Source organism: Panicum virgatum, chromosome 2N (genome assembly GCF_016808335.1).
Source record: "Panicum virgatum strain AP13 chromosome 2N, P.virgatum_v5, whole genome shotgun sequence".
NCBI lineage: Eukaryota > Viridiplantae > Streptophyta > Magnoliopsida > Poales > Poaceae > Panicum > Panicum virgatum.
This window is the reverse complement of record NC_053146.1, coordinates 52,573,662-52,688,845: the sequence shown is the minus strand read 5'-3', so window position 1 is coordinate 52,688,845 and position 115,184 is coordinate 52,573,662. Positions and strand designations below refer to the sequence as shown.

The 115,184-nt window shown below is 49.2% G+C and overlaps 13 protein-coding genes, 1 long non-coding RNA gene and 1 pseudogene across 21 annotated transcripts; 10 read left to right on the top strand and 5 right to left on the bottom strand.

Annotated features, from left to right (window-relative positions):
* The first annotated feature begins 6,621 nt into the window (after positions 1-6,621).
* Positions 6,622-8,159, top strand: LOC120661191. The gene is made up of 4 exons (XR_005669818.1): positions 6,622-6,864; positions 6,952-6,999; positions 7,138-7,191; positions 7,785-8,159. It is a non-coding gene; the product is annotated as an uncharacterized LOC120661191 (long non-coding RNA).
* A 21,478-nt stretch (positions 8,160-29,637) lies between these two features.
* LOC120661190 (double-stranded RNA-binding protein 3-like) lies at positions 29,638-31,551 on the bottom strand. The gene is made up of 3 exons (XM_039939927.1): positions 31,032-31,551; positions 30,720-30,939; positions 29,638-30,612 (listed from the first exon to the last, which is right to left on the bottom strand). Exons 1-3 carry the CDS (start codon positions 31,275-31,277, stop codon positions 30,053-30,055), a joined length of 1,026 nt encoding a protein of 341 aa, XP_039795861.1. The 5' UTR covers positions 31,278-31,551; the 3' UTR covers positions 29,638-30,052.
* Positions 31,552-34,888: 3,337 nt separating this feature from the next.
* Positions 34,889-40,377, top strand: LOC120661189 (probable protein S-acyltransferase 7). The gene is made up of 5 exons (XM_039939926.1): positions 34,889-35,329; positions 37,291-37,473; positions 38,657-38,956; positions 39,121-39,354; positions 39,443-40,377. The coding sequence occupies exons 1-5, from the start codon at positions 35,243-35,245 to the stop codon at positions 39,971-39,973; spliced, it is 1,335 nt and encodes a 444-aa protein (XP_039795860.1). The 5' UTR covers positions 34,889-35,242; the 3' UTR covers positions 39,974-40,377.
* Positions 40,378-43,803: 3,426 nt separating this feature from the next.
* On the top strand, positions 43,804-45,644 carry LOC120658912 (bidirectional sugar transporter SWEET11-like). Its single transcript, XM_039937035.1, has 5 exons — positions 43,804-44,062; positions 44,175-44,211; positions 44,380-44,752; positions 44,871-44,990; positions 45,132-45,644. Exons 1-5 carry the CDS (start codon positions 44,011-44,013, stop codon positions 45,390-45,392), a joined length of 843 nt encoding a protein of 280 aa, XP_039792969.1. The 5' UTR covers positions 43,804-44,010; the 3' UTR covers positions 45,393-45,644.
* Positions 45,645-46,279: 635 nt separating this feature from the next.
* On the top strand, positions 46,280-48,435 carry LOC120661188 (protein DOWNSTREAM OF FLC-like). The gene is made up of 2 exons (XM_039939925.1): positions 46,280-46,608; positions 47,588-48,435. Exons 1-2 carry the CDS (start codon positions 46,431-46,433, stop codon positions 48,181-48,183), a joined length of 774 nt encoding a protein of 257 aa, XP_039795859.1. The 5' UTR covers positions 46,280-46,430; the 3' UTR covers positions 48,184-48,435.
* Positions 48,436-56,228: 7,793 nt separating this feature from the next.
* Positions 56,229-56,871, top strand: LOC120658911 (indole-3-acetic acid-induced protein ARG7-like). Its single transcript, XM_039937034.1, has one exon. The coding sequence runs from the start codon at positions 56,289-56,291 to the stop codon at positions 56,706-56,708; it is 420 nt and encodes a 139-aa protein (XP_039792968.1). The 5' UTR covers positions 56,229-56,288; the 3' UTR covers positions 56,709-56,871.
* Positions 56,872-58,168: 1,297 nt separating this feature from the next.
* Positions 58,169-58,669, bottom strand: LOC120662754. The gene has a single exon (XM_039941834.1). The coding sequence runs from the start codon at positions 58,667-58,669 to the stop codon at positions 58,169-58,171; it is 501 nt and encodes a 166-aa protein (XP_039797768.1).
* Positions 58,670-63,784: 5,115 nt separating this feature from the next.
* LOC120661186 (60S ribosomal protein L7a-2-like) lies at positions 63,785-66,134 on the top strand. The gene is made up of 7 exons (XM_039939924.1): positions 63,785-63,953; positions 64,188-64,235; positions 64,329-64,530; positions 65,167-65,336; positions 65,441-65,569; positions 65,648-65,740; positions 65,822-66,134. Exons 1-7 carry the CDS (start codon positions 63,951-63,953, stop codon positions 65,951-65,953), a joined length of 777 nt encoding a protein of 258 aa, XP_039795858.1. The 5' UTR covers positions 63,785-63,950; the 3' UTR covers positions 65,954-66,134.
* A 366-nt stretch (positions 66,135-66,500) lies between these two features.
* LOC120661185 (transmembrane emp24 domain-containing protein p24beta2-like) lies at positions 66,501-68,690 on the top strand. Of its 2 annotated transcripts, none has more exons than XM_039939923.1 (5): positions 66,501-66,699; positions 66,842-67,065; positions 67,560-67,746; positions 67,830-67,937; positions 68,391-68,690. In XM_039939923.1, the coding sequence occupies exons 2-5, from the start codon at positions 66,850-66,852 to the stop codon at positions 68,522-68,524; spliced, it is 645 nt and encodes a 214-aa protein (XP_039795857.1). In that variant the 5' UTR covers positions 66,501-66,699; positions 66,842-66,849; the 3' UTR covers positions 68,525-68,690. The 2 variants fall into 2 exon arrangements, with proteins under 2 accessions (XP_039795857.1, XP_039795856.1); XM_039939922.1 differs by having other exon boundaries at positions 66,502-66,699; positions 66,839-67,065.
* A 379-nt stretch (positions 68,691-69,069) lies between these two features.
* Positions 69,070-71,362, top strand: LOC120661184. Its single transcript, XM_039939921.1, has 4 exons — positions 69,070-69,344; positions 70,420-70,481; positions 70,625-70,729; positions 70,972-71,362. The coding sequence occupies exons 1-4, from the start codon at positions 69,146-69,148 to the stop codon at positions 71,110-71,112; spliced, it is 507 nt and encodes a 168-aa protein (XP_039795855.1). The 5' UTR covers positions 69,070-69,145; the 3' UTR covers positions 71,113-71,362.
* Positions 71,363-71,443: 81 nt separating this feature from the next.
* Positions 71,444-80,599, bottom strand: LOC120661183 (acyl-[acyl-carrier-protein] desaturase 4, chloroplastic-like). The gene is made up of 2 exons (XM_039939920.1): positions 79,762-80,599; positions 71,444-72,143 (listed from the first exon to the last, which is right to left on the bottom strand). Exons 1-2 carry the CDS (start codon positions 80,565-80,567, stop codon positions 71,654-71,656), a joined length of 1,296 nt encoding a protein of 431 aa, XP_039795854.1. The 5' UTR covers positions 80,568-80,599; the 3' UTR covers positions 71,444-71,653.
* Positions 80,600-81,547: 948 nt separating this feature from the next.
* LOC120661179 (tuberculostearic acid methyltransferase UfaA1-like) lies at positions 81,548-89,957 on the bottom strand. Of its 7 annotated transcripts, none has more exons than XM_039939911.1 (24): positions 89,472-89,957; positions 86,734-86,960; positions 86,509-86,614; positions 86,336-86,437; positions 86,187-86,246; positions 85,995-86,073; positions 85,755-85,905; positions 85,559-85,682; positions 85,267-85,447; positions 84,846-84,874; positions 84,557-84,705; positions 84,368-84,470; positions 84,190-84,285; positions 84,025-84,080; positions 83,770-83,893; positions 83,524-83,586; positions 83,345-83,404; positions 83,049-83,210; positions 82,876-82,949; positions 82,611-82,704; positions 82,403-82,539; positions 82,228-82,308; positions 81,959-82,064; positions 81,548-81,830 (listed from the first exon to the last, which is right to left on the bottom strand). In XM_039939911.1, the coding sequence occupies exons 1-24, from the start codon at positions 89,661-89,663 to the stop codon at positions 81,750-81,752; spliced, it is 2,637 nt and encodes an 878-aa protein (XP_039795845.1). In that variant the 5' UTR covers positions 89,664-89,957; the 3' UTR covers positions 81,548-81,749. The 7 variants fall into 7 exon arrangements, with proteins under 7 accessions (XP_039795845.1, XP_039795846.1, XP_039795847.1 ...); XM_039939912.1 differs by having other exon boundaries at positions 85,755-85,902; XM_039939913.1 differs by lacking the exon at positions 89,472-89,957 and adding an exon at positions 87,628-88,297.
* Positions 89,958-90,721: 764 nt separating this feature from the next.
* Positions 90,722-92,945, top strand: LOC120661181 (peroxidase 73-like). Its single transcript, XM_039939918.1, has 3 exons — positions 90,722-91,092; positions 91,771-91,962; positions 92,066-92,945. The coding sequence occupies exons 1-3, from the start codon at positions 90,853-90,855 to the stop codon at positions 92,657-92,659; spliced, it is 1,026 nt and encodes a 341-aa protein (XP_039795852.1). The 5' UTR covers positions 90,722-90,852; the 3' UTR covers positions 92,660-92,945.
* A 3,690-nt stretch (positions 92,946-96,635) lies between these two features.
* Positions 96,636-99,130, top strand: LOC120661182 (annotated as a pseudogene).
* Positions 99,131-104,808: 5,678 nt separating this feature from the next.
* LOC120661178 lies at positions 104,809-107,054 on the bottom strand. The gene is made up of 2 exons (XM_039939910.1): positions 106,459-107,054; positions 104,809-105,133 (listed from the first exon to the last, which is right to left on the bottom strand). The coding sequence occupies exons 1-2, from the start codon at positions 106,829-106,831 to the stop codon at positions 105,096-105,098; spliced, it is 411 nt and encodes a 136-aa protein (XP_039795844.1). The 5' UTR covers positions 106,832-107,054; the 3' UTR covers positions 104,809-105,095.
* Positions 107,055-115,184: the final 8,130 nt, after the last annotated feature.

The following is a 115,184-nucleotide window of genomic DNA, read 5'->3' as shown; positions in this document are numbered from 1 at the left end:
TGATGAGGAACAGAGAATATTAGTATCATGCATGTATTCAGGCTTGCACTTGATCTTAACGAGGCCAGGGTTAGGCCAAAGTAAGCTGGCCTGCCGCCTGCCCCAGCAACAGGTCCCCTTCAACTCTCCAAGCCAAAAGAGCAGCACCATCTGCCACGAAATAATGCAAATCACAGACACACAGACACAGGGTTGGCATCAGGAGGCAGGCAAATGCTGGACCAGAAATAGGAACCCCAAAGACTCCCTTCCCAGTTTCAAGCAAGCCGCGCCATCCGTCGCCGCCTTTTCGTCGATTTGCTGTCGCTTGTCGGCATCGGCTCGACCGAATTCCATGAAACACTGAGCATGTTCTGAGGCCGCGCGCGCCCTTTTCAGTCAGGCCTACTTGGGGGCATTCGGATTAGGAGAGCATCTGCCTCACAAAGTCCCTTCCAACAAGGCTGTCAGCTCACTTGATGCCATGTCTATTCCTTAAACAAACAGCAAGAGCCCGGAGATGGCTGCACAGAACAAGCAAGCGAGCATGAAAAGGTTTGCGCAGTAGGTAATGATCAATCATAGGGAGGACAGAGAGAGAGCGAGATAGGGAGAGGCTATTAGCTAGGACGTCCGACGTTTCCTCAAACACAAGCTAGCCAATCCTAACGTAGGAACTCAGAAACCCCTGGACGCAGATCCATCGACCATGTGCAGATGTGAACAGTGGCGTAGTCGCCGTTAATGAAAAATCAAAGACGACCACAGCCTGATCAATACAGTCTTCTTTTCAGACCGTTCCATCAGTCCTTGGCAGCATCATTGATGCATAGCTCATGCACGCGCCACTGCAGCAAGCAAGCACATCGACGGCAAGCCGGCCGGCCGGCCGGGGTTGCTTTCGGAGGCCGGGCGCGGCCGGGCCCCGAGGTGTGGCGCATCGTCAATGCCTTTGGAGTGCGGGTGGCTCTTGACCTGTGCGCGGCGAGAGCTTGTCCGTGGAACGAAGCAACTCCCGCATTGATAATCTTCCCCTGTAAATTATTGTGAGGGAGAAAGAAGCGAGAACAAGGCGAAGCCCCCTGATCGAAGCAATAGGAAAGGGAGGGTTAGGTTGATGCCTTCTGTCGCCGGATAAGCAACTACTGGACCAGGGACCTGACCAATGATTTGAGTTCCCATGTGTTCTTTTTTACCGGACATGACTTCTGAACATTTTTTTAGCCGGATCGAGCTCTCGACTTTTTGGCCGACTAGGACGTGCTGGCATGTTGAAAGTATGTCGAAAATCAAAGTAACTAAACCCAGAGTTTTGACTGTGATCATAGTTCTGAACCGGGGTAGGCAGGCTCTGCCGGATTGATATGATACAGCTTTCACTTGTTTTTGTTCCTAGCTTTGGCCAAAAGCAGCATAGGTTGCTTCTTAGATCTATTGAAACAACCGGGTTCCCGAAAAGGCAACCCGACTCCCTGTATCGTCGTGATAGTCCCTGGATCAGTCGCTATCACATACAGAACTCATTTCAGGCAGAAATCACAGTCATACCAGCGATTACAGAATATTCATGGATTTAACTTATTACAGCATTCGGGATAACAGTAAAAATCTCCGAGTACAAGCCCGATAGGCTAAATGAGGTGCAAACAGAAAGCGTAGCGGTAACTAAGACTTCATGCTGGTCCTCCTCCGGGAATCTTCTTCTCCACAGGCATCCTTGAGTGTAGCACGCCCTTCAGTCGTACCACCCGTCGTCGTTGTTATCGTACTCCGAGTCATACCCTGCATCTATGCAGTCTATCCCCAAGAATGGGATAGGTCCACGTCACCATCCGCATGAAGCAATATGTGGATGCATTAAGGTAAAAACAATGCCAAGGAAAAGGCTATGGTTTCCTATGCAATCATTTATAATAAGTCATCCAATCTCCTTCAGACGCGGGCAGCTCCGGCACTCCGAACTCCCGGTCAACTAACTTCCACTACAACAACTACCCAATTTCGGTGCGGGAACTCCCTCTCCCCGCGCCTCAGCTGCTATCCGAGCAGGAAAGTGGACTAGAGGAAGCTGCTAAGGTCGGAGAAAGGGTCCGCTCACCCCGCTGTCACCTATCCCCAACTCCTGTATAGGTGGAGGCATCTTCCAGCACGCAAGGACTATACCAAATATATATTCCCATACCCCAATCTCACACACACATGGTAGCAATAGCATACATCAACAAATGATAAACATGGGAAACAAGGAATACGATAATAAATGGTTATGCAAGCTCATCTCAACACTCAATTTGGGGGCGTAGCATGTCTAGCAAGCAATGCCTAATAGGTATTCAAAACATAGATGGGCGTGAACCTGGGGTCTCCTCGTAGTGCTCCTGGAAGTCGAGGTAGTAGTAGCCTCCGGACTGCTCCTCGGCGTCAGGTCCTAATCGTATTTATGGGAAAGTATAAGGGTAAAAGTGCAAAGATGCACAAAACTCCTCAAAAGAAGATCCAAAACACAGCAACTCCTACTCTAGCGCGTAGGTCATGATTTTAGAAGAATTATAAAATTGGTTTCATAATTTTCGGTGTTACGGTTGATTTATTATCAATTTTCTAAGCATAAAAACATTTCTGGAAATAATAAAAGGATTTCGGAAAACATAAAAGAAAAAATCAATGACACGTGGCAGCCTCTGGGCATGCCACGCGGCATGCTGACGTCAGCATGACGTCATGGTATGATGACGTCAGCATGCGTTGACCCAGTCAACGGTCAGCGGTCGCCGGTCTCAGGGGGGACCACTGGTCAGTCAGCGGGTCTCACCGACAGGTGGGACCCGCGTGTCAGTGCTATGCAAAAAGAAAAAGGAAAAAGGGATCGCGTCTTCGGGCCGAAAGTCCTCCTGGGCTCTCCTCGTTCTTGGGCTTGCTGGGCCGGTCCGGGCCCGTTTCTTCTTCTTCCTTTTCCTTTTTCTTCTCTTCCCGCTGCGGCTGACACCTTGGTCCCACTTGTCAGCGTCTCCGGGATCCCGTGCAGCTTCCATCCGATCCAGTGTGGTCACAGGCGTGGGCGCGGCGACGGCGCACTGGCGGCGCGATGGCAACGGCGCCACGTGGCTACGGTTCGATGTCCAGGCGAGCGAAGCTCCGCGTTGGCTCGGGCGTGAGCGCGCGCAGGTCAGGAGGGCCAAGGGTGTGGCCTGGGCGAGTCTTGTGCGCACGCACGCCGTCGAGGCGGCGGCGCGGCCATGGCGGGTCGGCGGCAACAACTCAAGGCGACGACAGCAGTCCACGTCGCCGAGGCAGGCAAAGACCTCGCCTGGGCTCCGCAACGCTCGCTCGCACGTGGCCCACGCGCTGCGCGGCCACGGCGGCGGCGGCAACGGGCGACGGCGGCCACAACGCAAAGGCGTCGCGACGGCGAGGCCCGGCGATGGGACAGCCTCGCACATGGCGGGCCTTGACGCGGGTGTGCGCGCACGCGCGCGCGGGCACCAGGCTTGCCTGGGCCGCGGCGTAGCCGCACGCTAGGCACGGCTGTGCTAGGTCAAGGGCATGGCGGCGCTATGACAGGGGAACTGCAGGTTGCGGGGTGAACGGCGGCGCGGCTCGTCGAGCTCCTGCAAGCGCACAAACAAGGAGAATGGGGCTTCCTAGGGCTCTCTACCGGCGGCTCAACGGCGGCCAAGGCTCATCGGAGCAGGGATTTGGCGAGGCGGAACGGCGGTGCTCACCCGTCGGGTCTGAGGATGATGTGCTCGGAGCTGTGGCGATTCGGTGCAGGCGGACCGAGGCAGTGCCATGCAGCGCGGCTACGGCGATGTCGAGGTTCGGGTCGCCGGCGTGGGGAAGCTCCGGCGGCGGGTCCTTCTCCCTCCTTCTTCTTCTTCTCTTCCCCCCTGCCTCCTCTGTTCTTCTCTCTCTTGGCGGCGGCGGCGAAGGGAAAAACCCCTGGGTGGCTAGGGTTTTGGCGTCGGGCCGTGGGGGGTTTATAGGCGAGGTACTAGGGTTAGGGGTGGCCCGGACGCCGGGGAACGGCGCGGATGTGACGGGCTCGGCGGGCGGACGCGTGGCAGCATCAGGACTCCGTGGCGGGCTTTCATGCGCAAGGGGAAAGGGGGAAGCGCGCGCGGCAAGGAATCGGGCCGGCCGCGGGGGCAGATGCGGGCGTCAGCAGGGCAGTTGGCCGGCGGGAGTCGCGCTCCGCGCGCTGTCGCGACGCGCCGCAGGGGACAAAGCAGGGGAGGCGCGGCGGGCGTGAGGAGCAAGGGAAAGCTGACAGGCGGGGCCGGCTTGTCAGCGACCCAAAGTGGCGGACGGGCGTTGCGGGCTGAGGCAGGCTTGCGGGGTGCTCGGCGCGGGCTGGGCCATCTCGGACCCGCCCGCGCGCGTGGGCGCGCACGGTGGGTTGGGTCGGAAAGGGAGGTTTGGACCTGGGTGCGTAGCAGGCCGGGGTTAGCTGGGCCGGCTGGGTTAGAGGTTAGCGGGCCGGGCTGGCTAGGCTAGGTGGGTTTCGGCCCGTTTCAGCTTAGAGGGTTAGGTTAGCTTTTGTATTTGATTTGAATGGTTTTAATTCAAATCAAATACCACACAATTCAAACAAAAACCATTCAAACGAATCTGAAACAAGTAGAGGCAATAAACTCCAAATCCAAATGTGGCACACTATCATTTAGGTCCTTGTGTTAGAGTTATAGTTTAAATTCTAAGAATTTGGGGAAAGAATAGCATTATCCCTTAAGTGATCATAGCTACTAACACCTCCACGCAAAAAGTTTTTGAAATTTCGCATTTTCGAAGATCATTACATTCCGTAAAATTACGGGATGTTACATCTATCTTCTTAAATACCACTAAAAAAACTATCTATCTCCAAAGGTAAAAATGCCTGTTTGACCGCAGGGATAATTGTCTCTGAAGCATTTGAGCACGGACCTCTACTACGAAATTAAACCCTTGCAAAATTTCGGCGTCTCAAACAAAGCCCAGAGGCGAATAGTCTGTCTAAGATCATGTCCTGATGAACAGCAGCATTGCCATGCTAACCGAGTAACGAGGCACACATGTGTGATGATGTGCAGTGTCTCGCTTTCGGAGGAACGGCTTGCTCTCCCAAAGCCCCAAGGGATCATTTGGTGGGTCAGGCCACGTGCGCGGGGCATGCCTGCATGGGCTTCGCTTGGATGCTGAGGATGATGCCGCGTCGTCAGAGATTAGCTTCGCTTTTAAGCTGATTGATTGCTTGTTTGGCAGCAGGCAGGAGGGGGCCATACATCCACCAACACTCCAACAGTGCCTCCATGTGCACGGTGTTTCCGAAGGCTGCAGCCTGCAGCGCTAAGCTAGATCATGGTGTGCGTTTGCGCAGGCAGTCAGAGAGTTCAGAACGGTAATCGCTTGGATCTGAAGAGTGTGAGCTATGATTATTCCAGGAGAGGAGGTGGTGGTGATAATGGAGGATGGTAACGTACGCTAATGACCTCCGTCGTATTTGTATATGGGTAGTGGAGCACGTGTTCAGACACGTGTTTTACAGACCGTACCTGAAGACTGAAGTCATGGGTAGGCAATGGCCAAAGAGCTGGTACAGGGGGAGACAGACTGACAGAGAGCGAGTTGCTTGAGCGTCAAAACTAAGCCGCGATGGCCGATGATCCACGGACTAAACTTCGTCTGCTTCTCTCTTCGGAAGAAGAATGCAGAAAAAATTATTATGAGGGTATATTTATGGGCCTGCAAATTAAGCCCAGTAAGGCCCAGTTCGAAACAAACTCTTGATGGTAGCTTGCTACGCCTCTTTCCTTGTCCCTCCCCAGTATTCTTCGGCTCCAATCCAGCTAGAAACTGCCGAAGCGAAGCTAGGGATTTGGGAGTTGTTCGCTTCTTGCACGATGGCGACCGGGGACGTGGGCGACTCGCCCGTGCTGCGGCGATTAATCGAGGTGAGAACCGCCTCGAGCCCTCGATCGCACCAGACCCGTTTATCCCTGGGTGTTTTCCTTTTCCTATAGAGTCTATGGAGACTCTCGAATTAATTTGTCGCTGATCTCTTGTTTTTCTATGGTCGAATCGCTTATGGCGCATCTGGTCCGAGTTCCAACGGCTCCTCCTATGCCTCCCCCCACCGAATAGTAGGGGTGCTTTGGGGGAGTTGGCGATCCAACAGTTTCCCCCAAACCTCCCCTTATATACGGAGGGAGTTGAAACTCTCTTTATATATATAGGGTGAGTTCCAACTCTCATCACACCGTTTCTTCGCGATATTAATCGCATTTGAGCCCCGTAACATAATGATAATGCGTATTATGATAGTATAAATACTGTATGATTTTTTAAATTAAAAAACGATAAATAAATAGTTAGTTAATGAGTGATAGTATACAGGGGAATCGATATGGGGATGGTTGGAGAGAAGGAGTTACCGGGAGGAAGCTACATTAATTATATAGCTACAGTACCTACCCGTATTGATGAATTATAGGTACTTGAGTTGATATAACCACCAGACACTATCAGCTGCTACAGTACCACATCCTCTCACAAAACACTATTGAATCAGCTACTACAGTAATAAGCCTCGTGCCCCGCTGCCCACCTTGCACTGCACCTGTTGTGCCTGACCCACTTGGCACCAGGCAGATTCCTTCACTGCAAGGTCCCACATGTCAGCTATATCCAAGTCATCCTCTTCTTCACCGTTGCTCTCAACCCCTTCTTTTCCCCTCTTGCATCCGATCTCATATCGCCTACTCTCTCTTCGTTCAATTCCGTTCTCCCCTGATCCTCCTCCAACAATCATGGATCTCTTATCTGCAATTTGAACATCCTCATCGGTCAATTGAATCCTCACTACACGAGCGGAATCAGATGTTCTCCTCCATGCTTGCTGCCGCCGAGGTTAGGTTATGCCGCCCCTAGTTGTGGACAATACCTGGTAGGGTCAGATTTCCTTTACTAATTTTCTGAGCGGATACTGATTTCCAGGACCGGTTGGCATCCCAATCGCAAGTTCTTCATGTTGTCGCAAGGCAGGTAGTGCCTGGGTTCAGTAGATTTCCTTCATTCATACTCAGTTGAATTGTACTCATTTGTTGCAAGTTATTTTTTCGCCAAATGTTTAGTTTCATTGGTACTGAATTTATTCAATTTCTTTTATGTCAACACTTGCAGGCTTTGGATTTGGGAGGATATTTCGTAGCATCCAGATCGACTAATTTGATGACGGTACCTATTACCTATAAAAAACACTAGCATTTTTTAAAATGTATAATTCTTCCTCTCACAGATAACATCATTACCGAAGAGCACATCTGGCATTTTATTTTTTTGGAACTACATTCCAATTAAATGACATGGATCCATTGTATGTGATGGATTTTGTCTCAATTAGTTGATGTAGGTGGTGAAAAACATTTTTCCAGCTTCTGGGTCAGCTCTGTATCCTGGTTTAGACTCACTTCGTGCTGATGCTTTTTAGTTGGATTAGCTGCAACTATACACAATATTTTTCACCTACTGTTTCTGATATGGTCCAAGTTAACAAAAAATTTTTGGGTACAAGTGTTTTGATGCTATTTGGTTAATTCAAAGGCTTGATGCTATTTGTATAAGCAATACAAGTGTTCATAGTGAAGCAGGTGCTCAAGCTTTTTGTATAACCAAAGCAATACAAGTGTTCTGATGCTATTTGGTTAGCTGATTATTTTTTGGTACAAGTGTTGTAGTGCTATCACTTGTAGTAGCAAGGTACTACATTGAAATGATTGGTATACTGATCTATGATTTTTGGCTTGTCCTTTTTGTTTCCAACTTTGAAGGTTCTATGGAACAGAACTAAGGACAGCAGTGAAGATTGTGTTGATGATGAGGAAGCTGCAGATATTAGAATGGGAAAGAATTGGAGCAGTGCCCGCAAGGTGCTCTTGGTTGTTTCCAAATTTAATGAGCTGAAAACCTTGCTAAGCTAATATACCAACTTTTATCCATAGCTGGGAATCGGGCCGAATCCAATCACTGCTGATCGACCTCTTCATGTTTATTCCACTTTTGCTAACATTATTCTGGATTGTTGTCAAGTTTATGCGTTTTTTCAATCATGGTCAATGCATCAAACGGCCTAATGTCTATTCATGAATAGCAAACAATCTGCTCTATATCTATTTGGATATGAACTTGTTGAGTGATTGTACCAACTAAGTTGCCACTAGGTTGATATTGGTTTATCTAGCAACCAAATGTTAGTGGTACTGAACTTGTTGGAAAAATATTTATTCTACAACATCAACTAGAGTAAGTAAAAAAAATGTAATCGCAGACTCTCTTACACAACCGAAAGGCTTCATGGTACAGAAATTAAAGCTTGTTATTAAGCAGTGGTTTTGTTCAACCTAGTCACACCAACATCATTTTACGCAGAAGATGCATGCTAGTGTAGCTACTTAGCAAAATATTACAAAACAAATTGTGCTACAGACTAGTGCCAGTCATATCCACTAGTTTAGTGAACCACTCCACCGTTTTGTGGTCATCAATGCCAGAATTCGTGCACTTCTTCATTTTCCCTTTCATCTTTACCGCTTTCTTTCCAGCCTTCTTCATCTTCTCTTTGATCATCTCAAACCATGGCATGTAACCGTTGATCCTTGGCCAACCACGCCTAACTATAGCATCAGGGGTCCTCATGCTCAAGAGCTCTGAGTCACTTAAACTTGCACTTGACCATGCTACACCAAACATTGTGCAGAGATAACACCAGTACCATTTCCATATTCACCGCCAAATTCCTCTATTTGACTGCTATTGCCTTCATCATCGTAAATGCCACCTTGACACTCATCTGCATTTGATTAACCACCATACTCAAAGGCCAACATTCTTTTGAAAGTTAAACAGCAAAAATATAAATATCAGTTGCTCGGTATAAGAACAATGGCCAGTTCACAAAAATAAAAACAAAGATATGAAAATCTTACAATTCATCACTAGTTGGAAATTGTTTCTCATGCATATTTGCAGAAGTAGGAAGCTCTGAATTCATGCTAGTTGCCTCTTGGTTAGAGCTTGCCTCCACAGAATCTACAGGAAGCTGTAAATTCTGACTAGGTGTAGCTTGGTCAGGTCAGTAGTTATTCACACAATAGCAACATTAGATGAATTAAGTGGTTAGTGATGAAGAGCTCCATTGCTTGCTTGCATTACCATATTTTGGAATGTTACTGCTGGACCAACTCCTAATTTTTTCAAAAATAAAACAAATACTCTTATTCAACATCCATAGTAATACAACTATTAGAGTACCAGCTACTCATTAAGCCAAAAATAAATAACAAACAATACAAGCACCATGATGGTTCTGTCACACCCTGAAATTGTTGAATTTCAGGATGTGATTAAAAATAAAAGTAAACCAACAATTTTATCATAATTTTAAAATTTTCCCAATATTTATCTTCGTTACAGGAAATTTAGTATAAGAAAATAAAATAATTGGATGTTTTTCTAAAACTAAATGAGGTTGTTTTGTTTGTGTTGCATTCATTCAACTTACATCATTTTAATTGTTTGAGCTTCAGTTCAAGAATTTAAATTTGAATTGAATTTGCTTGATCTTTATTGCAAAACCTTCCCCCCCCCCTCCACTCTTTTCAGCCCAAACCGGCCCATCTTCCTCTCTCCTTTTCTATTTTCTTTTCCTTCTCCTCTCCCCACGAGCCCAGCCCAACCGGCCATTTCCTTCCCCGGCCCAGTTTTTTTTTCTTTTCTCCCATCCCAGCCCGACACCCGCCTCCCTCTTTCTCCCGGCCGACAGGCGGGCCCCGCCCATCGGGCCCGTCCCCTTCCTCCCGCCCGAGCGGGACTCCAGCTCAGGGAGTCCGACTGCACCATGTGTCGCCGCGGCCTTCCTTGTCCCGCACGTCGAGGCCCAGTGTCCGCCCCTATTTAAGCGCCGCCCCCCCTCTGACTCCCTTCGACGCCGCCAGGCCGTCTCGCCCGCAAACCCTAGTGTGCCGCCATTGGAGCTCCGTTCGAGCTCGGGCTCGCTGTGAACCCGCCGCTCCTTCGCCTCTTCAAGTCGCCGCCGGAGCTCCAGGTCAGGGTGAGGAACCCCGCCGACCACTTTCCCTCTCACTCTTGCCCCCGCGCATGCTCGATTGCTCGCCGAGGTACAAGGTCCGCCCCTCGACGGTGAACGTCATCTCTCAGTCATCGGCGTCCTGTCCCGATCCCTCCATTGCGATCCCCGTTGCCCGCTCGTCCTCCCAAGCCCAAAACCGAGCCGATCTGTAACAGAACCGTCCAAATTAAACCGGCTTAAGTGTGCTAACTATCATCTTAATGATTAATCAAGTTATCACGCACTTAAAACGGTGTAATCCGGTCGTCTGTCGGGTTAAGGATCGAAAAACACTGGAAGTCTCGCACGAAGACGAGCACAGATGATTACAAGCAGACAAAAGTTCTCAAAGTTAATTTACAATGCGGAGTTTTACAAATAAGTTTACGTAAAATATCAAAGTTCAAAATGCGGCGGGAAATTAAATAAAAGCTTAGTTTAGAAAAACAACGATAACTACGATGACGTGAGGACGTCACATCCAGCCCACCGATGTGAATCCTGGTTAGCTCCAACCAGCAGCAGCTACACCTGAAATAGGGTAACAACAAACCCTGAGTATACTAATACTCAGCAAGACTTACCCGACATGGGTATACTTAGCCCACTATCTAGACATGCAATGCTTTTTGGCTCTGGAGTTTATTTTGCTGGAAAACTACTAGTAGTGGATCCTTACTTTCAATATTTTAGCTCCAGTTTTAAGTGCAAATAACGGCTAGGTTTGCATAAACATCTAGAGCAAACATGGTATATCATATTAATTTTCCAAGAGTACAATAAACATATATTCCACCTTCGCCCTTCAACTCTTATTCCACTTCTTTACTATGATGTGACGCAGTGACCAAGGCTCTCATATCCGCGAGTCACGGCGAATCGATCCGATTTAACTTTGCAAGGTGGACCTAACCAACACGGCACATATATGCCCCGTCGGACTATACACACCAACCCTTCACATATTCACACCGAATAGCCGAACTGCCCTGCGACCCGGGACTGCTAGCCCCACCAATACCAACGAAGGGCCAGCCATGAGTTTCTATACTAGCTCCACTGGTGAAGACAGTATCAAATCCGCCTACCGGTGCGCATATGGTACTAAACTTACCGGTTTCGACTACCTCCTACTCCCGGCATGTGGTTAGTACTGTTCAATCCTCGGTCATCAAGGCCAACAACGGTACGGTCCTCAATCAACACAGGCGGAGGTCCACTTTCCATATATTCCATATCTATAATCCAATTCCTCTCCGCCCGGTCTCTATTTTTCTTTTCTCACAGATTCATTCTCAAACCACTTTGCCATAAGTATCAAGATCTTATATCTCGCGAGTGACAGGAATCACTCGACTTCTACTGAGTTCCTACTTAGCAAAGTATTTCTAACGACACCTGTATACTAGTATAGACTCATAGGTACCTAGGGAGAAGCATGCATAATAGGGTTCAATACAACTCCTAGAAACGTAAATGCACAAATACTTAAATAAATATTGAATACTTAAATTAGGGGTTATGCTCCGGGACTTGTGAGGTTTGACACAAAGTCAGTTAGTTAGCTTGCACCGGCTTGATAGCATCTCCGATCCTAGCTTGCACTTCAGTCGGTCCTTCCATCTTCTGGGTCGGTTCATCAGTACACCATCTTCTGGATCGACTCCAACATCACCCTTCAGTTCCACGCATCGCACATCTAGCGTACCTAATTGAGATGCAATAATGCGGATGTCTGAATGCGAGGATGAGTAGTAGACAATACAGCAAAAAGAACAAGCAAGGTAGGCACAAAGTCACGATTGCATGGGTACGAGCATGATGCAATGCAATGCGATTAAAAAGAGAGATAGAACTGGCAACCATTACTGAACAACACAACAACAGGTTTAAAAGGGAAACGGGTCCACGTTGCCATATGATAGATCATTCAACTTAAATTTAGCCTGAAGTGTTTCCAACATAAGCGGTACTAAACTTACTTAGGAAAAGATTAAGCAAAGATATAAGACAATCAGGAGCAATTAGAATGATTTATTTAACTAATAAGATACATGGAACCAAATGATATAAAAGTAACCTACATCTAGCCTTTAAAAGAGTTAACAAAACTTATGCCAGGTCAGCATGAGTTACTGAAATTAAACCTACAGGAAAGAATTGTCTAGCAACTATTATAACAGAAAAGCTATGGCTAGCAACTAAACAAAAGCAGAAACATGACTTGCAGCCTTAAACTTGTAACCAAAATTTACCAGCATGATGAGTTATTGATAAGGCATGCAACAATATTTTGCCAATATTTATTAACAACAGAAAATATTTAATTTAGCCCTAGCAAGACAAACAGAACAAATTTAGCCACGGGCTCCGGCGACTGGCGGTAGTGGCTAGCGGCGGCGGCGGCGGCGCACCGGAGGCCCTGGGTGGCGGTGGCCGGGCTTAGGAGGATCAGCGGAGGTCGGTGAAGCTCACTTGGGGGTTGGATCGGGCGGAGGGAGACCGGAGCTAGGGGCTCCACGGCGAGCTGTCCATGGCGGGCGGCAGTTTCACCGGCAAGCTCAGCTCGCGACCGCGGCGGCCGTGTCGGCGATGGCGCAGGATGCGCGGGCGGCGTAAGGCGGCGTGCGGCGGCGAGGGCAGGCCCGGCCCCGCGACCGTGGCGGTGCACGCGCGTCGCGCGCAACACGCGCGGGCGGCGTCATGGCGAATTTGGGCACGGCTCTGCTCAGCTTGTCTGTGTGTGCGTGGATGGTTCGGGAGAAGATGAGGCATACACAGAGAAAATATCAGGACCCATGAACAGTGCACGATTAGTACTAATGATCATGTTAAGCTCCCGATTAATCCTAATTTAAGGTAACTAGTGCATGGGGTGTTACACGATCCAAGCCCCGGACCGCCGTTTGAGCGAACTCCGGCGAATCGCCGCCGCGAACCCCGCCGCCGGCGACACAACGTTGCCGCCCGCTCCGCCCGATCCACCCAGAGCCGCTGGATGGAAATCTAACGGCCCCTATTAGATCTAAACCCGAGTCAACAGCCTCCATACCGGTCAACCCTATCTATTTTTGCAAAAGAGACCCTCAGGTTTTACAAAATCAACCCTCAGTACACATCAGTTCAAAAATATTCACAAATCAGCCATGTTTCTTCTGTTTTAACCCCTACACTTTTACGAAATCCAACCCGCCGTCCAGGAGCTCTAGTTTTGCAAGCTAACCCCTGGATCTAAGGTTTAATTATGTTTTAGTCCTCGATTTCTTTCAGTTAGACCCTTTATCTTCCAAATCCTTTACAAATAAGCCCCTGGAACCTTGTTTTAGCCATATCTTCTCTGTTTCAGTCCGTTCTTGTTACGTTAGTCTTCTAATAGACTAAGCTATCGTTTAGTGGTGTCATTTTGCCGTAGTTGTTGTTTTGAAATTAAATATAAATTTAATTTGAATAATGATCTCTCATCTAGTTTTCTAATTAAAAGCTAATTAGATGTTACACAGTTTTTCATAAATAATGATTAATATGGTTAATGTCAACATAAATGTATTTTAGCTATAATTTGTTAAGCTCAACACCAATCATAAAGTTATTCATTTAGATGCTCTCACATATCTATTCTCTAATTAATTGTCTAATTAGTGTAATTTCTACATAGATAATTATATATAAAATTTGACTAAGTTTTACTTCGATTTTATAAATGTAAATATAATGTGTTTCTTTTAAATGTCTTTTACATGTGGTTTCTAATTAAAATAAATGAAGTTTATAGTTCTTTAGTTTCTTTGTTAACGTAAATCTCCTGATAGTTGTTTCTTTTCAACCGTAGCTCCGTTTTCCGCGTTTCTTGCGTTCTCGTAATCGTAGCCGAGCCCTATCCTTTCATACGTTCTTTTGAAGTCTTTCTTTTGTTTTGGTGTATTATTCTTAGTTGTACTTGTTTGCTTTGTATGTTTGCTCGACTCGATGATTGCTTCGAGTAGAAGGCTCGTTGTTGAAGCTTAAAGAATCAAGAATTGCAAGTGAGCAAAAGTTGAAGAGCAGTAATAGTAGCTTTTCATTGGAAAAAGGCAAGTGACCCTAACCATACTTCTGCCTATGCTTATTTACAAGAATACTTTGTTTAATTGGAACATGGAGAACCACCCAAGAAAACAGTACAACCACAATACTATATGGCTCTGATCTTGGCTAATTAATTAGAAACTCTAGCTTGTGACAGTCTTATCGAAAGGGCAAGAGGGGATGCATCGATGGGGTATAGCCCGGTCCTCTTGGAGTAGCGGCCTTTGCTAAGGAGCTGACCATTAGGGAGGGTTATGCTCTGCTTTGGCTTGAAACCTTAGCGGATTGTCATTTGTTAGGGAATCTTTGTAAAGGTCTCGTAGCGTCCCTATGCAATCACACCTCGGAAGTGTGGTATTGTGCCTAGCTAGCACATGTGTGGTTGGGTTCAAAGTTCTTCGGAGCTTTTACGCAAATTGTGGTGAAAATGTACAACCTCTACAGAGTGTAAAACTGATATATCAGCCGTGCTCACGGTCAAGAGCGGCTTAGACCCTCACATGATTAATTCAACTTAAAGATGGATATAAATCACATTCTGGTTATTTCTTGTGGCCTTGCTGAGTACCAACCATAAGTGTACTCACACTTGCTTACTGCTGCTCAGAAGAGAAAGTTACTGTGAAGTCTTTCGAAGATGATGCTGAGTTCTAGGCGTACGCAACCCCCAGTCGATTGCCTGTGAAGTTTAAAGCCTTCGTTTCTAGGATAAACTGTATAACTTTGATAGTCTTTAATTGTTTTAATTCTCTTTTTCGTGATATTGTTACTGATTATTCACTTATAATATCTCTATATGTATGAAACTTGATCCTGTCATACATATAGCTATGCATTCGGTTTTGTCCTTAAAACCGGGTGTAACAGGTTCCAACAATGGAAGTTGAAAAAGGAAGGATTCATGAAGGGGTAGGATCTAATAGCTACCGCGTGCTCCAAACAAATTGCGCCCGTGCTAGGATCTAATCACTGAAAACTGGATATACCAATAGGAAGAACTGGATATACTGAGGTGAGGTACCTTTTCCCTTCAATGCTTCGCTTTGGTCTCCCTCGAACTGCATGGCATTTGTCATTTGGAAATTCTCTTTTGGTCGATATTGACGGAATATTGGATGAGCTGCTTTTGGCGGTATCATCTTTCGCCCCCCCAGATATTGAAAACTCGCCCCCATTGGTGCACGGACGACTCTCTCACCTAGCGCGACATTTTGGTCGCAACCACATCCTCTTGGCGCCATGGACATGAGGTAGGAGCTGCCATGCTTGACGGATCTAGGAATGTGCCACAACTACGGCCATGGATGGTGGGGAACAAGTTGGTGGCTTAGACGGAACGTCCAATAACTTGTTGTGGAAAGAATTCAAGGAGGAAGTGGGCCCACATCCCCAACTTGCCTAAAAAACTGCCTGGTACATAAGTAGTTGATTCTGCCTCGTGGAGGATGCAGAAAAGGACATCGAGTGGGTCCTGCGGCATACCTAGTGGGACAAACTTTGGGAGCTCCCATGCTAGGATTTCTTGCTACAGCGACGGATGGCCTCGACTGGCGGCGGTGGATCCGGCTTATCGACGCCACGCTAGCTGGGATCGGCGTGCTACCGCGATTGCTGCTCACCGACACCGCAGAGCTCGGCCTCGACTTTGAGGGGATACTGGCATTCCTCGCTACTGTGGCGTTCGACCTCGACAGGCAGTTGTTGCTTCCATTCCCTAGCCCGCCGCTTGGCATCGGCAGGCTGCTGATTCCTCCTGCTGGGCCTGGTACATCACCTGTGCCTCTAATCCCAGCCGCACCAGGCAGCGGCGTATTCCATGCTACTCCAAATGCTATGGATGATCAGACACTTCAATTGCTAGAAGAAGGGAGGTTAGGCGCCAGGCAACGGCGTATTCCATGCTACTCTAAACGCTATGGATGATCAGACACTTCAATTGCTAGAAGAAGGGAGGTTAGCATGTCTTGCCAAGGTAATTATTTACCTATCTTTGCCTTAAATTTTCTTTGTACACTGATTTGTTGATGTTTGAAAGAAAATGATGTATGATTTATACTATGTTTCTCAGCTCATTTTCAATCGTCTATACTGTTTTATTGATAAACATTTCATATGTTAGAACTACTAATTTTTGGAAAATGGAATCAGGCCGTGATATAAAATAACCAGTGGATAAGTTTTTAGCTAGTTGAATAATATTTTAAGAAACTAGTGGACCTATGTTTTGTTGATTGGTTCCAATATTTTCCAGTGGCACAATAACCTTGTTGCCTATAATATCTCACATCATGGCAGAAATGGAGAGGGGCAATGCTGATGAAAGTACAGTTACTGACATAACTGAATTGCTGAGCCACATGTCTAAAAGGACACGCAGCTAGATCATTTCAAGTCAAGCTTTTTCACAGATGGACTACCCTCCTCGGTAGTAGAATAATACCTACAGAATGTGGAGAAGTTGTCTTACCATAGTGGGGCTTTCAGTTACATTTAATATGACTATGCATTTCCTATCTGTGCGACTCAGAATGAGTGTTTAAAATAGCGGGCTAAGACATTTAGCGGTTGGTGTTTGTAGAGGCTAAAAAAAGCTATAGCGGGCTATAGCTATAGCCTAGCTAACCTATTTAGCGGTTCTACCATGTGTTGAGAAATCCCCAACCTTCACACCGACTTTCGAGAAATTATGCCGAAGTAGTGTTATATCACTTCTTCACTATACCAAAAAGAGCTTCAACTAAATACTAATACAAGTGACCAACTCTATTTGGAAACACAACTATTTATTCACCATAACTTAGTATAACACAAGACTATTGCACTCTTTATGTGGCTACCCTACCATGACACTACTATACTACATGGCAACCTTACCATCTCCTACTTGAAACCTCTTATGCCATGGTATGGGGCAAGAGAGGAGGAGAGTACACTTATTTATAGCACTCCATGGCTCATATGATTTTGCCATGTGTCCATCTTCTGCACACTTCTTTACAAAATATCTAACTCTAGAATTTTTCTCGTACTTATCTAACCATACAATTATCTAATTTTTAGAGTATTCCATATTTCACCATGAAGCATGGTACCCATGTTTCATGCATACTCTATAATCTTCTAGAAGCTTCTCACAATTATGTATTTATACTTCAACATCATGCATAAATCTATGAGTAATTTTACATATAAATATGAAATCAAGAAAATTGCAGTTACTGAAGTACTTCTTTGGCTTCATTCCCTGGTTACATCGTCGATGAAATACTAAATTTTGTAAATGATGAAGTTCAATACTAAACCAATAATAAATAAAAACTAATTATATGATTTAGTTGGATAAATAACCCTTAGTTTAGCGGTTATAGTGAGATATAGCTGGCTATTAGTGGATTTAGTCTTTTAGAGCTAAGAGATGGATATCCTAGATTTCTTCTCTCCCAAAGCCTATAGCAGACTATAGTGGTGATTATAACCAGCTATTTAAAATCTTGCTCAGGATGCTTATAAGAGTGAGGAAGGAAGCATGCAATGCATAGGGCCACCAAGTATAGAACAACAAAAGAATGCATGGAGCAAGTGGGTCATGAAGTTTATTGCTTGACTTGTAGAAAGGATTGTGGCTCCTGTTCTGCTTGCCTCGTTGGTTATCTGGGTTGGAGAAAACATAATTGACAATGAAATGCATTTGATGCAGTATGAGAACAATGGAACAACAAATTTTCTCATCAATGAGATGGTTTATTATGGGCTCGCTTGGCATCGACTTTCATTGATTTCATAGGAACAGCTTTCCTGTATTGGATGGGAGGTTTTTGGGATCGTGACATAGCTGATAGTGAGAGGAAATTTCACTGAGTAGGAATAATACATGGAGCTATTTCTACAATTTTATAGGCAATCCCATTTTTCTCTGTTTCTACATATCACGTGGATCTTTGTATTGGCCGAGTAATATAGATGCAATACATTAATCTTCATTATATGTTGCTCATAAAGTGTTTCTTGCGACGATCTCGTCATACCGTTACCCTTCAACGTGATATCCAAATCTCTAAGTTTTGCAACAAGATTAACACCACGATTGTGAAACATACTGCTTTTTCAGATAAACTAGCGTCCTTACGCGCCTGAACTCTTACTGGGCCTTTTTCTATAACAAAAATGCGATGATGTTGTCTCTTCTGTTCTAGACTCAGAGGAATGGGAAGTGGCCTACAAAATATAAATAGGTTCTGGGAAGCAACCCCTACTACAAAATATAAATAGGTTCTTGGAAGCCACAAAGGTCAAGGCCGGAGATACTGAAGCTTTTCAAGACACTTGCGATGTTACATCCTACGCTAGAAAACTGATCAGCAAATAAACTCCAGTGTCAGAGATCACACAACGAGAGCTGAGATACTCAGCATCGTTTAGATTACGTGTGCAGCTGATGGTTACAGGATTTGCACACACGGTAGCATATATACATTTCAAAACTAACAGCCTTAGCTGACTGAAACGAACACAAAACATGATAATCTTGCAAGAACTGGTGTGCCATTCCCTAGCACCACCCCCATCAAGCTTCCAAAATATTGAAGGAAACTGTCATTTACCAATCCTTTTCCCTGAATGGACACAAAAAAAAAAAAAAGATCAGGACATAACAAAGGAACACACCTACTTAAGATGAGGTTTTCCTTCGACCACTTCGTGATCGATGCTCGATAACATTGTGAGGGTTTGGATGAACCTTTTCATTTTCACTGCAAATAGCACGTAAGCAAACTGATCAGTGTAAGGAATCCAACAAAACAATCTCCTGTACCATTTATTCATCAGTTAGCAGCTAACTAAAGATCTGAGTTGTCACCACTGCCATTAGCAACTTTGATAGTTTCAGAAGGTTCCGTGGGGGTCTTATCATGCTCCCTGTGTCAAGAAATATAATTTGGAAGTACGTCAAGAAATACAAGTTTGATGCAGTCGCAACACAAAAATGTGTCTAGTATAATAGCAGAAACGAAATGGGTAGGCAAAAATAGACATCTTATAGATTGCTTTTGCTGCACGTCTGCATTTTTGTCAAGACCATCTTCTGGGACCTTGGATTGATCCTCTTCTCCACTATTCTTGTTGTATTCCAGAGCCAGGTCCTTTTTATAGGGGATACTAACCTGAAGGCAGATGATATTACATATTTAGGAGGATAAACCATGATCTTTTTCTAAATAGAGGTAGATAGCTATTCATGGCCTCACCATACAGTTTAGCTAGGCCTTCTTCTGCAGTGTTGTGTGATTTTCGTTGTTCTAGTATTAGCACGATTTACATACAGTTCCATATTTATCAATAAGGCTCAATTCAAATTCGCACTTAATAAATTAGGTTGGTACAGCAGAAACTAAACTGAAATATAACGACGATAGTAAGTTACAATCAAACATGTACTGGCCCAGTCCACATAAACATATTAAGAAAACTAATACGATTCTCAATCAAGTGAATTTCAGGGGGGATAGAAGATTTCTTTTCCTTGGATAGCTCATCCCATGAGAACATGGCATGGCAACACTCCATTGTTGCAGCGAATATTTCTACGGCAGCCCTTGCTAATGACCTACTCCCTCCGTTTTTAAATATATGACATCATTGATTTTTTTCTTCGTTTGACTATTCATCTTTTCTATAAATATTTATGCAAATAGTCAAATCTTCAAGTTAGATTCAAGAGACTCTTGATAATAGACGTAAAAATACTCATTTCACTTTATTTAACTAACTGAATAATTAAATAATATTGATCAAAGTTGAAGAAAAAAATCAGCAGTGTCATATAAAAAAGAACGGAGGTAGTATAAGCCAACATTCCATAGTAGTTGTAGTCAACTACAACAAAACCATAAATGCTCCGAAGGAAAACAACTGCCTGAAGTGATGCACACTGGCAGCCTGTTCGGTTCGCTGGGAAAGGATATGGCTGGGGCTGGGGCTGGACTCGCGGCCGCGGTTTGGTCTAGCAGCTCCAACCCAACCTTTTGTGCCCAGCCGAACAGGCTGAAATTCTGACAAACATCGAGAAACAGAGCAGCCCCACAATATTCTACTTCAACACCATGAATGGTACAACTATCTTCAGTAACTTCACTCAGGCAATGCAAACAAATAGATTTTTATTTTTTTGAAAGAAATCAAACAAACAGTATCAACTCGCTGGGAAAGCACACAACAAAGAGTAGTTGGATCCAAGTACAGCAAAACATTCATGAGTTCTAGTTACAGTCAGAACATATGGATCATAAGTCATAACTAATGTTATTGTCTTTGAGAAATTTTCACACATAATTTGATATGATTCCATATGAAAAAAAGTTATGCTACCTAGCATATGTGCTTCCTGGTTTGATAAACAGATGACCATGACTTCAGTAGAAGGTCAATGTCATGTTGTCTATTACATTGTCCATACTAAAATTTTACAATGCCATATAGCCCATGAAGCTAAGAACTATACCCGCATGAAGCTAAGAACTATATACGGTATATATACATTAAAAATCATTTGAAACATAACTACTAGGATTTGATGGCATGCTTATTTAATACATGCCAACAGGGCCGGCTCTAGTGTTTTAAGGGCCCTAGAGCGAACGGGATACGGTGGGCCCTTAAGCTAATTTTTTTTTCACATTTGCAAAATGATAAAGCATATATTAGTAGAAAGATTTACTTAATTCTTAAAAACATTGTCGATATTATAAACTGAAAGAGCATTAAAATGAGACTATTATGCCAAATGAGAACCGAAAGCTCGAACGACTCCATCAACGATAAGAAAACATCCACCGACATTTATTTATTACCAATACACGATATGGGTATGTCGGAATATATATACTTGCAAATATGTGCTACTGGAAGCTACATATGCATAAAAATATATTGATTATACACCATATGCATTTATAATAGGGAAAAGTCCGGTTTACACCCTCCAACTATCGCAAAAGTCCGATTTTCAACCTTCAACTATAAAACCGGACAACATAGGTGGTTTTGTAGTTGAAGGTTGAAAATCAGACTTTTGTGATAGTTCGAGGCTAAAAATTGGATTTTTCCCTTTATAATAACATAATACGTGTTGGCTGAGGACTTCCATCTTTTTTATTTTATTTGTCAAACCCTAACTGTAAATATGGCTTCAGACCCTTAGCTCAACATACGGTCACTCGGATTTCGATTAGAACTTCGACGAATCATTGCTCGCTTTAGTAGTAAGTAGAGATACAGACTGAGATATATGTAGAAGGTTAAATATTAGAATTATCCGGAGCTCAAGATCATCTAACGTTGAAGATCACTTGTTTTAGCAGAGAATGTGAGCTCCTAGTTACACTTGTTATTCCTATTCTGTACAACCAGATGCAAGGCACGGAAAAGATCTCAAACACTAGGGGCCCCGTTTAGTTGGTGAAAAGTTGTTGGTTTTGTTACTGTAGCACATTTTGTTGTTACTTGACAAATAATATACAATCATAGACTAATTAGGCTTAAAAGATTCATCTCGTGCTAATCAGTTAGACTGTGTAATTAATTATTTTTTAAAACTGTATTTAATGCTTCATGTATGTGTTTGAATATTCGATGTGACGAATACTGTAGAAATTTTTTTGAAAACTAAACAGGGACTGAACCCCAAATCACACCAAAACTCTAGCAGGTTACCAGAGGATGAGAATGCAGACGTACACTGAGATCCAAACATAGAGGCGCTCACTCCCAACAACAGTGCAAGCAAGATGTCAGATGTGGCACAGGAGGATGAATTGAGAACGAGAGGAGACGCGCGCCGCGCAAACGTCGTGGCTGTCAGCATGCACGGCGCTTGGGCCCCCTTCGGCCGGGCCCCCCGGCGGTCGCCCTTCTCGCCTAGGCCCAGAGCCGGGCCTGCATGCCAAGACCAGGAACAGACGAGGGAGAACATGCACCCGGCGGTGGCCGCTGGGCCGAGAGCAGCGGTGCACCAGTGTGGGCGCTGGGGCAAGCCGGCGAGAGGGGCAGAGGCGTGGAGGCGCGGCGCCGGCGAGAGAGACAGTGAGAGAGATGACGAGGGCGCGAGCGAGTGGGCGCAAGAGGGATGTACGGGTATTGCGCAACCTCGGATTTCAACATGGTGTTGTCATCTTCGTTGGCATCCGACACCATCTCTCCGCAGTAGCGGAGCGCGGGCGTGCTCCAACCCCCCTACTCCTATGCAACTCATGGAGCCCTTCAAAGCTCCTTTTACAAATTTCAACCATGAATTAAAAGAAGGAAGAAAATGAGGAAGGAAAAGAAAAAAAAAGAGAGAAAGAAGGAAGAAGAAAAGGAAGATGAGCCCCCCTAAATCCAAATTCTAGATTCGCCACCGTCTCTCCGTGCAGCGCCAGGAGGCAGGAAGCGGCGGTGTTGAGTCCGCCAAAGTCGAAGCACGTGGCCGGCACCCCGCACTAGTAGTCTAGTACTAGTACGTCCGGTCCTTCCAATGCCCGTGTCTCCTCGTCGTGAGCCTGAACCCCCAACCGCCGCACGGACGCATCACCGCCAAACCGCCACCCACCCCTCCGTGCCGCGCGCGAGACTGTGACGCGGACCACGAACTCCTCTCTCGTTCTTCCCCACCTCGCCGATCGAACGAGCCGGGGACTGGGAGCCCGGCAAACGTACCCGCCGCGCTCGCCCGCCGGTAGCCACACGCCCACATCCACACCACCGCCGCCGCCTTCTCTCGCCCCCGCCGCCGACCTCCGCCCATCGGAGGTTCTGCCTTGCCCTCCGCCGGCCGAACCGCCACCACCGCCCCCGACCCTCTCCTCTAAGTCTGGTAGCCATGGAGCCCGCCCCAGCCCCAGCAACCCGAAACCCTAAAGATCCGCCGCCTCCCGCCACCACCCGGCCGCCGGCGACCTCGCCGGCGGCCGCCCCCCACCAACCACCCCCGGACCCTCCCGTGGCGGCCACCACAATCGCGAGGAGGAAGAAAAATAGTGCGCGCGGGCCCACTTGCAGCGACCGGCGGCTTCTTCTGCGACGCGTTTCGCATGTGATGAATAGAATTTCCGCCAGCCGGCAGCCCGGCCGGTGCGCTCGCGGGAGCGCGGAGCCCTCGGCTTGACAATAAAAAATACGGCGCGGATCGCCAGCAACCCCCGAAGCCTGGCTGGTGCGCGGTTCCGTGGCGGGCATGTGCGGGGTGATAAGTCGTGGCGCGCGCGCCGCGCGGCGTCCCAGACAGATCTCATTTGGTTTCGCGCTAGGATTTTAGCGTGCTAATGAATAGTGATATTTTGACCGCTAATTACGGTGTCAAATAAAGGCAGTTTACAAAACCAACTCTAGAACCCCGCGCTAGTGACCTTGAAGAATCTATTAAGACCTTTGACCGCGCGATTAGATGATGGTTACTGTAGCATCACTTTAGTCAATCATCATTACTTACCGTCATTAGATTCGTCACAAAAAGTTACACTCATCCCTAAAAAGATTTTACAAATAGACTTCATTTAATACTTCATGCATGCGAGATTTTTTTTTCAAAAAACGTGCGCACTATTTTTTAGAATGCCAAAGAAGGCCACATGGGGGGAACGGCGAGTTGTCTACGGCTTGGAGGCTGGTCGTGGAGAGGGCGTTAGGGTAATCACTGCGTGCACGCGCCGATGCACGAGTAGCGGGCGCTGGCCGGCGGGGACGGCCGTCGCGCTGCCACCATCGCCATGCGTGGCAACGCGCGTCGCCGATCTCGGAGCGGTCAGCGGATGCGTGCGTCCCCAGCCGGCTCGCCGGACGACGGCGTCTCCGCCGCGACGCAAACCGAGGGGGCGACCGATAGGAGATGAATGTCGCCTGTGCTCGTGTTCGCGCGCTCGGCCATCGCATGGAGCCATGATGGGTCCGTGTCGTCGCGGGTCGCGTTGCGCCCTCGCTCGCTGCTCTCCCTGAGAGGGTGGACTAGTACGTGCGCCGATGGCAGCATTGATGTCGGGAAGACAGCGCCCAGTAAATGGCCACTGCCCCGCCATTAAAGCGTGCCTGCCATCTCGGCCATGTTTGGCTAACAATCACATCAAAATTTCACTAAAAGACGAATACCCGCATGTAGTACTAAATGAAATCTATTTGCAAAATTTTTTTAGGAATGAGTGTAAATTTTTTTAGACGAATCTAATGAGCCAAGTCTCATCATGATTGGCTACAGTGATGCTACAGTAAACGTGCTCAAATATCCTCTAATCGTACGGTCAAAGGCCTCATTAGCTTGAGCAACTGCTACAGTACCATAGTTATGGAGGTAATTTTGTAATTAGATTTTATTTACTACCCCTACTTAGTGGTCAAAGTATCGTTTCTGTCTCATCAAAATATTTTCACACCACAACCAAACATGGCCCTCCTCTCTCTCTCCCTCCGCCCTGGCCGCCCTCTGATGTGGCAATAAATGCCTGCGCTACGCCCATCAATGTCCCGAGATGGAGAGCCACTGGTCTGTGGGGACCACACGCACCCGTCTTCTCCCCCCGGCTTTCCTTCTGCTCCTCCTCCCTCCTCGCGCCTGCCTCGCCATTCTATTCCACGATGCAAAGCCCCGTGCTTCGAGAAAGAAGAACCGGACAGGTATGGTTTCCGTCGGCGGCCGAAAGAGGAGCGTAGCAATCAGGGGTGGCAAGTTTAGACCTTGGCATTAGCCTTCATCTGGGACGCATGATCCCAGACGTCTCCTGGTTTGCCTGTGCCGTTTGTTCGGCAGTCAAGGTCACCATAAACTCTGGATCTGAGATGTGTACCCTTTTTTCGATTCCCCCTCGCGTACGTGTACCGTCCGGGTCGATTTCTTGCGTGATTCTTGACGGTAACGCATACATAGTACGGGCATACGGCTGGCTGATTCATTCCCTCCGTAGTGAAGTTGCAACTAATAGTACTAGTTGTCGGTACCTCAGGACTGGGGTACCTCCTCTTACTATGTCAAAACTCATTTTGTTAACCGTAACTACGCCCTAAGGAGCTGAGCAGCCGGATCTCCCGGGTCCAGCCCCATCTCATCGGATCAACAGCCCCGGACCTGCTTCCCGCTCGGGACAGGTTCGGTGTCACCACATGTCCTGAAGAAGAAAGCGCTCAGAGCCAAAACGGCCAGGGGCCCCGGAACCCCCGGGGGTCCGGGACCCCATAAACTATCCGGACCCCTATCCGGGAGGGAACAGACACCCCGCCTGGGGGGTCCGGAGCCGCCACGTGTCCGCAGACGCAGATACGCGCGCGGCTGCCAAGCTTCCTCGAGAAGACTTGGCCACCTAACGCATTCAATACGGGAGGCATTAAGAGCGCTCTGACACAGCAGAGCCCGAGGAGACTTTCGCCAGGCTGTACTGTTGACCGCGTGTTACCAAGGTACACTGTACAGCCGCTGGCGCCACTCACGCCACGCACGTCAGTCTGCTACACCAGTTAGACACGACAACTCGGCGACGGAGTATCATAACGCCTACACGGTAGACCCAACAGCCTACGCCGCAACCTACTCTGCCTCAACAGGCGCCTCGCCGATGAGACAGGAGAAGACCCCCCTCGGCCAGAGAGCCTACAGGACGATGAAGTGTATCCGGCAAGAGATTCTCCATCATTGTAGCACCACTACTGTCTAGTAAAATATACATCCTTGTTGGGCCCACCTGTCGGGGTCCGACGCCTGTGTACGCGTCCTTCCTTGCTCTATAAAAGTGAGACGCCCGTTAGAGGAAGGCTCAAGTCCAAAGGGAGACTTGGGGGCAGAGGATAGACTCATTCATTCCCAGTGCAATACAACATACAGTGGATGTAGGATATTACGCTCCGGCGGCCCGAACCACTCTAAATCCGTGTGTTCTTGCGTTCTTCCCCCCGAAGCTAGATCGGCCTAATAGCTTAGCACTTCCCCGAGTACTCCCCCTCGGGGAAAAGGCGGGTGCCTTCCGCCACCCAGCTGTGGGTACCCCCAAAAAGCCCAGGACATTTGGCGCCATCCGTGGGGAATATGCAGGCGTTGGCTAGATCTCCAAACTTCTAAGGCTGAGCTCATCCTCTGCAACGGCGGCGAGAAGATGAAGAGAGGCATGGCGGCACCTACGCCGCATGTCACTGCGCTGAGGCACCAGCGCCCTCGGTGCGGCGGTGCACGGCAACGGCGCCTGCTGTGCGTCGCCACTGCGACGCCTCAGGGCCGGCACGGTGGTGCGCGGGGGCGACGCCTGTTGCGTGTCGCCCTGCGCCATCCCAGTGTCGGCTCAAGGTTTTCTCTCAAGCAACCGCCAGCGATCCCCGGCGGCGGCGTGATGTCGGCTCAAGGCTTTCTCTCAACACGAAGCCTGGAGCCAACCACTGTCGCCGGGAGGAAGTTGACCGTCGACTCCTCCCTCCCCAGGACCGAGTCTCTCTCGGTGCTGCTGCAGACAGGACTCCGCCACCAGGCGCGGGGGCCCAACGCCAGCACACCAAGGTCGAGCTGGCGAACGACCGCCCTTCTACACGCTCCGTGCTCATCCAAACGAGCACCCAGCTCGTGATGAGCGGTCATCGGGCCGGCTTCCGACGGCAGACGGCGACAGCTGGCAACGGCAGGGCCACTCCCATTCAAAGCCAAAGAATTTGTTCTCATGCCATCTGAGCGTAGGACAATTCTTGTGCTGGGAGGAGCCCTGCAAGCTCCCGAGGTGATGCTGGATGATGCTGTACAAGCGCGTCCAGGGCGCCATCGCCCCAATGACTCAGAAGAGCTCCCAAGATAGTAGCTCCACTACGGCCAGCAACGTGCACGCCTTACGGGGCGACGGCTTTAGGTTATCACTAGAGAGGATTAAGTGTGTTTCTCCTTTGTAATGATTTGGTGCCTATGTGTGGTCCAGAGCGGTAAAGGTCCGCCCTTGTAAACCCGATCTCTGGCTTCATCGCACAAGCAGGCGACACCAGCAAGTGGTCCAGAGCGGTAGAGGTCTGCCCTCGTAATCCCGACCTCTGATGTACACCACGAGTCAAGCAATAAAGGAGATTTGCTTTCTTAGTCCTATCTTTACTTTAACCTAATAGCATTTGTTCGTTCGACCTGCATGTTTCTTTCTCCTGCACGGAGTTTTTTCTTTAGTTGCTAACAATCCAAATTGAGTTGCTGGCTTGTGGTTAGGTTGGGACACCCCTTCTAGCTGGAAGGCAGTTCGGACCCCTAGGGACATGCTCAGGAGAAGTGGTGCCCGTATCCTGGGGTAGAAAAGTTCTGCGTAGCTTAGCCTGGTAATGTACCCTAAGCCTACGTACTTCACTGCCCTGTTACGAGTCCCCTAGTATCCGAGTCTGCTGTCCCTAGAGGTCCCGGGCTCCTTTCTAGTATAAGGCCTGGTTTCCTACACCTTGCTGCAAGGCCCGGTGACGTAATTCATGGGATCGTCAGCAACGATCCAAGTCCACTCCGGTGGCCCGCTCCGACGGAGACCGCTCGCCACGGTCGCCCCAAGTCCACTCCGGTGGCCCGCTCCGGCGGAGACCGCTCGCCACGGTCGCCCCAAGTCCGCTCCGGTGGCCCGCTCCGGCGGAGACCGCTCGCCACGGTCGCTCCAAGTCCGCTCCGGTGGCCCGCTCCGTCGGAGACCACTCGCCACGGTCGTCAGAAGCCGGGTCCGGGGAATTAGTGCTTGCTCCTTGGGCAGTTCGAGGTCCGCTTAGCTCGGTTCCGTACCCTAAACCTGCACCTTCGCCGCACTATGGAGAGCACTCTAGTACCAGAACCTGCCGACAAGTGCAATGGCCGTGAAGGGGTCCGGAGCACTCGCTCTCGACATGGGCACGCCAACGCAATCAGCATTGCGTCATGATCCTGGCCCCACCTGCGGGTTCGTACCTCTCCCGAGGTGGGCCCGGGGGCCACTGTCGGTACCTCAGGACTGGGGTACCCCCTCTTGCTATGTCAAGACTCGTGTAGTTAACCGTAACTACGCCCTAAGGAGCTGAGCAGCCGGATCTCCCGGGTCCGGCCCCGTCTCACCGGATCAACAGCCCCGGACTTGCTTCCCGCTCGGGACAAGTCCGGTGTCACCACGTGTCCTGAAGAAGAAAGCGCTCAGGGCCAAAACGGCCAGGGGCCCCGGACCCCCCACGGGGTCCGGGACCCCATAAACTATCCAGACCCCTATCCGGGAGGGAACAGACACCCCGCCTGGGGGGTCCGGAGCCGCCACGTGTCCGCAGACGCAGATACGCGCGCGGCTGCCAAGCTTCCTCGAGAAGACTTGGCCACCTACCGCATTCAATACGGGAGGCGTTAAGAGCGCTCTGACACAGCAGAGCCCGAGGAGACTTTCGCCAGGCTGTACTGTTGACCGTGCGTTACCAAGGTACACTGTACAGCCGCTGGCGCCACTCATGCCACGCACGTCAGTCTGCTACACCAATTAGACACGACAACTCGGCGACGGAGTATCATAACGCCTACACGGTAGACCCAACAGTATACGCCACAACCTACACTACCTCAACAGGCGCCTCGCCGATGAGACAGGAGAAGACCCCCCTCGGCCAGAGAGTCTACAGGACGATGAAGTGTATCCGGCAAGAGATTCTCCATCACTATAGCACCACTACTGTCTAGTAAAATATACATCCTTGTTGGGCCCACCTGTCGGGGTCCGACGCCTGTGTACGCGTCCTTCCTTGCTCTATAAAAGAGAGACGCCCGTTAGAGGAAAGCTCAGGCTTGCTCCAAGGGCATACCGTATAACGCCCCCCACCCTACGTAGGGGGGCTTTGGGGGGAGCGAGCGCTCCAACGGCTCCCCCCACAGCTCCCCCTATATACGGGGGGAGTTGAAACTCCCCCCACGTATAGGGTGAGTTCCAACTCCCCCTATATCTCTAATCACACCGTTTCTTCGTGATATTAATCCCGTTTGAGCCCCGTAACACGATAATAATGCGTATTATGACAGTACAAATACTGTATGTTTTTTTAAAATTCAAAAACATTAAATAAATAGTTAGTTAATGAGTGATAGTATATATGGGGAATAGATATGTGAGGAATGGTTGGAGAGAAGGAGTTTTAGGAGGAGGAATCTTTTGGAGGTAGTAAAATATAGTAAATAGTACGTTTGGGGGGGTTGGATGGGGGGAATGGTTGGAGAAAGCCTCAAGTCCAAAGGGAGACTTGGGGGTAGAAGATAGACTCATTCATTCCCAGTGCAATACACCATACAGTGGATGTAGGGTATTACGCTCCGGCGGTCCGAACCACTCTAAATCCGTGTGTTCTTGTGTTTTTCCCCCTAAGCTAGATCGGCCTAATAGCTTAGCACTTCCCCGAGTACTCCCCCTCGGGGAAAAGACGGGTGCGTTCCGCCACCTGGCTGTGGGTACCCAAAAAGCCCACTACACTAGTAGTTAGGAGTTTTCAAGTAAGAAATGAAATCGTGATGATTTTAACGAGGCAGAAAAGCACAGATCAGCTTCAGAAAAAGGGAGATGTATACGACGTGAACTTTTGTACATGGCGAGACATGTATGCAGGGCCAACGAGATGATACGCTAGCTGGTTAACACGGAGAATGGCTTCTACTGAAGCTCCGGAACACATGCGGGAACAGTAGTACAGCTATATCATATGTTCATCCATCTAAAACGTCTCCATGGCCTCAGGGGCATGGAGGCCATGACTGCCTTTCGGAACCCTGAAGATCTCACCATCCAGATCATGGTCGAACCAGCGGACGGAGGGGGGAGACCGGGAGAGAGGGAGGGAGAGAGATGCGTGGTTGACCTCGTACACGGCTTAATTTTGTACAGAGAAAGTTGTGATCAAAATTCCCCTGCGCTGCGAGAACAGAACCAGACTCATCATGCGCTTCAAAAGCTGGCCACGAGCTCACACCCTCTTGCCTGGATCCGAGGATGTCGCTGGGCCATTCCGTCCCTCCTTGACCGGCGGCGGGGCGGCGCACACCGGGATCACCGACCGCACGCTAACAGCCGGCGCGTGGAACCCGCCCGCGGCGAAGGAGCTCGGCGCGGCGTCGTGGCGGTACGCCGACGCGGGCGCGTAGTAGCACGGCGGCGGCGGCGGGAGTGCCTCCGAGGCGGCCCTGTCCCTCACGATGGCCCTCTCCAGCATGCGCACCAGCTCCGCCGCCGCGGCGTCCCTGGAGCTCGACGCCGGTTGGTGCAGCAGGTGCAGGGGAGGCAGGATCCTGGGCCCGACCGGCGGCTGCGGCCGAGCAGGAGTGTTCCGAGGCCGCCATTGTTGTCTGTACATCGGCGGGTTCGGAAGAGCAGAGGGAGACGAGCCGGTGCCGCACTGCTTCGGCAGAGGCGCCGCCGCCTTGCCGTCGCCGACGTCGCCTCGAGGCTTCAGCGCGGCGAGAACTCTGGCGACGATGACGTGGTCCTGCTCGTCGCCGGCGCCCGGCTTCTTGCGCGCCTCTGGCACTGCAAGAATGAGAGTCCGTCAAGGTGCTCTGGACTGTCAATAATGCTCCGCGACTCGCAAAGATCCGCGCGAGATTTGACTTTTCGGGGTTGGCTGGTTTACGCACTCCGTTTGAGGGAAGACCAGGCGGCCATGGCGGCGTTCTTCTCCGCCTGCTTCTTGGTCCTGGCGGGGTCGCCCGCGAAGCTCATGCCAGCGAGCTCCACCGTGGAGGCGAACACCGGCGAGTGGCCCGGGCCCGAGCGCACCGTGGTGTACGCCGGCAGCTTCAGCCCGGCCCGGTGCGCGGTCTCCTGCAGCAGGTTCTTGTACACCCCCGTCTCATCCTGCGGGCACGCATCCATTCCATTCCAACGGGCTGGCGTCACGCCGAAGAAGCAAGAGAGCACGCGAAGATCGTCGAGCGGGGGTGACTTACGAGGACCCGGGCGGCGAGCGAGGTGGAGGGCCCGCGGAGGGAGAGGCGGGCGAGGGCGACCTCGGCGGCGGCGTGCTCGGCCTGGCGGAGCGTGGTGCAGCCGCTGGGGCCCTCGAAGGTCTCGCCGTTGAAGGTGACGGCGGCCCGGAAGCACGGCGCGTGGTCGGGGCCCTCCCGCGTGCACACGTACGACGGAAGGCTAAAGCAGCTCCTCTGCGCCAGCTCCTGCAGCTGGTTCTTGTACATCCCCCTTCCTGCTGGCTGGCAGCGTTGCTGCTCCGCTGCTATCTGCCTATCTAGCTGTGTAGCTCCTATGGCGTCCTACCTACGCAGTACCTATCTGCATCCTCCTCTTCTTGAAGTTCATGGATCATGGCGTCGTGGTCGTGCAGAGAGGGGGATGGGGGGCCGGGAGGGGGAGGGGTTGGAGAAGGAGGAAGAAGAGATGGGAGGCGAGAGTGTTTAAGCAGTGAGGGTGGTAGACTGCGCAGCTCCCAAATGGTGCAGTGTTGGTCTATTGGAGAGGAGGGGTAAGTGGAGGGAATGGGCCCGGACACCTTCTGGTATTAATGACGGCATTTATGGTGCTTTGTAAGCATGCTGGATCGAGAGCCCGCCAGTCGGTCAGAACCCGTATCCCGTATCCACATCGGCTTGTGCCCACTTCATCACGTGTTCGTATTCAAGAACTCGGCTGGGTACATCTCAGCCGCCCGATCCATCGCTGGCAAAATCGACGGCCGAGATCAGACGTATCCACAATGAGATGGGCCCATAGCCATAAAAAAGGTCACCTGAACGGCTTAACCAATGAAAGAGGGTGCCACCGCTGCTTCGGATTTAGGCTCTGACCCCGTAAATCCCGTAAACACAAAAAAACGTCATATTAAATATTTCAATATATGTATGGAGTACTAAATAAAATTTATTTATAAAACTTTTTATATGGATGGACTGTAAATCGCGAGACGAATCTAATGAGCCTATTTGATTCATGATTTGCAACAGTGATGCTACAGTAACCATCCGCTAATTATTGATTAATTATAGATTAATTAGCATCATTAGATTCGTCTCGCGATTTACAATCCATCTGTGCAAAAAGTTTTGTAAATAGACTTCATTTAGTACTTCAAACTAGTAAGATTCCTTTAAAAAAAATTTTTTGCAACGGAACTAACACACAGCCTTACTATCAGAGCCGGGACTGCCTGCCAAGAGCTTAAAGATCATAGATTCATAGCAAACACCTCGCTATTGTTGGCTAGTTTTCGAACGTAAGAGATCAATCCAAGCAAACACCAACCGAAGTGTCGGAAAAACATGGAGAGGAGAGAGATAGAGGGTGTACCTCAATGCCCAAGACAAACCACATCATCAACAATGTATTAGGTGTACAAACCTCCAGGCAGGTGACTCGGGCGCCCGCTCAAACCTAGCCGCCACCTTCCACCAACGACCCGCCCCGCCGTGCCGCCGCACGAGCAGGCCAGCGGAAGCCCGTGCGGCCCGCGAGGAGGGCGGCGGCATGGCTCCTTCCCCATCCTCAGATGGTATTGGGCGGAGGCGGCTGTCTGAACTGCCATGGCGGCGGCGGAGCCCGAGGGGCCTCAGATCCGGTACGGTGCCGGTTGGATCTGGTTTGTCATGCTGCTTGTGTGTGCATGAGGAGGTGGCTCAGCGATGAAGATGGTCACGGGCTGGTGGCTTGCCCGGCATCGGCGCGCCTCGTGTGGCTGGGCGTTGTCTGCGGTTATAGGCAGTGGAGGCGAGGGTTGCCGCACCAGCTCCTTAGATCCTTGTCAGTTTAGGGTGTGGCGGCATTGGTGGCTCGCAGGCGCGGCGGTGCGGCGACCTGCAGGTGGCCGGCTGCGGCGCGGGGCGTACAGGGTGCCATGGTGGGAGCGGCATCCTCGCGTGAGGTGGTGGTGACTGGTGACACCTCGGCGACATGCCGGTGTGAGGAAGCTGGCGTCTAGATCCGGCTAGCCATGATCTGGGTAGATCGTGGCACAAGAGGTGTTAGAAGGTTTGCAATGGCTCGGCTTAGTCCGGGCTCTCCTCTTCCGATGGACCATGGTGGCGGCGCCATGCCCGGCCCAGCGTCCCGCACCATGGCGATGGCCGCAGCTAGTAGGACGGCCCGCGGTCAATGTTGTCTGCTTCTTTGTGGTGGCAGATGCTAGAGGTGGGTGATCGCCAGGTTGTGCAAGTTCTCGGATAAAAGTCTTGCTCGGTCTTCGATCACTGCCGTCAACGACGGTGCCATGGTGCATCGTTCTCCTCCTTGGATTTCTCCAGGTGAAAACCGAAGAACTGAATTGTATATTCGGGCGACGGCGGTATCTTTGATGTTGTTCTCCTACCGGGGTGTAGCTATGGAGTCCTTGGGAGGGCCATCATGGTCAGTGTGGAGGGAAGAAGAGATTTGACAGGTAATAGATGATCCACACATCAAGTTTTTAAGTAAACGAGAGATGTGATGAATTGGTGTTTGCGCAAAGATGTTGCAAGGATGGAACGGAACGAAGAAGAAGATTGAAGCTTAGCCTTCTAGCTTTCTTGATTTGTTTTCTAGCTTTTCTCTTGTTTTGTTAAATCCCGCATTTAAGGTTCAGAATCTAAGCACTTATGTAACCTTGTGGATATAGAAGGTCAGGTTAATTCTTTATCTGAAAAAAGGTTCAAAAAATAACTTCAGTTCTGGCTTCTGCTTCCTTGATCTGATTCATTAGGGCATGGACACGGTCTGTAATAAAGTCACACTTTTATCTAATAATATCCGAAAGATATTATCTCAAATAAAAGGATTTAAATTATGAAAATAATTTTCATAATGAATTTGCGTGGTGAAAACTCCATACAAATGCTAGGATGGTTGCTGACTTTTATGATGTTAATAAGAAAAGCACACTCATATAGTCATATTGGCTACTTCTATGATAATAGTAAGCGGCATTTCACTATCTCACTTATTGCGATATTGCTAGTTGTAGAAAAATTCTTCTTCTAACGGTCTTACTTATACTATCACACGCTAAAAGTCTTTGTGTTCTCTCGAGTCTCGATGAAGAGTCTCACAGTTGGCTAGAAAAACAAAGGCCTAGTAGCCTCCTCGATTACTATATTCTAGGTGGGCATGAAAATAAAGTTTACGATGATAAAATTTCCAAACGCTCATTCAGGCAATGGGAAAAATTCAAATCATACATCAATACCCGGAGACGCGAAATTCTTATCCCTCAATTTGATAACCGACTCATCAACAATCCAAAGTTAATAAAACAAATTTAGTACCGGCCACTTTATATTTGTTAGGTCCCGTTTAGTTTCCAAAATTTTTCCTACAGTACCCGTCACATCAAATCTTTCGACACATGCATGAAACATTAAATATAGTTGAAAAAATAACTAATTATACAGTATGACTGATTTTCATGAGATGAATCTAACGACATTAATTAATCTATGATTGGATATTAATTGGTAAATAACAATAAAAATACTACAGTATCAAAACTCAAACCTACTAAAGAGCCTTACTCGCGCTCATCGCAAAAACCTGTGACGTGAAAGCTCCAAGCCGCAAGTCAACATTCTCCGATCATCAGCTAGCCGGCTCCGAATAAATCCGGTCAGGCGGTTGAACCCCTGCCGGGCGCTTCAGTCGCTCCAGCCGCTCACCAACTCCACTCGCCGACCTGAACAAGTCAAGCAGGCCTCTCCTCCTTCACTACTGCCAAGTGGGTCCTATACCGAAAAATGAACGCCACGGCCCCACCGCTGGCGACACGGTGGCACGCCGCCCGCTGCTACGCGCACGCCGCCGTGCACCTCTCTTCCACTCCCAGTCCCAGGCCGCGCAGCCGCATTTCTCTCGCCAATGCTCGAGGACTAGTCAGTCCTCTCTCTCTCCTTTTCGCTCCTCGCCTCCGCCGTTTCTGCTCGCCATTCCTCGCCCGCGCCTTCGCGTCCGGCCGCCGCGGGTCGCCCCCTCCCCCTCGTTTCCCACCCCCGCTCCACGTCGCGGGCGCCGGGGGTGCCGCTCCGGGGCGCCAGGTGCGCGCGCGCGCTCGGTTCGGGAGATCTCGGGGGCTGCTGGTTGCTTGGTCCTGGAGAGGGGGCGGAAGAGGAGGGCGCTGTGTTGCTGGGGTGAGGCCAGCTAAGGTTTGCAGCTCTGCGGAGGGGTAGCTGGTGGAGGGCGGTTGGGGATGTACGGGCCGCCGTCCCGCGGCGGCGGGGGCGCCGGTGCCTCCGGCGAGCAGCCTAGGGTTTACCAAGTCTGGCGGGGAAGCAACGTAAGCGCTCGCGCTCCCCCTTTCTCCACCCCCTTTGTTTTGGGTTCTCTGTGCCTCTGAACACTGGATCTGGATCTGCGTGTACAGTGCTTAGCGAGGGTTTTGTGATGTGGCGCAGGTTCCCTGATTTGGTTCCACATGAATAGGTTGGGAAATTACTCATTAGGTGTTGTTTTGCTGCGTTTAGTCCATGTGCTTGCGATTCGTGTGGTTCTAAGCTTGAATTGTGGGGGTTTAGCGCATACAATTGCGGAAATGTGGAGTATGTTGATGCCACTGTCGTTGTAGTGGTTATTTAGCTGTGGAAAGGTCTCTGGATGATAGAAATAGAACTTGAAATCGTTCATTTTTTTTGTGGCTCTGCAGTTGTGCTATGAATTATGAAATGGGTGTTGGGGCTAGGAATGTAGTTTATATTTATCTCAAAGCACCATGCTGCTTGTCTAGATAATGGCAAAATTCACCAGTTCTAAATGTTTGAACTTCTTGCAACTGCTACACTGTTCTGGAATTAATCATGAAATGTGGATTGAAACTAGGAAGAGCATGTGATTTCTTTAATTTGAACATTATGCTGAGAACATCCAGGTCAGATTTTCTCCATCATGGGCACCGCCCGAATTTCATTACTTCAAAAGCAACGAAATTACAGAGTCTTTAAACATCCAGTACAAATGGTTTGCCTTTTCTTGTTTTGTTGTGTGTTGATCAATTTGGGCCAGAAATATTAGCTTGTGTGATGAGAAATTACTTTACTTGCTGTAACTGTTAAAATGTTCTGGAATGAATTGTACAACACGGATTAAGACTATGAAGAGCAAAGGCTTTCTTTTCATTGGACAGTATTCTTAGTTTATCAGGTACAGAAAGCTTCCGCATTTGTGGCATGTTAATCGTGTTTTTGGGTGTTTGGCTGGACAATATTGGTTTGAGCAGAATTACAGAACACTTAAGTTTCAGATGTGCTCATTTACCATTTTAGGGAACTCATTAGGGTAGTGATGATATTGGTCTAATTATAGAAATACCCTTTTTCCCATTTAGGGGTAGGGTACTTTTCATTCGAATAACCTTTTTTATCCTAGGTGGAATAGGGATACTTTTTATATATCCATGACGAAGCAGCATCTGCAGAGTGTTCCAAAGGGTGTCATTTGGCGCTTGCCTATGCATGCTTAAGCCCTGGGTGGCAGCGCCTTGCGTAGTTGCGCACGCGCGCCGGGGGTGGGGTGGGGGGGGGGTGGGGGAGGTGGGTGTATAGGCGCTGCACCACAGGAGGTACAGGTGACACCAGGTCATTGCTAATAGCCTTTGTTTATGAGCTATTGTGGCTTCTTTTGTGATAGTCTATGAATTGTGAACTGTTCCCAGCAAGCTCTGTATTGTGTTTCATGGTCAGAGGCTAACATTTGTTGTCACCTGCTCACTGGCCAATTATTTACTCATACAGTCTGATGAAGAATCAAGAATCTGAATTTCTTTTTGATTGTTAGGTGCAACTTCTTCCCTGGAAGTGTAATTTAAGATAATACGATTAGTGAGGCTGGCAGTGGTCTGTATCACTTGACTTTTGGATAGAGTTATACAAATTGTTTCCGTGTTTACAACAAATTAGAGGGGTTAACTGGCTAACTTTCCAGAAAGCATGATGGGTTCTGTCGTTTGCAGGACACACTTCCTGTTAACAGAATCATAATTCACACAAATACTTGCTTGGATAGCTCTTTATCATATTATTACTATAATTTTTTAAATTTGTACAATTTTCCTTCTTCTACCTTTTCGCGATAGCATTTATACGGATAGGTATTTTCAGTGGGCATCTGTGTTTAGTATCCAATGAATGAATTGTTTGCAACCTAGCTTTCTTAAGATATGACATGGTGTTTTGTTTTTTATACAGCTATTCACAATTGCAGTTGCCACAAGTTTCTTAAAATAGCTACTGATATTCTTTTCAGGAGTTTTTGTTGCAAGGCCGGTTCATATTTGGACCTGATGTGAGATCCTTGTTTCTCACTATATTCCTCATTCTTGCACCAGTGGTGGTCTTCTGCATATTTGTGGCCAGACATCTTATCAATGACTTTCCTGATCACTGGGGAATTTCAGTTATGGTCATAGTGATAGTCTTCACAGCATATGTAAGTGTTGTTAGTAATTTATTCTTTCTAAACCATTTCAAGGAATTCGAAGCATGCTTGTATGGAGTTGGTTGCTTCGTATTGGCAGTTAAGCCATGTTCTCTTGCATGATAATTTGATCTTCTTGATAAATAGGAAGTGTGGTAGTGGACAGCAATCACATTGCCAACTTTTCACTTCAGTTCGTTGATGAAATGTTGTTAAATTTATTCCTTAATTAGTAAATTTTAAATAAATCTCTCAAATAGTGCACAAACTCTGAATATGGATATAGAAATGTAACATGTGGAGACTGAATGTATAAAGTGTAACATACTGTATAATTCATAGTTTTATTAACAGGAACTGCCAGTAGGACCCGTCTTACCCTGGATTTTATTTAATCTCATCTTTTGATGCTTGAGTTCCATTTCTTTTGGAATGAAACCATTTTGAGCCCCGCACGGTAGGGATATGTTAGATCCCCAAAAGTACCTTGATGCAGCAGTGGTGCAGTACCAATTGGTGACACCTTGAGATGGTTCTTGATTATCATATCTATGAATTTTAGAAGTAAGAAGAGCCAGTCTGTCATCCCTACTATAACTGGTTTGTTTTACAACTAATAAAAAAAATTGGACAGAAATGAAGCTGCAACTGTAACCACCCATTGGAACATTGGTTGTATGTGGCCCAATATAATGGGGTGTGTGTGTGTTTGTGGGTTTGTGGGGTGGGGGGGGGGGGGGTGCTGAGTGGTTCTGCCATCGGTCCCATGCGAATGATGTTTCTTTGGACACCATTTCCATTTTATCTGTAAATGACCGTTAGCTGATATATATCTGCAGTATGGGATAACTTTCTCGATTTAAACAACAAATGCACATGCAAAACCTGTAAAACATTGTTTTTTGGTGTGAATGGTGGTTATGCAAATCAAAGCCCAGAGAAACACATTGGATTGCGACTGTCAAGTAGACAAATCAGAATAGCTGGCATGACAGATAGCATTTACAATATCTGTGCAAAAGAAAAGATTACTTAATGCTGACCTCTAAGTGAATGAGATTTTTATGCTTGAGGATTATCATTGAAGGTACTTGCTTTGTGTGTAAGCTAAGTAAATCGATCAATCAACAGTGTGAGGTCATGTGTTTGATGTACTCCTTTGTTTGACTGAATCTTTTTTCCTTTTGTTTTCCAGGATTTGACACTGCTGCTTCTTACCTCTGGTAGAGATCCTGGTATAGTGCCTCGTAACACCCATCCTCCTGAACCTGAAGCCATTGATATGAACAATGATTCTGGAAATGGTCAGACACCGCAGCAATTGCGTTTGCCACGGACAAAGGATGTGATCGTAAATGGAGTCATTGTGAAGGTCAAGTACTGTGACACCTGCATGCTGTATCGACCACCTCGATGCTCGCACTGTTCTATCTGTAATAACTGCGTGGAGCGCTTTGATCACCACTGTCCTTGGGTTGGGCAATGCATAGGATTGGTAAGTATGAGAATGCCTTGAATAATTTAACATCGTTGTTTGCAGCATGTGTTGCAGTTTAATCTTGTATCAAGTAATGTTATCTGAATAATGCTCAGTTGATATTTTTATACATTAACAGGAGCTTCATTATGTGGTGCTAACTGCCTGTTTATCTGCTGCAGCGCAATTATCGGTTCTTCTATATGTTTGTATTCTCTACGACATTACTCTGCCTATACGTGTTTGGCTTCTGCTGGGTGTATATTGTCAAGATCAGAGATGCAGAACAGTCGTCGATCTGGAAAGCAATGTTGAAGACGCCAGCATCAATGGTTCTGATCATCTACTGCTTCATCTGTGTGTGGTTTGTAGGTGGCCTGTCTGTCTTCCATTTCTACCTGATGAGCACTAACCAGGTTGGTTACCCTGTCAAGCTTTTCATAGTAGTGGATTTTACTTTTAGGCTTAGCACAAGGAATTGGTAATCACATCTCTCCTTTTCAGACAACCTATGAAAACTTCAGATATCGCTATGATCGACGGGCCAATCCATACAACATAGGGATTGTGAACAACTTCATGGAGATCTTCTGCACTGCAGTCCCTCCTTCAAAGAACAATTTCCGAGCTAGGGTCCCAGCAGAGCAAGGTTTACAGCAACCACGTGCACCAGCAAGGGGATTCATGAGCCCGAACATGGGCAAACCTATTGGTGATTTTGAACTGGGTAGGAAGCCGGTATCCTGGGATGAACCTCGGTCAGCAGCTGATATCAGAGACTTGGAGGTTGGTCTAGGCGGTCTATTGGACGAGAAAGAAGGCAGAATAGCTCATGCATCCCCAGATTTGAGCAGAGAAGACCTTCCTGAGCTTATGGAAGGCAGGGCTGGTATGCATTCAAGGCGAACAAGTTGGGGTCACAGAAGTGGGACTTCAGAGTCAATGGACAGTATTGCCGTGCAAATGGGAACTGGAGAATCTCACTGGGGCTCGATTAGCAGTGTCCATGGTGGTACTTCCAGTGGAGCTCACTAGCGCACCGCAGCACGTTTTAACTCATCAGAAACTCACCCTCTCGTGAAACCTGCCTCTGATACTGAATGAAGAAGCAACAGCCCTGTGTGTTTCTGCGTGCTTGTGCTTTCGCTCCGCCTAGGATATACTTTGGTGCTTTCTTACTCGCGTCCCTGTTGTTTCATCCTGGAAGCGAATCAGTTCTTCTGATGCTGCCCTTCCTGTTTGGTGTTCTAAGCAAAAAATAACAGAAGAGCTCTTCAACTCCCTCGTGTTTTGGATGATTATCTGTCTCTGTATATATATCATTGGAAATTGGAATTGTCTGTAAGAAGGGTTGCCAGTAATACGGTTGTCACGCACTGCTCGCTAGGTCATGTTTGTTTGTTCCATGATTCACGATGTATGGTCAATTTCTCCCACCACCACCAGTCCACCACCGCTTCAGATTTGCAGCTTCTTGTCAGTATGCGCCGTATGAAAAAAGAGCCTCCAATCTCTGAACTTTTCGTGTTCACTTGTCATGTGTCAGCTGTCGTTCGGCCGAGTTGAGGCTCGAACCATCACAATCATTCTCCTGGGTCGCAAACGTCGGAATCTCTGTGCCCCTGCCCGGGCGCAAGTAGGCCACCGGAGAGTCGCAGTACTACGTGTAGTCTGTACGTACGATGCTACTGGCCTCCAGCTCGACCAGCACGTCCTGGGCTCCCTCCCTAGGTAGGAGTATGTGCAAGCAGAATAGCTTCAAGATACTGATGGTCGCGGTGCGCAGAATAGCTTCAAGATACTGATTCCCTCAAAAAAAAAAAGCTTCAAGATACTGATGGTCGAATCCGAGTCAGACGGTACGAGGAGAGGACGTGCAACCACTTGCTGCTGCCGCTGCTACTCTAGCTAGAAAAACTGCTCGTGGTTGTCTTCCGTGTTCAATTTTAAAGGCGTCTAAGATTCATTCAAGAGCCGTGTAATCCTGACGAGGACTGACGATCCTTGCGTGCGCTACCAGATCGGCAAGCAGCTCATTCCACTGTTCGATCCAGAACGCCAGGGAGGCAGGGACTATCCTGCACCGGAGTCAGAGCATCTGCCGCTTTCCCTTGTTCTTTCTTTCGAGGACTCGCCGTTGGTTTGGTGCCGCCCGGCAGAGATTCTCCTCCTCCCGGTTCGCCCCCGCGCAGCAGCACGGTGGTGGTCATGGACATCTGGTGGTGCTCCACTTGGGCTCCCTCAGCTGGCCGCCGCGCGCTGCGCCCTCGCGCACCGTTCCCGTCATCTCGCCGGGCGACTTTGCTGCCCCCGGCGAAAGGCGCGGTTCGGCAGCTGCATTATTGCTCACTAGCCGCCGCGGCGGAAGATAGCTATAGCTAGCTAGGGTGAATGGAGATCGCGCGGCTAGCCAGTGATCCGGGCACCCAGCAGGCACCTGCTGGCACCTCCGTTTCGTCAGATCACACCTCGGCCCCGTGCCGGCAAAGGGAAAGCGGCCGCTTCTTCCGGCTTCCGTTTCCGTTGCCCGGGCCTGCACTCTCCTATCGGTAGACGGGTACCAGCGCGGCCGCCGGTAATCTGGCCGCGCAAGGAGCTTCTTATTCAACTCGTGCGCCGTGAATCAATCGCACGCCCACACGTGCGCGAAGAGGCGGCCTCGCTCAATCCTGGCCGCACCGACCGGCGAAAAGAGAGGGTCGATCTGCAAGTTCGGCCGTTCGGCAGCCAGCGATGAGCTCCCTCCCACCTCCCATGCATCATCCCTCTCGCCGGTGAAAAAAGATCTTGTGTTGGGTGATCGACTGGCCTGGATCCACCGTACCGGTGAGCGATCGGGGCCGTGGACGCATGCGTATGACATGGGTACAGCGGTGCCAGCACTAGTAAAAGGCAAACTCGATCATTCTTCGGTTCTTGTCTTCTTCTCGATCGTGCAGGTTTTTACCAAAGTAGTTAGTTGCCAGTCGGCTAGATACAAAAGGCACACAGCACTATACTACTGGCACAGCACTATCTCTAGGGAGGAAGAGGAACTATGCAGCTTTTGCATCCAGCGGTGATCGATGGCAGCAACTGCTGCATTGCCTGATCAATGCTTGCAGAATGATGTTCATCGTCAGCAGAGTATTAGGAAGGGCCGCATTTGCAGAACTGCAGGTACGGACATTAAGAGATTGCCATAACCTATATGAGCATATGCATGGCTATATGAAAGATGTGTGCTTAGAGCATCTCCAAGAGCTCTTGTATCTATGGATAGCTAAAATTCTGATATAACTATTATGTAAAACAAAATAGCTAGCGAAAAATGGGTGAAATCCAACAGTTTCTCCATAATCCAAAAAGGGATGGCCAGCGCTCAGCGCTAGGCAAAGATACCCAGCGGCATCCTCTGGATAGAAAACGAGGATAGAAGATGAGATAGATAGAGTTTCTGTTGGATAGGAGTTTTTTTGTCTTTCTTTTCTTTTTTTAACTAACTCATCCAAGATACAAGAACTCTCGAAGATTCTCTTACATTCGGTGTGGCCCGAGTGGAAAACTCTAAACCAGCAAGCAGAAAAGCAAGTAACAGCATGGATGATCTCTCCTTACCATGATACCATGTGCATGCTTGTCTTCTTCATGAACCTCACCACCTTACAAGCAACCGCTCAATGTCGTTCGTTCCCACGTGTCCTCTCGCGATCCCCTCGCGCCATATGGCAGCCGGCCGCTACAAATTAAAGCACTACCGGCTACTCATCAGGGACTGCAGCATGCGGCCACCTGGCAGCTTCAGCGTCAATCCGGCCGGGTCATTTAGTACTCATTTCGACGTCAAGGAGCGTGCATGCCATCGTTGCTATCTTCAGCGACGGCGACATCTCCTGAGCGTGGAGGGCGACGCATGCACGCACCGTACCATGCAAACAGATTCTCACCTCCTCCACCATCATCGTCTACACCGTCCTGCCGTCCTCACGACCTTATTAGCACCACATCTGTGGGAGGAAAATTATATATACCACGTTTCACACATTGGTTTTGGGTTTCATTAGTTTGCACTACCGGAAAACGAGTCATATGTTGTGTGCATAATCTCGGGCACACGGCAAACCTGCTTTTTGCCATGTGCCGGCCAAAATATACACAGCAAATACAGAGCACACGACAAACCCAACATTTACCGTGTGCTAAAGGAAATAACGCACGATAAACACGTGGTACACGACAAATATATATGACAGGTTTGCCGTCGTGTGCCTAACGTCTGGCACACCCAGCGAATCCAGAAACAACGGTTGTGTAGCCGTTAATTTTGCCGTGTGCTTCAACTGTCACTCGGAAAATCAAACCTTTGACGTAGTGTTGTAGGCTTTGATGATTGTTCATATATGCGCATGCAGTTCATAAATAAAAAAATATCTTATATGCACTACCCTTTCGGACATAAGGTATTTTTCCTATAAATTTAGCCAAAGTTTTAACGGGTTGGACTCAGGATAGAAAATGAAACAACCTAAACTTGCTTTTTGAGAACGTCTTCCTTTCTTGCTTTTTGAGAATGTTTTAGCATTTTTTTGTGGTATGCGTAAACGTATAGAATTCTTTCTTTATTTGAACTGTGAATCACAATGAGACCACTACTAGTTAGCCTATAATTACTGCATCAGGCAAAAAGTTTTACACTGCGACAGCATGGTTAACAAGTAGTAGTATAGTAGATATACATATGGCCGCGCAATGGTGCCTAGCTCGGTGGCCCACTTGAGATTAACTCGCATCCTCGCCAGAAAGATGGGCCCGGCCGGAGCTAGCTCTTCTATCTATATATACAAGGTTCCTTCCCATTGCCAGAGCACAACACGAGCATCCATCTCAGAGGTATAGTAGTACACACGAGTTAGGAAGGGAGTAGCGTAGTGGAGCACAGGAGCTCGGTGGATGGTCTCTGATCTTTCTCTGAGAAAGAGAAGAAGAGCGGAGATCCCAGCAGCCCCTGTCTCGTCACTCTATCTATCTATCTATCTCATACACTGCTAGCGCTAGCGGCTAGCTAGGGCTCTATCTTGCTTGGTACTGTCGCAATGGCATTCTTCTCCATGGAGCACCCGTTGGCCTCTGCCTTTGGCATCCTAGGTACTCTAACAATGATGAACTGATGGTCACCTCACAATCTGCACGCATCAGCTAGCGCGCGTTACTGACAGAAAGCTCCATCTCCTTTTGATCCCCCTTCTGTTTCCTGCAGGCAACATCATCTCCTTCCTGGTGTTCCTCGCGCCAATGTAAGTGCAGCACACGATCCTGAACTGAAGTAGTTGCTTGCGGCTGTGACAAGCTAGCAGCAGTGCGTTAGCGTTCAGTAAATTTACAGCGTCTGATGATCGAGTCGATTCTGACAAAAAGAAAAGAAGAAAAGAAGAACGTGATGGTGGATCGATGCGTGCGTGCAGGCCGACGTTCCTGCGCGTGTACCGGAAGAAGTCGACGGAGGGGTTCAGCTCGGTGCCGTACGTGGTGGCGCTCTTCAGCTGCACGCTGTGGATCTTCTACGCGCTGGTGAAGACCAACTCCAGCCCGCTGCTGACCATCAACGCCTTCGGCTGCGCCATCGAGTCCGTCTACATCCTCCTCTACCTCGTCTACGCGCCGCGCCCCGCCAGGCTCCGGGCGCTCGCCTCCTTCCTCCTCCTCAACGTCGCCGCCTTCTCGCTCATCGCCGCCGTCACCCTCGTGCTCGTCGCGGAGGCGCAGCGGGTCAAGGTGCTCGGCAGCATCTGCCTCGCCTTCTCCATGGCCGTCTTCGTCGCCCCCATGAGCGTCATCGTAATAAGCCCGGCCCTCTAGCCTACATACCCTACCAGCAAGCTAATAATTAATTGATCTAGCGAATTATAAGAAACCATCATATATATATATATACTGCTTCTTGTTGTGCATGCAGTTTGTTGTGATCAGGACGAAGAGCGCCGAGTTCATGCCCTTCTCCCTCTCCTTCTTCCTCACCCTAAGCGCCGTCGCCTGGTTCTTCTACGGCCTCTTCACCAACGACCTCTACGTCACGGTAAAATTAAAAACTGAAACATCAACAATATATATAATCTGCTCTCGTCTCGCTCCATTTCGATCCACATTAGTAGCAAGCAGTTGTTACGACGCTAATTAATCTTGTTTGCTTGTTTGTTTCCGTCGATCACGCACGCAGCTCCCGAACGTGGGCGGCTTCTTCTTCGGGTGCGTCCAGATGGTGCTCTACTGCTGCTACAGGAAGCCCAGGCCGGCGTCCGTGGTCCTGCCGACGACGGCCGCCGCGCTGGCGGCGGAGTCGGCGGAGATGGAGCTGCCCCTCGCCGCCCTCGACGCGGCGGCCGTGCTGCCGGAGTGCGCGGTGCCCGTGCTGGCCGAGCTGCAGAAGCTGGAGGAGGCGGTGGGGTCGCCGCGCAAGGGCGGCGTCAAGGCCATCTGACCCTTTGCATGCCCCAGTGGCGTTGCTGCCTCCGGAACCAGATCGAATTGAAGCGTGAAATAGTTTGGTAGACTGAAATTATTATTTACTGCCCAGCAGAGAGAGGTATCAGCTATACGCGCGTGTGTGTGTGTGTGTGTGTTTCTTCTGATTTAATCGTTTTGGTTGGTTGGTTTGGATTTGTGTGCATGTGAGCTTGTACTCGAAGTTAATCTGCTGGTTTTGTCTACAAATTAATCTGATGGTTTGGGCGAATAAACAGAGGTACCGTGCACGCGCTCGTTATTAACTGTACCGAACGTCAAGTTTGCATCCTGGAATATTTTGGTTGAGGTTCAAGGGTTTTTTTTTTTTTGAGAATAGGTTGAAGACTTGAAGTGTTGTTGAACTATGGAAACTTCTTCCCTCTGCGACTCGGCCCATGAAATTTTCAGGAAGCAGTGCAGCAAACCATGGACAATTCGGCCCATGTAGTCAAGCCAACAGGATACGCGAGCAGCTCAGAAACGCTTCAGTGATATCTTCCCTCTAACCCAAACCCCAATGTTCAAACAAGCTAAGTTAGCCCTCGACGAGATCTATAATACAGTATTTTGACTAGAAAAATTTACAAAGACGTATTACAGAACTCCTTCCATGTCGAGCCTAATAACATCAACCTTAAGTTGTCAATCTCTATGACCTTTTCGTAACTGTTTTTTTTTTGAAAAATAGCTAAATGCATATTTGGAAAACATACGGGAGAATAATCCCACGAGGCCCCAGAAACAAACCCAAATCACATGCACCATTTACCCACTTACCTTCCACTGGCCAGTGGGCCCAGGAATGGAAAAAAGGGTAAGAGGAGACCACACAGCGGAAGCTAGTGCTTGACCATCTTCTCCCTGTCTCCGCACCAGTCCAAGCCCCGGTTCACATGCGGTTGTTCGCTTCCGGCTTCCTCATCAGCTCGTCGATCTCCTCCCCTCTCCCTCTGCCTTCAGTCTGATCTCCATTGCCGTTACGCCCCCTTCCTTCCGAGCTCGCTGACCTCCAATGGCGAGCAGCTTGGCCGCTCTTGTTGCGGTGTCCGTGGCGCTGCTGTTGCTGCTGATGTTCAGTGGCACGGAGGCCAAGTTCCTGTCGAAGGCCAACAACATCACCGTGGTCGGATCGGTGTACTGCGACGCCTGCTCCAACAATACCTTCTCCAAGCATAGCTTCTTCTTGAAAGGTGACTGGAAATGCTCTCTGTCAAACAGGTTGCGCATTGCCTCATCCTGCATTGCATTTTTTTACCCAATCGTAATTTCCCCCCGGGAAGGATCCTGCATTGCAGTAGAAGCCTACTCAGCTCTGAAATGTGCTAGAGAAACTGCATCAGGTTCTTGCATGCATTCTTTTGCAGTAGATTTACAAGCTGTCACATGTCGGATGTTTCAGGAGGATTAGTATTTTTCCCTGTCCTCTTGTTCAACTACACACACGTATATCGCTTGGTCCAACTTAGTTGCTGTTGCGACATACGAGTAGAACTCTAGTTCTGATTCAGTTTTTCGGTGTTATTCACTGATGACCCCCGCCGCTCAGACTGTATTTACTTCAGTGTTTCTCAATTTTGTCATGCATTGGGATTTAGTAGACTAGTAGTAGTAGCAGTTAAGCAGTTAGCACTGGCGCACTGCCTCAAGCAGAAATGTGCTTCATCAAGCAGAAATGTCTTTGCATGAGTTGCTCTGCACTTGACCTTCAGAATTCAGACATCTGTGCTTATGAATTGTCAGAGCGTGGCATGCCTGCGATCAGCAGTTGTGCACTAGATTTCAACGCCTCACTCTGACACGCATCCTCTGGTCTCAGAGTACTACATTGCATAGCTCAGATTTCAGAAGCCCAGCTGGCGCCATGGCTTTCATGTACGCATTATGGAACTCTGAATTAACTCCATGTACTACTGAAATGAAGTATTTAAACTTCGCCTCAAGATACCTTAACGAACAGTTTCATTTGTATGCTAGACCAGATTTTCTTGAGTAATACTAGTACTTCTAGATCATTGCAATTTTTTTTCTTCAGATATTTACGGATGAGCTCTAGTACAATCGCTGTTAAATTTGCGGCCACGATATTTTTTCCTGTGCTTAGAGGGAGTGTGCGTGCTGAACCCAAATGCTAAATCCACTAACGACGCCACGACGGCATGCTGCGTACAGGAGCCCGGGTGCTGATCAAGTGCAGCTTCAAGGTGAACTCGACGTCGTCGGAGGAGCTGTCCCTGGAGGCGGAGCGCACCACGGACCAGCACGGCGTGTACAAGCTGGACGTGCCCCCCGTGGACGGCTTCGAGTGCCGCGAGGGCCGCGAGCTCCGCTCGGCGTGCCGCGCCACGCTCGTCCGGAGCTCCTCCGCCGCCTGCAACGTCCCGGGCACCGGCGGCTCCACGCAGCACATCGCGCTCCGCTCCCGCGCCACCAGCGCCTGCTTCCTCAACCTCAACGCGCTCAACTTCCGCCCCGCCAAGCGGGGCGGCGCGCTCTGCCCCGGCGGCGCCGCGGGCGGCGCGTTCGGCTCGTCGCTCTTCTTCTGGCCGTTCCTGCCGCTCTTCTGGCCGCCGTTCCGGCCGCCGTACGCCTCGCCGGGCGGCGCAGCCGGCGGGACGGTGTCGTTCCCGTGGCCGTTCCCCGTGCCGGATTGGCTGGTGCCCTTCCTGCGCCCGCCGTTCTTGCCGTTCCCGCTCTACGAGCCGGCGGCGCCGCCGCCGCCGTTCTACCGCTTCCCTCCGTCCCAAGAAGCGGATTCTCGCCCTTAGAAAGACATGAATAGTGTTCAGAAGAACCTTGTCAAGATATGAGATTTTAGCATCCTTGCCAAGATTATCTGCAGATTCTGTGTGTTAGTGGCGAGAGAGTGAGAGGGCGTGTGATATTTGGTCTTGTGTTTGGTGACCACTGTGCATGAAACTGGAGCCAGCAGTGCTGATGTTGCCATGGTGTTCATTGTGCTGATGAACATGAGGTCTGATTTTCAGTAGTGACACTGGTTACTGGTGTTGATCTTCTTATGAATGTTCAGAAAAAAAGGAAAAATCCGCTTTACACCCTTAAGCTATCACAAAGATTTAATTTTTAACATTTAACTATAAAACCGGATAACAAAGACCATCTGTTGAAACTGGGCAAATTTGGCCCTTTAGGTGGTTTTGGAGGTGGTTTTCTATTTGTGAAAATTAAAATATTCAAATTTAAATTAAAAAATTTATAAGTAATTCATTTAAATAAAAAATAAAAAATTGGTATAAAATTTTTTCTAAAAATGTAACCTCTCTATTGGTACGATACTTTTCAATTATTCCGATCCAGCCTTTTATTTTCATAATATTTAGTTGTTTGTAATTATGTCTATTGTTTTTAAATAAAAAAGACTCAAATAGAGCAATAATAAATAGGTTATATTTTTATAAAAAAATTTGGTACTAGTTACATATTTTCCCCATTCAAAATGAATTAGTTTTGATTTTCTAAATCTAATTAGAATTTTTTATTGTTTAAAAAAAATACAAAACCACTTTGGAAACCACCCAAGGGTCAAATTTGCCCGGTTTCAATAGTTGAATGACTTATGTTATCTAGTTTTGTAGTTGAATGTTGAAAATCGGCTTCTGCGATAGTTCGATGGTGTAATTTGGACTTCTCAAAAAAAAAGTAGAGTATATTACTAATTCTGATGAATAGGTCCCCCATCTTTAGTAGATGAATATCAACTTCTAGTTCCCGAAAACTGAACATGAACAAGGTGTGCCAAGACAAGAGCCATCCTGTACGCTCTAAACCTGTCTAACCTGTTTGGAGCTCATGCCGGAGATGGGGTTGGCTCATTGGCTGTACACGTAATAAATTCGGGTATGATTGGTGCGGATTCTGCGAAGGAGTTACGGAACTAGACGAAAGTCTGGTTCATCGCCTTACCAAGAAAAGGCGTCACCTAATGTGCCGATGACACGACGCAGTAGGTACAGGTGTCTGCGTAACCGTTTGCCTCAACATGGAGTTTCCATCAGACCTTGCTGCTTTGTCTTTTCTCTTGGACCCTAACATGGTAGTACTAGTACGACCACGAAGCTGCCAAAACCCATTGGCAATCTAGCTTTCCAGTGGAAGTGCACCTCGTTTGTTCGGAAAAGAGATTACACGACAGCCAAACAGATTGGTGAAGGGTTTCAAAAAACACGGCTGGTTGAGGGGGTGTTTAGTTGGTGAAAAAGTTTGGATTTTGGTACTGTAGCATGTGTTTGTTGTTACTTGATAAATAATATCTAATCATAGATTAATTAATATTATTAAATTCTATGAATCAGTTAAACTGTGTAATTAGTTATTTTTTTCAACGACATTTAATGTTCCATGTATGTGTTCGAAAACTTGATTTGACAGATACTGTGCAAACAAATTTAAGAACTAAACGCGGCCTCATCTTGGGTCCAGGTGTTAAACCCCGGACTGGCTCTCTCGTGACGCATGCGGACTAGACTGACAGTGACACCATAAAACAAATGTGGCGAGCTATATATATTCAGGCTGACGTCTTGGAGCGTTGCATTAGGGAGGAGCTAGCAGGTGTACTGCTAATCAGGCTGAGCTAAACAACCCTTGTGGTTGGGCAGATTGACACCTCCAAACTGATCGCAATCATGCACGCAGGTCAGAGAGGGAGTTGCCGCTAAATCTACTGCATTATTGCAAAGAATGACGCCATGAACTGGCCCCCCTCAACTCAAAATGCAAGCAGCGAGTTAGCTAACCCACTGGGCCAACATTCCAGCCCACTCGCCGAAGCGGTCATATGCGGGTTAGCTCACACAGCCCGCACAACCCACATAGCTAGCATATCTCCCATCGCTCAATCCTCCCGCAGCACAGCAGCCGTCGTCTCGTCCGCGCTCCGCAGTGCCGCCGCCATGGAGAACCCTAACTCCATCCCACCGGCGTCGCCTCTTTCCATTGTGACGATTCCTCCGCGTGCGCTGCCTCCGTCGCTGTCGTCCGTGGCCGTGGCCGTGCCCGCGCCTATGCCTTCAACCGTCGCCGCCGCCGCCGCTGCGGCCACAGCCCATCGAGAAGCAATCAGGAGGGAAGGGAAGAGGAGGAAGCCATCACATGTTAGATTTCTTGCTGGCCAATTGATTCTTGCGATGGCGGGCTGCTTGGGGATTGCTGAACATGGCACTCCGGGCTCGCCGTTTCTATGCTTGCATCCTGATTCCTGGTCCGTCAGTCAGGTCGCGTCCTCATGCATGCCGGCCTCATGCGTGCAGCGTGCTATGCTGTGCCATGCGACCCATCTGTCGCACCAGATCCCTTGCTTGCAGTGCACCAAGAGCTAGATAGCAACAATTTAGTAAGGTTGCTTTCAGGTGTGACGGCTAGTAGCAAGTCTGTACTCTGTAGGTGGTATAGACAATGGGAAGGTACGGGGGCTTCTATAGATAGGGGGAATAAATAATGTTGTAGATTGGTCATGTTGTTTGGCTTAATGATTTGTTTTTGCTTGTTGCTGGACGGATTGATTCTAGATCTTACATAGATCCTGTAGAGGAGAATGGTAAATAAATAGAGGTGTTGAAGCTATTGTTGTCAGACTAAACTAGCATTCGTGTCTTATTGGTCTGTTTACTGGTTGAGACTTACTTCATGATGTTATGGCGAGACCTGGTAAATGTTAATACCAGACTCATGGTTTTGTTTTGTTTTGTTTTCAGTCACCGCCGCCGGCGTCTGCTGATCCTCGTCCACCATCATCTTCAGCCATCGCCGTCGTCGCAGCAAAACGGGAGGCAGTCAGTGAAGGGAAGAGGAGGAAGCAAGCACATGTTCTGTTTCTTGCCAAGAATGCAATAAGTGAACTGCTGTTTTTTACCTCTCTACTATTATCTGTCACTTGCTCTTGTATTTAGATAGCCAGAATGCTTCCTTATAGACTATGTTGTAATATATATTTTTGTCTATGCAGACCGAGAGAGATGATATGGTATCAACAGGAAAGCGTAAAATCTCTGCGCTGAAGCGGGTGAAGGCACAAACCGCAAAGCGACTCAAGTCACCAACAGTGCCAATGTCACCACTAGTACCATCAAGCTCAACTGGGATTAGGATGTTGTTGTCCCCAAGGATCATGTCCCCATTAATAGAGTTGTCAAGCTGTCCAGAAGAATCCCCAATATCTCCTTTTATTAGCAAAAGAAGTCGTAATCTCGAGGAAAGGTTAGTATTGGAATCTATTGCCACTTAATATTTCTGCAATTGTTAATTTTTTCCATGCCATCAATATTTCTGCAGTAGTTATAGTAGATAATTTTTTGCAATCTTATTATAGGATCTTCACATAGACGCAAACTTACCTCACATATATGGAAAGAATTTGAGCCAATATATGAAAATGGGATGGTAGTAGAAGCTCAATGCATCCATTGCAATCAAATATTCAAGGCAAACAGAGATAGTGGTACAAGTGCTTGTGGTAGACACATGAAGACTTGTAAGGAGAAATCTAAATTAGATAAGATTATGTCTCAGTTGAGTTCTGGTGTGTCCCTGCTTGATGTATCTTTGAAAGATTGGAGGTTTAATCAAGAAGTAGCTCGCCAAGAACTAGTGAAATTGATTATTATGCATGAATTGCCATTTAGCCTAGTTGAATATCCAAAGTTTAGATCATTTGTGGCTGCCTTGAATCCAAGGTTCAGCTAGGTGCTAGGCGGAATTTAGGCGCCGACCCATTGCCTAGAGCCTAGTCGGGATTACTCGGTCCTAGGCTTTCCTAGGCGTTTTGGCAATATAGCCATAAATTATATATAGCCATAAATTATATATATTATGTATATATATTATGTATATAACTATATATGTGTATATAACTAGTATATATGAGCCACCGTAAGTATTAAAAAGAGGGCCAGTAGACATATCTGATTTCCAGCTGGCTTACTCTTTGTCAACATCATCTGAATTTCTTTTCAGGAGATTCACTGCCTTAGTGCTTGCTCTCTCAACATGTCCAGCCTCTATCGACATCCTACATTTTGGCAATGGGAATGCATCATATTCACCAGCAACTACAGAGTACAGGGAGAGGAACGAGCAGGGGAGGGGAACTAGGCATTGACCAGCAACTTGACATTCAGAGAAGAGAAGCAAGGGAGGGGAACGAGCAGGGGAGGGGAGGGGAATGAGCAGGGGATGGGAGGGGAGCAGGGGATGGGAGGGGAACAAGCAGGGGAGGGGACTCACCTTGGAGGACTGCAGGCGAGCGGCACCAGCGGGGAGGAGCTTCCAGGTGAGGAGCCGAGGACGGGCAGCGCCGGCAGGGAGGAGATCCAGGCGGGGGAGGAGCAGCGCCGGCTTGGAGGAGCGAGGCCGCGTGAGAACGACCAGCGCCGGCGGGGAGGAGATCCAGGCGGGGGAGGAGCAACGCCGGCTTGGAGGAGCAGCGCCGGCGGGGAGGAGCAACGCCGGCGGGTGAAGCTCCCCTCCGGCGCGCGTCTACGAGTGGGGTTTGCGAGCGGGAGCAGGGTCTGCGAGCGGGAATCAACCGGGAGCGAGATAATCTTCCCGCGCGGCCGCCTCTATCGCGCGCTTCCGTAGGCGGCCGAAAAAAATCACGCGCGCAGTAGCCTGCCCGACTAAGCGCCGCCTTGAGCGCCTGCTCGCCGCTGAATCGCCGCCGAGGCGCTGCTGATCGACGCCTAGGCGCCGCGGCCGCCTAGACTGCGCCTAACCCCCTAGGCTACGCGGCACCCCGTCGACTAGCGATTAGGCGCACCTAGTCACCGCCTAGTCAGCGCCTAGCCGAACATTGCCTGAATCCATGGTTCAAAGAAGTGTCCAGAACAACCATTAAATCTGACTGCATTAGCATGCATGAGGAAGGAAAAGCAGAGCTAAGGAATATGCTGAGCTTCTTAAAATCTAGGATTTCTCTCACTGCTGACATGTGGACCTCAAACCAGTCTTTGGGCTACCTGTGTGTGACTGCTCACTTTATTGATGATGATTGGCAACTTCAGAAACATATCATAAAGTTCACTCAAGTAGAGTCACCCCATGATGGTAGAACTATGTTCAATGCCTTGTTGAAAACACTTCAAGATTGGAACATAGAAAGCAAGATTTTTGCAATTACATTGGATAATGCGTCCGTAAATGATAACTTTGTTGCAACCTTGCAAGAGAATCTTGTTGCCAAGGGCCAGTTGTTTCGCAAAGGAAAATTATTTCATTGTCGGTGTGCTGCTCATGTCCTCAATCTGATTGTTCAAGAGGGTTTCAAGGCCATTAGTGGTGCAACCAAAAACATTAGAGAGAGTGTTAAGTATGTAAAGAGTTCACAGGCTCGAAAGCAACGGTTTGAGGCATTGGTGGAGCAAGTAGGTATACCTGCCGGGAAACGTCCTCCTCTTGACATTGTGACTAGGTGGAATTCTACTTATCTTATGCTCGAGACAGCATTGCAGTATAGGCGAGCATATGAAGCTTTAAGTCAAGATGACCCACAATACACATATGAACCTTCAATCAGGGACTGGAAGGTGGCAAAGAACCTATGTAAGATGTTGGAACCATTCTATGATGCCACTAATGTAGTTTCGGGCTCAAAATATCCTACTTCAGATCGCTACTTCCATATGCTCTGGGAGGTGAAGAAGGAGCTGGACAAACAATCCTCAAATGCTGACTTGACAATTGCAACTATGGTGCATGGGATGAAGGCAAAGTTGAAGAAATACTGGGATCTGTCCTATTTGAAAATCTGCATTCCAGTTATTCTTGATCCTCAGTTTAAGATTCGCTTTCTTGAGTTCCGCTTGAACCAATGGTTTGAGGATGAAGCATTCAGATACATTTCTAAAGTGGAGAAGACATTTAGAAAGCTCTTTGCTGAATATTCCTCAGAAATCAATGTCGTTGTTGAGAAGGCACATCTGGTCAATACTGATGATAGCAACCCATGGGCAGATTGGGGGCGACATCAAAATGTACAGACGTTGTTGAGAAGACCAATAAATGAGTTAGACAAGTACTTAGAAGAAGAAACAATGGAAGTAGGATCTAATCTTGACATCTTGCAATATTGGAAAATGCAGTCAGCCACTTATCCAGCACTTGCACGCATGGCCAGTGATATTTTGGCAGTACCAGCATCCACGGTGCCCTCAGAGTCAGCATTTTCTACTGGAGGAAGAGTTGTGAGTGACTATAGGAGCAAACTAAAAAGTGAAACAATTGAAGCTCTTATCTGTCTTCAAGATTGGCTAAGATCAGAGGATAGTACACATGATAACATAGCTGGAAATATTGCAGTGGATGAATCTGATTGCATCTAGTTGTGCTGCATCTACTACACTGTAAGTATTATCAACTGATAGGGATTCTTGCAGTTCTGTTCATCTTTGTTTACACATGTACTAGTTGACTTGCAGTGTAATCCTGATATATGGTACTGTAGTCAATTGCTTCCATGCACAAGATGATGTTAACTCTTGACTGTTTAGAAAAATTGGCAAGCAGCATCCTTGTTGGCCTTTGCTATTAATTTTGATTTCAAACACCATGATTTTTATTAGGCTTAGGTGTTACAACGACTCAAATGGAGCTGTTTGCAGTGATCCTTCCATACACAAGTTAATTTGTTATAGTGTGTCAGTATCTATGTAGTTTGCAGCCTGAAACTCTGAAAACAAATCAAGTAGTAGCTGTTCAATGGAGCTTATTTTTTAGACTTCAGACCTTATGTGCTTGTCTTATGATAGTTTGTTGAAAGAATATGATGTGGAGTGGATGCAAATAGAACAGTAATGTAAATAGGTGAGATTAAAAAGAAAGGCACATGACTTAAGTGTGATCTTTTGCTGCAGGTTTTTGCTATAAAGCAGCTTAATAGGGATAGGCTTCAAGTAAACAGAGTATACTAGTAGAGGTCCTCATGATCAGTTTATTGCATCATCAAAACTTGGTTAATGTCGCAAAACAGTGCTCAGCTTGGTTGATGTCACAAAAGGAAGCTCAAGATGGCTTTGCTAACGAGTATTGGTCATTTATCAGTATCTAAGAAGTTAATTTGCTGTAATAAGCATTTATTAATTTAGCTGTATCCTTTCGTATACACGGGCTGCGTCTAAAAGTGTGATTGGAGCCGCAACAGCGGACTGAGGAAGCTGCGTCTAAAACTGTGACTGTAATTGAATCTTTGGAGCCGAAACAACAAGCTGAGGAAAGCACTATCTCTTTGTTACATTATTTACTATCTCTTTGTTACACTTAGCAGTAGAGTTGAGGAAATTGTGTATCCGCGTCACTTCACATGCATGCATGCGGACACTGCGGGCTCTTGCATGTACCCGCGTCATCAAACGGCGTCTTGTGGGCTGCCGCAAAAAGCTAGCGGGTGCTGCGGACGGGTAGTGGGTATCCCGGCGCCGCCCCACTTGCGTATTTACCCTCAACCCTCATCAGGTCGGCCAGGCATGAGGTCACGCGTGCATGGAGATGGAGCATCCCTGGCCCCTGATGCTCTAGTTTGTTTTGTTTGCCCTCCGGAACTGCCAAACCGTACCCTAACAATCGTACTATATGCGAGTACCACTACAAGTGTGTAATTCTATATTTGCAATTATTGTGTACAAAACTATGTACTCTCTCTCTCTCTCTCTCTCTCTCTCATCACCTCCTAATCTTATATTAAAACAGCCTCTTGATCACGACCCTTTCTCTAGATTCACTAATCATCTTGTCTCCTACATATATTCCTCTCGCCTCCTCATTCTTGACCACTAAGCTTGATTTCACCATAAGCCTGTACCAATCAGCATCATCGCCCATACTTCCACTTCGTCCACGCACACCTCGCTGTGACGTGTCCACCATGGTTGAGAAGAAGCCGGCCGCGGAGAAAGGGAGGAAGCCGGGGCTCATCACGAAGACGCTGGACCGGTGCCGGAGCGCGCGGAGGAGCAAGCAGCCGCCGGCGCCGGAGGGCTGCTTCACGGTGTGCGTCGGCGCGGGGCGGCAGCGCTTCGTGGTCCGGACGGAGTGCGTCAACCACCCGCTGTTCCGGGCGCTGCTGGACGAGGCCGAGGAGGCGTTCGGGTACGAGGCCGCGGGCCCGCTCGCGCTGCCGTGCGACGCCGACGCCTTCGTGCGGGTGCTGGAGCAGATCGAGGAGGAGGAGGAGGCCGCCGCCGGCGAGGCGGCGGCGGCCGTGGCAAGGTGCGGCCTCGTCAGGGGCCACTCCGCGTACCGGCTGCTCGCCCCCGGCCGGCAGCTCCTCGTCGGCCGGTCGTAGCTTGGGCGGCGACGGGTGCTTGATCTAGCCGATCGGCAGCCGATCTTCCTCTATGTGTGTACTGAGTACTGATGTCAATCGTGTGCAGATCGGGTAGATGCCACCCGCCAACAGGTGGCTCGTGCATCCTAGTAGTCGACGAGTTCTTGAGCTCGAGTTTTTTGTTGAGCATATTCTCATCGTGACACGGACAAAAAAATGTCATGTTTTTTTTGACGTAAACACCGGGGGGGGGGGGGGGGGGGGGGGGGGGACGATGAGTCCCCACCTGAATTGGATTCCCATAGATGCCGGATTAACCGGTGATGGAAAGGTTTGGCGTGGAGCCGTTACAAGCGCAGTTCATGACAAAGAGTGCATGACTGCAGGAATAAGTTAGCACAAGCTAGGAGTGGGGGGAGTTTACATGACAAAACAAATTCTCCAGTAGTCGACATCACTACGCTGAGCAGGAGGCAGGCGCCAGCGCCAGAGCTCGGCAGCTTCACGGCAGGAAAAGAGGAGTTGTCGTAGGCTTGGGTCTCGTCGACGGAACACCACGTCGTGCCGGTGCAGCCACAAGTTCCAGCAGCAGAGGAGGATCATGGTGGGTAGCGACCGAGACGGGGCGTCGGCTTGAGCTTCAATCTGCCAGAGGTCGGCAGCAGGGGGAATGCGGAGCGGATCCCATCCTATGTGGCGCCAGAAACTTTGAGCGATGGAACAACCAGAAATCAGATGAGACGCCGTCTCAACGGAGCACTTGCACAGCTCGCACACATCAGAGTCCAGGACGTTCTTCATCTTCAGGTTGGCCTTGCACTGAATGCGGTTTTGGAGGAGCAACACAAGTTCCAGATGAAGCCGGAATGTGCACATTTGTCTCCCGACTGAGTTGCTATCTTGTAGATCATGCTGGTAACCAGGCAATGGCCAGCCGCTTCCAGCGGACTACTGCGCACATCCGTGTCGGCGGTCGGTGCCCAGGTGGAGAGCATGTTCTGGGCCGAGAGCAGTTCGATTCTAGCCTGGGGACTGAGGCGAGGCACAAGGGAGCTAGCCAGGCCATGTTGTGCCACTGCTTGGACTGATGCGCCGTGCTTCGCCACATGGCTGTAGAGCACGGGGAAGGTGGTGCAGAGAGGGGTGCCCCCAGTCCAATTGTCCTCCCAGAAGGCAGTGGTGGCACTGTCATTGACTGCCACAGTTGTGATTTGCCGGTAGGCGGGAGGCAGCGATCGGAGGCCGTCCCAGTGCGCGCCGTCCATGTCGCCCTCCAGGGTGTGGATGTCGACGCGCTGGCGCACCCAGGAGGCCCAGGAGGACCCCAGGGGGTGGTGGAGGCGGTGGAGGAGCTTTAGCAACAATCAGGCGTTCTGGACACTGATCTGCTTGACACCAAGACCTCCCGCACATTTGGATGTGCAGACTTTGTCCCAGGCGACCAGGCACTGCGAGCCGTGAACGGTGTCTTCACCAGATCACAAGAAAGCTCTGCGGCGCTTGTCAAGGGCGTCGACCGTGCCAGCGGGAAGAAGCAGAGCAGACATCAAGTGGGCAGGCATACCATCGAGGACGGAGTTGATGAGAACCAGGCGCCTGGCATGGTTGAGGAGGATGGCTTTCCAACCTGAGAGCTGCTTATCAACCTTAGCAATGAGCGGGGCAAAAGCCGAGAGGTTGAGCTTCACATTTGAGAGAGGGAGACCCAAGTGGGTTTGCGGGAAGTCTGCCCGTTGACATTGGAGTGCCTTGAGCAGACGACGGAGCTTCGATTCAGGGACATGCATCGGGACGACGGTGCTTTTGTGGAAGTTGATCTTTATACCAGTGGCCGCCGAGAACACGTCCAGGATGCGCTTGAGGGCGATGACATCCTCACTGGCAGCCCGAACTAGGATCAAGGTGTCGTCGGCGTATTGCAAAACCGGGCAGGGAGCGTCGACCAGGGGGTGGCGGATGGAGGGGCAGTCTTCGATCATGCGCTGGAGCACATGGTGTTTTGCTAATGATCTAGATGTTTTGATGGCATGATGTTTTGTTTGTTGCCCTCATCACATGATGCAATGATAGTTCTTTTTTTAAGGGGTCAAGAATGGCTACAAGGGTCAGGGGAAAATTCCCCTGATTACAAATAGTTCGTTTTCCGTAGTTCATTTTACTGCTTTGGTACCAGATCACAAGTAGGAATGCAACTTCCTGAAGAGCAAAATTATTGAGATCAATTTGTCAAATCAAATGATATTTTGTCATCTAAAAAAGGAGCCAATATTATTAAACCTTTTTGAGGAATGCCAATATTAAACCTTAGGTTACTTTGGTGTATAGCATTTAGAGGGCAAACGAATTCAGGCTCATCTCTTCATATGTACCTGCTGGCGATGCATAATGGGTAAAGATTGAATCGACAGAACGGCTCAGCTCCCAGAATCCAGCATCCAGTGAGCAGCACCTGATGAGCCACACTTTCCATACAAGATTTGAAACTCTAGACCCTGTCTACAAGCAGGCTCAATCGATTCACCAAGCTGGGTTGCTGCACTCTGATAAGATTATCAGTTCTGATTTTCTTTGATCCATTCTACAACTAACGGTGCACAGAAAATTAGTAGAGCATCATCTCTGTATAAGAAAACGAAATAAGGAAAAGGTGGTATAAACTGATTGCTGCCTCTAAACTTCAGAGTTGCCCCAAAAATGATAACTTGCAACTAATCAGTTGAACCATTTACTGTATTATATTGGCATGATTAAAAAAACATATTGGCATTCTTTGAACACCCAAAGACGCAAAGCACACAACTGTCATTTCAGTAAATTATCCTTGAAACATTTAAAACATGTAATACAATATCCTATTGTGCCTCAATCTCCCAATATGGAGAAGCCAGGGGCATTAGCTATACAGGTGTTAAATATACAAAAAAAAGGTACTATTCGCTGAACCTGTAACTTCTAAGAGACATGTTTGACTACATCAAGACAGGAGAATACTAGACACATATGGGAACCTTGATACAATATATGCTTAAATAATTACCCAATAACTTTTGGAACACTTGGACCGCCGGTGAGAAAGGAATCAGCTTAAAAGATGGGGTAGCCTCCATGCCTCCTTTTTTTCCCGTTCACTACTCTAGAGTCAGAAGATGGATGCTTGGAGCCATCTTGTTTCGTTAGCTAGAGCCAGTGGCGGAGCTAGCCCAGAATTTTAGCTGGGGCAGAGCATGTTCACCGAGGGCGCCGGCGCGCCGAGCCCCGCCCGGCGCCTAGCCCTCCCGAGGCGCAGCCGCAGCGGTGCCGGCTCGTGGCCCGCGCTCCTGGAGCCCCTGGAGGGCCCTGGCTGCTGCTGCTGTGCCACCCCCGCCGCACCTCTGGCCCCCGGAAGAGGAAGAAGCGGCTCCTCCGCGGACTGTGGCGACAAGCTCGGCCCCTCCTGGCGCCGCCGCAGATGGAGGCAGGGGATTCAGGGGAGGGGTGAGGCCGCGAGGAGGGGCGTCGGACTGAGGCGCGGAGCAGAGGGATGAGGGAGGGGTCGCCCTGGACACGAAAAACCGAAAACAGAACCGAAACCGAGAAGTTCGGTTCCATTTCGGTTCCTGGTTCTTAGGAACCGAAGTGCTCGGTTCGGTTTCGGTTTTTATTCCGGTTACCCGAGGAACCGAACTTCAGCCCATTAACCAAGTTTGCTGGCCCAAGGCCCAAACAAGCATTGCTCTCTGTCCAACTCAGAGCTCGCTCGGCCAGCCCACACCCACCCCCAACCCCCGACCCTTATCTGCACTCCGCACTATGGCCGCTGCTAGGTCGCCGCCCGCCGCCCGCCGCACTGCCGTAGCACCCCGCCCTACTGTTGGTCGCTCGCCAATCGCTTGCTCCGCCGGCACCGGAGCGCCGCTGTGTCCACTCCACCCACACCCCTGCCTCCCCCCGCGCCCAGCACTCGGCCTCCGCACCGTGGCCGCCGCTGCCCAGGCCGGCGCCCGCCGCCGCCCTGGAGCACCGCCGACCCAGCCCTCGGATCCGCGCGGCCGCGCCCCCGGCCCGCGCCACCGCCCACTCGCCGAGTGCCCGTCGGTCGAGCGGCGCTCGCCGACTCCTCGACCCCCCGGCAGGCCGCCCAGCTCGCCTGCCGCACGGCCAGCGCCTTCGACTCCGGCCAGCCACGCCGCCGGCGAGCACGTGCGCGGTGTAGGCCAGTGCGTGCGTTGCTCGGTGGCGGAGCCTTCCGCCCCGGGCGAGAGCAACGGCGAGGCGAACGGCGGTGCTGGACGGGATCCAGTTTTTTTATTTGGATTTTGTGAACCTGTGGTGAAATGATTCGGTTCTTTCGGTTCGGTTCCCACTCTTGAAAAGAACCGATCGGTCCCTGTTTTCTGAGAACCGAATTTAGATAGGAACCGAAGAACCGAACCGATCGGTTCGGTTAGAACCGAATGCCCAGGCCTAGGGAGGGGAGGGGGCATCAGGTTGGCGAGGAGCACTTCATTCAGCGTGTCAATGGGCTGGGCCAATAACTAAACTAAATGGGCCACACAACTGCCACCAGCCCAAAATGACTGTCTTCTTCCTCCAGCCGGCGAGCAGACAGATCGACAGGTAGGCGGCAGGTGCTCGGCTGCTCCGTCGCCAGTCACCTGGAACGCCATGGCGCCATGGGAGGGGCAGGGGGGTCTGCTCCGCCGATAGCTGGGGCAGCAACCCCACCCTGCGTGATGGTAGCTCCACCTCTGGCTAGAGCCCATCTGAAAAGCTGGCGGAAGACTAAGTAAAAAGAGCTTTTGGTAAGAGTGAAGGACACATAATTTAACTTGTGAGTGCCTAAGCAGCTTCACAAATAGTGCGCACATCTTGCATTATCTATTTCTTTTTGGAAAAGTTGCAGAAGCTGAATGGGCAATTTGAAACAGGGTCGTTTGAAATGAGAAAGGTGAAACTATAATATTGCTTCTAGGGTACACCTCCAGTGAAATAAAATAATATACATGTCTACATAGTTTTTGAGGGAGAGACATGTCAATGTAGTGCCTGAACCACAAAGTTAACATGCATAAGCATGAAGGAGATCAACGGAACCATTAAGGTCACAAATGCAGTTTTACAGACCACTATTTGATTTTTTAGGCTTAGTTATTTAACACACAATCTTGATGTGGGCAAAAAAAATACCCGGCATCAAGCTCTGAATAGAGGTATTTGAACTTTGAACATACTCAGAAAATCGCAAAACTGAAAGTGGTGCGCAGCTGCCAGCTGCCCAAGCATTGATGGGGTGCATGAGTAATAGTAGAACCTACGAGGGGTTCATTTGAAAAGTATCAAAGCAGTGGGCTCGACTCGAACAAGAATTTTTTTTTGAGAAAGGGTTGGATTTTATTTATACAGAACTCTTACAACCAAATCCCTGACCAGGTACCCTGAAAGAAAAGGAAGTTACACATAAGTTCAGTAAAGGAGCATCCGGTGCCCGTCGCCGTCGCGACCATCGCCTGATTCTCCTCCATCTCCGCAATGAAGAAGATCCAGAATGAAGCTTCCGGCCGATTCCCGAATCGACGAAGAGTCTTCAAATTTTGAGCCCATCAATAGCACATCGTGCTGTTGAAACGATGAACGTCCCGGGCAAACCTCAACTTCACCGGGAACAGACGCCAGTCGCATCACCAGCGAGTTCCGGCCAACAAGCAACAATCCCACAAAGGGGATACAAGAACACCGGCCCGCATACAGAGCTGGTGGAGCTTTAACCTCCAAAGGAAAACTCCTTGGAGGGACACAAATCCGATGAACATTCCACCGGTAAAAGCATCGAGCCTTCTCCAGACAACAGCCAAGTTGAAGGGCACGGATTGAGCATCGCCATTGACACGAGGGCAACAGACGACCCAAGAAGGCACACAGAAGATTCTAGCATCACGCAAGAGAAGCGAGCGATAAAAAAAGGCAAAAGTCTATTTTACCTCCTCCAACTATCACCAAAGTTTGGTTTTCCTCCTACAACTATAAAACCGGGTATTTCACCTCCCTCAACTTTTCAAACCGTCCATTTTACCTCCCTCGAGCGGTTTTGAAGACTGTTCGCTACAGTAACCGTAGTTTTGTCTTTTTCTTTTTTAAAAAAATTTCTGTTGAATCTTTGAAAAATCATAGTAAATCACAAAAAAAATCACAAAATAAAAAATCCAATTTTGTTGGACTCCACATGAGTAGATATATGCAGTGAATATATTATATGGTATACTTTAGTACAATTTTTTTACTGTAACTTTAGATATATACTTTTCTGTAATTAATTTATAGCTACAGTTTTCGTCGTCCCATTATGGTGAAATTTTTATGATGAGCTAATCATTATATGATTGAGCTGTAGTAAAAATTTTATGATTATTAGATCATGTTTGACTGATCTATAGATTTATCTATATAAACTAGATAAATCTATAGAAAAATCTAGACGAATCTATAGATAAATCTATAACTCAGTCATACATGATCTAATAATCATAAAATTTTTACTATAGCTCAATCATATAATGATTAGCCCACCATAAAAATTTCACCATAATGGGACGAAGAAAACTGTAGCTATAAATTAATTACAGAAAAGTATATATCTAAAGTTACAGTAAAAAAATTGTACTAAATTATACCATATAATATATTGACTGCGTATATCTACTCATGTGAAGTCTAACAAAATTGAATTTTCTATTTTATGATTTTTTTGTGATTTACTATGATTTTTCAAAGATTCAACTGAAATTTTTTTAAAAAAGAAAAAGACAAAACTCTGTAGCGAACAGTCTTCAAAACCGCTCGAGGGAGGTAAAATGGACGGTTTGAAAAGTTGAGGGAGGTGAAATACCCGGTTTTATAGTTGTAGGAGGAAAACCAAAATTTGGTGATAGTTGGAGGAGGTAAAATAGACTTTTGCCTAAAAAAATCGCCGAAGCCAAACCTCCTACAGCAGGAATTACTACCACACTACGGACCACTCGAACAAACGGCCCAGCCCATATAGGCCCAGCCACCTATCCCTCCGCTGCGGCCCAAGTTAGCGTCTCCTAAACCCTAATCCCTGCGTTGGACGGCTGAGACCGCCCTGCTCGCTGCGCCACCCCGCATCTGACGGCCAGGGAGCGTCCAACACGGCGCGAGGCATCCTTTATAGAACCACCTCTCCGCCTCCACTCGCCGCCTCCCCCATCTTCCCCCGCGTCGACGTCGTCTCCCGTTCGGAACGCCAAGCTCCTCTCCGGCGAAATGGTACGTGCGGTCTCGCCGTTGATCCACCGCCCGTACCTTCCGATTCCCACCGTCTGGATTTTGTATTGGGATGTTTCTATTCTTTTTTTTTTGTTTGGAGCAATTTGCGATGTTTCAATCTGGTTTCGTGGATCTTGGGGGGTACATGATGTAGCTGTAATTTTTCGGTTGATATCTTACTGAAATCTGTGTATGAATCATGCAATGTGCTAAGACCTTGAATCAAATCTGCAGGCCCCGAAGCGAGGTGGCAAGGCGCCGGTGCCCGCCAAGAAGAAAACAGTATGTGCTGCGCCCCACCACGTTCTTCCTCGATATGTGTAAGGTGCCATGGTTTGATTGTGACACTGATTTGGTTACGTTTGGCCCGTGCAGGAGAAGGTTACCAACCCGCTCTTCGAGAAGAGGCCGAAGCAGTTCGGTATCGGCGGTGCGCTTCCGCCCAAGAAGGACCTGCACCGGTTCGTCAAGTGGCCCCAGGTCGTGCGCATCCAGCGCCAGCGCCGTATCCTCAAGCAGCGCCTCAAGGTGCCGCCGGCGCTGAACCAGTTTACCCGTACCCTGGACAAGAACCTCGGTATACACAGCATTCTCCCCCTCTTGTTTATAAAGGTCAACTGGACATAGGATGTTCAATTTCTGAATTCACTAGAAGTATATTCCCGTCTTTCTTGCTAGTCTCGAATAGATGGAGGCCCAAGTACATTGTCATATGAACAACTGATTGGTAACGAACTGAGTTGATCTGTACATACCATTGGATAATCTTGTCCACATGATGGCAATACAGTCGCAGTATTTGTGTAATACTGTTTATTATGCTTGGGTGTCTCGATTTCTCGATTAGCAGATTGTCTTGACTTGTTGATATGCCTGCCATAATGCCATTGGTGTTTGTTTAGGTCTTTGGCACCACTGTACATATATGTACTTTTCCATCTTAGAAATGTGTGGTAGCATGTCTAATCTTACCTGTGAAAATGATTAAACACCATATTTTGTTCATAGAAGCTACTGAAAAACTACATAACATGAATGTGCTTACTGTTTTACTTGGCTGTTGCTGCTAAGCGTGAACATCTGGTCCTGGAATTACGTTTTCTTGACTTGTTTTGGTTGTTTGATGTTTGCTTTGTTTGTTCTGTTTTAGCTATCTATTTATTTTTCACTGTAAAATATGTAGTTGACAATATCTGTGGATGTATGTTTGCAGCAACCAACCTGTTTAAGATGCTTCTGAAGTACCGCCCTGAGGACAAGGCTGCCAAGAAGGAGAGGCTTCTGAAGAGGGCTCAGGCTGAGAATGAAGGGAAAACCGTTGAGGCTAAGAAACCAATTGTTGTGAAGTATGGCCTTAACCATGTGACCTACCTCATTGAGCAGGTAAGACATTGCTTCTCTGTTTTGCTTGACTACTTGCTAATAGAGGGTAACACTTTCATGGCAACAAGTATTGACAATGTTGATCTGAATCTTTTTTTCTCCAGAACAAGGCCCAGCTTGTTGTCATCGCTCATGATGTGGATCCGATTGAGCTTGTTGTGTGGCTTCCAGCCCTGTGCAGGAAGATGGAGGTTCCTTACTGCATTGTTAAAGGAAAGGCTCGCCTTGGATCGGTATGTTTTATACACTGTAAATTGAGATTGATGAATTGATCAATGGTTGTCTGAAACTTTACAAATAATGGTATGCAGATTGTTCACAAGAAGACCGCATCCGTGCTGTGCCTTACCACTGTCAAGAATGAGGACAAGCTTGAATTCAGCAAGATCTTGGAAGCTATTAAGGTAGGAAAGAATGGCATATTGTGATCTGATTGGTATCATGTGGTTATGATCCGTCTTAAAATGACTCAAATCGTACTCCAGGCAAACTTCAATGACAAGTTCGACGAGGTCAGGAAGAAGTGGGGAGGCGGCATCATGGGCTCCAAGTCGCAGGCCAAGACCAAGGCCAGGGAAAAGCTGCTCGCCAAGGAGGCTGCCCAGCGGATGACCTAGATTACCTATCTTCTGCTGAATCCATCTGTAGTTCCTGTGTCGACTAGGAACAGCTGATGGGCATTGTGCACTCGTATTGTGGTTTTCTGAATCTAGTTTCACTTGTTTTCGTTCGCCAGACCATGTCTAGAAACTTTGCAAGGCAAGAGTTTACAGTGTTTGAGATGTTTTGAGCCTCGAAGTCTCTTATCATGCACCCCTATGCCAAAGCATGGGGAACATTGTCTTCTGAGATCTCTGCATTGCTGAGGTCAAGGTTTACTGATGACCATTCACGCTGTTGCTGGCGATGCTATTCCATGTTCTTGCCAGTGCTGTTGCGTGCATGCAGAAATGGCTTGAGTAGACATCAGTGTCAAACCAATTGTTGTATCCGTAACAATTGCATACCAAGTCTCTCAACTTGTTTTAGGGTCCACGTGTCAATTTGTTAGTGGGTCAGGTGTTGGTAAGTGCACGTGGACCCCTCTGGAAACGCCGGGCTCGTCCACAAGGCCCAGCTGGAGAAGCCGTTAGCCCAACGAAAAGACAAGTTCCCGTGCTCTCTAATCCCGATCTCGCGCGTCGCTTACAAGGAGGAGCTCCGCGAAGGAGACGGGGGCAGAGGTTGATTTCCCTGACAGAGTCCAAGGCCAGCTCCGTCCAGAACTCCAGATCCAGGACTCCTCCCATCCACCGCGGCTGCACTACCTCTCGCCGGCGTCCTCCCGGATTTGGGGTTGGTTGGTTTCCTTCTTCTTCAGCTGGTAAGTAAGGCCAAGGGGAGCGCCCGGCTGCCCAGCGTCGTGTTCAGCTCTGCAGAATGTTCACACCACCATTTCGTTAGTGCTTCGATTCACATTGTTCACGGCCTAATCCGTCACTGCTCTGTTTTTTTCCTGGCAGGAGACCGGTCGATGGGGGTCGTCAGGAGGAGTCTCGGATCGAGGGTGCTCTTGGCTCTGTGCCTAGCACCTCTTTTGCGCGGTGCCGCGGCCATCCGCTTCGTGATCGACAGGGAAGAGTGCTTCTCCCACAACGTCGACTACGAAGGGGACACCGTCCACGTATCCTTCGTTGTCATCAAGGCGGACACGCCGTGGCATTACACCCAGGACGGCGTGGATCTTGTGGTACGGCCTCAGCTTTCTCTTCTCGTCCATTTCCTTGTCTCTGTAGTCTGCACTCTGCACTTCTGCACTAATATATTTCAACTCATTTTGCTTTCTTAGTTGTGATCTTGATTTTCTATTGAAGATGTATATTTTCCCCCCTTGAAAGAGTCCTTTTCTTTTGTGGATGGAATCAGTTAGCCACTTGGACTGGTTTGTTATAAATTTAAGATTGATTTCCAGTTTGGAATGAATTAGTTCTGTATGTTAGCCTATGTATATCAAATCGGCTTCATAATAATCTAATACCGTAGCAGCACCCATCTGTTTATGCATGCTAAGTCGTCCCTGATTTTCTTTACCAATTTATAATATTTAGCAGTTATTCATTCAGATTCTTATTTTGGCTTTTGAGAGCATTACAGAAGCAATAAATTATCGTTGTGCAAATTAAGGTATTTATTATTTTATAAGCACATCCACTGTATAGCTGATACAATCTTGATTTATGGCAGATTAAAGATCCTAGAGGTGATCAAATCCATGATTGTCGTGACAAGATTAGCGATAAGTTCGAATTCATAGTTCACAAGCGAGGTGTCCATCGCTTCTGCTTCACTAATAAGTCACCATATCATGAAACGGTGGATTTCGATGTGCATATTGGACATTTTTCGTATTTTGACCAGCATGCCAAAGATGGTATGATTGAGTTTCCATTGTCTCCTTCAGTTAGTCAAACAGGCAACATGTTAGGGATAAATTCCTCTTCTCCAATGATGCAGAGCATTTTGGCCCTTTGTTTGAACAAATTGCGAAGTTGGATGAGGCCCTCTACAACATCCAGTTCGAACAGCACTGGTTAGAGGCCCAAACTGACCGCCAAGCAATATGTAAGTTCCTCAGCTCCTATCATGCTCTTTATCTGAATACTAATCCGTTGTAATATGTTATCATCTCTCCGTTGTAAATATTTGTTCTGAGTTGTAGTCAATTCGTTATAAAAATAAGATGCAGTTTCTCTGAAAGGAAAAAAAAAGAGAGGCGCCACCATGTTCAGCTAGTCAGTATAGTACAAGAAGTTGGGGACTGGGGAGGGATTTCTGGCTCTCGATTTTCAGAACTAGAACAGTCCAGTAATAGACAACATCAACATGAGAATGCTTCCCAGTTATATACTTTCTGTAAACCCTTGTAGTTCAGTGCCGTTCTCATGATGGAGAATGCTGACCCATTTTGCATTTACTATTTTCCATGTTTTCTTCTGGCGCAAATTTGACATTATTATCAGCTAAGCATGTATTTTACTAAAAGTGCAAATTTATTCCTGCCATACCATGATGCAGTAAACGAGAACATGAGCAGGAGGGCAGTTCACAAGGCACTCATTGAATCAGCTGGCCTAGTTGCAGCCAGTGTTGTGCAGGTCTACCTAATGCGCCGCCTCTTCGAGCGCAAGCTGGGGAGTTCTAGGGTCTAATTCTGTGGTAGCAGTTCTCCTTTTGCTGTCAGCAAAACAGAATGTCCATATATACTGCATTGTATCGTTGCAAGATTGGGTACACACTGTTCAATTGTTCATGATTTTTGTTGCAGAATTATGTAATTCGCTCGACAAAGTGCAGTGAAGCTTTATTTTTTTTTCACATCCCATTTCAAACCAAAATTCGTCTCTGTCTTTCGATCGGTGCATTGTGGTTAGGCGTGTGCTGTGTGCACCCACATTGCTCATATTTCTCTTTGGACTAGTTTTTTTTTTGCGAGACAAATATTTGATTTTGTGTAAATTTTTCTCCATTTTTTGTTGCCACAAAAATCAGATGAAGCTGATAATAATTTGAACTCCGCCAATCACATTTCGAAAGTCGAATACTCAAGGGCTTCGAGCGAGGGAATCGAAAGCCTAGGCGAGCCGAGCTAGAAGGTCAAAGTCAAACTAGGCTGAGCCGCTTGGTTGGCTCGACTCTGTGTCGAGCCGAGTAGCCGACCCAAAGACCGTAGGCTCACTGGAAGCCCAGCCAGCCCTATCCCACTTCCACCGCTCGTCCAGGGTCCAGGCTCCAGCAGACCAGCAAGGCACAGCCACACCCTTCGCCACGCCATGGCCGTGGCAGTGGCCGCCGCCTGGCTCCCTCCTGCCGCCGCCCGCCGGAGCAGCTTATCCTCTCCGGGATCTCCATTCGCGGCGCCTATCTCCATCCACGTGCAACGGCGGGCGCCGCTTCCTTGTCCTAATACCAGTCCCCTCCCCCAGAGGTCTCGCCTCGTTGTCGCCTCCGCGCAGTTCGACTTCGCCAGAGGTACCGTGCCTAGAGTATCCTGCTTCTCTCATCTCATCTCTTCCCTTCCTTTACTGTTATGATGACGAGAACTTAGTAACCGTTAATTTCTGTCACGAGGAGGAGTATTCTTCGTCGTAACTGCAAAATCAGTATTGCATCGAACTATATTCTGAAACATTTATCCAGCCCAGCAGCAATCACTCGTGTGTTTAAACCTAACTATATTGTGGTCTGAGCTTGCAAATCATCAATTAGAAATAGGGAGTACTTACTGATGCACTGAAGTCACAGTCAATCATCGATGCAGTATCAGCTTACCTCTGCATATTACTGAGCAACGGGGCTAAAAGCTGCAGGGGTCTGTGATTCCATTCCATATCCTTGCTCTAAGATGACGGTATTGCTATAGGGTAACAAGCTAAGGGCCACTGGCAAACCAGACAGTGAACACCTCATTTCACTTTCACATGAATTTGATTCTGGTGAGCTGCAAACTTTACTGAATGGAAATCTAAAATGATACATTTGCCTGAAATGAAGGTCATCTTGCCTGCTTATTTCCTTGTCGGTTCTGTTCCCTGATGAAATTGTTCGTATACTTTAAGCACCCTCCTGGGCCTTGTTTGGTTTCTCCCGTGCTAGGAATAGTATTACTTTGACCGCTAATTATAGTGTCAAACAAAGCCAGTTTACAAAACCAACTTCAGAACCCCCGCGCTAGTGACCCTGAAGAATCTAATGAGGCCTTCGAATGCGCAATTAGAGGATGGTTACTGTAGCATCACTGTAGCCAATCATCGATTAATTACCGTCATTAGATTCGTCGCGAAAAGTTACACCCATCCCTAAAAAGGTTTTGCAAATAGCCTTCATTTAGTACTTCATGCATGCGAAATTCTCTTTTCGGGAAACGTGCGCGCTAGTTTTGTTGCAAAACCAAACAAGGCCCTGATGTTGGATCACATATATTTCTATGGATGCCTCTGTGCTATCCTTCTAGGGCTAGGAGTACATTCGCAGTCTGTTGTTTTTTAAATATATAAAAAAGGCTTATTTTTGCTCTTCGTTTAACACTCTGAATATATGATAGCAGCTGTTCAAACAGCATGGAGGGTTGGTACTGATGTTGTTGAGGCAGGAAGTAATTTTGTCCCAGTACGTATCCATTAACCATTCATTTTCACTTAATTCATCATATTCTTAGCTCTCAAGAAGATATACTGACAACAAGAAACTCTAGTCCTGAGGTTTGTTAAGCTTTGAAATTGGACTGATTTGCCCCCTCTTACATGTGACAGGGTTCAGTTCCACGGCCAATTGCTAGGATAGGTGTTACCTTTGCTGCTGTGGCGGTGGCCCTTTTTCTTCTCAAATCGATTGTCTCCACTGCATTCTTTGTGCTGGTATGCAACCTCAACATTTGTGCTATGGTTCTAGCTCCATTTATCTGCAATGTGCTGTGTGCAATATTGAATGACATTTAGTCATGTAGAACAGCTGTCTCTTACTTGACAAAATCAAATGTGCTCTGCGCTTTCAAAAGCTGACATATTTAGTAGAGCTGATGATTGTCCACTACTCCAGTCTTTGTGTTTCAGTTTTGATGGTACCTGATACCACTGAATGATTTTTGTTGTGGTCGCAGGCGATGATGGGGCTTATATATCTTGGCTTCATGGCCATGAACCCAAAGGAGGCCTCAGGTGCTAGGGTGGATGAAACAGGGAGCAACCCATCAGAAGACCCTGTTGAAGAGGCCCGGCGCATAATGGAGAAATACAAGTAATGAACCTGAGCAAGGGTATATTCACAGAGGTATGGTTTGTCAGTAGAGTTTCCTGCTCACGTGAGGGATGGATCTTTTTTTAGCACACTACACACAGTTATTTGATACATGTAAATATATAATTGTACTGTTGGAATCAGTTCTTCGGCGATAGTGTTGAGGGTGGTTCTTCAACTATGAATTTATGAAGTGCACGAAATCTATGAATAATGACAACAATTCATTGTTATAGTACTAGTTCTTCAAGCTTTATATGGCACAGTAACTTTGTAGGCTCACACTATCACACATGGTTGGGCTACCTATATATTTTGTTTTCTGAGAGGTGCTCGTTTATTTGCTCACTGCATATGCTGCCAAGCTCAATTACAATATAGGATTATATTCGAGTCTCTAGGTGCAATACCACAATAAAGGATTATATTCTAGGTACAATACCAGGAGCTCTAAGGCTCCAACGCTCCAGTAGACGGTAGTGGTAGAATACTAGTTGCAGGTTCCTTCTTCAGGCGAGGGAGGGGCTGTCGAACTAGAAGAAGGCTCAGTGCAGACGGATGGGCCTGTCGAACACCCAGCTGAAGCTTACAGATTGGGCCTCCTTTTGGGCTGCGCGGTCGTGGGCCAACTGCTCCATCCTGCGGATCTTGCGCGGCAGCCCGCACAGGTAGTCTTGCGCGCGCCGCCCCTCGCCGGACAGCCCCCCGAGCTCCGCCACCCTCCACCGGCGCACGAAGTGCTCCACCATGTCGCCGTAGTCCGCCGCCGTGTACACCCCCACGCGCTGCGCCACCGCGGCGAAGTGGTCGAAGAGGTTCTGGTCGCGGCCGTCGGTCATGAGCTCGCCGGGCATGGTGACCTTGGCGCGCATCACGGCCGCGAGCGCCCGCACGGCGGCGTCCGGGTCGGCCTCGAAGCACCTGGCGACGGCCCTGGTGTACGCGGCCTCGTGTCGCCTCTCGTCGGCGGCGACGGCCCCGTTAAGCTTGGCGAGGCAGGCGTCCCCGTGGAGCGCGGCGCGCCTGGCGGTGCGGTGTCACACCCGGTTTTAAGGACAAAACCGAATGAATAACTATATGTATACCAGGATCAAGTTTCATACATATAGAGATATTATAAGTGAATAATCAGTAGTATCACGAAAAAGAGAACTAAAACAAATAAAAGACTATCAGAGTTATACAGCTTATCCTGGAAACGAAGGCTCCAAACTTCACAGGCAATCGACTGGGGGTTGCATACGCCTAGAACTCAGCATCATCTTCAAAATACTTCTCAGCAACTTTCTCTTCTGAGCAGCAGTAAGCAAGGGTGAGTACACTTATGGTTGGTACTCAGTAAGGCCACAAGAAATAACCAGAATGTGATTTAAGTCCATCTTTAAGTTTATTAATCATGTGAGGGTCCAAGCCGCTCTTGACTGTGAGCACGGCTAACCGGTTAGTTTTAACTCTGCAGAGGTTGTACACTTTCACCACAATTCGCGTAAAAGTTCCGAAGAACTTTAAACCCAACCACACATATGTGCTGATCAGGCACAATACCACACTTCCGAGGTGTGATTGCATAGGGACGCTACGAGGCCTTTACAAAGAATTCCTATATGTATGTGTTGGTCCCTGCCGTGCGGTCCCTCAGAAGACGCAGCTTCCTTCACCCGCTCCACAACACAAACTCATAACCACCGAGCGGAACAACCCCAACACAACATATAGTTCATCTAATTACTCAGCCAAGACCAGAGCCCATTAGTATTGTGGTTGTACGGTTTTCTTGGGTGGTTCTTCATGTTCCAATTAAATCATATCATCTTGTAAATAAGCATAGATAGAAAGATGGTTAGGGTCACTTGCCTTTTTCCAACGAAAAGCTACTCTTACTGCTCTTCAGCTTTTGCTCACTTGGAACTCTTGATCTTCAACTTCGAACAACGATCCTTCTACTCGGAACAATCTTCGAGCAAACATACAAAGCAAACAACAAGATACATCTAAGAACAATACACCAAAATAAAAAAAGACTTTAAAAGAACGCACTAAAGGATAGGGCTCACTGCTACGGTTACGAAGGAGCAAGAAACACGGAAAACGGAGCTAAAACGGCGATTCTATGGGTTAAACGGTGCTTTAGGTATCTAGTCGCGATTAACTATAGAGTTGAAGACTAGCGGAAAAGATTTGTAAGACACAACAAACTGTGCTCACAGAGGATAACAAGGTTGCAAGGATCACGTGAGCGCAAGAATCGCTGAAAATGGAGTTGAAACGTGAAAGATATGTCTAAAACAAGGCTCTAAGGGCTTGTTTGCGATAGATTTAAACTTCCAGGGGCTAGCTCTAAAGAAACCAGGGGCCTAAACATAATTAAACCTAAACTTTAGGGGCTAGACTGCAAAAACCTAGCTTTGGACGGCGGGTTTTATTTGACAAAAAGGCAAGGGCTAAACTGAAAAGAAAAGGGCTTTTACGTAAATACTTTTGAACTAACGTGGAGCGCGGGTTGATTTCCTAGAAACTGGGGGGCTTTTCTGCAAAACTCCCTAGGGTTGACCGGTATTGGATCTGTTGACTCAGGTTGAAACAGATCTGGGCCGTTCGATCTCGATCGGCCGACTCAGAACGGATCGAGCGGATCGGCCCGCGGCGCTGTGACGCCGGCGGCGGCTTTCGCGGCGGCGGGCGGTGACGAGCTCGCCGGACTTCGCCCAAACGGCGGTCCGGGGCTGGGTTCGGCTTGGTTTATGGCCTGGTAGCGAGAGCGTGACTTGGCGAACTCAACTAGGGGCTCGGTGCGACACGCGGAGGCGGCGGAAGCGAACGCGGTGGCGGTGCAGCGATGCCCAACTCCGGCGAACTGACTCCAGCAAAGCAGAGCGAGAAGCAGAGGGGAAAACGGGACAGGGAGGTGCTTTACCACTCGGCGGAGCTACAGCGGCGTCCAAACGACGAAGAAGAGCGGCGGGGCGGCGGCTCCGCGGAACTCCGAGCAAGCCCAACAATGGCGGCGGCTGCGGCTAGGGTTTCGCGAGGGCAAGGGCGACGGCTTCGGTTCGATAGGGTTTCTAGGGGGAGCGGCGTCGCTTAAATAGGGGCGAGGTGGGGCCACCTCGGCGTGCGCGCCAAGGCGCGGACGGCGCGGCGGGGCGCAGCCGGACTCTGCAAGAGTCCGAGCTCGTCCCGAGCTCCGGGACGTCCCCGACAGGCGGGCCCCGCCTGTCGGTGAGCTGCGGGAGAGGAGGCCGAAGCGGGCCGGACTGCCGGAAGGAAAAAAAAACGAAAACGGGCCGGCATGGAGATTTCCGGGCCGCGGGAAGGGAAGAGGAAAAGGAGGGCTGGGCCGGTTTGGGCTGAAAACGAGTTTTCCTATTTTTCCTTTTTGCAAACGGTTCAAACAAATTCAAGTTGAATTCAAATTCGAAAAATTCAAATTCAAATTGAACCACAACATTAAAACAATGCAAGGGTAGCATGAGTGCATAACAAACAAAACACCTTCATTTAATTTTATAAAAACAACCAATTATCATTTATTTTTACTAAATTCCCTGTGAAAAAAAGTAAATGTTGGAAAATTTTAAAACTATTAGAAAATTGTTGTTTTATTTTTAATTTTAATCACATCCTGAAATTCAAAAATTTCAGGGTGTGACAGAACTACCCCCCTTAAAAGGAATCTCGTCCCGAGATTCACAAGGCTAGCATGAGACAAAGGTTTAGGTGGGTAGCATCCGACACATTAACTGTCTTCCTGGTCATTCCTTCTTACAATATGTCATCAAACATGCATTTTTTTTTTGCAACTCACATCAAACACTTCATGGATACTCATTCTTTAGTTATCCATTCTTTCCTTAGCTCTGTTGGCCCATCTAGCATACCCATTTCGACTTTCTCGTTTTGTGGGACATCTATTAGCATAGTGGCATTTTTCACCACATTTATAGCACATTACTCTTTTAATACGTCCATCCCGACTACCTTTATGTTGCATCTCCACTCTTGGTGGAATGGATTGTGCACCAGGATTCTTCTTGGTAGAGTTGTCATATGGAGGTTGAACCACTTCAGGTTGTAGTTGGTTGGAACTGGGTTGAACACTTCTATCTGCCAATGGTTGTGGTAACTTCATCTTCTCTTGGCTTGCTTTACCAATTTGTTTCTTGGACTGCTTGCTTCTTTTAGGCTGAAACTCTTTGAAAGAGATAGTCCAATCATCGACGTTTATAGTCTGAGTACGGTCTTCATCTTGGGCAACTCTTTCTAGAACTGGATCTTGGGTAGATAACTTTCTCTTGATATCTGAATGATAACGTTGTCTTACTTCTGCTGTCATTAAGCTATCTTCTTGAAGACACAGACGACCATAATGCTCGTAGCATTGACATGTTACTGGAGTCTTACTAATCTCATGTTGTTCCTCTATCAGTGGCTTTGGTGCTTCATAGTTCCTCTTGCGCTTTTCATTGTTCCATGCTTCAGCAACTTGCCTCTTCACTGGTCCAGTGGGGACTTCTGTCTTGGTCATCTCCATGTTATTCGAGGATGTTGTTGTAGATTGCAACCTTCCTTGTAGGACACGAGCTTGCATAGCTAATAGCTTCTCTTTATCAAACGCTGGCAGACCGGTTGGGACTTGATTATCACTGCTAACAGGGTTGTGGCTCCTACGAGAGGAGGCTTGCTCTGTAACATGATGTTGGTTGTTGACTCTGATTGGAACCATTGCTTGTACTCCTTGAGTTTGTGCTAGAATGTTGATGTCTTCTTTCTCCTTTCTGCCGGGGCTCACCATCTGGTTGCGTGGTAGGGACAAGGTCAGTAGAGAGAAAGAAAAAACGAGTATCAAGGTAACGTCCATATTATCATCTTCACAAACTCTTAGTGGTTGCAACTTAAATAAATCAAGGAGGAGGTGAGAAAGATATTGGGGGTAACAGAAAGGAAAAGAGAGCATTCTTGTCTTTAGCCTCTTTCATTTGTCGATCATTGTAGATGAGTGTTGCCATAAGCTTCCTTCTTGACATCCATTAAAGGATTAGGTAGAAAGACAGAGGATAACAAGGAGGGGGAGGTATAAAAGAAGAACCCATCTAGGCAATTGATGTCATTGTAGGTAGAAGACCCACAATACACCAACAATCATTACGAAGGAGCGAATCAGACAAGGTCATAAAAACAAACATCATCATGCAAACACTGAATTCCACCAGTCAACATAATCAACGACGATGCTAAACATTGTTAATAGGGCTTCAAGGGGTACTCCTAAGCATGGTTATATCTTCTAGCTTCGTTGTTGATGACACATGCCTCCTTCAACTTATTCAGCGTTGACTTCACCTTCATGATTGTAGTGGCAGTGAGAGTGTCATAACTTTGCTCAGGCTTGATTCTATGGTAGTGCTCTGAATTCTTCATCCAACATGAACAGAAATATGAGCAGGTGGTATAGTATCCAATTGCTTCGACTTGGCTCCACATGATGAACTAGCGGTCACATTCTTCAGATGATTTGGATAGACAAACATTAGGATAAATGGCGCGGATCTTTTTTTTTGAATCAGAAGAGATTCTTTGGAATCAAGAATCAAGGGATGAATCCAAAGCGGCATTTATTTAGAAAGAAAGGAGAGGCACTAAGCACATTGTGAATAAAGCAAAGGAAGATAGATCCAAAAAAATGAGTTAAAAGAATTTTAAGGAGCAATTTCACCAGCATATCAAAAGGAGGTGAGCTGGATGAAATTGGAAAATCATACATCAAAGGGGAGGTATGATCAAAATCAAGGAGTGATCCAAGAAAATAAATAGACAGTGTTGAGGTCCTAACATTTGCAAAACAATGAAGTGCAAATGAAGAGAGAGTCAAGATTGACTGAGGAAAGAAAAATAGTTAAGGAGTGAGAATATTCACCAAAGAGGTCAAGGATAAGGTAGGAATTGTTTTGGTGACATAAAAGGCCTTAGGAAGCGATCATTACTATCTAGGCTTACGTCCTACAGTCGATACAGCTCTGATACCACTTCTGTCACACCCGGTTTTAAGGACAAAACCGAATGTATAACTATATGTATGCCAGGATCAAGTTTCATACATATAGAGACATTATAAGTGAATAATCAGTAGTATCACGAAAAAGAGAACTAAAACAAATAAAAGACTATCAGAGTTATACAGCTTATCCTGGAAACGAAGGCTCCAAACTTCACAGGCAATCGACTAGGGGTTGCATATGCCTAGAGCTCAGCATCATCTTCAAAATACTTCTCAGCAACTTTCTCTTCTGAGCAGCAGTAAGCAAGGGTGAGTACACTTATAGTTGGTACTCAGCAAGGCCACAAGAAATAACCAGAATGTGATTTAAGTCCATCTTTAAGTTTATTAATCATGTGAGGGTCCAAGCCGCTCTTGACCGTGAGCACGGTTGGCTAACCGGTTAGTTTTAACTCTGCAGAGGTTGTACACTTTCACCACAATTCGCGTAAAAGTTTCGAAGAACTTTAAACCCAACCACGCATATGTGCTGATCAGGCACAATACCACACTTCCGAGGTGTGATTGCATAGGGACGCTACGAGGCCTTTACAAAGAATTCCTATATGTATGTGTTGGTCCCTGCCGTGCGGTCCCTCAGAAGACGCAGCTTCCTTCACCCGCTCCACAACACAAACTCATAACCACCAAGCGGAACAACCCCAACACAACATATAGTTCATCTAATTACTCAGCCAAGACCAGAGCCCATTAGTATTGTGGTTGTACGGTTTTCTTGGGTGGTTCTCCATGTTCCAATTAAATCATATCATCTTGTAAATAAGCATAGATAGAAAGATGGTTAGGGTCACTTGCCTTTCTCCAACGAAAAGCTACTCTTACTGCTCTTCAGCTTTTGCTCACTTGGAACTCTTGATCTTCAACTTCGAACAACGATCCTTCTACTCGGAACAATCTTTGAGCAAACATACAAAGCAAACAACAAGATACATCTAAGAACAATACACCAAAACAAAGAAAGACTTTAAAAGAACGCACTAAAGAATAGGGCTCACTGCTACGGTTACGAAGGCGCAAGAAACACGGAAAACGGAGCTAAAACGGCGATTCTATGGGTTAAACGGTGCTTTAGGTATCTAGTCGCGATTAACTATAGAGTTGAAGACTAGCGGAAAAGATTTGTAAGACACAACAAACTGTGCTCACAGAGGATAACAAGGTTGCAAGGATCACGTGAGCGCAAGAATCGCTGAAAACGGAGTTGAAACGTGAAAGATATGTCTAAAACAAGGCTCTAAGGGCTTGTTTGCGATAGATTTAAACTTCCAGGGGCTAGCTCTAAAGAAACCAGGGGCCTAAACATAATTAAACCTAAACTTTAGGGGCTAGACTGCAAAAACCTAGCTTTGGACGGCGGGTTTTATTTGACAAAAAGGCAAGGGCTAAACTGAAAAGAAAAGGGCTTTTACGTAAATACTTTTGAACTAACGTGGAGCGCGGGTTGATTTCCTAGAAACTGGGGGGCTTTTCTACAAAACTCCCTAGGGTTGACCGGTATTGGATCTGTTGACTCAGGTTGAAACAGATCTGGGCCGTTCGATCTCGATCGGCCGGCTCAGAACGGATCGAGCGGATCGGCCCGCGGCGCTGTGACGCCGGCGGCGGCTTTCGCGGCGGCGGGCGGTGACGAGCTCGCCGGACTTCGCCCAAACGGCGGTCCGGGGCTGGGTTCGGCTTGGTTTATGGCCTGGTAGCGAGAGCGTGACTTGGCGAACTCAACTAGGGGCTCGGTGCGACACGCGGAGGCGGCGGAAGCGAACGCGGCGGCGGTGCAGCGATGCCCAACTCCGGCGAACTGACTCCAGCAAAGCAGAGCGAGAAGCAGAGGGGAAAACGGGACAGGGAGGTGCTTTACCACTCGGCGGAGCTACAGCGGCGTCCAAACGGCGAAGAAGAGCGGCGGGGCGGCGGCTCCGTGGAACTCCGAGCAAGCCCAACAATGGCGGCGGCTGCGGCTAGGGTTTCGCGAGGGCAAGGGCGGCGGCTTCGGTTCGATAGGGTTTCCAGGGGGAGCGGCGTCGCTTAAATAGGGGCGAGGTGGGGCCACCTCGGCGTGCGCGCCAAGGCGCGGACGGCGCGGCGGGGCGCAGCCGGACTCTGCAAGAGTCCGAGCTCGTCCCGAGCTCCGGGACGTCCCCGACTGGCGGGCCCCGCCTGTCGGTGAGCTGCGGGAGAGGAGGCCGAAGCGGGCCGGGCTGCCGGAAGGAAAAAAAAAAGAAAACGGGCCGGCATGGAGATTTCCGGGCCGCGGGAAGGGAAGAGGAAAAGGAGGGCTGGGCCGGTTTGGGCTGAAAACGAGTTTTCCTATTTTTCCTTTTTGCAAACGGTTCAAACAAATTCAAGTTGAATTCAAATTCGAAGAATTCAAATTCAAATTGAACCACAACATTAAAACAATGCAAGGGTAGCATGAGTGCATAACAAACAAAACACCTTCATTTAATTTTATAAAAACAACCAATTATCATTTATTTTTACTAAATTCCCTGTGAAAAAAAAGTAAATGTTGGAAAATTTTAAAACTATTAGAAAATTGTTGTTTTATTTTTAATTTTAATCACATCCTGAAATTCAAAAATTTCAGGGTGTGACATGCGGGCGTGGGAGAGGAAGGTGGCGCGCTCCTGGAAGGCGACGTAGATGAAGCCGTGGCAGGGGCAGGAGGGCTCCAGCGTGCGCATGCCGCTGCGGAGGAGGTGGTGCACCGTCCGCTCGACCTGCCGCATGTCGACGCGGCCGCAGAGGTAGAGGTAGCGGTTGAGCGCGTCGCCGTGGCGGTTCTCCTCGGCGGTCCAGCCGCGGAGCCAGCGAGCCCAGCCGTGGGCGTCGCGGCCGGTGGCGTCGTCGATGCCGCGCACGCGGTTGGCCATGGTCATGTACGTGGGCAGGCCCTCCTCCGTAACTATGTTGCCGACGAGGCAGACCAGGAGGTCGTCGGGCACGCCGGCCGCACCGGCCTGGAGCTCCGCCACCTGGGTCCGCTGCTCCTCGGCGCTGGCGGCGAAGGTGGGCAGGAGGTCGGCCGGCTGCCACGCCTCCGCCACCGGGGTGAGCAGCGACAGCATGTGCTCCTCCACCCACCCGTCCTCCCCCAGGCGCTGCAGGAGCTCCACGGTCTGCGGCTGCTGCTCATCACAAGCGGCGGTTGCTGCTGTCGCCGCCCGGACCCGGCCGCGGCTGAGGATGCGCGCTGACGACGACGAGGAGCTCTCCTCGACCCGCGGCGGCATCACGCTCGTCGCCTTCCTTCCGCCGCCTCCGCCGAAGCGAAACTTCGCCGACGAGGGTGACGACGACGACGCCCACGCCAATGCCATCATCGCCGTGAGCCCCGGCATGGCTCTAGTAGCTCTCGCTATTTCTTTGTTGCTCTGCTGCTGTAGATAGATAGCTGCTGACTCCATCGCTCTAGCTAGGTGCTGAATATATATCGAGACTCCTCCCTAGCTAGCGTGCCCCTGCAGGGCCGATGATCGATCGCCGTATGGCGGCTCACTGAATCGCATGTGCACGTCGACGCGCCGTTGCACCGGTTCCGCTGCGCACGGACGTACTGCGCCGGCAACCACATTGATGCGAGCTTGCGATGCCAACGCGTGCCTCCCTATAGCTAGCTAGCCGGCCGGTCTCGTGCGCCCCAGCCGGCCATGCCTGACCGGATCGGTGAAAGCCAAGGAGAGGACACGTACTCGATCGTCGAAAAGGGTCGAAGCAATGCACAGTCCGCCGCTAGTACAGTCAGTTAGCGACGCGCAGTACCGCGCGCGCGATCAATTCGATCGGGGACGGGGAAGTGCGGAGGGGGTGCTACCTAGTGGTATATATCTGCGTGAAAACCACAATTTCGTGAAAACTCTGCAAATCACGATAAAAAAGTCGTGCAAACCACAACTTCATGAAAATTCATGAAAACCACAATAAAAAAGTCATCTAAATTCACCAAAAAAATCACACGTGTAGATGATATGATGCTATACAATCTTGTAAAATATTTTGTCCAAACTCGACTTCGTTTGTGAGATATAAAAATTGAAATTTGTTATTTTTATATCTCACAAACGAAATCGATTTTGGACAAGATATTTTACAAGGTTGTGTATCATCATATCATCTATATGTGAGATTTTTTTTGGTGAATTTAGACGTCGTTTTTGTCGTGGGTTGCACGGGTTTTTACAAAAACTGTGGTTTGCACTAGATACGTTACCATATATCTTTGCAATTTAGTTTGATTCTTATATATTTTTAGTTTAAAATCATATAAGATTGGAGCTCTATCCTTTTAGTTCCCGGTTATTAGACTATCCAAACTAAATTTCAAGATCCTTTACCGTTGTGGGCTCGAACAGATCCAGCTACCACGTCACACACACGCATCCAGAGATTGTTGCATCGAAGAATTCGCGTACATCCATGTGGTTGGAATTGTTTGAAGAATCAACCGCTCCATTGAGTAATAGAATGGTTTGGTTTGCACGCAGTACTGCTGCCGATGAATCACACACGTATCGATCACGTACGCCTTCAGAAAAAAAAAAATCATCTCGCGCAGGCAAAGTACGTGCAAACTGTAGACGATTCAATAGCTAGCTTTGGTTGGCTGCCGGGAAGCTTGCGTAAGGGTCGATGTCGCCCAGCTTGTCGTTTCCGGGGCGAGAGAACACAATCTGACAAAAAAGAAAGGAAAAATATAGGATATGTCCATTGCATATATGTTAAGGTTAATATTATTATTATTATACTATACTACTACTACTACTCTTGGGCAGTAAGTAAATCCATGGGCCAACTGTACCTGGTAATTCCCAAGCGTCCGTGACTTGAAACCGGCGGCGCAGTATATGAAGTAGTACTCCCATATACGGATGAATTTATCATCAAAGCTCAGGGCCAAAATCGCACTGCAAAGGAACATGTGCTGGTTAATTAATTAATATAAGCCAATAATGGCCATTTATAATGTGCTTGTACTATTAGCACAGTAATTAGAAGTTAGTAATACATTATACATAGGTTCGCATCAGCATGGTAGTAGTAGCTTGTTCGTTTTGTTTGTGTACTTACTCCTTGTTGGCCATGAAGTTGTCCCTCCAGCGGATCAGCGTGGGGTAGTAATGGTACCCAATGTTCTCAAGATGCTCGATGCTGCACTCCACCAGATCGGATCATTATCGCAGCTAATCGGCAAGGATTACATCAATCGATCAATGACTAGATCACTAGGGACGACGATGCGTACCAGAGCCTTGATGCTGCGGACATGGCAGACGTGATCCGGGCCAGCGAAGGGAGGCAGCCCCCGGGGAAGATGTATTCCTTGATGAAGTCCGAGCTCCGCCTGTACTCCTCGTACCGTTCTTCTGGGATCGAGATGAACTGCACCCGTGCAAATTAGTAGCCGACTCCACAGCGATGTATATAGATTAGAGAGTTCATCGATTTCATACCTGAAGGACGAATAGGCCGTCTTGAGCCAGAAGGGACTCGCAGCAGCCGAAGAAATCATCCATGTATTCGTGCCCAACGCCCTCGATCATCTCGCTGACGATATATCAGCAGATTTGCAGGTACGCATCAGTTCCCTCGTTATACATCTCAGTCATATACATCAGGAAATTAAACCAAATCAAGCTGGTATGTTACTGATGGCCGCAGTCGTGACCCAGCAAGAAATCAATTAAAAGCGCTATGCATATATGTAGTAGTACTCACCAAGATATGATCCTATCGTATTTGCGGTGAGTTGGTATTTGACGGTAGTCACACAACATGAAGCTTATGTGGTCCTGCATGCCATGCATAACCCAGTGGCAACATTTTTATAGAAACCGAACTCAACTAAGACAACGCTTAGCAGAATAAAGGGGGTACTGATTTGCACAAACCTCTAAGCCAGCTTCTTTCACTTTTCTCTGCGCGTATTTCAGTTGCTCCACGGATAATGTGATCCCAGTGTATTTGCAGCCAGTTTGCTTCACCAATTGGATTGCTAAGCTGCCCCAGCCGCAACCAATCTCAAGAACATGGTGATCCCGCTCGACTTTAGCCTACGATCAATTAGCATATAATATATTATTAGTGAGCCATCAGATCATATAATATACAAGTATGCGTGAATATATATATCCAGTTATTTTCTATCAGAAATATTAACTAAATTGATAGTTTCAGTATGTTGTACCTTGTTGATTAGGAGGCCAACTTTACGTAGCTGGGCTGCCTCTAAGCTTTCATCCTCCGTCTACCAGGGCCATGAACAATATCAAGCATCAGCATTTCACGGCACTAGAGTAGTAAATTTACAAGGTGCATGACAAAGTTAATTATGAGTGGCACTAGCTAGTTGATCACAAGGCAAACCTTGAAGATAGCGCAAGAGTAAGTCATGGATGGATCCAGGAAAAGTGAGAAGAACTCATTACTCTGCATGAACATAAGAAGAAAAGGAATTAATACAAAGGAGAAAACAAATGTCAGTGAAACTGAAAGAAAGAGAATTAATTTGCACTGGTTGTGGAAGGCATTATCAATGACGAAATTATTTGATAGCTATTGTAAACATAGATGGGAACCTAAAGCATAATGAGAAGCGCTAGTGCTACTGACCAAATCATAGTGTTGGGAGATGTTTTGACGTGTTTGTGTGACGGAATTCTTCCTTGAAATGTGACGGAGGAAGTATTTAGCAGAGGCGACCCCAGCTGTCAGAAGTAGGGGTGTCCACCAACCCCTGGTGGTAACCATAGAAATTACACATGTACATGATTACGTAAGCAGTGGTAGGTAGTCTTTAGTACCGTAGTTCATATATACTGCTTGATTTTGATTCAGAAAAGGAAAATTTTGGAGGAAGATTGTAACCTTTTACTGCCCCCACTGCTATTACTCTTGTTTGCATCCCTGTTTGCAATGAGGATCTGTGGAGAAATGGTTCATGGATGTAATCCAAAATGAAACAAACCAGGAGTATAAATCTGTAAGTGCCAATTTTTTGACTAAAATATCCAGATTGTAAGATTGATTTACCAGAAAAAGATTCAGAAGACCTTCTCTCTTGTCAACAAAAGAGAAATAACCGTTAATATAGGCATCTGCCAAGCCAAGGTCTGCTTCAGTTGCAACCTGAAGAATTTATTTCACGTGACATGAGAGATCTGAGGCAGGAAAGGTGGCGGACCAGAATGGTGAGAAGAGAAAAGAGAACCTTCCAGTAAAACATGGGGTCATGAACTCGCAGGACAGATTTTGCATGGCATTTTTTGCCTGCTTCACCAAAACTGAACATAGTGCCTCCTTCTTCAAACAAGCTACACACAGAATTGATTAAGTGAGGAGTCACGATTAGACATTCCTGTGATAGATTGGCCAATTGGTACTTGGTAGAATAACTCACACCAAGTTACCGACGGATACGTATTGGCCAAGAAATCTTGCTACCAGAAGACGCGCCCCAGCCTCAGTCCATGATGGGACCATCTGCTTTGGGTTCACCAAAAGGCCACTCTTCTTACCTAGCAAATCTTGGGCTGCAGATTTCCCAGCCTGCACGCACACATCAATCTCTATGTTATATCGGAACTCGGAAGACATATTCACATATCCAACATAAATTAACAAAAGTAAAAAATTATGTCCAGAAACTGAAGTAGGCAGGTTGTGCAGGGAAGGTAATAGTACAGTACCTTGAGTCCATCTTCATGGAAACCATAACCTGTTAGCCAAGCAGAAGAAACATACGCTTCAGACCTAACCACATTATTCTAATTTCTGACATCCTTAAACATAGTTGGCAAAGTTTGCCAAAGAATACTCCTACTGTGTGCCATTTTCTGAAAGACGCTAAAGAAATTGATCATTGTTGTTGGACACTATAAAAAAAAATTTATTTACCACAAGACACAATCTAGTGTCATGCAGCAAAGATAAGTTGTTTTCAACATTTTCTGCAGGACACCGGCCTTTTGTAGTGTCCAACAGCAAAGATCAAGATTTTCGTTACAGCAAAAATGACAAAGTCAGGATGTCCTTTGTCAAAATTTATGAAAGTTAGTTCTTGATGCAAGTAATGTATGTATTACTAAATTAATTTATGGAGTAGCTTACCTTGGTATGCCCCACAGAACCAAATTCCTCTGTTTCCTTGAATTTGATGAAGCTCAAGAGAAGCCTTTGCGGCAGCCACAGATGGGACAGGGTGGCTAGTGTACCATTTGAGCAAGACATGGTCCGGGATATTAGGAGGGTTCAGTGTCACCAGAAAAGGCCTGTCTGTAGATTCTATGTTCTAAAAGAGATTCCAAGGAGCATCAAAGTACATTGTGATATATACGTACATATATTAAGCTCACAAATAAATTGTTAGTTGCTGCTATCTATGTTAAGGTAAGATAGCTACCTGAAGCAGATTTAGCCAGTAGGTAACACAAACCCCCTTGTTTGTCGTCCCCCGGAAGTTCCAGGAACTCCATGCTGATGAACTCTGTGGCATCATACTTTTATCGCAATGGAGGTATATATCACTGCAGTGAAGACGGAGATAGAGATCAGATCCAATCAGAAAACCTAGATCTGCAGCGTATAGTTTGCATTACCTGTAGACATACTGAAAAGCACCTAGGATTCTCAATTCTTCGTGTGTTGCTTCAGCTCCTAGAAGCTTTAGAGCATCAGGTGCGTGGACACCAAATATGACTCTGTCATACATCTCCTCTGAACCATCAAACGTTGTAACCTTGAGACCTGCTGCAAACAACAGAACATTGAGAACTTAATTTGAGTCACCAAATGATAATAAAAAGAAATTATGGATGGAGAGCTTGCATTGGCAGTACCTCCATTGGAACTTGAAACAGACTTAATTTCACAGCTGGTTTTAATTTGGCAACCCATGCTTTCCAACTCCTCCCTTACCTGCTGGAAGTACCCTTGCATTGATCAATCATCCTTTTTTTTTGTTCTTTAAGTAGGGAAAGGAGAGAGAGAGAGAGAGAGAGAGAGAGAGAGAACAAAGTAGAACACAGAACCTTGTGCACATAGCTATGGGAACGGCCCTTGACAGTGAACCACTGGGGGCGACCAAACAGCTGAATGCACAATCCAGATGAAAGAAACAAAATTAGCATCAATAGCCAGGAATTAGTCAGCCTAGCTAGCGAACTTGATCTTTGTTCACCTGAAGAAGGTGGTGGTTGCGGCAGAATGAGAGCACAAAGAAAGCAGAGAATCCCAACACCCCTTGAGATGGACATGACCATATACACACACAGATCGGGATCTGCAACAAATATGCCATTTTAGTTTGCCATCAACTTAAAACATACAGATAAATAGCGAATAGAGGAGTACAAGGTAAGCCTCTTGGAAGAATTGGGAATATCCATGAGAATGAATAAATTGCCCTAGAGTCTCATTCCGGTCAATATCAGGGTTGTTTTCACGGTCCTCCAAGTACCTGCAACACATTCATCAGGTCTGGGTTATTATATACTGTTAGTAAGTAGACTACTAAGTATGCAGTGATTCCATAGCTACTGCTAGTCAGCTCGGAATGAGATCAAGATGTATGATCACTTGAGAGCATCGTTCTTGAACTTGAGTATCTCACGGATCATGCGCCAGAAACTAGGGCTGATTGCATTGCTTTTCTGTGCCAAGAGGCCTGAGATGCCATTGCGACTGCCCCACTCGCATCTGCTGCCGCTGGTCCCCAATCGTGTGCTCACTGAGAAGGACATGTCAGATATCTCCATCTCCACCCCGAGCCCTTCAAACCATTCCAGCATGTTTGGGTATGTTACCTGCCATTTAGTGCACAAAAACTCATGTCATAAGTGGTGCACTGCAGGTCGAAACCATAAATCATGGTGTATCCACAAAACTCACTTGTTGGTAAAAGTTACTGAAAACCTGTAAATTTAAGTTACATTTCACTTGTCTGTGCATTTTAAATGTTTAAACCAGGTTGATCAAGGGGCTCCACCCTGCCACTTTTGATGACTGTGATAAGGTGTTCCAACATTTTAGTGCCACAGCAATTGGCATGTGGGCTGGGCACAACCCATTGTGGGGTTGGTTGGGACTTACGTGGATTGCAAACAGAGGGCATCTGAACAATGTGCTCACCTCACACGTCACATTATGATGTGCATTGCCCTACCGTGCCACTGACATATAAGCCACCCTATATTAGTTCTTTTTTGTGATCAAAACTTATGCAAGTCAGTTGTTCCGCAAGATAGATACATTATACATACTAACATGCAATTCTCGTTACTGCTGTGTCAAATAAGACCATTGATTAGATTTCGTAAAGTGTGGATTTGCAGAGTAGTTTACTAACATTTAAGCTTCTGCAGAAGTTAACCCACTGAGAATGATACCAGCCACGAATGGGTACAGATACGGGCTAAAAGAGATCAAAGCTGGAGAATATAAGGGACGAACTGAACTGGTAATCAGGCATACCCTGGAGGCAGAGGTTGACACTATCTGTGGGTCGCCACTCGTAGGTACGGTTCCCCAAGCCTTACTTCTCGACCAGTCGACCTCCTTGGCTGTGGTGAGTGGCGACATGTACGCGCTCAAGCGCACTGATCATGGCCATACCACCTTGAGCACTCCCCCAATTCCTGGCTTTCCATGGGGGGGCTTCTCCATGGACGGCCTGGCGGTCCACTACACTGCACCTAGTGCCATGGATCGCCACAAAGAGAGACAAGGACTCTGTGAGCGACGTGCCTCGCTGCCATTTCGACGAACACCTGACGCGCAGACGGCTGTGGTGGGCGCAACAGAGCGTACGTTGAGCGCGCACGAGCGCAGGCTGACTCGCGTGGAGCCGTGAATCCACATCCCATCTGTGAATGATATTGGTCAATTGCCACTGTCGTACAGCAGCAACAGGATGCTTGCTCGTGTAGTGGTGTCTTGTGGCTTGGCCGAGCGGCTGCTGTGCTCTGGCCTTGCCTCGAGGAGGAACCGAGGGGGAGCTCTCTCCTACAGTCCTTAGCAGAAGCAGTGGCAGGCTCGCAGCTCTTCCGCCCCGCCAGGCGGCTGCGCCGGAGTCCGGAGCCGGAGCAGCGGCGGCGGGCTGGCTTCGACGGGGAAGAGCCTGAGATGAGGTGTGTGGCGTCTGACTAGTCCAAATGCTGTGGGGCCTACTAACAAAGGGCAGAGTTGTACTTGTCCGAGGGGGAAAAAGGGTAAACGCACGCATACTATTAGTCTGAGATGAAAGGGGCTTTCCCTTCTTCTTTTTATTTATGAAGAGATGAAAGAGACTTGTAATAACGTGGATTGCTCCCTCCGTAGATATTCCAGAGCGAGCCGAGCATCCGAAACATGCATGTCCTTTTGTAAGGACAGATCAGGTCACTGTTGGGAGGGACCAATAATAGCTCAGCTACCTGTGCGTATACAAAGTACTGCATGTGGAATGGATTTTCTTTTTGGAAAAAACTGAGCAGATTTTTTACCAGTACAATAATTAAGGATCCAGGGATAGACTGGGGCAGAGCTAGAGGCTGCTGGACAGTAGTAGGCCGGAGTACCAGCTTGAGGCTGACAGCGCGCCTAATGACGCTAACCTCTTTCTAGTGCAAATAATCGTACCGGCTAATAATAGTCGTCGCAAGCAAGGCGACTAGTGGTAGAATATACATATACTAGCATGGTAGTACAAGACAACAAGTGTGAAACGGAGGATATAGTTGCTAGATAAAGGGAGCCAAGCCTAGGAAATCCATGGCATTGCGGCATTGCCCCCTCCTGTTTAGCTCGTGGCCATGCGAGTTTGTAAGGTCGCTGACGCCTCCACGTCGCGCCCGCCCTGCACTCGCACTCACCCACCCCCTGGTGCTTGCAATTTGCACAATTTATATATTTATTTATTTGCGCCCTATTATCGATCAACTAATTAATCGTGTACTAATTAACCCTTTGGTGAAATAACCTAGAGTCCATTTGTGCCCACTCAGTTCTGCCATGGAACAGGAGGATGAAACATGAAAATACACAAATGTAGTAGGAGACACGGAAAGTGAAACTGGCTTGGCTAATTTGAGAGCAAAAGACTAGTTCCTGCAAATAAAGGGAGAGGAAATCAAAAGCTCCTGTCCTGGATGCCAATGGCACAGAATGCCCGTGGATGCGCCGCGGAGCAGCACGAGAAAAAGAGTTGCATGGTGTAGCTACGGCCACGGCCGGGCCGGTAGTTCTTTATTCCGTTCGGAGTAGCTAGCCTAGCAGCAACAAACAATCCAGCAGCACGCATGGACGGACGAGAGAGCGAGCGAGTGGCATGTACGTACCCGGTTGAAGACCATGAAGCCGAGGTCGAGGTGGACGGTGCCGGCGGCGGCGTCCTCCACGGCCACGGTCCGGGCGTGCCCGCCGAGGCTGTCCTCCTTCTCGTACACGGTCACGCGCGCGCCGCCGCTCCGCGCCAGCTCGTGCGCCGCCGCCAGGCCGCTCACGCCGGCGCCGACCACCGCCACCCTCATCCTCGCCGCCCGCGCGCCTTCCTCGCTAACCCAATCTCTCGGCTAGGCCGGCCGGTCGGATTGGCTTCAACGCGCGCGCAGGCCAGCCCTCCTCTTGCGATGGGTTTTGTGGGGTTGTGGCTGGGCAGCTAGCGAGCCGGAGGCCAGGTCTGTGGCTCTCGCGCGCACCGCACCGCCACTAGTACAGCTTACATGTCTCGATGTCATAGGCGGGCTGATGATTCGGGAAACATTTTCTCCACTCCTTCAGTGGATGCGTCCTGTCTGCTGCTGCTGCCAACCGCGGACGTTCTCGTTTTTCGGAACGGTCGGGAGAGTTGCCAAAGGTGTTCAAAAAGGCGATGCCTAGGCATAGCGACGACATGGCCTCGTTTAGTACCACGCATTTTGTTTCCATATATTATTTATTTATTTTGTTTGTTATCAGTAACAAATCATGCATGTTCCCCCTGCTTTTTTGTTTCAACTAGCAAATATACCCACCTGGCCAAATGTATTATATGTATATTACCACATTGTAGTGTCAAACATGATTTTGTAAAAGTTTGATGTATAATATGTTATTTATCATAATTTTTTTAGATAATTAAAAGGGTCATAATAACTATAGCCTCTCCACTGCAATCGATTATGCGCAAAAATCTCTAAACGCAGGTAAAATATGCTATTTTAAAAGGTTTGCATAATTTTTTAAGGTGCTTCGCAACTGAGGCGAACTAGCTCAATTAGTTAGATTTTTTACGGTGAAACAACCTATCAAATCAGGATTAAATCTTTGATAATTTTAGTAGTATACACTGACCTTTGTAAACGCAGGCACCACCTACCCTAATCACTGTCAATTTTATCCAGTTGGGTGATGGTTTCTTGGTTCATATGGTTGTTCCTGCGCCAGTATATGTAGATTCTCTGTTTTCAGAGCAAGCATGTACTATACTAGTATACTGTACAGGTTCTAGTAGAACATTGAGTGCAGCCTTTTGTCTTTTAACTGAGTTTATTATATTGCAATTTGCAATCCAAGTAAACCTAAGCCCTCTCCTTTTCACTTACCCCAGGGCACACTGTATACATAGGCCCACCGACCCCCATCATGTCTCCATTTGCATAGCCTTCCAAGCTAGTCACTTCACTAATCAGTGTCTTCTTCCATTCAGAGCACACGCAACACATAGAGGATTGAGCTCCAATGGAGAAGGCCATGGAGAAACGGAAAAGATGCGGGAACTTGCTCGCCGTTGTAGCGCTGACCCTGGTGGCAGCAATGCTGCCGCCGTCCGGCGAGGCGAAGCTGTCCCCGGACTACTACCGGTCGACGTGCCCGGACGTCGAGGCGATCGTGCGGGTGGTGGTGGCCAAGAAGATCAAGGAGACCTTCGTCACGGTCCCGGCCACGCTCAGGCTCTTCTTCCACGACTGCTTCGTCGAGGTGAGCCACATCCATCAGTGCCTGCAGCTGCTTGTTCGTGCAAGCAGTGCGCGAAATCAAAAGGATCCATCAGAAACCGAACCTGATTCCTCTGAAAGTCTTGCGTTTGAAACGAGTGGCATTAGGTTTCGTCGGTTGAAGTTTCTTGGTTTGCAATTTCATAGATAGAGGTTCAGTTCGATCTACCAGCCTTCTGAAATCTTCAGTTTTCAGCTGCTTTCAGATCGACTTGCAGCTTACTGCACTCATTAGCTAGCCAAAATCATTTCAGGCTGAATCTGGTTTGTCTCAGAAAGGGGTACTGATGGGGCAGTGGGGCAGTAGATTATGGGTACGAATCACGCGCTCGTCGGCTCTGCCATGTGACTGCACGACCTTTTCTGTCAACTGGTCTGAATTCAATCAGGTATTCAGGCCAGATGTGCCGGACGTCCCTGCTGGCAGATCAGGCACCCATCTTGTCGTTTCCGACGAGGCCGATGCGGAATTTGGTACTGCCAACGTCATCGTTGCGCACTCTAGTTTTTTTTTTTTGGTTCTTTTCCGTCACTTCCAATTACCATATACTAGTGATGAAAACACTTCATTGTGAATGTCTGATGATGAATGTGCTTTGCAGTTTTGTATTCTGTAGCAGGTGCCTGAGATCGTCGTGTGTATGGTGAATTTCACTTGCAGGGCTGTGACGCGTCGGTCATCATCGCGTCCCGCGACAACGACGCCGAGAAGGACGCCCCGGACAACGTGTCCCTCGCCGGCGACGGCTTCGACACCGTGGTGCGCGCCAAGGCCGAGGTCGAGAAGGAGTGCCCCGGTGTGGTCTCGTGCGCCGACATCCTCGCCATCGCCGCCAGGGACGTCGTCGCCATGGTAATCCGACTGAGCACGCGCAAGAGCTCTCACTCTCTCTGACTGGTACAATGGCAATGTCGTTGTCCGCGTCTGACACCCTGGCTGTGCAACGGCGTGGCAGTCTTCCGGCCCGCGCTGGGCTGTCGAGCTCGGCCGGCTGGACGGGCTCGTCTCCAAGGCCGGCAGCGTCGCGGGCAGGCTGCCGGGCCCGGACATGCGCGTCGCGGACCTCGCAGCCCTGTTCGCCAGGCACAACCTCACCACGCTCGACATGGTCGCGCTCTCGGGCGCGCACACCGTCGGGTTCGCGCACTGCACCCGCTTCACGGGCCGACTCTACTGCCACGGCGCCGTCGGCGACGGCGACGGCGCGCACGCGGTGGACCCGTCGTACGACCCCGCGTACGCGCGGCAGCTCATGGCGGCGTGCCCGCCGGACGTCGGCGAGACCAGCGCCGTAGACATGGACCCGGTCACCCCGACCGCCTTCGACAACGCCTACTACGGCAACCTCGCCCGCGGGATGGGCCTGTTCACCTCCGACCAGGCGCTGTACAGCGACGGCGCGTCGCGGCCGGCGGTGAGGGACTTCGCCGAGAACCAGACGCGCTTCTTCGAGGCGTTCAAGGACGCCATGGTCAAGCTGGGCAGAGTTGGCGTGAAGACCGGCAGGCATGGGGAGATCAGGAGAGACTGCACCGCATTCAACAAGTAGATCGAGGCATCGAGCAGGAGGTTGCATAATATAGCGCGTCTACGTAACTGAGGTTGGTACAGCTTCGGCTCCGGTTGAAACGGCTTCGGCTATGGCTTCTTTGGTTGGCTTTGGCTATGGTTTCTTTGATTGAGCATTGTGTCTAGTAGAGCATCTTCTTGCTAGAATTTTAGACAATTTCCGTAGCAATTTAATACATAAAAAGATAATCAACATGTTTGTGACATCAGATATGTAAATGTGTGATCTAATAGCATATAGATAGTACTGATTATCATAAGAGAAATGTACCCAGCGGCAGAGTCGAATGCACTAGTCAAGATAGTGCCTGTTGGTGTAGTCGTCCCGTTCGATGCAGTGCAGAAAGATTAACGTGCCGTTCAACAACGAGACGCCGGGAAGAAGACAATCGCCACTGTCAGCGTAAGGGGACGAGGTCCCCATGACCCCGTACTCATGCGTGATTAGGGGAAAAGGGACCCACCGGCCGCGTCAGCCGGTGACATCAGCCAAGCGCGGCTGTGGACCCCCGCCGAGGACGTTCGCCCACGGAGGTGGGCACCCGGCTGGAGCGGGCCGGGCCTGACCCGGCACGTGAAGCCCGAGTGGACGTTTCCTTCTCCTTGAAGACACCCGCCTGGTAAAAATATCTTTAACAGGCGCAGCCGCCGGGCTCGATGCAAAGTTCAAGGGGATGCGCGGCTTCCCCGTAAAAACATCATGATTACGCGGGATGCCGTGCGCTTAGAAGATAAGACGATAGGCGGTGGATAGTTTATCCCTGAGCTACCCGTCCCATCGGCTTGAAGATGGATGGTGGCCGGGACCCACCGCCGTTTACCGTGCCCCTATCGCGGTAAAAATCAAACCCACCCGGGGCGACGCCTCGGGGTTGACCGGGGTCACCACGGATCAGGAGGGTCCGTGGGGCAACCCAGGAAGTCACCACGTGGCCGCCTCGCACCACCTCGGACATCCCCTGGGACACCCCGGGAGAACGAGGGTTGGCCAGACTGCCCCGGATCACCCCGGGACGCAAAGGCCCCCCGGAAAGTGTCTACGGCCACCCCGGACACCTCGGGACGCCCCGAGGTCACCCCGGGACGCCTAACACTGGCAAGTCCCCAAAAGCCTGCCACGGCGGGTCCGACAAGACGACTGCCTGCCTGACAGAGGCAGTACAGCCTGGAAGACGGCGCCCACCCTACAAAGGGTGTGTTCACATTAGTTAGAGAGCAACAGAGAAGGCAAATATAGTCTATAAATAGGAAGGTCCCAGGACATGTAAAGGGACCGCTCTTTCGGTACTTGACTCGGGATCAGCAAAGAACCAAACACAACACACAGGACATAGGGTATTACGCCTCCGGGCAATCTGAACATGTCTAGAAACCACCGTCTCCACTCGCTTACTTAGGGGAGATCCTTGCGCGATTTATACCCCTGGCCGAATCTCTAAACAGGGGTTCCCACGAATCCCTGCTCGCGGTATTCACCCACCGTCAGCCACCGACGCCACCAGGAAGCAAGGAGAGGACGAAGTAAGTAGTCGTGTCGCTTGCGGACACTCCTCGAAAAACATGATTGCCAGCCTCCACCCGAGCAGGTGATCACGGACAGTAGAGTTTCGAAGGCTTACTCTTCCGGTTCTCTTGTGCGTAAGGACTGGAACGGGGCAACAGGAACGCGGCACAACAGTGGAGAAGCTCTTGCCTCATATGTGTATGCGTGTCGGGATGAAGGTGCAACAAGAATGCAGCAACTACTCAACGTTGAAGCACACCTTGACACACAACACACCTCCATTTTATAGCAAGGCCGTATCGGCAAATCCGGAGGCCCCGTACGAAACTAAATTGAGGCCCTAGTGATAGACAGCCACCGCACCAGCCAGGGCACCAGACCACGCGAGCAGGATGCTTGGGCGTTGCGTCGCTCGATCGCCGCTCAGTCACTGTGGCCTGCGAGTGTCTAGCGAAATCTGGAGGCGAAAGTGCAGACGTCGCGACCCACATCGTGCCTGGCAAGCGGTGATGGCTTAAGAGGAAACAATCGCGCTAGCTGCGGTTTGCAGATTGGATCGAAAAACAACAATCGAGCAGCACGTTTCCTCTTCTGTGACATATTTGGACTACAGTTTGCTTCGTATTAGACTAAAAGACAACTAAAACAAAGACTACGATATAACTATACATAGTATATTCATTATAATTTTGGGGCCTTGTGTCGTCGCAGAAAAACGGATCTGTTTATAGTCACATAGAGAGATAAAAAGGCCACTAGCACTTATGTGCATTAATGTTGCATGCACCTAATGGCATGCAACCCATGCACCTAATGACCACTAATGCATGCATGCAACATTCATCCTCCATTCATATCGCTCACATTTACACATATCACTATGATCCTTGGTATTTAACAGATTAATTAGATCTTATTATGCGATGGGCCTAATTAATCTAACACTTCTTTGGTGATTGAACCGGGGACCACGTGGCGGTCTTCTTCGAGCGGACCGTCCCCATGCTCGACTTCACGTCGCATGGCCGGCTGCTGTTGGGCCGCGGCCGGACGCGCTACTTCATCTGCAAGCCGGCCGCCAACCGCTGGCTCGCGCTCCCGCCCCGCCATCCCGCCCATCCGCGACACGGCCTGCGACTTCTGCTACGACGTCGACAACGACAAGGAGACCGGCCGGACTCTCCTTCACCGTCGTGCTCCTCGCCCGCGCTCGCTTCCGGCGCGTGCTCGTGTGGAGACCTTCTCGTCCGCGACGGGTAGCTGGGCCACCAGTTGCTCGATGCGCAGGGTGTGGCTCGCTGCAGCTACTGAGCTGGCGTCGGCACGTTCTTCTACTGAGCTGGCGTCGCGGCCGCGTCGTCCGTTACGACGCCACGTCGTGCGTGGTCCGCGAGCCGCCCGATGCGGAGGGGGTCCGTGGAGTGTATGACGCCGTCCCTCGGGTCCACCGACGAGCGGCTCCGGCTGGGCGCGGGTTCGACATCCATGACGACCAGTCGACCACCACCCCTGCTCCACTCTGCCGCACGACTGCTCAACTTGTTATTACTGTTTTTATGCGAGTTTGGATTAGATTTGCTGCATGCTACTCCCTCCGTTTCAAATTATAAATCATTCTAATAATTTTGGAGAGTTAAACCATCTCAAAGTTTGATCAAAATTATATAGAGAAACATAAATATTTATAATATTAAATAGGTATACTATAAAACTATAACTAACAAAGAATCTAATGATATTTAATTGGTAACGTAAATGTTATTATCTTGTTGTATAAATCTGGTCAAACTTAGAAAATTTTGACTCTCCAAAATTCTTGGAATGACTTATAATTTGGAACGGGGGGAGTAGTTTTTTTTCCAGAAAAAAGAACCACGATTTTTTCTCAACTCAAACCGGTGCTGATCAATGCAATGTTATTTTCAGTGATCTATTTTTGTTCCATGTGATGTGCACTTGTTTCTGATCTAGCGCTGTGTTCGTTTGGCTGTGGCTGATGGCTGGTGCTGATTTGTTATGAGAGAATAATACTGCTGACTGGCTGGTAGCTGCTAACTGGTGCTGATTTAGTACGAGAGAACAGTACTGCTGGCTAATTGGCTGATAAGCCAAGCGAACACAACGAGTAGTCATCTGGAGAAAATGTGGTGCACTCCACGGCCGCGCTCCTTGAGTGTGGTGTGGATGTTATGATTAAACTGAATTGAACCAAACGATAGCAGTGCCTCAAATCGAAACATACCATATTCACTAGAGTTTTTTATGAAAACGAATCCACTAGTAGATTTTAAGGCGATTCTTAAGAACCTGACATTTTAAAGGCTGTTTCTAATCCTATGTCGAAAACATGAAAATAAAGCCTAAGAACAACCACTGGGCCCAAACTCAGATATCATTCTTACAGCCCATTTGGCTTACCATCCATCACGAAGGTCGCAGTACGCCCCGATCTCCTCGGCCCATCACTCTCCAGTCTCCACTTCCTCCGACGGTCCGACCTCCGAGGCTCCGACGACTCCACCGCCCGCCGGCCGCCACCTTCTCGATCCTTCTATTCAATTTGCCCCATTCGCCTCCACCGCGTCCGTCCCACGCACATGCTGACAAGCACAAACCCCCTTAAAGCATAGGCCAACCGGCGGCGAGCGGCGAGGCGAACACCACCAATGGACCCCGACGGCGTGGCGAAGGCGTTCGTGGACCACTACTACACGACGTTCGACACCAACCGGGCGGCGCTGGTGGGGCTGTACGCCTGTACCAGGAGGGCTCCATGCTCACCTTCGAGGGCGACAAGTACATGGGCGCCGCCGCCATTACCCAAAAGCTCACCTCCCTTCCGTTTGCCGCGTGCAAGCACCAGGTCACCACCGTCGACTGCCAGCCGTCCGGCCCCGCCGGCGGCATGCTCGTCTTCGTCTCCGGCGCACTGCAGGTCGGCGAGGTTGAGCACCCCCTCAAGTTCTCTCAGGTGATCCCCTTTGGCCTCTGATAATCCTTTTGATCCCCTTTGGTATCTGATAATCCTTTCGTCTCGTCTTATTATTCATGGAATCGTAGCCGTAGATTTATCTTCTGACACGGTTGGGACTAGATCTCTCTATACTGTGATTTATCTTCTGACCTATTAGTTGTGGAGCTGTATTTACTGCAGTGACATCTCTGTTGCTGAATACTTTAGAAGGCGTGCTGCCGCTGTACTGTTTATGGATGTGTTTGGCGTGCTTCAGGAGTAATAGTTTCATGCCGGAGTGGTTCCATCCCTAAAATTTGCTGAACTTTGCAGTGACCTGTCATCTCTTATCTCTTATACACAGTTCACTGTTATTTATGTTAGCTTATTACTTGCTAACATTGCGGATTTAGTTTACCGATCTCTCTTTTTTCTGTGCTGGAAGTCTGACCAATGATCATGATATTATTGCTGCACATCTCTAATCGTTTGGATAAGTGACTTTTCTGTTTTGAGATTGTGATTTTTCTGTTTTCAGATTATCGCTAGGATTAACACAATGTGGTCTGTACTACTTGCTAGTATTTTCCTTTTGCATTTGGTGCTACCGTGTTTTCATCCGTAGTTATTTATGCCACTGGGGCACCAGGGCACACCAGTTGTTTCTTTCTGAAACTGAAGTTGTATGTTATCGAGGCTGTTTCTAGTTATATATTTCTAGCATCTGATCGCCTGTTGTGGTGGAGGGATTTGAGATACTATATATATGTCATGGTTTGGAGTTCTGTTGATCTAGTCTGTTGTTATTGATTTTTTTTTTTTGGGGGGGGGGGGGGGGGGGGGGGAGGGCATGTCGAGATGACTCTGTTTTCAATATTTTTTTGACTGTTTTGTCATCTGTAAGAAAAGCTTCGTAGGGTTCTTTTGATTCTATCAGAGTTGTCATGTGTATTGGAACTACCTTCTATGTAGCTTTTGCATTTTTTTTTCCATCCTACATTTCTAAGTTCAGGGTCAACTCCTGTTTCATCAATGAGCTAATATTGGGAGAACAGGTATAGCATGTTACGTCCTTAAATGATTGTGACAAGTGCATGTTACGTCCTTAAATGATGGTGACAAGTGTGGGCAACGTCAAACTGAGTTCTACTTCACACATTTAGGTTCAGGGATGCCAAACAACCTTTTCGTTTGGTGGTTTCAAATTTTTCAAGATTTTTCCTTTCTAAGTTGTCATACCGTAGAATTATGTAGACTTGCACATCAGTTCTCTCTTTGTTTCCTACTGTCTGTAAACCAAACACATGCTATGTTCTTCTCCTTGGACTTCATGAAGTTCATGATTGTGTTTCATCCAGTTGATTGTGTTTCGATGAGCCCTGGTGGTCTTTTTTTGGTTGTTTGTGTTTATAGATACCTCCACGGCCCCACTGATTCCACACAGGCTACAGTACCTTCAGTTTTCTATTATCAGGCTACAGTACGTTCAGTTTTCTATTATGTTAGTTTGTACAGAATGTCATGTTAATATTGGTTACTCAGTTATGGTCTGTGGAAAACTATTAGGGTTTTCACTTTTGCCTCTATAACTTTGGTTGACATGCACAAACAAAATTGGTGACATTGTTGCCTGTTTGCTGTGCAGATGTTCCATTTGATGCCAGTTGGACCCGGGAACTTCTACGTGCAGAACGACATGTTCCGCCTGAACTATGGCTAAGAGCCTCGTTCAGAATTTTCGCGTAGTTTTTCTCCCAAAGTATCAGACAATATTTTGGAGAAACAATCAAGTTTTGTTATCGCATCGGACGATGTACTGTTTTAGTTTAGTTTCAGTGATTTTGTGATCCATTGCAAGGAACTTTGGATTCCAATACGGATTGGTACTTCAGAATGCCACCTTCCTTGCCTGACTATGTTCACCCTGCCAGTGGTGGCCTGGTTTATGATGGGCGTTGCCAAAACGTTCTATCAGATTTGACGATTTGTGTTCATGTTGGAGCATTGTGCATTGTGCTCATGGTTAACTCCTTTCTTGGCCTCGAAGGCGCCGATGCCTCCGGACTCTTTGTTGTTGTAAGGGTCCGTCCCGCAGTGGAACCTCCCAAGCCGTCAGGAATTCTCTGGATCGAGTTACAAAAAGTTGGATAAGTGGATCAAGAAGACGAGTAGCTGCTACAGAAATACAGAATGAATTGATGAACTGAACAACGCCTCTGCGCTGCAGATAACGTGAACAAACTCCATTGGCATGCATGATAACTTACCCCGTTATGTCGTCCGGGTCGCCGCCGCGCGCTTTCTTGGTCTTCATCAGGGGCGGAGCCAGCGTGGCCCTACCCATGTTGTCCATTGGAGCCCCCAAAAGCCCTTCCCCCTAAGAAATTTTGGGATAGTGAAGAGGAGGAAGGAGAAGAGAGGAAGAAGAAAAGAAAGAGAGAAGAGAGAAGGAAGAAGAAGAAAATGAGCCCCCCTGATCCAAACTCTGGCTCCATCACTGGTCTTCATCGCCTCCGCACGCAGCTCCCTCCATCTTGATCGATCGCGCGCTAGATCCTCAGCTTATTAGCTGCAGATAGGATGCACGAGCCCAAGTAGTAGTGGGGTGTATGCTTTTGATATGTTCCGTGTAACTCCGAATGTTGCTTTGGAGTGCCCGTTTTTGGAAAGTCGGAGCATTGCTAAACAACTAAAAAGAGATAAATAAAGCAACTAAAAGAGAGAACAAATTGGCTACACGCGAGATTTTAAATCAGCATGCAGCATGCTGATTGACTCGGTGAAGAAACCACAAATCAAACTGCATGCGTGTGTACAAAACAAAACATAGGAGGATACATTTTAAGGCGATTTCTAATCCTACGCGGCTACGCCGAACAAAACATGAAAATGAGTCCTAAGGCCAACCACCGGGCCCAAACTCAGATATCATCCTTACAGCCCATTTGGCTTACCATCGCGAAGGTCGCTGTACGGCCCGATCTCCTCGGCCCATCATTCTCCACTCTCCACTAGTCTACTTCCGCGGTTTTTTTATTTTTTTATTTTTCATTTTCGTTTTTTACAAAAATATATTTTTATTTTCGAAATTTATAGAAATATACCCCGGCCGCCGAGCTGCCGGGCGGCCGGAACCTGGTCGCCCCGCTGCCGGGCGGCAGGGACTTATCTGTAAAAATTTTCGTAAAAAAATTGCGTTCCGGTCCCTGAAGGACCGGTCGCCCAGCGGCCGGGCCAGGCTAGCTGGTTCTTCAATATTTTCAGAGGACGGGAAGAGCTCGTGTTTCATCTGCCTACTGGTCTGATTGTGACAGGCTTACTGCTCTCTCTCCACCGAGCAAATCAGCACCTGCTCTCCTTTTTCCACGCCAAGCACAACAGAGCAATTAATTAGCCGCAGCAGCTCTCTCTCTCTTCTCTCTCATGCATGCATGCACACTCACGCACTGGCACATAGCACAAGCAGCAGCCAGAGCTCCTCTTTAATGCCCCAAGTTATTTTTTCCCCAACCACACCACCGCCAGCGGCTTGGGCTCCTGCTCCTCACGCCATGTGCCTCCTCTCAAGCCGCCGCCACCTCTGTTCCTCACTGTCACGATCAGACCAGCAGGCAGATGAAACACGAGCTCTTCCTGAACGGGAGAGAAGAGAGAGTGTGCATGAGTGAGAGAGAAGAGAGAGCTTTTGCCAGTGCGTGAGTATGCATGCATGAGAGAGAAGAGAGAGAGAGAGAGAGAGCTGCTGCTGCTAATTGATTGCTCTACTGTGCTTGGCGTGGAAAAAGGAGAGCAGGTGCTGATTTGCTCGGTGGAGAGAGAGCAGTGAGCCTGTCACGATCAGACCAGCAGGCAGATGAAACACGAGCTCTTTCCGTCCTATGAAAATATTGAAGAACCAGCTAGCCTGGACCGACCGCCCAGCTGCCGGGCGGCCTGAGGGGCCGGCCGCCCCGCTGCCGGGCGACCGGTCCTTCAGGGACCCGAACGCAATTTTTTTACGAAAATTTTTACAGATAAGCCCCTGCCACCCGGCAGCGGGGCGATCAGGTGACGGCCGCCCGGCAGCTGGGCGGCCGGGGTATATTCTTATAAATTTCGAAAATGAAAATATATTTTTGTAAAAAATGAAAATAAAAAATAAAAAAATAAAAAAACCGCGTCTACTTCCTCCAACTCCTCTCCACCGCCCGCCACCTTCTCGATCCTTCCATTCAATTCGCCCCATTCGTCTCCGCCGCGTCCGTCCCACGCACAAGCACAAACCGGCGACGGGCAGCGAACACCAGAACGTTATTCACACTCTGCCAGTGGGGCCTGACTTATGGTTTTTTTTGAACGAACGACACTCGACAAGTGCGTTTCTATTGATATAGTAGAAAAATACAAGACTACGACCCTGGGAGGCCATAGGCAGAAAACAAAAAGAAAAGAAAACAACAATTTCGTCCGGTTGGATGAGGACATGAACACGAGTTACCGATCAACTATACTCACTGGCCGGTTGGATTGGGACATTAACACGGCCAAACTCTAATCACAACGACGACAGAGGAGAAAAATCACAACCGCAACTTCCACCTACCATCGCCCTCTTGCGGCTATCGAAACAACTGAAATGTTCCAGCGTTGATAGAGGAGCAGAAGGGGCAGACACCACCACACCAGGAGGCCACTGCCGTGCAGGACCCAACGCCGCAGTGCTGTTGCACCCAAACCATCGCACGTCCGGAGCAACCCAACGCGCGGGGGCCTCGCCACTTCCGCCACTGGACGCCAGTCTCGCGTGCGCGGGGACCTCCAACCCGCCACTCAGCACGCCTCTCTCATGTGCGGGGACCTCCAACCCGCCACACGTCACCACGCTCCGTACTCATTTCAGGGATTGCCGTCGAGGCAGCAAGAAGAAGTGCCCCGCCCCCCCGGGAAATGAACCAAGCCACTAGACCACCCCCGTGGTTCGAGATCATCACGTTGCTTTCCCCATCGCACGAAGACGCCGCCCTCAAGCCAGAAGACCGAAGATGTCGCCCGCGCCGTCTTCCGACGTTGTACCGCACCGGAAGGGTTCAGCCGTGCTGAACACCCCGCCGCGATCCGCTGCAGGCCAAGTCGTCACTGATTGTCGTTGCCGCTAGTGCCATCCTTCAAACGCTGTCCCGCACCGCACTGGAGACTGCCACGCAGCTCCAGGCACCGCGGAACGCTGCAAGCAGGCGAACAACAGTCAAGTGATGACTCCCGGCCACCAACAGAAGAGCAGGCGTCTTGGCATGAGGTAGGCAACCCCCTTCTCCGCACGCCCTCCGACAGAATTATCACCACCGGCCGAAGTAAATCGCGAGCAGTAGGCCGGCCAAGTCGCCGAACGGTGTCTCTAGAGACGACGCCTCCAAGGAGGTCACGACGCCCACAGGCGCCGCTGTCGCTCGTCCAGGAGCTGGACCGGGTTTTCACCCAGAGACCTCGTGCAGAAGGGTTGCAACTCCAAAATGACGTCCTCAACAGGGAGAGCGACGCCCGGAGGCGCTGCCGCCATTTCACCAGAATGAATCTGACGAGAGCTTTCGCCCGGAGTGCCGGCACCTCACTGCACGCGTTCATCGCCTCAAGCCATGCCCATCACTGCGGCCGTCCCATCAGAGAGACGCCACTGTCACAGCTCCACAAAGCCCGCTGCCGAAGCTCCATCTCCCTCCACCGTCCTCGCGACCCGGCAACGCGCCGGCGCCACACCGCACCACCGCGCCGCCAGCCGCCCACACGCCTGCGCCGCCAGCTGCCTGCACGCCAGCCCGGAGCTGCCACCAGCCGTGCGCGCCAGCCGCCAGCCCGGAGCCGCCGCCAGCCCGGAGCCGCCGCTAGCCGAGCGCGCGCGGTCGCCGCCCCTGGCCACAGATCCACCCAGGGGGGGACTCCTCAACGGATCCACCGCTGCGGCCACCGGATCCGGCCTCCGCAGCCGCCGGCACCTCCTACGCCCGCCCGGCGGCAGCCCCCTCGGCACGCTCCCCGTCAGCCGCCGAGGCCGGCCCGCCGCGTCCACAGGCGCCGGCGGTATCAGATTTGATGATTTGTGTTCTCGTTGGAATGTGTTCACGTTCAGTAATGAGATTCAGATTTTGAGCTGCAAATCTACCTCTGTTCCGAGTCTCTAAATTACTAGTATTATCCCCTTGTTTAGTTACCTTCAAAATTTCAAAACTTTACAAGATTTCTCATCACTTCGAATCTTTGAACACATGCATGAAGTATTAAATGTAGCTAAACAAAATAACTAATTATACAGTTTGTCTGTAATTTGCGAGACGAATCTTTTGAGTCTAGTTAATCTATAATCAGATAATAATTATCAAATACAAATGAAAGTACTACAGTACTTTACAACTTATCTTTTACACATCTTGTTACTATATATATGCCGAACGCGCCGGATTTTTCATGTGTGGCCGAAGAAGATACGAGCGAGACAAATCTACCCGCCTGGCACTGATCTGTTCGCTTCTCGCGGACCCCCTCCCCTGCCTTGCGTTTCTTCTCTCCTCGACTCGTGCACGGCCAAGCCACACCGTTGCCGGCGGTTCCAGAGCAACACGACCGACAAGACACGGAGAGCCTGCGTGCGCCAGTGCAGCGCGCGGCGACGTTGAACCACGAGTTCCAGGCTTCCAGTTCCAGCCCAGAACGACCTTCGAATCGATGCCAGTTGCTTGACGCCGACGCGAGTACAGGCACCCTGCTCGCGCTGAGCTTTCGTGCGGCGAGGCATTGCTTCACCAGGTCGCATTCCTCTTGCTTCCATGGCCACATCTTTTGACCCAAACCGTTTCTTTCGTGGGGTCTTGGCTTTCTAGCAGGTTTGTTGGGGACATGGGAGCACGAGCGAACTGTTATCGAGCGGGCCTGCCCAACAACGCTCCCGGCGTGGACGGTTATCTGTAGCAGTCTGCGCATCTGATAGCCTTTTGGTGCACAGGAAAGAAAGCTAAGGTTTGTTCGCTTTTGCTCGTTTTGGACAGGGATCAAGCGATGTTTAAGGGCTCGTTCGGTTACTGTGGATTGGATCCGGGCCGGGAATGATATATAGAATAAGAGATTCATAATAGATACAACAAGGGATTAGGATTTATTCCGGGTCGATAACTAATTGCAACAAAATAGACTCATAATAGGTACAACAAAAACCCGGATTGATTCCACACCTCTCTACTCATGGATTGATTCCCGGTTTCTTGTTGTTGCAATTAGTTCTTGATCAGGAATAAATCCCGATCTCTTATTGTATCTATCATAAATTTTTTTGTTCTACATATTCTTTCCGATCCATATCCATTCCATACAACCGAACAAGGCCTAAGTAGGAGGGACATGTGATGGGAGCGAAAGCTACAATTCTTTGTGCAAATCAGAAGAGATGGGAAGCCAGAAAGATGAATGCTCACGCCGTATCATTTCTGTCAAGACCGGGCAGGTAAGGTCGACCTCCTCTCATTTTAGGTTTAGGGAGGGTTCCGGTACACCAGGCAAACAAAGTCAATTGTTCGTGACACTTCAGTTTCGCAAGAAACGAAAATCGCAGCCACTCCTCTCAAAGTCAAACGTGAGCAAAGTTGGAGCATAACAGCACAATCAGGTGAAAGACCCAGTGGAACAACGTTACTGGTACGGTACAAGCTAACATAAAAAGAAAATATATTGAACTTCTTGGTGTTCCACGAAGGAATAGTGTTTCTGAAACAATTATATTAAGCTAAGCTCCACGTGATGATTAGACCAGAGCATTCTTTCCGTATGTACAAACAAGTATCCTCCTAGTCACAGTATAAAACCATTTCAAACTTGTTGCGGCGTTACATGGGGTAAAAAAGTTCACCAGGAAGGAAAATATAGGTTGGCCGCGGCAACAGTCTGCTCAAACTCCCCTGATTCTATACACCTCCGTGGGAGCCTTTGTATTTGCCTTCACATCGGTATGAAAGGAGGCCTGGAAAATATTTGCCCTGCAAGAAGTGGACAACCAGAAGGTTATATTACAGTGTCTCAATTGGACAGCTAAACAAGTGAAACAGGTATGAAGTCTTTGTGCAATGATAACGACGTAGGTTTAGCCCTAAAGGAATAAAGACAATGGAATTTCCATGCTGAATGATTCGAGATGGTAGTGTCAGTTAATGATGACATGATCAATCTATCTACTTTGTACAAAATAGAAATATTTACAGTGTAGATTTCTCACTTGTTTGGATCAACACCTTTTTTCCTAGAGGTAATCGAGGTTGGCGATGACACTGAGGCTAAACTGTACCTATATGTCAGTATTGTATCTCTAACATTCTGTCCCTATTGGAAATATAAGGATGATAGTGAAATGCTGCAAGGAATAGGAAAAGGTCAATCCCGACTTGTCCGCTGGCTTTCTGCACTTTAACTAGGAGCCCTGGAAAGCTCTTGTTCTGCAAGATCGACAATCCTGATATTGTCTTCATTGCAAGCATTTTTCTTAAGCGGCTCTCCCTGTCTCCCGCAATCCCATCAGCATGAATATACAAAGTGTTCCACTAGTTAGCAAGCACCAAGCAGCCAAGCAATAAAGTTCCCATTTACCTTTTTTACTTCACCCCTTATTCTTATTTCTCTCCTTCATTTTCATAAAGTGGGCGATACAAACACACTTTTTTCCATTATCATAATTCATCAGCTATAACTTGACCATAATCTTTCCAGATCTAACTTACAGAGGTAAAAGTCTAAGACACACTCTGAATGAAGTTGCACTAGCTTGCAGCAACAGGCAACACCCACGACTTCCATGATCCTTTTCCCCTTTTAATTGCGACGGGTGATGGCGGGCGCTAAAATCCTAAGCTAATTTTGTTAGCCAAGCAATAGAACTGCAAAAGAGAGGTGCACTACTTTTCCAACAAACTCCTGTAGGCTGTTCACATTCTCTGGAGATCAATTAGCCATACCCATGATATGCCCTCTTTGAACTAAATGGACAGAATTATCGTATATCAAAAAATTATTCTAGTTTCAAGCGCCCAAGGAAATCAAATGCTGCAAACTAGGGCAGAATCCATGAGAGGAACGCCCAATTCGCTGCATTCAACCCTGATGAAAGCCAACACACTCCACCAATTCTCGCATCCATTCCCAATTACGCCGAATCCACACTGAATTACCCTTTAGGCCTTTATCGAAACAAAAAAAACACTGAATTCCGATATTGATTGACCCAATCATATAGGGGACGACAACGTTTCCTGTATCCCATCCCCTAAAACATGTAAACCTGGAACAGGGCGAAGCCGGCGGGATCACGTACATGGGGAGGACGACGCCTCCTTGGGCGAGGCGGAGCACGCGGCGGCGGGCCAGAGGAGGATGGCCCTCCAGATCCCGGAGAGGTTGGTGACGAAGCCGACGAAGAGGAAGAGGCAGCCGAGCCCGACGACCCAGGGCATGAGGAAGAATCCCAGCATGAAGGTGACCGAGCCGCAGAGCATGAGCGCCATGGACGCGCCCAGCAGCATGGACGCCACCCCGGCGGGCGTCACCTGCCGCGGCAGCAGCGGGCGCGCCGCCGCGACCCCGCCGTCCTCCGGCGACGCCCGGAGAACGGTCAGCAGGAGCGCGCAGAGCTCGTAGAGCAGCCGCGACTGGTGCGCGTCCGCCTCCGCCGCCGCCGCTGGCCTCATCCCGCCGTCCCTGGAGTCTCGGAGGGGGGAGGGGGGAAGGAAGATGGGGACGCCGAAGGCGAAATGGGGTCCGCGTTGCGTCTCTTGGTTGCTTTTTGCGGCGTTTTTTAGATGGGGTTGCGGCTTCCAAAGGAGGGAGACGGAGAGGCAGAAGAGCTGGGGAAGGAAGGGGACATGGGTGACATGGGCGCTCTTGAAATACCAGCAGGACGGGCGACGGGGAATGTGCGTTGCGTCGCCGAGAGGATAATGGCAGACGCAGCATTGAATTCTTTATTGATTGGTTGATTCCGGGTGACGTGGATAACTGTGCAGCTAGTTGACGGCGGACTGAGATTAGGTGACATGCCCCGTGACATTTTTGGCGATACTGAGTCACTGACGTGTGGATCCGGTCGGTACCATGACTAGGGACACTCTAATCAGTGGACAAAATCACCTTTAAAACGCAAAACATCTGTTAGGCGATCGGGCCCGTAAAGTCCTACAGCCTCCTTCCGATCTAAAGGAAAGGAAAGAAAAGGACTCAAAGAAGCCCAAGCCACGGCCCAAGAACACAATGCGGCCCATCCGAACCCCATCGAACCCGCGGGGCAATCTCCACCTTGCTCGAGGGCTCCCCGTCGAGACCCTCAACAGCACCCCACGTCTCCGCCTCGCTCGAGGGCCTACCCTCGAGCCAACATATAGACTCTGTCTTGCTCGAGGCCACGCCCCGTTGGAAAGGACAAAACGGCCATCCGTCCACCCGCCCGCCGTACGGAGGCATTAAACGCTAACCACTCCGCCGCAGCGCCCGGATCAGACGGAGTCAGGCTCCCACTCCGCACAGTGGCTGCGACCAGGGTCTTATTCGCCAACTCCGGTCACTGCACAGCCATCCCCGGCGCTGTGGCGCCACTGTGGGAACCTGCGACGCACTGTGCGAACGTGCGCGGCGCTCCTCCCTCCGCTGTGCTGCCAACTCCTCGTACTTTCCCCTCCGCAGGAACCCTCGAACGGCATGGGCATGACCCTCGGGCGCGGTCCGGACCTTGACCAGATCAAGACCCCCGCCTGCAGGACCCTCGGAACACCGCCACGTCGAGCGCAGGGGACGGTACCCTCTACAGCGACCACCATGCCGCCCGTTGGAGCTGCCAGGCCGCCGGCGCGATCTCCGCTGGACCAAGGACGACGCCTAGGACGATTGCATGCCCGGCGCCTCACTCTCTAGTGCGGCATAGTATACTTTCCACAGTAGCTAGCCACTGCACTCCCCTGATTCGGGGAAGACGATTTCTCCCTCCCTCCTGTACATGTACACCGCCCTCCTTGTGTCTATAAAAGGGGGAGGCGGTTTGTCTTCTGCATCTGGGTTGTTCTCCACACTTAGCACAACTCACAAGAGCACACACGCTCTCCTAAGCCCCGATATTGGCATTTGCCTCAATCAACCTCTCCTCTAGCAGAGACTTGGGAGCTTCCCTCCCTCTCTCGACTAGCTTGTATCCCCTACTGCAGGCACCCCCGGTGCAAGATAATACAGTGCCCTCGCACACCCTCTTGCTGGACGTACGACCCCGCGGTCGGAACCAGGATAAATCGTGCATTCCTGTGTTGCCTCTTGCATCAACCACCCTGGAACAGAGATCACGCAGCACTTCACTAGTTGGTGCCAGACCGCCGGGTCAGGACACCGACAGTTGGCGCGCCAGGTAGGGGCAGCGCTGCGTGACTTTTGTCTTCATTCTCTTTTTGTTTCCTGGATGGCAGACGAGCCACGCCACTCCCGGCAGGCATGGTATTCGGTTCGAGAGCCTCGACTTCGTCACAACCGGCAACGGTTACGACATGGTGCTACTCCGGGCCGGGGCCAACACCGACACTCTGGCTCCGCCGACCCAGCGCAGGAGGCGATCGGGCCAGCGCGCGCGACTAGCGCGCATGGAGCGGCGCAGGGCGGCACGCCTCAGATTCCCCACGTGGGTCGAGGTTGGCATGTCACAGCTCAGCATCGCGTCCGACGGAGTCGCTGCTTCATCATCACCTGCTCCGGCGTCGTCTACGCCGGCATCACCACCGAATGCAGCCCTAGAGCCTCCCAAGGAGGGCGTGACTGCGCCGTCGCCCGTTCCCTTCGGGATGCGCTCCAATGCTGCGACCTACGCTTTGTCAGTCAGCACCAACATGAGCGTGTATGAGGAGCTGCCGGGTAACCACCTCTTCGCGATCCGCAACCTCATCGCGTCATCACCTGACGACTCCTACCCCGAGACGGCGGGCTTGATCGCCGACGACATCAACTTCTTCATGGACAACTTCACGGCCGAGGAGGCCGTGGACTACTCCGGGGTCCGAGACCCCAACGCCTTTCGCTCGTTCCAGCTCGCGACGGCTTACTGCCTCACCTGCTCCGAAGACTCCAGTGAGGGGGATTACGATCCCACTCGGTAGTGCTTCATGGTCGAGCTGGCGGACGGAGGCGTCAAGGAAGCGTCGAGCGACGACGGGAACCGCAGGGGAACCCCACCTACGAACAAGTGGTGGCACCCCCACCAGCGAACCAGGGGGCAGTGCCCCCTCCAAATCCCGCCTCTTCGTCAAGCTCGGCGTCACGACAGGCGCAGCTGGCGCAACTAACGGAGCTCGAGAAAAAGCTCGAGGAGGAGCGTCGGCAGACACGATTGCTATGCACCACGCTTGAGCAGGAGCGCGCAGTGCGCGGTGCGCGTGCTCAGACAGCGGGGCGCGTCGCTCGGGAGCGGATCCTGGCCGACGACAACATCAGCAAATCGCTGGAACTGAAAAGGGCCAGCGAAAAGCTCGTCGCCGCGGTTTTCCTACTCCAAGCCATGCCAGAGCCCTCTACGATCGAGGGACGCAACCTGTGCAATGAGGCAAAGGTGCTCACCAAGCAGGCTGCAGTATAGCAGGCTGAGAGCTTTGCGTCTCGCATGCGCTCGGCAGTCCCGAGGGCCGAAGGTGCAACACACCAGGGACGCGAGGCCTCAGTGCACACTCCCCTAGGAGGAAAGGGTAAAGCGGCTGCAGCCGATGACGCGAGAGCACCCTCGGTGCACGACCGCATCAAGAGGACTCCTGCGAAGGAGTGCCTCCACGACACGCGCGGGCACGCCGGCGATGGTGATGCCCGCAACATCATCAACGGGAGGATATACACCCCTCGACGGGGTGGCCGCTTCGATTCCGAGCACGACAGGGGACTGTCACCGGAGCCTCCGGGCACCCGCGTGTTCAGTCGGGAGATTCGCACCGCTCCTTTCCCCCCACACTTTCGACAGCCCACCACCCTCGTCAAGTACTCGGGCGAGACCAATCCCGCGGTCTGACTCAACGACTACCACCTGGCATGCCAGCTGGACGGCGCGACGGATGACGCCGTGATCATCCGCAACCTTCCTCTTCACCTTGCCGACACCACATGAACGTGGCTCGAGCATCTACCCGCGGATCAGATCCACGATTGGGCCGACCTAGTCAAGATCTTCGTGGGTAACTTCTAGGGTACTTACGTGCACCCTGGAAACTCCTGGGACCTCAAAGGGTGTCGGCAGAAGCCCAATGAGTCCCTGCGCGACTACGTGCGGCGCTTATCTAATCAATGCACCGAGCTTGCCAGCGTCACCCACGTCGAGGTCATCAACGCCTTCCTCGAAGGCACAGCGTGCAAGAACTTGGTGCACGAGCTTGCGCAAAGCCGCCCTGCCAACACCAACGAGTTGTTCAACACCGCCATCAACTATGCCGCCGGCGAGGAGGCAGTTGGTGCCATCTTTGACGGCAAGGCGAACAAGCGCAAGAAAGATGCACCCGCAGAGGGCGGCAACAACAAGACCAAGGCCCCCGCCAAGAAACAAAAGCGGGGGAAGAAAGGAAAGAAGCCGGCCCCACCGAACCAGCGTAGACAAGGGCAGGCCGAGGACTCCGACGAGGCCTTCGTCGTGGCCCCGGACCGCAAAGCTCCTCGAGGCCCCCCTCGAGGCGGTGGCGGCCTTTTTGACGATATGCTCAGGAAGCCGTGCCCTAACCACAAGGGCTCGGTCAATCACACCCTCGAGCAGTGCGAGATGCTCTGGAAGTACTACAACCACGTCGCATATCGCGACGAGGACAAGAAGAAGGATGCCGACGACAAGGGTGGAGACGGTGAGTTCCCCTCGGTGGAAAACGCCTTCTTCATCTTCGGAGGGCCGACGGCGAACATGACCTCTCGGCAGCAAGAAGTCTATTCTGTCACCAAGGCCACGCCATCCTACCTCGACTAGTCGGAGGACACCATCTCCTTCGGCCGCGAGGACCACCCCCATAATATCCACTCGTTGTGGATCCCATCATCGGCAACACCCGCTTCTCCAAGGTGCTCATGGACAGAGGCAGCTGCCTCAACATCATGTACGCCCACACCTTGGAGCTCATAGGGATCGGACTGGACAAGGTCCGCCCCACCAAGTCACTGTTCCACGGCGTCACACCGGGGAAGCGAGTCCAACCCCTCGGCTAGATCGACTTGCCCGTCTGCTTTGGCACGGCAGCCAACTTCTGCAAGGAAGTGCTCACCTTCGAGGTGGTGGGGTTCCGGGGAGCCTACCACGCCATCCTTGGGCATCCTTACTACGCCAAGTTCATGGCGATCCCCAACTACACCTACCTCAAGATGAAGATGTCGGGCCCGAAAGGTGTCATCACCGTCGGCTCCTCGTTTAAGCACGCCTACGAGTGTGACGTCGAGTGCGTCGAGCACGCCGAGGCTCTGGCGCTCGATGAGGCCCTCGCCGTGCAGCTGCAAGGAATGGCCGAGGAGGCCACAGACTCCAAGCAGCGGCAGGCGGGCGCCTTCGAGCCTGCCGAGGGCATCAAGGACGTCCCCCTCAACCCGAAGACCCCTGACGGCAAGACGCTGAAAATCAGCGCCACCCTCGACAGTAAATAGGAAGTGGTGCTCGTCGACTTCCTCCGCGCCAGCTAACATCTTCGCGTGGGGCCCCTCGGATATGCCTGGCAACCCGAGGGAGGTCGCCGAGCACTCCCTTGATATCCTGCCGAACTCCAAGCCGGTCAAGCAACGCCTGCGGCGCTTCGACAATCTCAAGCGGCGTGCGATAGGCGAGGAGGTGCACAAGCTTTTGGAGGCCGGATTCATCAAGGAGGTATTCCATCCCGAGTGGCTTGCTAACCCTGTCTTAGTTAAGAAAAAGAGTGGGAAGTGGAGAATATGTGTAGATTATACTAGTTTAAATAAAGCATGTCCTAAAGTTCTCTTTCCTTTGCCACGAATTGATCAAATCGTTGATTCAACTGCGGGATGCGAACTTTTGTCCTTTCTTGATGCATACTCCGGTTACCACCAAATCAAAATGAAAGAGTCCGACTAGCTCGCGACTTCTTTTATCACCCCTTTTGGCATGTACTGCTACGTCACGATGTCCTTTGGCCTTAGAAACGCCGGAGCCACATACCAGTGATGTATGCTCCATGTGTTTAAAGACCATATAGGGCGAACTGTAGAGGCATATGTCGACGTCATCGTTGTGAAATCCAGGAAGGCGGACGACTTGGTAGCCGATCTTAGGATCGCGTTCGATTGCCTCAGGGCTAAGGGGGTGAAGCTCAACCCCGAAAAATGCGTGTTCGGAGTCCCTCGAGGCATGCTTTTGGGTTTCATTGTCTCCCAGCGGGGCATTGAGCCCAACCCTAAGAAAGTCTCGGCCATTACTCGGATGGGACCGATCCGAGACCTAAAGGGGGTACAGAGGGTCATGGAATGCCTGGCGTCCCTTAGCCGATTCATCTCGCGCCTCGGTGAGAAAGGCTTGCCCCTATATTGACTCCTGAGGAAGTCCGAACACTTCTCGTGGACCCCCGAGGCCCAGGAAGCCCTCGACAAACTCAAGGCGTCGCTTACAAGCGCTCCGATCCTAACACCACCAGTGGACGGCGAGCCCTTCTACCTATACGTGGCAGCAACGACTCAGGTCGTCAGCGCAGCCATCGTTGTGGAACGACAAGAGGAGGGGCACGCTCTGCCTGTCCAGAGGCCGGTGTACTTCATCAGCAAAGTGCTGTCTGAAACCAAGACACGGTATCCACAGATTCAGAAACTGCTCTATGCAGTGATCCTGACTCGGCGCAAGCTGCGCCACTACTTCGAGGCACATCCCGTCACCGTGGTCTCATCCTTCCCCCTTGGAGAAATAGTCCACAACCGGGAGGTCACGGGTAGGATAGCCAAGTGGTCAGTGGAGCTGATGGGAGAGACCCTCACCTACGCCCCTCGCAAGGCGGTCAAATCCCAGATCTTGGCAGACTTCATAGCTGAGTGGACCGAAACTCAGCTGCCCCCACCCCAGATTCAAGCGGAATGCTGGCTCATGTACTTCAACGGGTCGGTGATGAAGACCGTTGCAGGCGCGGGTTTGCATTTCGTCTCACCCCTCGGAGAGCACATGCGCTACGTGGTGCGTTTGCACTTCCCGGCGTGCAACAATATGGCAGAATACGAGGCCCTTCTCAGCGGTCTCCGCATCACCATCGAACTTGGAATCAAGTGTCTTGACGTCCGGGGAGACTCCCAGCTCATCATCGACCAGGTGATGAAGGAGGCAAGCTGCCACGACGAGAAGATGGAGGCATACTGCAATGCAGTGCGCCGCCTCAAGGACGAGTTCGACGGGCTCGAGCTCAACCACATCGCGCGCAAGTAAAACGAGGAAGCGGACCAACTAGCCAAGATCGCATCCGGGCGAACAACCGTTCCCCTGAACGTCTTTTCCCGTGACCTCGCCAAGCCGTCTGTTGACTTCAAGAACTCTGCGGAAGCTGTCGGAGCGGCACCTGGACCCTCGGGGGCTGTGACTACGGAGCCATCGGCCAAGGACCCCTCGATGGAGGAGCCCGAGGCCATCGAAACTGACTTCGAGACCTCCTCGGTGGATGAGGCGGAAGCAATGGAGATTGACAAGGCGCCGCCTCCGCGAGATTGGCGTGCCCAGTACCTCGACTGGATGATTTGAGGGGTCCTACCCTCGAACCACGCTCAGAAGCGATGCATCGCTAGGCAGGCCAAGTCTTTCGTCCTGATCGACGACGAGCTGTACAAGCGCAGCTCCTCGGGCGTTCTGCAATGATGCATCCCCATTCCCGAGGGCAAGGAGCTGATGCGGGACATCCATGCCGGCATCTGCGGTCACCACGCTGCACTGCGCACCCTCGTGGGCAATACGTTTCGACAAGGCTTCTACTGGCCTACCGCCATCGCTGACGCCACTGACGTCGTGCGGACCTGCGAGGGTTGCCAGTTCTACGCTTGAAAGACGCACCTGTCGGCCCACGTTCTGCAGACCATCCCCATCATATGGCCGTTTGCCGTGTGGGGACTGGACCTCGTCGGCCCGCTGCAGAAGGCGCCTGGGGGCTTCACCCACTTGTTGGTAGCAATCGACAAGTTCTCCAAGTGGATCGAAGCACGACCCATTGGCAAGATGAAGTCCGAACAAGCCGTGCTGTTTTTCACTGACATTGTCTTTAGGTTTGGGGTCCCAAACTAGATCATCACCGACAATGGCACCCAATTCACAGTTTAGAAATTCTTGGTGTTCTGCGACAACTACCACATACGCGTGGATTGGTCGGCTGTGGCACACCCGCAGACGAATGGCCAAGTGGAGCGTGCCAATGGCATGATCCTACAAGGCCTCAAGCCAAGGATCATCAACAAGCTGAACAAGTTTGGCCGAAGGTGGCTCGCAGAGCTACCCTTGGTTATCTAGAGCCTGAGGACAACCTCAAGCAAGGCCACGGGCTTTACCCCATTCTTCCTCGTCTACGGTGTTGAGGCTATCTTTCCCACGGACTTGGAGTACGGATCGCTGAGGCTCAAGGCTTACCAGGAATGGCAGAACCAGCAAGCCCGCGAGGACTCGCTGGATCAAGTGGACGAGGATCGAGATGTGGCGCTTCTACACTCCACGCGTTATCAGCAATCCTTGCGAAGGTATCAAGCGCAAAGAATTCGGCACCGAGACCTCAACAAAGGGGACTTAGTGTTGAGGCTTCGACAGGACAACAGGGCCGCCACAAGCTTTCACCACCATGGGAAGGCCCATACATCATCGCGGAGGTGCTCAAGCCCGCACGTACAAGCTGGCGAACGAAAATGGTGAAGTCTTCACTAACGCTTGGAACATATAGCAGCTACGTCGCTTCTACCCTTAGAATTCCAAGCTCTTTGTACACAGCTTGTACTCGTGTTTAAGATTTCCCAAGGCAATAAAGAGTATGCTTTGCTCATTTATTTTTGGGAACTTTCCGAACCCTAGGGGGCTCGGACGCGCACGAACACTGAGGTATGCTC

Coding starts and splice junctions, on each gene's coding strand:
- LOC120661179 (XM_039939911.1), bottom strand. CDS start 89,663: ATGAGGGTGGCGGTGGTCGGCGCCGGCGTGAGCGGCCTGGCGGCGGCG. Junction 86,247..86,335: donor GCAACCACCACCTTCTTCAG/GTGAACAAAGAT, acceptor TTGTGCATTCAG/CTGTTTGGTCGCCCCCAGTG. Junction 84,081..84,189: donor GTCTTCTGAATCTTTTTCTG/GTAAATCAATCT, acceptor ATTTCTCCACAG/ATCCTCATTGCAAACAGGGA.
- LOC120661178 (XM_039939910.1), bottom strand. CDS start 106,831: ATGAGGCCAGCGGCGGCGGCGGAGGCGGACGCGCACCAGTCGCGGCTG. Junction 105,134..106,458: donor GGAGGCGTCGTCCTCCCCAT/GTACGTGATCCC, acceptor CACTTCTTGCAG/GGCAAATATTTTCCAGGCCT.
- LOC120661189 (XM_039939926.1), top strand. CDS start 35,243: ATGTACGGGCCGCCGTCCCGCGGCGGCGGGGGCGCCGGTGCCTCCGGC. Junction 35,330..37,290: donor AAGTCTGGCGGGGAAGCAAC/GTAAGCGCTCGC, acceptor TATTCTTTTCAG/GAGTTTTTGTTGCAAGGCCG. Junction 38,957..39,120: donor TTGGGCAATGCATAGGATTG/GTAAGTATGAGA, acceptor TATCTGCTGCAG/CGCAATTATCGGTTCTTCTA.
- LOC120661186 (XM_039939924.1), top strand. Junction 64,236..64,328: donor TGCCCGCCAAGAAGAAAACA/GTATGTGCTGCG, acceptor TGGCCCGTGCAG/GAGAAGGTTACCAACCCGCT. Junction 65,741..65,821: donor AGATCTTGGAAGCTATTAAG/GTAGGAAAGAAT, acceptor ATCGTACTCCAG/GCAAACTTCAATGACAAGTT.
- LOC120661183 (XM_039939920.1), bottom strand. CDS start 80,567: ATGGAGTCAGCAGCTATCTATCTACAGCAGCAGAGCAACAAAGAAATA. Junction 72,144..79,761: donor GCCACCTTCCTCTCCCACGC/CCGCATGTCACA, acceptor CCGGGTGTGACA/CCGCACCGCCAGGCGCGCCG.
- LOC120661190 (XM_039939927.1), bottom strand. CDS start 31,277: ATGTACAAGAACCAGCTGCAGGAGCTGGCGCAGAGGAGCTGCTTTAGC. Junction 30,940..31,031: donor CGCTCGCCGCCCGGGTCCTC/GTAAGTCACCCC, acceptor GCGTGCCCGCAG/GATGAGACGGGGGTGTACAA. Junction 30,613..30,719: donor CTGGTCTTCCCTCAAACGGA/GTGCGTAAACCA, acceptor TCATTCTTGCAG/TGCCAGAGGCGCGCAAGAAG.
- LOC120662754 (XM_039941834.1), bottom strand. CDS start 58,669: ATGATCGAAGACTGCCCCTCCATCCGCCACCCCCTGGTCGACGCTCCC.
- LOC120661184 (XM_039939921.1), top strand. CDS start 69,146: ATGGCCGTGGCAGTGGCCGCCGCCTGGCTCCCTCCTGCCGCCGCCCGC. Junction 69,345..70,419: donor GCAGTTCGACTTCGCCAGAG/GTACCGTGCCTA, acceptor ATATGATAGCAG/CTGTTCAAACAGCATGGAGG. Junction 70,482..70,624: donor CAGGAAGTAATTTTGTCCCA/GTACGTATCCAT, acceptor TACATGTGACAG/GGTTCAGTTCCACGGCCAAT.
- LOC120658911 (XM_039937034.1), top strand. CDS start 56,289: ATGGTTGAGAAGAAGCCGGCCGCGGAGAAAGGGAGGAAGCCGGGGCTC.
- LOC120661188 (XM_039939925.1), top strand. CDS start 46,431: ATGGCGAGCAGCTTGGCCGCTCTTGTTGCGGTGTCCGTGGCGCTGCTG. Junction 46,609..47,587: donor GCATAGCTTCTTCTTGAAAG/GTGACTGGAAAT, acceptor TGCTGCGTACAG/GAGCCCGGGTGCTGATCAAG.
- LOC120661185 (XM_039939923.1), top strand. CDS start 66,850: ATGGGGGTCGTCAGGAGGAGTCTCGGATCGAGGGTGCTCTTGGCTCTG. Junction 67,747..67,829: donor TGACCAGCATGCCAAAGATG/GTATGATTGAGT, acceptor CCAATGATGCAG/AGCATTTTGGCCCTTTGTTT. Junction 67,938..68,390: donor AACTGACCGCCAAGCAATAT/GTAAGTTCCTCA, acceptor ACCATGATGCAG/TAAACGAGAACATGAGCAGG.
- LOC120661181 (XM_039939918.1), top strand. CDS start 90,853: ATGGAGAAGGCCATGGAGAAACGGAAAAGATGCGGGAACTTGCTCGCC. Junction 91,093..91,770: donor TCCACGACTGCTTCGTCGAG/GTGAGCCACATC, acceptor TTTCACTTGCAG/GGCTGTGACGCGTCGGTCAT. Junction 91,963..92,065: donor CCAGGGACGTCGTCGCCATG/GTAATCCGACTG, acceptor ACGGCGTGGCAG/TCTTCCGGCCCGCGCTGGGC.
- LOC120658912 (XM_039937035.1), top strand. CDS start 44,011: ATGGCATTCTTCTCCATGGAGCACCCGTTGGCCTCTGCCTTTGGCATC. Junction 44,063..44,174: donor CTCTGCCTTTGGCATCCTAG/GTACTCTAACAA, acceptor TGTTTCCTGCAG/GCAACATCATCTCCTTCCTG. Junction 44,991..45,131: donor CCAACGACCTCTACGTCACG/GTAAAATTAAAA, acceptor TCACGCACGCAG/CTCCCGAACGTGGGCGGCTT.